This window comes from Acartia tonsa, chromosome 2, assembly GCF_053477335.1.
Source record: "Acartia tonsa isolate MP-2025a chromosome 2, ASM5347733v1, whole genome shotgun sequence".
NCBI lineage: Eukaryota > Metazoa > Arthropoda > Copepoda > Calanoida > Acartiidae > Acartia > Acartia tonsa.
Window position 1 is genome coordinate 46,729,872 of NC_137261.1, and position 144,179 is coordinate 46,874,050.

The 144,179-nt window shown below is 31.3% G+C and overlaps 6 protein-coding genes and 1 long non-coding RNA gene across 12 annotated transcripts; 6 read left to right on the forward strand and 1 right to left on the reverse strand.

The window, feature by feature from the left end:
• Positions 1 to 11,039: 11,039 nt before the first annotated feature.
• On the reverse strand, positions 11,040 to 40,558 carry LOC145312003 (transducin-like enhancer protein 4). Of its 4 annotated transcripts, none has more exons than XM_080151084.1 (12): positions 39,877 to 40,400; positions 37,899 to 38,008; positions 29,983 to 30,046; positions 27,301 to 27,408; positions 26,640 to 26,735; positions 25,748 to 25,822; positions 25,178 to 25,283; positions 16,813 to 16,946; positions 16,331 to 16,414; positions 16,084 to 16,218; positions 15,686 to 15,972; positions 11,040 to 13,214 (listed from the first exon to the last, which is right to left on the reverse strand). In XM_080151084.1, the coding sequence occupies exons 1-12, from the start codon at positions 39,922 to 39,924 to the stop codon at positions 12,233 to 12,235; spliced, it is 2,229 nt and encodes a 742-aa protein (XP_080007210.1). In that variant the 5' UTR covers positions 39,925 to 40,400; the 3' UTR covers positions 11,040 to 12,232. The 4 variants fall into 4 exon arrangements, with proteins under 4 accessions (XP_080007210.1, XP_080007209.1, XP_080007211.1 ...); XM_080151083.1 differs by having other exon boundaries at positions 16,720 to 16,946; XM_080151085.1 differs by lacking the exon at positions 26,640 to 26,735 and having other exon boundaries at positions 16,720 to 16,946; positions 39,877 to 40,558.
• Positions 40,559 to 49,670: 9,112 nt separating this feature from the next.
• On the forward strand, positions 49,671 to 52,028 carry LOC145312011 (mite allergen Der f 3-like). The gene is made up of 2 exons (XM_080151098.1): positions 49,671 to 51,414; positions 51,531 to 52,028. Exons 1-2 carry the CDS (start codon positions 50,532 to 50,534, stop codon positions 51,794 to 51,796), a joined length of 1,149 nt encoding a protein of 382 aa, XP_080007224.1. The 5' UTR covers positions 49,671 to 50,531; the 3' UTR covers positions 51,797 to 52,028.
• Positions 52,029 to 52,031: 3 nt separating this feature from the next.
• On the forward strand, positions 52,032 to 67,984 carry LOC145312010 (coiled-coil domain-containing protein 63-like). 2 transcript variants are annotated; one of them, XM_080151096.1, is made up of 16 exons: positions 52,032 to 52,139; positions 53,691 to 53,744; positions 54,193 to 54,273; positions 54,619 to 54,744; positions 55,153 to 55,231; positions 55,918 to 56,027; positions 58,177 to 58,297; positions 58,844 to 58,936; positions 59,349 to 59,451; positions 60,124 to 60,356; positions 60,620 to 60,770; positions 61,533 to 61,603; positions 61,943 to 62,053; positions 62,493 to 62,577; positions 64,906 to 65,023; positions 67,126 to 67,984. In XM_080151096.1, exons 1-16 carry the CDS (start codon positions 52,039 to 52,041, stop codon positions 67,199 to 67,201), a joined length of 1,713 nt encoding a protein of 570 aa, XP_080007222.1. In that variant the 5' UTR covers positions 52,032 to 52,038; the 3' UTR covers positions 67,202 to 67,984. The 2 variants fall into 2 exon arrangements, with proteins under 2 accessions (XP_080007222.1, XP_080007223.1); XM_080151097.1 differs by having other exon boundaries at positions 55,153 to 55,222.
• A 14,271-nt stretch (positions 67,985 to 82,255) lies between these two features.
• LOC145312004 (uncharacterized) lies at positions 82,256 to 85,431 on the forward strand. The gene is made up of 9 exons (XM_080151088.1): positions 82,256 to 82,772; positions 82,869 to 83,010; positions 83,359 to 83,447; positions 83,637 to 83,718; positions 83,844 to 83,953; positions 84,134 to 84,303; positions 84,435 to 84,599; positions 84,686 to 84,830; positions 85,211 to 85,431. The coding sequence occupies exons 1-9, from the start codon at positions 82,656 to 82,658 to the stop codon at positions 85,220 to 85,222; spliced, it is 1,032 nt and encodes a 343-aa protein (XP_080007214.1). The 5' UTR covers positions 82,256 to 82,655; the 3' UTR covers positions 85,223 to 85,431.
• A 2,934-nt stretch (positions 85,432 to 88,365) lies between these two features.
• On the forward strand, positions 88,366 to 101,749 carry LOC145312005 (histone-lysine N-methyltransferase SETD7-like). 2 transcript variants are annotated; one of them, XM_080151089.1, is made up of 18 exons: positions 88,366 to 88,464; positions 88,801 to 88,959; positions 89,473 to 89,528; positions 90,016 to 90,087; positions 90,575 to 90,674; positions 91,125 to 91,196; positions 91,826 to 91,962; positions 92,336 to 92,406; positions 93,556 to 93,618; positions 94,165 to 94,247; positions 94,693 to 94,749; positions 96,384 to 96,419; positions 96,737 to 96,791; positions 97,873 to 97,936; positions 99,881 to 99,954; positions 100,524 to 100,626; positions 100,981 to 101,068; positions 101,508 to 101,749. In XM_080151089.1, the coding sequence occupies exons 1-18, from the start codon at positions 88,430 to 88,432 to the stop codon at positions 101,590 to 101,592; spliced, it is 1,410 nt and encodes a 469-aa protein (XP_080007215.1). In that variant the 5' UTR covers positions 88,366 to 88,429; the 3' UTR covers positions 101,593 to 101,749. The 2 variants fall into 2 exon arrangements, with proteins under 2 accessions (XP_080007215.1, XP_080007216.1); XM_080151090.1 differs by lacking the exon at positions 93,556 to 93,618.
• A 3,774-nt stretch (positions 101,750 to 105,523) lies between these two features.
• Positions 105,524 to 107,085, forward strand: LOC145312830 (uncharacterized). The gene is made up of 3 exons (XR_013877138.1): positions 105,524 to 105,693; positions 106,020 to 106,092; positions 106,547 to 107,085. It is a non-coding gene; the product is annotated as an uncharacterized LOC145312830 (long non-coding RNA).
• A 607-nt stretch (positions 107,086 to 107,692) lies between these two features.
• Positions 107,693 to 116,292, forward strand: LOC145312006 (uncharacterized). Its single transcript, XM_080151091.1, has 15 exons — positions 107,693 to 107,835; positions 108,213 to 108,259; positions 108,480 to 108,535; positions 109,188 to 109,235; positions 109,449 to 109,515; positions 110,069 to 110,166; positions 110,590 to 110,734; positions 111,043 to 111,137; positions 111,928 to 112,204; positions 112,676 to 112,927; positions 113,156 to 113,238; positions 113,990 to 114,187; positions 114,298 to 114,360; positions 115,419 to 115,499; positions 115,760 to 116,292. The coding sequence occupies exons 1-15, from the start codon at positions 107,821 to 107,823 to the stop codon at positions 116,092 to 116,094; spliced, it is 1,860 nt and encodes a 619-aa protein (XP_080007217.1). The 5' UTR covers positions 107,693 to 107,820; the 3' UTR covers positions 116,095 to 116,292.
• The last annotated feature ends 27,887 nt before the right edge of the window (positions 116,293 to 144,179 follow it).

Sequence of the window (144,179 nt, forward strand, 5' to 3'; positions counted from 1 at the left end):
CGATGGAGGGGCGATGTAGGGGCCATCAAAGTACAATGTAATATAAATTTGAAGAAGGAGCGATAAAGGGGCGATGTAGGAGCGATGGAGGGGCGATGTAGGGGCCATCAAAGTACAATGTAATATAAATTTGGAGAAGGAGCGATGGAGGAGCGATGAAGGGGCGATGTAGGAGCGATGTAGGTGCCATCAAGGGACTAAGATATATATAATAGTGAAGGGGCCATGAAGAGGCGATATTTAATTAAATAGCCCCTTGGGATAAGAGGACATATCATCTCCTCTTTAGAAGGGGCGATAAAGGAGCGATAAAGGATCATTTAATCGCCTCTTAGGGCAAGGGGCTATTAAATCGCTCCTTTCAAGGAGTCATAACATCGCCTCTTGTTATATGGGGCTATTAAATCGCCCCTTTCAAGGAGCCATTACATCGCCCCATGTCATAAGAGGCGATCAATTAAAATCATCGCTCCATATGGAGGGATGTCATGAAAAGGAGTATACCCCAATATTCTATTTCTTAGAAGTGGGGCTGTACTATAAAAAAAAGATTAAATGTTAATCTGTTAAAACGTCCAGCCAAGTTTCAGATGTTTTTTTTTAACTTCTTTCCTAGAACACTTCGATATTCAAATTTTTAGATGATGGATATAAAACTGTATATAAATGTATGGTATATTAATTTATGATGTAGAAAACTAGGTAGGTTTTACTACATTATTAAACATCTAAATAGTTATCACATTGAATATCATGATAAGTTCATAAAGTGTTATTTCAAACTATTTGAATTGCCCATTAAAAAATATAATTATTAAATTAATTTATGATGTAGAAAACTGGGAAGGTTTTATTATTACATTATTAGACATCTAAATAGATATTATATTTAACTTTTTTATAAGTTCATAAGGTTTTATTTGAAACAGATTATCTAATTCTTAAATTTTAGGGTTTCATTCCAAAAAAAAAATTCATTAAAGGGATGGTTGAGGGGTAAGGATGCATAAACAATCAAACATTTTTTACATTGTGGAGTGAATGTGGTTCTTTGTAGTTTCTTAATATTTTTTTTGCAGGAAGTGGGGACTTAAGGAGTACATTTTTTTGTAGATGGGTGTCAACCTAATCAGTTTACGAGAATCAAGATACGAACAAACCATCAGCGTTCTACTTTTATTATTGATTATATACTTACCCCACAACCCAAAAAAAACATAAAATCATATTAAAATACATGATAAATGTGAGGATTATTTTTTACCCCTCGGGACTGAAAGCAAAGTGCACTGGTCCGCATTAGCTGAATTTTTCCTCATCCGTTGGAGACAGCCGGACGTACGAACGGACCGACCCTAATTATAGATAAGCTTCGCTTTTAAAAATGCCTCATACACACATACATACGTACTGAGCATTGCGCATTTCTCAAGAATAGGAATATAAACATTTTCACGGTAGGAGGGAACAAGTGATGTTAAATTAATCTAATCCCATTTTCTAACCTCCTATCCTTTAGTTTAAATCCAGTATGGTCCTTAATCATGTAGTAATTATGTATCATGAAGTATTTAAGACAGTTTTCCACTAAAAAAAATAGGATTCAAACCATGTTTTGTAAGTTTAGGCCTTCGATGCTTGGTGGCGAACAAAACTAGAATAAATCCTAAAATTTATACTTTACTATCCGCAGATAAACTGTCTAAAATACGATGGATTAAATAAATATCATTATATTTTGGAAAGAAGATTTACTTTGCGTCCGCCATCCCTGAAACACATCCTACAGTTTCACTTAGCTAGGGACAAATTATAGTCTAAATTCTGCGATACCAGCCAATTTTTCAAACAATTTCTTTGATTTAAGACATTTCTGCCTTAGCATTGTTCTAGCTTCGAAGAATTGCACTATAAGATTTGCGAAACAGTATTCATACAAAATAGCAGATATTTAACTGCATGGATCGTAAACCTAAAGCTTAATAGTTATGTGTTGTATGATAATTGATTTAATATTACTTGTATCTTACACCAGATTATCAAGTCCTGCTACTGGATAAACGAACTGACCAATAAATGATTTCTATATTAGCAACCTAAATTGACTACAATTTTCTCCTGTCATTATCAACGTATATTCTATATCCATTTACAAAAGCAGTATTAAAATACCAAATGTAGAAATACTGTTTTATTCAAATTTTGTTTTGACCATTTAAACATATAGCACGAGCTATATGTTTAATTTGTTCTTTGAATATTAGCCAATAGCGTCGGAAATAAAAACACAGGCAAGTCACCACAAAAGGGCTGAAAGCAATTTTCTAGTAGACGAAAAGGTTCTCCGTAACTTGGGCCAGGTACTTGTCTGGGTTCTACTTTATACTTTCACATTTATTCCTTTACGAACGGAGGTTTCAACGTTTTATGTCCTATCCATAGAGTAGCTGCGCACTAAAAAAAATCTACAACGCATGAACACCATTTGCTTTGCGACTGCAATTTTATTGTCATATTTTAGTTAAGGCTTTGCATTCAAAATCATTCTAGCTAAAGAAAATTATTATTTTTTAGATTTCATAGTTTTTTTGCGAAATGAAGCAACTCGTTAACACATTTTCAAAAAAATCTGATTTTATAATAAAAGGAAGTCTAGAAGTCTATTCATTAATGGATATAGAATATAAGTGGATATATTGACAGGGGAAAATTTGTTATCAATTAGCTTGCTACTATGGACCTCATTTATTGGTACGTTTGTTCATCCTATACAAGAGGAAGGGATAGGTATAGGGGAAGGATTGGTTTTATCGTTCTTTTAGCCCGCTGCGAGCCTAACTTTATCAGAATACATAAAAATCTGGTGCAACATCCAATTAATAATTTATCGATTATTCATGTGTAAGGTGTAAATTTTTTCGCCTTTTTTTTATTTATGATGCTTATTAGCATCAAATTATGTACGTTGTTTTATGAGCACTAGGTATATTATTTGTTATATCTACTCTGTATTAATTAAAACAATTTCATTATTTCTATAAAACTCAAGTTTAAATCTTTTACAAGCTTAATATAGCATAATAGCCTCTTTCTAAAAATTAAAACTTAGGGATACGATGTAGGTAGTCAAATACACATTTGCTTAAAAAATTCAAGAAATTTATCATTGAATTGGAACTGTTGTTTCAAACTATTTAAATATCATGCTTGAAAACTATCGTACTTTTATCAGTCCTTTATTTGGGTTACAGTTCTTTAGTATTAAATCTTTTCACTATTGATTTTGATCTACAACTAAGAAATAATTTTGTCATAATTGGGAGAGTTCACCAAAGTTTTATAATGAAGTTTTCTTATTCATTGGCGTAAAGTTTTTGGGTTGGTTCAATAAGTTAAGTGTCAAACTTTTTAACAACTTTTGGTGATTTTGTGTATCCTCATTTGCGATTTACATACATTTATCGGCCATTGTCTTATCCGACACACCATCCAAAAAGCCAAGAGATTTTTATTTTGTTTAAATTTTATTGATGAAATAAAATATAGATGAATAGATATTAAATCAACATATAAATAGTTTAGCTAAATGCGGATTAGCGGATTTGGAAGCCAAACAATTTTTATCTACAAACAAAATTACAAAATTCAGGACAGGCTATGTTTCATTTATCCGTGAACTTTCCTTTACATTTAGGAGCGAAGCAACTATATAAATCATCGAGTATGTCCGTCTTTCCTTCTGTCTGTCCTTCTTTTTTATTCTATTGAGTTATTATTTCCTTCTCTCTCTCTCTAAAATCACAACAAAAATGATGTAAAGCAAATTTATTCCATAATGTTACAACAAATCTTATTTCATATTCAGTAGATATACCCTATTTATAGAGCTGCTACGGTCATATAATATGGCATGTTATATGGAACATTTAGTTTTGTACATAAGGATTTAAGCCTAAAAGGATTATCGTGTATTATATAATCTCTAGTTAAATACATCAGTCTATATTAAAAAGAAACTTTTTTACAGATTAGTATATGAGACAGTAAGATGATTTGGAACTTTTTCAATCTTTTTCAACATTTTACCAGATTTTTAATATAACAAAATTACATTATTTCTTAAATCGAATGATCCTTTCATATCATAAAACGTCTAACTTACGACCAACCCTTTAATTGCACGGTGGTATTTATCTAGAAGTCAAATATTTTGGTTGTGCCTGTCATTAGCCCAAAGCAATCTGGGGGGGGGGGGGGGAGACGTTGGGCTGTTTATTACACTAATTTTTTTTTATTCGCTGGCTCATTCACTTTGAGGACTTTAGTTTAATTTTGATTGGTTAGTTTATTAGGTTGAGTTTCCAAACATTTCAACCATTAATTGAAATTGTAATTTTATGTATAAAATTGTTGATGTAAATCAATGGGAATGTAAGTGGGAGTATACACCTCTATACCTAGCACCTGTATTATTTAGGAGCATACTTGAGGGAGTGTGGTCATATATTTAATATTATATAGTGGGAGTATACACCTCTATACCTAGCACCTGTATTATTTAGGAGTATACTTGAGGGAGTATGTCAGATATTTATTACTATATAGTGGAAGTATACACCTCTATACCTAGCACCTGTATTATTTAGGAGTATACTTGGGGAAGTATGGTCATATATTTATTATTATATAGTGGGAGTATACACCTCTATACCTAGCACCTGTGTTATTTAGAAATATACTTAAGGGAGTATGGTCAGATATTTATTATTATATAGTGGGAGTATACACCTCTATACCTAGCACCTGTATTATTTAGGAGTATGCTTGAGGGAGTGTGGTCAGATATTTAGTATTATATAGTGGGAGTATACACCTCTATACCTAGCACCTGTATTATTTAGGAGTATACTTGAGGGAGCATGGTCAGATATTTATTATTATATAGTGGGAGTATACACCTCTTTGCCTAGCACCTGTATTATTTAGGAGTATGCTTGAGGGAGTATGGTCAGATATTTATTATTATATAGTAGGAGAATACACCTCTATACCTAGCACCTGTATTATTTAGGAGTATACTTGAGGGAGTATAGTCAGATATTTATTATTATATAGTGGGAGTATACACCTCTATACCTAGCACCTGTATTATTAAGGAGTATACTTGAGGGAGCATGGTCAGATATTTATTATTATATAGTGGGAGTATAAACCTCTAAACCTAGCACCTGTATTATTTAGGAGTATGCTTGAGGGAGTGTGGTCAGATATTTAGTATTATATAGTGGGAGTATGCACCTCTATACCTAGCACCTGTATTATTTAGGAGTATACTTAAGGGAGCATGGTCAGATATTTATCATTATATAGGGGGAGTATACACCTCTATACCTAGCACCTGTATTATTTAGGAGTATACTTGAGGGAGTATGGTCAGATATTTATTATTATATAGTGGAAGTATACACCTCTAAACCTAGCACCTGTATTATTTAGGAGTATACTTGAGGGAGTGTGGTCAGATATTTATTATTATATAGTGGGAGTTTACATCTCTATACCTAGCACCTGTATTACTTAGAAGTATACTTGAGGGAGTGTGGTCAAATATTTATTATTATATAGTGGAAGTATACACCTCTATACCTAGCACCTGTATTATTTAGGAGTATGCTTGAGGGAGTGTGGTCAGATATTTATTATTATATAGTGGGAGTTTACATCTCTATACCTAGCACCTGTATTACTTAGAAGTATACTTGAGGGAGTGTGGTCAAATATTTATTATTATATAGTGGGAGTATACACCTCTATACCTAGCACCTGTATTATTAAGGAGTATACTTGAGGGAGTATGGTCAGATATTTATTATTATATAGTGGTAGTATACACCTCTAAACCTAGCACCTGTATTATTTAGGAGTATACTTGAGGGAGTGTGGTCAGATATTTATTATTATATAGTGGGAGTATACACCTCTATACCTAGCACCTGTATTATTACGAAGTATGCTTGGGGGAGTGTGGTCAGATATTTATTATTATATAGTGGGAGTATACACCTCTATACCTAGCACCTGTATTATTTAGGAGTATGCTTGAGGGAATATGGTCATATATTTATTATTATATAGTGGAAGTATACACCTCTATACCTAGCACCTGTATTATTTAGGAGTATGCTTGGGGGAGTGTGGTCAGATATTTATTAGGACATGAATTTAAGATACCATAAATGCACTATAGCCAATATATTTATGCTAAACATTTTAGACAAATGATCATTAGAGTAATCCACTGGAGGTTTTTACAAGGAGGGAGGGGACAAAGTCCCCAAAGTTTTATAATAACGTTTTCTCATTCGGTGGCTCAACATCTTTAGGAAATTTCATTTTATTTTGATTGGTTAGTTCATTAAGTTGATTGTCCAAACGTTTCAACCACTAATTGTAATCTACAGAAGGGATAGTTTTGTGCATAATCATTTGATATGTACATCAATTTAGTGGTCATTGTCTTATCCCTTTAGATCTCAGATGTTTTTAGAGTTCAGGTTACCAAAAATAGTTAATCTTTACCTCTATTATTAAGGCGATGCACTAATATTGTTAAAATAATTAGAACCCACCCTGATTTTAATAGCAAGGGGCAATTAAAGATAATATTTAAGTAAATAAATTACCACAAGGATTGGAGAACAATTTAGTTAAGATAGCCTGTCAATTACAGCTGTAATGTCAGATTCATTCCATTACTAGTTCCATTAATATTATTTATTGCAGGGAGGGGGTAGAAATTTGGCTGTTTATTACACTAGTCCCCAAAGTTTAATAATAATGTTTTTCTTATTCGTTGGCTAAACAACTTAGGGGACTTTTATTAAATTTTAAGTGATTGGTTCGTTCAATTGAATGTATACACATTTCAAACACTAATTGTAATCTACAGAAGGTGCAATTTTGTGTAACATCATTGGGGATGTACAACTATTTATCAGTTAATGTATTCCATTTATTTTCATACACATTTATGCATTACAGTGAAGGGTCGTGAAATCAAAGGGTTGGTTTCTTGAACATTTATAGGACTGCAAATTTTATTTATGTAGATTATTTCTTCATATTGTTTTTCTAACAAATGTTTAAAATGTGTATTTTTACCAAATTTATCTCTTTTAGATACCATTTACCCGCTTTAGATGCCTACGGCATATTATATTCTGATAAAACATAAGTATTCCTAAAATAATGGCCACAATATCTATAAAAAAAGGATACAATTGGTCAAAATATAGAGTTTTTTACACAGATGAAATATTTCATAAATAAAATTGCATAAAACAAAATATGTTTAATATGGATAAACTTACTTTATGGAGATGCTACCCTTATAAATTTGCCTAAACCGTCTAGGAATAACTTAAGGAATTTCTGATATTGATAGTAGAATAAGTACGATTTAAGATTATGCTTTATTGTTACAGGAATATTAATGCAAGGTTCAAATACTATACTAATAAGCTGTATTTTTGTGTGTGTAGAATCTGCATCCTAATCCGGTGTAAGGTTGGTGTGCCTACCCATTAGTTTCCAAACAATCAACAATTATTTGGCCCTAAAAACTAGAAAGGTGGGCATTAACATTATTGAGAAGGTTTTCAGAGGCGGGGTAGTTGTGCAAAATAATTTAAATTATCAGTATTCACGCAATATTGCTAAAAAGGTTACTAGAATTAGCTAAAATTGATTACAACTACCCTCTTAAGGTTATCTAAATAATAAATGTATAAACATAGATGTATAATCCAGACAACTACTTGGCCCTGGCCCAAGTGGTGGAAACCCTTTGCGTCTGCAAATTACTTTCTGTTCTTTTGTAGGGACTTGGCTATTTTCGACGCTATTAAGTGATTTTAAAGATCCAATTCAAAATCGGGACAGGGTCCTTGTCCTGTAGACAGAGTTACATATAGCTCATGCCACCTCTATTATTTTATTCTAATATCCAGGTTAAGGAAAACTAAAGAAAACATTGTAAATTGCAGTTTGTTTAAAACTATAAATGTTTCTTTGCTATAAGTCAAATGAGTTTTTATTACTGACTACATGAGCACTTGAGATGTTTAAAATTATGAGTTAGCATAGTAGAGATTAGTTTAATGGCATGCCCAGTCAAATTTTGCGCTAGGTGGGTGTTAAATATACACTTTAACAAACTTTATACATGTACAAAATCCTAGTTTTTTAAACAGATTGGAAAATTAAGGCTATAATGTGTAAATAAGGATGACAATATCCATGAAAGCGAAGCTCTGAAAACAGGACTGTACAAGCAATTTTAAACTAGTATTTTTATGTTAAATTTTAAGCACGAAGAATATTTCCTTCACACCTCAGTTTTCTTTTCTCAACAATAATCTTTACTTTTTAGTAGCTTTGCATTCCTAAGAATTAAAAGAATGGATTTATTTTTACTTGGATTTTTCACCAGATTATCATGTACTCTAATAGAGTGAAACTTTTAGCTGGCTGAAATAACGAACCTCCCTCTCCCCACCTCATTGACCCTCTTTGAATGATAAAGCAACTGACCAATAAATGGTGTCCATGTAAGCAACCTAAATTGACAATAATATCCATTTCTAAAAGCAGTATTAAAATAGCACATGTAGAAATACTGTTTTATTCAACTAAACCAATTTTGACCTTTTCTAATGCATTATTTTAGAAAAAGTAATTATGGTTTGTACTTAATTAAAGTAATTGAGCTTAATATGTATATAATATGACAAAAATTACTACAAAATAGAAATAAACAATGAGAATTCAACTAAAACCGACCACAAAAAGTAATTTTTGGACAAACAAATATTTTTGATAATAGCAAAAACTATCTTTTGTAGGTTTAGTTTAAAAGGAGGGAAATATGCTTAAGAATTGCAATCCCTTCAATTTAAATTATGAAAATAAAAATGGAAATGGTTCATCAAAGACTAATTCATAACTTGGTAATTAGTAAATTTTAGCTAGTATTGAAATAAAAATTTATTGTTATTGTATGACGGTTGACCGCAAAGGTATGTGTAAACCACAGATTGGCTGCACACACACCTAGCCACAATACATATTTCATAGTTGATACACATCAACTTTCCTTACTTGTATTCTATATTTAAGCAGTTTTCCAACAAATTGCCTGACAATTTTGTTTAGACTTACACAGAACCTAGTAAAAGTGCCTGACTCTGATTGTGGCCTCTCATTGGCTAATTTTCTTACGTCATAATCAGAGTCAGACACTTTTACTAGGATCTGTATAAGTCTAAACAAAATTGTCAGGTTCCTTTTACATTTTAACTGATACATTTTTCTGCTTATTCAGTTCTGACACTCTACAAGTTTTAATGTTTTTTTTCAGTATATTGTACATATAAAATATATAACTGTTGTTTCTTTAAGTCATTTAAATTTAACTTTTGAAAGTAGTGTTAGAGTGGACATTTTTCTATGTACTTTCATAAATTTTCGGTCTACTGTGTGACTAGTATCAAGTAAGTGACTACAGGGAAGCATAAAAACAAGGATACAAAAAATGGATATAGGATTAATGTACATGGACATATCGACAGAAGAAAGTCGTCAATTCAACTTGCTAATATGGTCCTTATTTATTGGTCAGTTTATTGTTCAGTAGGAGGGGAGGGGATGGCTTTTAGGGGCTGGATGAGGGATATCGATTTTTGGCCAGCTGCTAGCATCACTGTATCAGAGTACATGAAAATCTGGTGCAATGCCCAAGTAATAATATATCCATTGCTACAAATGGTTCTAATTAATGTGATGTTGGTAAACTTATATGAGGATGGAAAAATTTCACAAAATTGAAACTTAATGATGTGTAAATTGAGGTGAGAGAATGGGAGGGTGATATGTATTATCAAATATTAAATCATCATAGCATTTCAAAAATTTGAATCATATTTGGCCAATCTTAGCCTAAGGGTTTCATAAGTCTTACATATTCCTTATATATATATGATGAGGGATTTACAGGGATACGACAATGGCCGATAAATTGATGTACATTCCAAATAATGATACACAAAGTTAATTCTTCTGTAGATTACAATTAGTGGTTGAAACGTTTGAGCACTCAACTTAATGAACTAACCAATCAAAATTCAATAAAAGTCACCAAAGTTGTCAGGCCAACCAATAAGAAAACGTTATGATAACTTTTGGGACTAGTGTAAAAAAAGTTTCCTCTCTCCCTGCTATGTAAGGCTTAGGTAACCATAGAATTTGACACATTGCCTATATTCAATTTTAAGGCATTTCAAGTAAAAATGATGACGGCTTACATATCATTGTCATAAGTAAATGATTGTAATAATGATTGATTTGATAACTAATATACAGAACGTATCTAAAAGGCAGGGTGTCGGAGCCGTATAATTTTGATGCGGCTCCGGCTCCTACCTTAAAATTAATATATCAATTTTTTTCATTATTGAATTTGATAAAATAAAATAAATAATTTAAAATATTTTGCTTTTATTTGATTAAAGCTATATAAAAGTAGAAGGATGTGTGTCTATTTGTTAAGTAACAATAGTTTTGTTAGTTTATTATATGGAAATAGACCGTTGCCTTATTATAATATTACTTTAAAAAATCATTTTTAGCTAATCCGGAGCCGGAGCCGTTTTTAACGAAAAATACGGCTCCGGATCCGGCTCCACCAAAAATGTTGCCGCTCCCGGCTCCGGCTCCGAAACACTGCTAAAAAGGCTTGGAGGAAGTCGGATTAATATGGATGTTTTTATAATTTATTTTGCTCCATAATGAAAGGAATGTTGACAAGAAGTTTCACCCGTGTATCTTAAATAGAAGCCGAGAATTTCATGTTTTCCCACATCGGACGGATGGACATTTGGAATTATAGATTTGGACATTTAGAATTATAGATTAGCTTTGCTGACAATTACCTAATTTAAAGAGAGCTCATCTTAAAACTATTAAAATATAAAAAAAGACAATAATATGTTACTAATTTATTCCAAACAGCAACACCAAAAGCAAAATAAGAAAATTTTATATAATAAAATGTATTTTAATTTAATATAGCAACAAAAAGACAGCCTTATTATCATTATGATAGGTTAATAGGTTTTTTACAAATAAATTTTAGGCTTTTACAATAGTAGGTAGTTTTTAAATAATTTTTTTTTATTGAAACTAGTTTTTTTAAACAGTGGCGTGCAGAGGTTTATGCAGGGGGATGTGCGAAGCGCACCCGAATATTTTGACAACCAACTCATACCAAAATCAAGGGGGGTGTATTACAGACAATAAGGGAGTATTTTTTAGTTTTCACCAACTCACTCAAAAGTCAAGAAAGTGTCTGAATGGTTAATTTTTTTTTAATTAAGGGGGGTTTGGCTTTTACCTTGATACCCCCCTTGGCTGTATATGGGGGGTGTATCAAGAGATGGTAGACTAATGTCAAGGAGTGTAGAAGTTTTATACACCTACCTTTTGCCAGGAGGGTGGGTAAAGCCCCCTTCTGCACGCCTCTTAATAAAAACATGTTTTTAAGAAAATCATTGTCCCATGATTTTTTATGCATTTACTTTTGACAAAATATTTAAACTGTATGAATCGATAAATTTTCAAAGATATTTGATTAAATGACTACAATAATAATTAGCAAATGTGAATTTATATTTATCAAATTAATCATATTAAAGAGAGTAATTATTAGTTTTTTTTTCATTATTTACAATAATTAACACAAAAGAACAATAAAATTTTCATAACATTTGTTGACTTTTTATTAGTAACTATAAATTAATTATATCATATCACTGGTATCAGTTAAGCATTATTTTTGCTTTATATTGCAAAATTCCCGATGAGAAAATATCAAGTTTTTGTTTTCAAAATAAAAATAATTGTTTCTTGCGAATTGTATTTCAACCTGAACTGACCAAATTTTGGTGAAACTAATCGTTTACGTCACTTGTTTTAATAACCGTGAAACAATTTGTAATTTTCCAGGATTTTTAACAAATTTTCTTTTCTGTCCTGTGTAGATTAGGCACTCTCTTTTTTCAAACAATGCACTCAAATTAGGCGATTCATTAAAAAGGCGTCTTGAAAAACGCGTGTTCACATATTTAGCACCGTTCACAAACTTAGTTTTTGCGCTACAGTTTTCATGCAATAAAATTTAGTACATAATTTCGTATACAGTGGCCTTCTTATCACCAGACCCAGTAACTATGTATTTATCATCTGTGGAAATGTCTACGGTAAGCACTGATGAAGTTTCATTAGACTGGAAAATGGAGGCTCCATAGGGTGTCCTCCAGGCGTTCATGAGATTGTCCTTGCCAGTGGACACAAACCACTTGCCACAGTTGGCAAATTTAAGTGAGAGGACACAGGATTCGTGAAGGTGGAGCTGATATTTGTCAGGTTTAGAACAGTGGAGCACCTCCACATTAGAATTCTCCATACCTACAGCCAACCAGTCTCCAGTAGGACAATATCCCAGACAGAATATCTGGGAGCTAAAGTCATGCTGCTGAAGCTGTCTTCCTTCTCTCAGGTCCCAGGATCTTACTGTGTTGTCCAGACCTCCGGTCCACAGCTTCGTTCCATCTGAGGATATATCAATACAACTAGCGCCATCTGTGTGGCCCTGGAATTGTCTGACAGCTGTCTGATTATGAATATCCCAGACAGCAATGTTACCATCACTGCAACAGCTGAAGCAGAGCTTAGAATCTGGACTAATAGCAAGAGCATAACAAGCTGGAGCTGAACTTGTAAGCTCCCCCTTCCTCCGCGGAGCTGGAGAGGCCAGATCCCAGATAGACAAAGTGCTGGCTTCCCCGCCTACAACAAGAGTTCTTCCATCTGGCAACAGCTTTATGGATCTGATATAATTATCTCTATTCAGACAATCAAGCTGAGAAACAGGCACCTTACCGCCTGGTTGAGAGATATCCCAAACTTTAACACAACCCTTGCCACCAGTGTACACATATTTAGTAGGATTAGACATTGTCACTGCACAAACAACATCCCCATGGGGCAGTGTGTTGATCTGACGGGCATGGCGGGGAATGCCTGGGCCAATCAGGGCATCTGGTGGGAAAGGAACTGGGCGCTTCTCACCCTCCCCATTCACATGGAATGAATATGCCCTGAAATAGAAAAAAATGGTTCAATCAATGTTTCTATTTTGATCATTTGAGAACTGATTTAGGCACTTACCTGTATTTTAAATGTTTGCTAATTTTGAGTTAAATCAATTATTAAATAGAGGACAATAATTTAGATATAAAGATAGTCTGTAATGATCTAGAATTTACATAAATGGCCTGGCATACAAATGGTTTAATTTCTCTAAATGTCCAATCTGTTAACCAATCTATTTCTCATTTACAATTTCCCCTCTCTCTCTCTCTCTCTTTCTCCTATTATCCTTATTTCCTTTTCTCCTCTCCTTCTTTCTTTCATCCTTTCTTTCTCTCTCTCTCTCTCTTTATCTAGTGGGTTTAGAGATATAAATTTGTATGGTTAAGTAGTAGTAACTAAGTATACCAGTGAAAAACCAATTAGAGTAATGACGCGGTTAAACAATCTTCACCCTCACACTCTCTCCCCCTCTCTCTCTTTCTCTCTCAATCGCTATCTCCCTCATTCGTTTGGTCATGCTCTAGTGGAAACTGCATTACCATTCACATTACCATTAACCATGGAAGTGTCCCTGTAGTCCAACAAAAAAAATGTTTTAATAGTCCAATTAAAAGAGCATTGTTTATTGCAATTAAACAAAATTCGGGTATAGTCCCTTTCGTGACATCGCACCTTAAGGGGCGGTTCTTCGTATTTTTCACAGTAGGGTTTCTCCTATTTCTAGCCTCTGCGGGGGGCTCTAACCCTGCGGGGCCAATTACCTAACCTTGTGGGGCAATCACCTAACCCAATATAACCTAACCTAACCTAAAATAACCTATAAAAAGCCATTTTAATAATACGACAAATCGCCCCTTTAGGTGCGATGTCACAAAAGGGACTATTCCCCAAAATTCTAATTAATTATTATGCACTTTCTACTCATATATTCAAGCAATGAGTGTACTGATTTATTTTTAGACAAGAACTAATAAATTATAAACAAATATAACCAAATCATGAAGTAGTTAATTTTCCCTTTTTGTAAAAACACCAAACCAAGCAGTATCTTAAAAGGCTAGAACCGAATTTACAATTTACAATGTGTTTATTGATTTCAACACTTCCAAATTCAATTTTTACACACCTTTTATTACTATATTCATTTTAAACGCGTAGCTTTTCTAAGGTTGTGGTCAGTACGTTAGTATATTCGTTTGTAACTAAATGCTCGTTAAGAATATAGTCTATAAATAAATACTATACTTAACTTTAATTTTCATGTATAAATGCTGTATTACTCTTTACTATTCTTTTTTTTTAATTGCCCTACTACAAAATTATAATTTTTAAGTTCAATATTTTTAGTTAATAACATTAAAATTGTAATTTATTATGTAATAAATAATAATAATATTGTTTAAATATCAATAAGATTAGCACTTGTTAAAGGGGAAGTTTTTCTATATTCAGAGTACGTACGTCCGTTTATGTGTCTGTCTACTAATTTAGGCATATTCATGGCAATTCCGGATATAATTAGGTACAATTTAGAAAAAGTTTCAAATATCATACATTCTTGCCAAGCGTCCTGTATTTACGCAATTTTGATAGAGATTTACTTTTGAAAAAAATATGTTTTACTTAAAATGATAAAAATGTATTTTTTAAGTGCAAAATAACAATTGTAGAAACAGTTTATTATATATTTTTACAATATTAAGCTATATAATTTTAGCTTTCATATGTCTATTAATATTAGTCATAATCATAGTTATTGAACAAAAGTTAATGTAAAAGAAACATATCATATTTTAAAAAAACATGCAGGTTTAGATTTTAACATCAACAACTAAGTGTATGTTTTTCAGTATATAGCAAGTACTTTAGTTATCTCTTTGATTAGCTTGCATTATAAATTTGGCATGTTAACATGTACATCTATCTATCTGTTAATTGAGATATATCCATCTATCTATCTCCTAATTGAGATATATCCATCTATCTATCTGTTAGTTGAGATATATTCATCTATTTATCTATCTATTAAATGAGATACATCCATCTATCTATCTGTTAATTCAGATAAATCCATCTATTTATCTATCTATCTATCTCCTAATTCAGATATATTTATCTATCTGTCTGTTAATTGATATATATCCATCTATGTGATAGAATTAAGATTTTGGCATGAATGTGACCATTACGTCCTTAACTTACATACTTAAAGATATTAACCAGTAAGTATATGGAAGTTCAATTTATTCCTCTCCTTTTTTCCTGCCAGTATTTTTTAGCTTCTAAAGGCTTTTCTAATTGGAGGGAAAATTAATCTTGCATTGTTATATCCCTGATTCTTTAACTCTAGTTTTAGTAAATAATCTTAAACTTTCAACAGATATAATTGAAATAAGTTTTTTTATTTCCTCTTCATTTATGGATTAAGAAAGACAGACAAACCTCCAATTACTATTATTAAAATAAAGAAACTTACGGTTTTCCTCCAGGAGGTAGTCCAATAGCTGGCGCTCTGATTCCCGGATGTGCATCATACGGCGACCTGTACGTTTCACTTGTCGGAGGCAGACCGTTAGGGGCTCCGGGAGGAGCTGGTGCCGCAGCCGGTGGTGGCGGCGGAAAGCCTAGGCCGTACGGTGGTCCGGGCAGGCTGGGCTTAAGGGGGGCGGGGGCAGCAGGCGCCCCGTCTGGTTGGCCAGGGGCGGGAGGTGTGGATTTTGGGGTCGGGGGTTTCACTGCCCCACTTTGCATGTGCTCTCCATCCTAATAAAATTTAGATTATTTAAACTCTAGTGAGCGTGTGCAAAATATAATAATATGAATTTGTATACAAAATATGTAATTGAACTGTGTCTTTTACAAAGTATCTTTTACCTTTTTAGGCTTAGGTGTGCTCGATGTAGAACTTGTGGAACTTCCTGGACTTGTCACGTCTTTCTTTCTGCCCAAATCAAGGCCATTCTCTTTAGGGGAGGGGTGGGCTTGTCCGTTCACACCTCCGTGTCCATTCTAAATAAATTTATTCTATTATTTTACACACTAAATATTGTTTATATATTTTTCTGTGTTAAGTAAGAATTTTAAAAGCAAAGTAATTCTAGAATAAGTTTTTAGTTTTTACCTCATCTTTCTTCATTTTTTTAGGATCAGGACTACGTCTATCAACACTGCGGGGCCGCTCTCGCCCAGGAGACAGAGAGTTTCTCTGAACATAGAAATTCAAATTATGGATCATGCTTTAAAGATTACTCTGTTTGTGTTTCTGACTATTTTCATAGAAGTCTGACTTTGGTTACAAGTAAAACACATTTTTAGTTCTTTAAATTGTACTTTTTATAACCCATTTTATAGTTTTTACTACGTTGAACAAGGGAAAACTTAAAGGAAATTTCTGCGATTTTAATTATTTCACAATCTATTTAAAAATAAAGTACAGAAAAGTTAAAATATCAAAATTCCTATTTATTTAAAATAATCTAAATCGCAGAGCGCCCCTTTAAATAATCTTACATGTCTCTCCTCTGAGTGAGGCCCCAGGGGGGTGCTAGCTGGCCCCAAAGGGGTGCTACTCAACGATTTGGCCTCCTCCTCTTTCCTACTTGCCTCCATGTGGTTCAGGAGGGGTGTGGGCAGCCGGGCCATCTGTGCAGCAAACGCGGCTGCGGATGAGACTGGCGGCAGACCAGCCAGCAGGCCAGCGGCTGCAGCTTGGGATGATACTAGGCCAGGAGGCAGTCCTAAAAAAATAAGATAGATAAATGGTTGCTTAGATAGACAGAAAGACACACAGCTATATAGATAGATAAATTATAAATAGATAGATCAAGAGATAGATAGATATTGAGTGCAGGTAAATAAATTGTTGTCAACAGAAAGTTGGCAAAAGCAAATAAATTGAATCATTCAAATAGAAATACACACGCTAGCAACTAAATAATTCTTGGGATAGATAGATAGCTATAAAGTTAGATAGATAGGTAGATAAACAGATATATGGGTACTGGTAGATACTAGATAGATAGTTATTTATAGAGTTACACCTATATAGAGTTATTACAATTTTACTTAATGTTTTTAAAAAATAAGTTCATAAATATTTCAGCTATGAACTGATATCTTTTTTTAAATTAGGTAATAGTTTTTCAATTAAGAAATTTTCAGTAAAAAGTTCATTTAATTATGAGTATTCTATGTAGTAAAATTTAAAAATTCGCCACCAAACTGTGCTATTGTTAACTCTAAGTTAAATTCAATAATTATAAAATACAAAAGGTGGGGAAAAAAAATAAAATAAAACTGTCAATCCATAAAAATTACTAATTCAGTAGTTTTATGATAATTTGTGTTTATAGTTGAAAATAACTTAATGTAATTGAAATAAAATTGTTTGTGTAAAATTAAACACAGAAATATTTGGATACTTAAACGAACAAAAAAAACTATTCTAAATAAATCCATTAAGACCTCTTGTATATTAGAACACTGCATTTTAAAAAAATGTTGTCCTGGCAATCAGCATTACAAAAATTGCCATGTTTATCAAAAAAAGTTAAAATCAGCATGTTTTAAGTGGACGTATGGACTTTCTAGTAACGATTATAGAAATGCTAAGTTTCCTACATCGTACCTAACTGTTATAGAAATCATCATGGAAAGTTTGAAAATGTTAGGACAATTCTTAATTGTCTAAACTAATGAAAAGAGCTATCCCTTTTTCTGTGAGTAGAAACTATTGAATAAAACATAATTTCTTGTAAAATGTGATGATATATTATCACAAAAAAGCAATTAAATTTATTTTATTTCCACAACAGCTAGCTACAATAATAATAACAAATGCCAACTTTTAAATTTCTAAATAAGGATAATTTTGTCCATGAATATCGCAGCCACAATAATTAGTAAATACACTAAAATCTAATGTAGTAATTCTATCATATAAAACATTAACTGTTTTTTGTCCGATGCTTAGGATCTCTATAATAACTGATCCGATAGGGTTAACCTTTTAGTATCAATCCTAACATAGGCTTTGTGATGGTTTTAAGCAATTTTTATACCCACAATCTGCCCCTTTCGAATACAGAGTCGGCAGATGCTAGGGATGTAGTAAAACTATGTAAAACGTTTTAAATATAAGAACTGCAAGATGTTGTATAGTCTAGACTGCGTAGATACTAAAGACTGTACAATTAATGTATTAACATCCTTCCAGATATGAGAGAACGAACCGAACAAAAACCTAATCATAGAGTTGCGGCGCTTATAATGAAATACACGTTTTTCTCTTGCTAATCATTTTATCATGGTTAAATTGGCCGGATAATTAGGACTTTACTACACTGCCTGGAATCTAAATTAATCATTATTAGAGTAAAATTGATATATTTTTATGTAGACACTGCACTGCCTCTCCCCCTGTCTCCCCCTCCTTTCACCTCAAATTATCAGCAAGCAAAAAATTGAACATGATTTACACAAAATACAAAATATTATTATTAGTTTTTCAGGGATATAAGAAAATTAAAAGGGAAAATTTGTTCACTGAACTAACTAGTGCTTTTTCCTCATTCCATAGGCTTGTATTTTCAAAAAACTTTGTTTTGGTTCTTGGCAGCTTCAAGGCTATTTTCTATCCCTCTTGAAAAAGTAATGGAGTGACAAAGGGGTAAAGGCTAGGGACAAAGCAACAAGTAGTTATGAAAATTCAGTTAAGCTATCTATCGCATCGTATTATAGACATCTTTCCGCGGATATCATGAAAGATTAAAACCAGTTTGACAGCACTGAGGGTCCGAAGGCTCGGGATAACAAAACTGGTTTTGATTTTATTATATAATTATAACAATCGTGGAAAATTGTCTGTAATACGATGCTAAACATGATTTTTCAGTATGTCTCAAAACCGGTTTTTATCCAGAGCATATTAATCGATTTCGAAGCCGCACTGGAAATTTTTTTTAATCTATCCCTATTCCCCTTTCCATTTCAAGCTGTTGACAAAAAAAGACAGTTTGGCATTTATGGTCCAATTTTACCATGAATTTTTTATAACCAAGTTTGTTCATTTTTATTTTTATTGAAATAAATCATTCCATCTTTTATCATTTGCGTGCATGGCAGTCACAAATTTCATTAAGGGTTATTTATGACTATTTATATTGCTACTGAATATTATTAATTTACTTTTTTTACTCATTCATTTTACCAATAAATATAATATTATGTTTTTTTGAAAACGAGGATTTTTACATTAGGTTTATGTTGCAGGAACTGATGTATTATTGATTGTATCTTACACCAGATTATCATATCAGGTACTCTAATATAGTGAAAAATAACGACCCCCCCCCCCCCATCCACTCCCTATCACCCAACCTCTCCCATCCTACTGGATGAACGAACTGGCCAATAAATTATGCCCATTTACTCAGGAAAAAGAGTTAATGACTTTTAAGAAAACTTTTAAACAGATTAAACTGTTAGAAGTTTTATATTTATATTGATAATATTGGATAGCTTTATTGTTTAAATACTCCAATCCTTGCCATAATATAACAAGCTTTGTAATTAAAAAAAAACTGCACACATTAACTTTTTTTATTTTTCAACATTTAAAATTCCAGTTTCCAGTAAAAAAAACCTCTAAAAAAACAACTACCCTGCGGCCATAAAAAAAAACAGTTGTGAAAAAACTTTACTATTCTTTACTATTATGCCCTAAATGGATTTTTAAACATGTTGTTTGTTACCTTTTATTGTTTGCCGTGTAAAATGATGGACATACTCAGATTTTAAAGATAAAAATACTTTTTGTTTACATTTTGATATTTCTGGACATTGTACTAAAAACCCATAAATACAAATCTATTGAATTCCAAAAAATCGGGGATCTTAAGGGTAAAGACAATGGTTGATATATTGACGTGCATCCCCAATGATGATACACAAAATTTTGCCTTCTATAGATTTTATATATTGGTTGAAAGGTTTGGACACTCAACTTAATGAACCAACTAATCATAAAGACTTTTTAAGTAATACCAAAGTCTTTAAAACGATAGGACGCTTTTAACAAATTAGTAAATTATTATTTGAAGCAACATTAAAAACAATCAAAGTTACAGCAACATTAGAAGGAAAATTGGCCACTTTGCGGCTACTGCCAGCCCTGCGCCAGGCATTCGCCTGGCTACCGATTGACCGCATTAATAATTTCTGTCTAATCCTAATATCATTCTACTAAAATCAGACTAAAGAGGTTATTAAATCTTTGAATAAAGATTAATCTGACACATTTGGGAAATACAATACATTTGATCTATACCAAATATTTAAATGAACTAAGTAGACTGTCCCTCTATAACTATTAATGTCTTATTTGTCTTAATGTTTGAATTATTCAGCTTCGAGTTTATGGAAGTTGACATCCTTATTTTCAAGTGATTCAATTAATTATTCTTCTATGTTTAAACTTTATTGACTATCTGTTATTGTTTTGTACGGCTAAATAATTATTATATTCTCTGGATACAAAGTATTAGTTTATATACTGGTTGCGGTTAAGAGTGTTCTTTCATTCCCTCTAAAAAATTAATTAAAGAGCCATGTTTAAAAATTCAAAAGGTAATTTAAAGAATTTGAAAGAGGCTTCCAAATAATGAAACAAAAATAGAAAGATGTAGACAAAGGAAAATGGCGATAAATAAGGAAATAATATTTTTGTTTGGCTATTTTGATGGATATTTTGTTGGTTAAATTATATTTTATCTGTGGTTAAGCACCATTTGTTCCAATTATTGGCAAGTTAAGCCTGGTTACTATTATAATTATACAATAATCATGAGAAATTTTAGCTGCGCTACACTATAGTTTGGTCTGTTTGTCTGTAAGTTCGTCTAACTATATTTCTGTATGAATGTCTCAAATTTTGGGTTCAAAAGAAAACAAATCTAGTAAAAAACCTGTTTGAAAAATTTTATGAAATGTAAAATTTCTAAAAGACAAAGCAATGGATATGAGTATTCTTGTAAAGTGATAGTTGGTTAATAAAAAAGTTTGTTAATTATGCCTTATTATTATTTATTATAAAAAAAAACTTTACTTGCTCTAGACCAATTTGGTTATCAGTAAAAACTTTTTTATTATCTAATGCTTTAAAAACCTACAAGATAATTATGGATATTTTCAATCCTTTTTATATAAAGTAGTAAGGATTTATTTGTCTGTAGATTTAGATAACTACTGAACCGATTGGGTTCTCTATTTTAGGGAAGATACACATAGGTCCTAGGATGGTTTTATACTATTCCGTTATTAGATTTAAGTATTATGATGGGTTTAGACTATTTTCCCCCTACCAATTCGAATAATGAGCTAAGGGCGCCATACGCTAGTTAATAAAAATTAAGTAAAAGTAATTTCTTATGGTATAGTATTTATTTTACTAGACAAAGACAATCACGTCCATATTGAATGCATTGTTAAATGAAAAGGCAAGTGAAAAGGTGTCTAAGGATTTGATAAAAGAAAGGATTTACTTGCAGAAAGGCGGACAGAAGAAAGAAGAATACTCTGGCCTAATTGTAGAATAGCTAGGCAAGGCATATTAAAAATATTAAAATTGTATGTAAACAATTTCACTATAATATCCTTTGTGATGATTATTAAATTTCGCTGATATTTTATAATTACTATGATAATGGGAAAATTAGTTTTTACAATTAAATATTATTTTAACTTTTCCAGTAAGGATTCGAAACCGATTTAATATCCAGTGGGTTAGAACCGGTTCTCATTCATATTGGAAAATAATGTATACCAAAGAATTACAGACAATTTTCCACGAATGTTAATATAAAAATCATAAAATAAATACCAGTTTTGTTAGGCCGAGCTTAGGCCCCTATGGGCTAAGAAACTAATTTTAATCTTTTATTATTTATCCTTTTAATATCCGCGGAAAACTGTCTTTAATAGAGTAACTTTACACTTAAGGCATAATTTTGACAAAAAAAGTAATAACAAGGATGACAACATCCATAAGTAGCGAAGCACAAAAAATCGTAGATGGGAATACGTACAGGTAGATTTAAAAGGTTTTTACTAAAATCAAGAATAGATTTATTGAATAAATAAATATGAAACCTTGTTTTATTTTGTATGATGACGATGGTCAAAGTAAATTATATTAAAGATGCTCATAACAATGGGAAAAATTATTTTGATACTGATATCCCATAAGAGTTTGAAAATTGGATCAAAATAAACAAAGATCTTGGGAAATATGTAAAACATATAAAAATAGCCAAAAACCTGATAAAAGGCAGTCTGGCCGCCATGGTTGTTTTCTTAAAACGACAAAAAATTTAATTTTTTAATCCTTAAAAACTTTAGTGTTAAATATATTTATAAATAGCCTAAAACCTGCCAAAAAGGCAGTCTGGCCGTCATGGTTATTTCCTTTAAAGGCGGGAAATTTAATTTTGATATCTACAACTGAAAAAATTTTGAAAATCGGACTATAAACACTGAAGATATGGAGAAAAATGTTAAAAATATAAAAAAAACAGCCTAAAACCTGCTGAAAAGGCAGTCTGGCCGTCATGGTTGTCTTCTTTAAAAGACGGGAAATTTAATTTTGATATCTATAACTGAAAAAAATTTGAAAATCGGACCATACACTGAAGATATGGAAAAAAATGTGAAAAATATAAAAATAGCCTAAAACCTGCTAAAAAGGCAGTCTGGCCTTCATGATTGTTTCTTTAAACGACAGGAAATTAAATTTTGATATCTGTAACTGAAAAAATTTTGAAAATCGGACCATAAACACTGAAGATATGGAGAAAAATGTGAAAAATATAAAAATAGCCTAAAACCTGCTAAAATCGGTCCGACCGCAAATGATGTTTTATAGTCAATTGTCCTCTTTAATAATGGGAATGTTGTCAAAAAATTCCAGCATTTTATCTTTTATAGGAGCTGAGTAAATCCCATTTCCCCCATAGCGTTACGGACTGACGGACTGACTGACTGACGGACTGACTGACTGACGGACGGACAAAGTGAATTATAGAGTAGCTTCGCTACTAATAAATATTGTAATCCAAATTACACATAATAAATATAATATTACATTTCTCGACCTTTTAATGATGCTTTATGTCAATTAGGTGTAGAGAAACAAGGATAAAAATGTTAATAACAGAGAACCCCAATAAATCGGACCGTGTACATAGAAAAGTTTCGCTTTAACTGGCGTTGGTAGTGTTGTGTATAGAGAACATTATAAGAACCATTACATATTTGCCTATATAATTACTTAGCCATTGATTTAGGTTTCTCAGGGATGCAGGGATATGTAAATATAACTTATTTAAGTAACAAATTTTGGTTAAGATATTATGAGTGCTTTTTTTCTGAATTTTGTTTCACGTAAGGATGCTGTAATTCCTATTAATAAAAAAAAATAACTCATTTTCAATAGCCGGAAAGTAGGGGGCTTTTTTCAGGTTTTCAAAATGCTTCTTTTGACGCTAGTTAGCTATTCCTATAGCCCTAGTTTGTACACACTTACATAGCTTTGTGGCTTTTATATCAAAACTTATTTTTAGGCATAAAGGAAATAATGGAAAAAGAGAGGGAGGGAGAGGTGGGAAAGGGGGGGGGGGGAAGGGAGCCCCCGATCATTATAGAAATGTTTGTGGTTAAGGTTTTTTTTTTTGGGGGGGGGGATAGTATGTCTGAGGTTTGGGAAAATCCGGGGAAATTTGTAAGGTTATAGAGCAAGGGTAAGGCAGAAATAATGTCCCCGGAACTGCTAGAGGCGCAACTACTCCATGATTATGGTATGTCCATACGTCTGTCCAACAGAACAAAACTATATTATAAATTATACAGTATTATAAAGTCTCTATATTTCAAACAGGCGCTTAAAAAGTTACATTGATTTCATTTGCTACTGTATATAAGTTTATTGTTATTATTTATTTTAAAAAAATATTGTTTTATTGTTATTGCTGCGCTGATTATGTAAAATATTGTTCCTGTATTTTTGTTGTATAGAAACTACTCGAAACTTAATCAATTCTAATCAAATGATACTTTAATATAAGTATAATGTGTTGTAATGATATACCGCGTGGGTAAATTCACACCAAATAATTTGTCCCCCTCCATAAAAAATGCAATTTCCCCGCTGTTCTATACCTCCCCCTCAGCCATGCACAGAGAGAACAATAATTTTCTTTTTTAATGAATGTTAATTTTCAAATTTGAATATTTTATTGCTTAAAAGGAATAAAAAGATTATTTGTGCATATTTTTGGTAGGGCATATATTTTTTACTACAGTTTGACTTCTACATAACATTTGACAACAGTATATGTTCTCATTCTGGATGAATGTAGCCGGCCAAAATAGCATAAATCTACAAAATTCATATAACCTTTTTAGAAGTAGAAATAAACCTTTAGATATTGAACATTATTATTTGAATTAAAGTTTTATAGTATGGTGTTTTAAATTGATATGCCAATCGCTAGCGTATTACTATTTTTGCCGCTTTTCTTGCTGTTTCTATTTTGATTTTCCACAATTTTGTATGACAACTTCTAAAGCAATGAAGAAAGTGTGTAAATGATTTGTTTTTTTTTGTTCAAAATGCACAAAATCTAAAAGTTTTTTAGTTAAAGTTAAGCAGCAACGCATCGTTAGGCCAGCACTGACCTCAAAAATTTGGCCAAAATTGTTAAATTTTTAGAAATATGGGCTGACAGAAGTTAACACTGATTTATTTTCATGTAATTGAGATAGATAGATAACATATGTATATGGATAGATAGATAGATATGAAATAGAATAGAAAGATAAGAATAAAAGATAGATAAATAGATAGAGAGAAAAAAAATTTATATAATTAGATAAAAACAAGAACAAAAATGCACACAGCCGCAGCTTTACTAACCTGGTGGTAATCCATGTGGTAGCAGCTGCCCACCACCCAGTGCACCAGCCACACTTGTAGCTGCTTGCAGCTGCATCAAACGGCTCATATCCGGCCGCTGTTGTTGCTAAAAACAAATTAGGTTCTTAAAAAATTTTAAATACTTTTAAACATAAACAATTTTGACATATTTCTAATTTAGTTATAAAAATTAAAAACTTAAAATAAAACTTGTTTAATTCAAATAAATTTATGCAAAGTTTCTCGGTGCAAAAATATATTTGCAACCTAAAGTTTTAGGAGTAATAAATTTTGTTATGTAATTATAAAAGCTGAGCGATATATGGGTTAACTTTTTAATTATATTTTGAATTGTTTTTACCTATACAAAAATAAAATAGAAATTGTAACTACCATTAGGTTCCTTAAAAATATAATAAGAGAATTGAGTTCTTGCTTATATAATATCTTTCTTAGGCTAAATGGGCTACACTACTAAAATGCCATCAAATTCCTAATAATAAAATATATGCTATGGATTATTAAATGGCCTACCATGTAATACAAATCCTACCAAAGGCATAAACTTACCCCAATAATAGAATTAAGTTCTGACATAGTGACTTGTTTAGCTCGTTCTACAGCAGTTACAACTTGCTGCTGATGCTGAAATAAAACAATATCATTAATATAAAATGTTAGATATTTTATTACTTGGATGTTACACCAGATTTTCATCATAATCTCTGATAAAGTGAAACTCACAGCGGGCTAAAATCCACTCCCTTTACCCAATCCCCTCTCTTCCTTCTGGATGAACTAGCTGACCATTAATTTTAAGATGATTTATGGGAAATATATTTATAAGAGATGATATCTTACTTATTCTATAGTCAAACAGGTATCTTATGGCATAAGACAATGGACGATGGATTACTGTAGAACTTACCCCTTTAGAATATAAAATTTAATGGTTGAAAGTTTGCTAGTTTAAACGAAAAATATTAAAACAAGTATCGTTCTAAACCCAACGAATAAGAGAACGTATTTAGTTTATCAAACTTTGGGTACTAGCATAATATACAGACCAATGTCTAATTCTCAGAGTGTAAGATTATTTTTACTGGTTTTTTTTCTATTTTTTTATAAAAAGTTTCCCACTTTCCATATTTATAAATCTTATTCTCAACAACATTCAAGTATTTTAAAGGAATGGACAATAGAGATAATAACTTCTTCCAATGTATATGCACAGAATCTGCCTTTTGTAGCTTTAAAAATAAGAATTGGATTCAAACAAATCTTATAGTTCCCACACACTCTGATAATGGTAATCTACCTTTTAAAAGTTCCTGCCTGTTAAACCTTTAAAATTCCTTAAGCTTTATGATATCCTCGAATACATATGTATGCCAATATTTTAATGGGTATTTACTAAATTTTACTTTATACTAAAAGCTTTAAAAAAATTAAGATACTTGACCTCGTAACCCTGGAGGTCAATGAGGTCAATAATATTTGTCATCCAACTTGGCCATCCTTTCAGGCTCTGAAGGATATGAACACCTTTACGCTGATCCTTGGGAATATTACAAAGTTTTTAAAAATAATAGGATGTGTGTGTGTTGGTTGTTTGGTAATTGTAGATGGCCAGGTTGGTTAACTTATTTTTGTAAGGGTACCCTTTTTCTGGGAGGATTTAATTAGGGAGTAAGCCCTACCCATTTCCCCCCCCCCCAAAAAAAAACCCAAAACAATCTAATAGAAAATATTCAAGTACTTTCCACCATCATTAGTTAATTTCTCCATAGTATCATTTTTGATAAGTTAAATATAATGTAGTATATCTTTTTTTAAAGTATATTAAGTATTTTGTATCATGGAAAGAAAACGAAGTAGCGGGTTTCGCCGTATTTTCACAGTAGCTTTTGTCCTATTTCTTGCCCTAGCGAGGCCTAATTCCTAACCATGCGGGTCAATCATTAACATTTACCTAACCTAAAAAGCTACTGTGAAAACACGAAGAAACCCGCTACTTCGTTTTCTTTCCATTATCCAGTATTTGTATACATATATGAATGTGTCATATTTGTAAAAGCAAAGACCTTTGTCTAACTGATGTGTAAAAAAAATGTGTTAACTACCTCTTGAGACAGGAAGGGCAACAGCTGGGCAATGATGGCATTCAATCTCTTGGCTATCTCCATCTGCTTGTGCATCTCAACGTTCAGCCCATACGACATCTCGTAATACTTAAATAAAATAGACATTTTTGGGTGGTGTACAGGACTGAGTTACAGCAGTAGGAGTCAAATATATACTTTTATCCTAATAAAGACATATTGAACCCGAACGTCTATTTAGAGCACATTAACTAATACCTTAATATGGCAGGTATCATACTTTAATTAATCTTATTTAAGAGTAGACTCGAACTCTCTACCTTCAACAAAATAAGCCATTTGAAATAATAGCTAAAAAAAGAAAAAAATCAATTCTAATTTTACTGCAATTGAAAAACATTCATTTGTCTTAAAAATAAGTTTATTTTCTTTTCCTATTGTTTAAAACCAAAGCCTTTTATGCTTTGATTAGATTTGCGGTGAAGAAAAATAAGTAATTGAAAAAACTATGTATTGGTTTTACTAATATTGCATACTTAAAATATAATAGAAACAGAAAGATAGATATAGATAGATAGATAGAAAAAAAGGATTTAGAATTTGCAATTATACCTTGAGAAACAAATATATAAACAACTTTCATTTCATATTAATTTATATACCAAGTGAAAATTGGCATTAATCTATACAAGTAATTTTTAAAATCCATCTATTATTCTATATCTAAAAATTATATACTTTGGTTTCAAAGCTGGCACTTGAAAAACGTTTGAAGCAATTTGGCTGAATACTTTACACCTTTTTTCTAGTGGTTATGCCTCGCAGCATTTTATAATTCACAATTTTTTTTAGCAAAAAATATTAAATTTGTATTTGATTATTCACTAGAAACAATTTTTAAAAAATCTGTTTTCTATTAGTGTTAACAAAAAATAGAAACTAATGAAATAATTGTTCTTGTTTGTTAACCAACTTATTTTCTCAAGCCTCGAGTAAAAATGTGTGTGTTTGTGTGTTCTACCCACAGAAAATAACAGCCTTAATGACATTTATTTATTGCCTTAAACAGTGTTTTGGTGGTGAGACTTGGTAGGTAATCCAGGAGGATAAAGGCTTGTCAATTAAATACAAAAAATAAATATTTTAGATAAACTATTTAAGAACCTAAAAGGCTTTTTTAATTATCTTACAAATTTATTTTTTTATTCTAAAATCTTTTTTGCCCAATTCCTTTTTTGTCTGTTATTTTGTGGTGAGCAAAGCTGTAGTAATTGCATTCCATGTTTTATATTTGTTATGCAGCTTACAATAGAGTTGTTACAATAGATAGATAATTTCTTGTTTTATATTTGTTATGCAGCTTACAATAGAGTTATTACAATAGATAGATAATTTCTTGTATTATATTTGTTATGCAGCTTACAATAGAGTTATTACAATAGATAGATAATTTCTTGTATTATATTTGTTATGCAGCTTACAATTAGAGTTATTACAATAGATAGATAATTTCTTGTATTATATTTGTTATGCAGCTTACAATAGAGTTATTACAATAGATAGATAATTTCTTGTATTATATTTGTTATGCAGCTTACAATAGAGTTATTACAATAGATAGATAATTTCTTGTATTATATTTGTTATGCAGCTTACAATAGAGTTATTACAATAGATAGATAATTTCTTGTTTTATATTTGTTATGCAGCTTACAATAGAGATGTTAGATTGATTAGTTAATTTCATGGCGACTATTTGAAAGAATAGTTAGTTAAGAATTAATTATAAAAAGTCAGCTAGATAGATAGAAAGACAGAAGTATAAATAGATAGATATTTCCCCGCTTATTGAAAACAAATTAAAATTGTCTGAACAGACTTTTGTTCATATTTTATGCATTTTCCTAACTATTTAACACAACAGCCAACAATCAATTTAATTTGATTGATGAATTGAAAAGGCATTAACAACTTATTTAGACAATTTTGTTGGTAAAAAAAATGCTTAAAAATTTATATTAGACAGCTTTTTAACCGTGCGACTTTTTTATGTCATATTTTTTCGTATTTTTAATAATATTAACAGTTTTTTTTTCCAAAGGTCAAATTAAAACGTCAGTCATTATAGAATTAAAAAATGTTTATCACAAATTTATAAATAATTCAAACAGCAAATATTTGTCAAGTCTTGTTATAACAAGAACTGTACAATCATAAATAACGCAGCTATTATCAAATTATAAACACAATTTAGCACTCTTTTTGTGGTGATAAAAATCATCTTAAGCTTCTAAAATATCACCGAAAACAGACAGATAATGTTACTTATAGAGCAGCTAAACTTCTCATTAAAAAAAAACTTTGCGTTCTACTTGTTCAAATTGTTGAAAATATAAAATAAATCTAAATTAATACAAAATGTTGCAAAACTTTTTTTTTTGCAAAAATTGCATAGATAGATAGATTGATTTAGAACAAGGATGAAACATTTATGATAGTGTGGCTTTTTCACTTCAATTATGATTTATTAAGTGATTTTTTTAAAAAAAATTTAAGCGCACAAAAAATGCTAACATAGAGCAGCTTTTTGAGACAAGTACAAACTAACCATAATATAGTGTTGATACTTTTTTGTATTAAATGACGTACAGCCAAAATTAATTACAGAATAGCTTCGCTATCAAAAGAAAAGGACAAACTTACCATGACATAATGTCGTTGCATTTCTGTTTTCTCCTGAACAAGCTTCTCACATTCAAGCTTCAAACTGAAACAAAATAATAAGAAAATTATCATTTTTTAAAGAGCTAGCTAGGACAGGGGTAAATATAGCAAAAATTAGGAAATTTCATGACATTCTAACGTCAGGTCTAACAATTAAGAATAACCAAACCTTTGATTGCACGAGCTTTTTCGGGAAGCTCTAACTGTGCATAGTAATGAGCCTTGCCATTTATGAGCCGAGGCTTTCTCTCTATTTTATTAAATATAAATTTTAGGATTGACAAAGCAGTAGTTGGTAACATTTAGGCCTCTCTATTATGACGCGGTGTGGCCCAGACTCGAATCCGAATACTACTTAAAACATAAAACATTTATGTACCTTGTTCTACCATATTTTTTTAGAATAGCCCTCCTTTTGATGGATAATTATAATTACTTATGAAAATGCAAAAAGTTTGACATAATATTTTTCAAAAACATTTTTGCAAAAAAAAGGGCTTAACTCGTAATACCTTAGACTATATAAAAATTAATATTTGTATTGTATAAATTATATAAATAAAATCAAATAACAGAGCTTAAATGCATTAGTATAATAAATGCCTAAGTACATTAAACTTATTTGATAAAGAAAGTAGTAAATTAATAAACTATATCAGAAAGATAGGTTCGAATCTTTGCCTAAAAACCTTTTCTTAAATGCAAAAACAGGTTAAAAATAAAACTTTTTAGATAGATTATCTAATTTTAAGCATTTTAATATTTTGATAAAAAATCAGAACCAACTGTCTAATGAGGCTAGATCCCTAATTCCCTGATAAAAATAGTTTATATTTTTTTGTGTAAACTTGAACGTCAAACAAAATGATTTCCACATTTTTTTATTTTATTTGATATCATGAAACTTTTTCTACACACCAACAATTTTGGCAAGGGATAGGTTAATTGGTAGAAAAAATAGTAGAGCATAATTATGGATTTTTAATAACTAGGATCTTACACCAGAGTATCATTTATTCTTATGAAGTGAAACTTGTAGCTGGCTAAAATAACGATACTCCCCATCCCATTCCCCATATCCTCCATATATAATAAGTGATGTCCATGTTAGCAACCTAAATTGACGAACATTTTTCCCCTGAATTTATATCGACTACGTATATTTTATATCAAAATACAAATTCTCATAACTGAAAAGATAATGAAATAGGGTCTAAGAAGAGCCTTTGATAAAAGGAATAATACAATTACATTGTTTACCACATTGTGTGTCCTATTCCACTTTTTATTATTCAAAATAAATGTCTCTGTCTTTATATTTTAGCAAATATAAATATTGATCTTTAATATATATGCAGGGAATACCATAATAAAATTTCATTTAAAAAACAAGATAACTTGTAAAATTTATCATTTTTTTGAAAAGCCTTTCACTTTTTAAATTTATTTTTCTAAATTGAATAAAAAAAACTGTATTGAATCGCAGACACACTTTAAAACAATATAATTCCACTTTGGTAGGTATTTAATAACCTACTTTACACTATTTATATTGAATTACAAAAACAAGTCTATAATTCAAGCTTGTGAAATAACAACAAAAAAGTAAAACTTTTCAGCAGAGTGTTGTTACAAAAATACATAGCACAACATTTTTTCCAAAAGTTTGCAGAAAATAAATGATATGTTTTTTTTCTATTATGATAAAACTCCCATTAAGTGGCGTGCACAGGGTTTTCACAGGGGGTATGAAAAAAGGGAAAGCAAGTCTACCAAATTTTAATATTAAGGGGAAAGTGTCGACATTTGCCTACACACCTTCTTCTGTACTCCTATGAAAATCTTTTATAACCATTACTTTTATTTTAACTTTGGTAATTGATTTAAATCTTATTAATTGTTTTCTAAAATTATCTTTTTAAACTCCACTTCTTACTCATTACACTCATAGCCAAAGAGTAAAATTAAAAAAAAAACTATTTGATTGTTATTTTGAATATTTTTGTGAATTAAATTTTGTAAGCCTCTTTATTGTTACGGGCAGTCAGTCTGTCAGAGTTATACAAAGCCAGGAATTTATGCATTCTTTATAACAAACATTTTACCTAATAAAACTTAAAATATACTCTTCAGAAGTATAAAAAAATTAAGTATTTTTAAAACTAATTTTAATCTATTATATCTTGATACCCTTAATTTTCAAACAATGCTTTTACACATTTGAGTGAAGGAATGTTGAAAATATGTTTTTTTTTTAAACAAATTCAATGCTTAATTTATTTTTTTTGTTTACAGAAAAAAATGTGAACTCAGAAATCTGACACTTTTCTTTGGAGGATTTTTTCAAAGAGATAAAAATGTTTTTTCTTTCTTTGATGATAATTTTAAGAATTATCATTTAATTATCTTATTCTATTAAATATTTCAATGGTCTTTCCATAATATATTTTTAACAGGCAGAATAAAACATTCTGCATAATTGTTCTCAAAAGATTAATTTTACTAGATATTTCATAAGATTCTTTTGGATATATGTTGTCCTTGCTAACCCGAGTGTCAGTGTCACTTTGTCCAAAACAATGTAAAACTAAAGATAAAGACAAATTCAGTGATTAAGTAAAAGTATTTCTAAATAAATTTGCCCATATATTATTCTTTAACTATGATAGAAGGTATATTTATTCTAAAAAACAATTTGCGTTGTAATTATAACATAAAAAATTGTCATAATTTTATTATCTGGATAGCATTTTGTTATAGATACGTTTCAATTAGCAATGATTGATATACATCAAAATGGCATTACAAACATAGGGAACATTTGTTCAAAATACCTTTTGTCAGTTACTTAACCTGTATGCTATAGCCATATATTCTACATAAACCATTAGAATCATTATGTCACCACATTTCATTTTTTCTTCAGAGAACCTATCCCTGTTGTCCCTTAAAATGAATAGCTGAGCTGCAGCCCAATTATTTTGTTTTGTGTTACTCAAGACGACCTGATTAAGAGAGAGGGAGGGAGAGGGCAACATGAAAATATATTAACCCCCATTAACAAAAATAATTAGGCACAAAAATAGTGCTCATTCTTCTCCTGTCCACAAATCCCATTGCTATGTATATTTATACCCAAAATAAATTGTAGAAAATATTAAATTTAGAATAGGGAAAAGCTGATGTTACTCCCTGGGAAAAAGTTAAGCTAAATTAAAAGAGGATTTTAACTTTTTACATATTAAATTCATTAAAGTTGTCTGTTCTGTTCAATTATTTGTTAATATTTTTGTTTAACTTCTTGTTGCCCTGTTGTTCAATAAGCCTAATCATTATTAGTTTGATATGTTTATTCATTCAGACAAATAGGTCTAATGAGAAAATAGTAAATAAACTCATTATATTCGACCTTAAAGTTACTTTAGTTACTGCTAATAAGTATTAATTGATAAAAGATTTGCTAAAGTTCTTGTATTTTAGAAAACTTTTTATGAACACTATAGTTTTAATTTTTTTAACTTATAGTTAAAGCTTGGGGCTTGAATGCAAATTTTGTCCATTTCATAACTTTGTTTACAGCCATTAGCACCAACATATACACAACTTTTATATACCCACATTTTTTCTGCAAATAGTTTTGCTAATTTTTTCAAAATTAATGATGAAATTGGAGTATCTAAAAAAATATTGTATAAATGTGGAAATTAGTTTTTGTATTTATATTTCCACAATTTTTGTCATTTTTGACACTGTGACACTTTTCAAAACTCCCCTCTCTTCCCATCCAAATCTTTATTTTGTTGTGTCAATTATCTGTGAAGACAAATTATATTTCAACACATGTCCTGACATTTAAAGCATTTCAAACTATTTCTTTGGCCCTTAAATTTCTTTTAGAAAACAAATAAACAAAAATTGTTTGGCCTGGCCTATCTATGTGTGCTAAGATATACACAGACACACTCACATAAAACACACAGAAAGTGTATGCATACACAGAGAGAAAATACACATAAAAATGCTGGCTTCAACTGTCCGACAATTTAAAGCAGTTTGTTTATGTTGTAAAGAAATAGATTGGGAAGTTGTGCAGATAAGATGAGCTCAAAATAACAGGGAAATGCATTCTGATGACAAAAATTAGAGAAAAATTTAAATTTCATCAAATATAAAACAGATAATTTTGAAACCTTTTTTGTAAATAAATTGATTATTGAAGAAAAAGTTTTATGAATGTTAATTTGTACCATCTAATCATGATCAACCAAAGCTAAAAAATAATGGAGTGAGTTCATAGAGGTTTGTCTGTTTACATACAGTTCAAATTATATTCTATTTTTCCCAAAAAATTTTCAATTTCTTTATTATACTTTTAGATTATTAGATTACCCACTCAAATCTCTGTTAAAGAGTGAAAAGATGTTTTTGCAGAGGGAAAGGTGGGTTATATGTATTCTAAATACACAATTCAAGCTTAAAGTTCACTGTAAAAACAAGGTTTTAACTATCAATTTCAGGCTTCAGTGCCCCACACACACACACACACAGAAAAAGTACGCACACTTAAAAACACACACAAACACCTATTTAGATTTTTAATTACTTTTTTCATTTGCAGGTCACTCAATCAGGTTTTCTGCTAATTTGCAAAATAAACTGATGGAAAATGTTAGATTAGGGTTAATTTAAAGCATCTGATTTTCAAGTGGGGAGTTTTGTTTGTTAAAAGTCAATTAGAGAACAAAAATTTACAAAATCTAAAAATATTTTTAAAAGATGTCTAAATACTTTTGACCTTATAAACTACAATTAAGTCTTTAATTATTTGTCAGTCCTGTTCAAATATTTTTGATAGCATATTTTTCTATGTCCATGATAACGCTAATTAGCCTGCATTTAATAACAGGCAATTAACTACAAATTTTAGCCTTTAAGAAAGGTCAATTAATGTATTCTAAGCAGAGTAAATTAGTTCATTTAAAGGCAATTTTAGATTTTAATCTTTATGGGACCAAAAAAGGCTTCAATACAAAGTACAAGGCAAAGTCATTCTAAAGTTTTTTTTAATCCTAATAATTATCTTATTTGTACACAATTTGCACAAAAAAAACACTTAAAATTGTACACAAAAATTTGCAAAATTTGCTAAGAAAAATGACTAAAGTTGTTACATTGTTACATGATTATTCCTAAGTTTAAAAAGTGTAAACTCTCTCCTTCCCACTTTTTGTTTTTGTTGTTTCAAACTCTCATTTGTATAAACAGTGGCTGTGTATTCTCTGGGTTTACAGGGATAAAGAAATATTTTTTCTAAAATCAAATTATACTGCTATTTACATATAATGAAATTTATTCCAATATTTCTGATGAAAAAAGGTCATGATAATGAAAGATTAGCCTTTATTTAATTTTATATAATTGATACAATTACTATTTTTTCTAGAAAAATGTCCCTGTCCCTGATGTTTGTGCATACAACAGTGAAGAGAGAACTAAACTTTTATAGTTTAAACTTTTAACTTTTCAAGAGTTTAAAATATCCTTGTATTTGCACCACACAGTGGAAAAAATCTTGTCCTTAAATGAAGTTAAAAAGATCTGTCCATTTTATGTCAAAAATTACTTAAGTTGTATTTTGTGAAGATTTTTTGTTTTGTTTAAATATAACTTTTATGTAAGTGCAAAACTTAATTTCCTTGTTGTTTAAAAGTCTAAATAATGTAAAGACACAAATATTCACAAGTCTCAACATATTTTGACGGACAAAAATTTTCAGCTCCGGTAAGAAATTTAAAGAATTTTAAAGATGGAATAATAGTTTCAAGGGTCATAGATCTTAAATACAAGATTCAAGGAGACACATTTCTGAAGGGGAGATTAACTTTTCTTTCTAGCCTATGAAAGAGAACTTAAAAATATTTTCAAAATTATTTTTGTGTTGAGAAAAGTCTGAAGAATGTTGAAATGTCACACATTTTGTAGAAAAAGTAAAAAGATCTGAAATTAAGCTATTTGCTTTCTTTTTCAACTTCAAGGCAAAAGTTTTTCTGCCTTTTTGCAATTTCAACAATTTATTGGGTTTATCTTTAAATAATTTGTACTTTTAAATCCTAATTAACAATTTTTTCAATAAAAATAAAATAAAAATTATTTCTTATAAAATATCAAATATCTATACTATAAAATATTTGACAGCTATTATTGATTACACATTAAAAATCCCTTTTTAAGTATCTCAAAATTGTCCAATCAATTTTATCCATCTGCTATATGGAATAGTCATTGTATTTTAGTTTAAAAAGAAACATGGTTAAAGTTTTGATAATAGCAAATAAATTCAATAAAAAATTTTTTAATATAAAAACTTTAATTATTCAGAACATTTACTAAATTACAGATACAATATTTTTGAATATATTTGTCCCTAGTGATTGCTGGCAAAGCTAAACTTTTGACAAAATCTAAAAGGAATGAAATATATTTTCTCTACATTTGATTTTATGGATCATTTTCATCCTTTCAAGGAATTGAATCAAAGAGAAGAAACTTTGAATTTTCACAGAAAGCAAATTTAATCTCATTTCAAAATAGAGAATTGTATTATAGAAAAAATATTTAGTCCAATAAATGTTTAGAAAGGGCTAAACAATTATTCCAACTAATCTTTTAGTAGAACAAGATTTATACTTTTAAATGAGGAAATAAAATCCTGAAAGAGATTGAAACTTATTTGAATGAAAGAATTTGAATGACGTATTGCAAGGGCAAGTAGATGCTGTCAAACATAAATATACAAAAAAACGACAGACACATTCCTAAACATCATAACATAAATATCAAAAGACTATAGGATAAAATTAAAATCATTTTCTTTTCTATTGTATTAATTATACTTGGCTCTATTACTGATCTAAATATAATTGTATGAAGTGTTTCCATTAATGACACAGCATTATATTTGTATTGATAATTCTCATTATACCCTCTGTCACAATTAATATATTCATCAAATATTTATTTATCATCATTTAAGTGATGATTACTATACTTTACTGAATTAACACTCACACACACACACACACAGACATATATTTGTAAGTGTGACTATTCATCCATTTAAAAATGAAAATTCTGCTTCATTAGACAAGTTGTTTGACTTGTGACCTACACACTGTTTTATATATCTTTCATAAACAATTATACATCATCAAATACTTACTGTATAACTATAATGTATACCTTTTAAATTTTATATATCAGATTTCATTTCATGTTTTAATCTGATAAAAAATGTTAATTTATAGCCTAGTTAAGGATTGTTAATTATAATTATTACACATTACTGAGTTCAAATATATTTTGGCCAACTTCTATCTCATTCATTAGTGCTGAAAGAACGAGAACACAGATTCATTTTGAAAATTAATTTGTTTTATCTGTAAACCTAATCTTGCTAAGAGTGTGTGTGTAGCTTAGAAGAAGTGAGATGATGCTTTTTGTGATGTTTCCTCTTAATCCCTCCCCCCTCCCCAGCTACTCACTCCCCTCTTATTTAAAGTAACAACCTTTTTCTTGTCTTCCTTTCTAAGATCATCTCACAGCATTTCTCTGGCCTGGCCAAAAAAGTGTGCACTTGGTACTGTAGATTTTCATAAAGAATAAACTACATTTGATGTCAATAAAGAAACCAATCAATAAGCATTAAGTATTGAAGCTCTAGCATTATCCTTTAACAATACAGACAGACAGATAAAGAAAGTAATGTGTGGGGTAGCTTTGCTACTGGTTGGAGAAATTGCTATGTTGAAACTATGATAAATTAGCAGTAATGCAGGGACACCATGGACCAAAATAAATGGTATTGAAATGATTAGGATGACTGAGCTGAAACTTACTTGTGATATTGAGCCTGTAGGTAGCCAAACTCTTCTTTTATTCTTTCTATTGACTCCAGGATATTGATTTTGAACGGTGCTGGGGGGCCATTCCCCGGTCCATTTGGAACCTAGACATTAAATATATACATTTTATTTATAGAAAATAGTATGATAAGTAACTATCATACAATTTCAATATATATTAAATAGGTAGCATTATTATAATTATATGACATCATTCTATATAATTTCCAACCTAAATACATTAATTCTCTTTTACAGCACACATACATAATGCATATTGGGTAATTAATGGCTCTATTAATTAGCTTTATGTCTTTTAGAGCATTGAACAAGTACTTAAGTATGCATGTATTTTTACAATCTATATATTTTAATGTGAGTGGTGCTTGGGTGGTGTGTGTCAACTGTACATAGCTCAAGTTTAGTAATGGTTTTAAAATAAAGCAAATAAAATATTTGAAATTGAAGTTAAGCGACAAGATAAATAGATGGCATTACAGTCATTGCTCAATATAATTGACTAACATTAAATACTTTTTGTTTGAGTTAAAGAATGAATAGGTTACTTGAAGTCATTGTGGGTGGGTGGTGGTATGAAAGAAATTGTAGAAAAAAAGCTTTGAAAGTTTTGGTTGGTAGTTGGCTTGGAACTAGTTTGTCAGTCAACAATAGAATTTCCATAAACATTTTTTGCATCAACTTTAAGATTGAGTGTGTTAGCTTGTGTGTTTGTAAAGATTGGGATTTAAGTATATGTTTGTTTGTATGTATGTTTATGTATGTACAGAAATGGGTGTGAGTTAGTGTTTGTATTTGATTTGGTATGAATGTATAGAAGTGTATGTATAAGGAATGCAGATAATTCTATACAACCAAGAAGACTATATGCATAAACAACTTTTCATACCTCCCCATATATATATAGTACACAATGTATTTGTTACATATATCAAGATATAAAGTATATATATAAATTTATATTATATGTTATATTATGATATATAGGGTATATATAGAGTATATATAAAGGTTGCAGCACTATCACATGAATGGATGTGACCAGAAGATGTAACATATTGTATTTCAAGTTGTAAATATATCACTTTGGACGTAGGGGAAAATTCCCCAGTTGTAAGAAGCGAAGCTTTTCTGTGATTAGGGCCTGTACGTCCGTACGTCTGTATATCCATAATTTAGAAACAAGATTTTAAACAATTTTGTTTATACTTTTTCCATAATTTAGAAACAAGATTATATACAATTTTGTTTATACTTTTAGATTAATTTTCTGCTTATAAAGTTTTGATATTCTACAAGTTCTTTTATTCTACCAATTGTTTTCAAAGCTTCGCTTTTATGGATGCTGTCATCCTTGTTTTTAATAATTATAGAAAAGCTTCGCTTTTAAAAACAAAGTAGAAACTATCCCAATACAATGAAATCACAAACATTTCTTTTAACAAAATTCCTCCGCGCATTTTACAAATAGTTTTGCTGGGCACAAATAGGAAATTTGATACTATAACAAATCAAAAACATTCACCATTGTTCTAATTAATTTGTTTATTGTAATTGTTTATGTAAGCTACCAAAACATTTATAATTTTTGTTTGTAAAACTTTACTGTACTTTATTAATCAAAAGTATTAAATTTAACGAGGTAATAAAATTTAGTTTATTGCTTTATTTGTAAATGTGGCAAAAATTTGTGGTCATTATAAATCAGAATGGTTATTTTATCGCATCGTATTATAGACAGCTTTCCGTGGATATTAAAATGAAAATCTATTACATTAAAACCAGTTTTGTCAGACCCAAAGGCCACGGCTAACAAAACTTGTCTTTAATTTACGATTTTTATTTTATTATTCGTGGAAAATTGTCTGTCATGTGATTTTTCAGTATGGCTGAGAACCGATTTTAATCCAGCGGATATCAATCGGTTTCGAAGCTATATTGGAAAACAACTCACCGGGTGTCTGGCTGCTGCGGCCGCCGCCACAGCCGCTGGGTTGAGCATCTTACTGCTCCAAAAAGCTGTCGGCTCCAACGTAAAGCTGTCTTTAACACTTCATAATCACTTGCTTAATTTGGATATAAAAAAATCACTTATTTTCTTTTTTAATTGTGTCTGATTTATTTTTGATTATAGATCACTACTGTTAATAGTATATAAATATGTATTTTAACACCTTTAACACACTTTGTTTTGTTTATACTATCAACAACACAGTATTATGTTCACTTTTTTTATTATCACTAAAGCAATATTATGTAAACAAACTGCTTACATTAACTATTAACACCCATTTTTTTATCCAGCACAAAATATTCTTGCTTTCTCTATTTAATATTCACTTTTCAGCATGCAAATATATATATATATATTATGTGTATGGTATATTTATATATTATTATATTAGTGTATTATGTATGTATATACCAGGATTTAGGAATTACTGAACCACTCTCTAAACAGATTATCCTGGTATTATCCCTTGCCTTGGTTTTGTCCAAAGTCTGTGTGCGTGTGTGTGTGTGTCTGTGTAATTTCAGTGTAACTTTCTTTGTAATTCTGTGTATCTTTGTGTGTGTATGTGTATGTGGGTTACATACGCAAATCTCTTCGGTTTTATATATTCTAATTTTAATCTGAAAATAAAATATTTTATTCATTCACATATCACATACATTTATATTTAAATCTTAATCATTAATCATAAAAAAATATTTAATAAAAATAAAATATTCCCTAAAGAGCTAATCTTTTTATAAATCACTAGGCTTATAGATAATCATATTTAAAGATTAAGGATTTTCACTAAATAACACATTTTAAACCAACATATTTTATTTTTCTTTATGCAAAAAATACACAAACGTTCTATCATCGCTTGACAAAGATTGAAGTTAGACTAACCGAACCGACGGACAAACCGAAAATTTGTACTACGAGACGGGCTCACTCCTCCGACATTGCAGTGGCAAAGTGCCGACACTGAGTTCACACAACACTATGCGGACAAACTGACGGACGGACTCAGTTCCGAGTATAATCTTTCCCCCCTCTACTTCCTCTCTCTACTTGTCACTCTCTCTCTTTTTCTTTTTCTGTCAATCTCTCTTTCTCTCTCGCTCTCTTTGAATAGTCTTTATAGACAATATAGTCAAAGTATACCCTACTCTTTATATTATACACAAATTTTTCACTCCTTTTCCCCTACTTTCATAGCCATAAAAGAAAGTATTTGTATTTGTGTGTATGTGTACATAAATTTATATTTGCCTCCCTCTTTGCCATTTGAAATGTATATAAATGCGCTGACAAGTGTACCTAATTCTAAACTTCAAATATTTTAATTATCAATGAAATATGTCCCAAGACTTTAGTGGGGGCAGATTCCTTAAATTTTATAAGAAAGTTGGAGAAGTAATTTAATGAATTAATTAGTAATTTATATCTTTATTGATTTTAGCTCTAAAAACACTTAAACTTAAAGCTTTTATGAAGTGTATTTCTACAACTATATGAAAGTGTGCATTGCTCATGCACATGTGTGTTCAAACAAAGTGTGTTTGTATGAAAGTGTGCAAATTTTCAACTTGCTCCATCTGTGTGTAAAATATTGTACTAGTGCCACCTTAATCCAACTTGGTCGCAACCAATTTAGAAGGTTCACAACAAAAGTACCCCCCCCTCACAAGAACAGCCCCTAACCAATTTATCTCCCTGAAAAATGTAAAATTTGCTCCCCCCTCTTATAGTTGAGACCACACAACCTCTCACTTCTGGTTAGTTATCCGGTCCAAATCCAAATTTCTTACGCCCTTCCCCTTATTTAGTATTAATCACCCCATAGAAAATCATCCCCCTCCCCCCTCCAAAAACAAAATTGCCCCCCTGGAGAGTATTGTATGCTGGCACATGATGTAGTTACCACCTCTGCACATTGAAAACAACCCAAGTTAACCATGTAATCAGTCAACGTGGGAATGAAGCTGTCAATGTGTCGGCTATTACAGCTGTCGACCCGCAAGGTTGCGTGATTATTCAAACCCACGTGGGTTGTGATAAATTCCCGCGTTCTCTCTCAACTCCCTGCTGATTTCCAGCTATCTGCATCAAATACCTCCAAGCTATTAATGCTCCCTTCTTGCTTTCCGCTCCCTAAAAAGGTGTTATTAGGCGGGTAGTTGGGGAATTTTATGGCTAAGAGGGGGAATCTCTGTAAGAGAGTTAGATAGGGCAACAAAATATGGATGGAAGGATATTTATATTCTGATATATGAATAATGAATTTGTACCAAAATGGAGGATTTCTAAGATATAAAAAAGATTATCAGAGTAGGGAAGGATGTGGATGTATGGTTAGGTTACCCATTCAATAGGGGGATACAAAATAAGGGCTCAACATCAATTTGAGTGTGTGTGTGTGTGTATATGTCTGCATTCAATGAAGGGGAACAGAATTGTCTTTTGGGATATTTCTTTTCTCTACTCTTGAGCTTTTTATGTTTTTCATTTTTTACACACATATACATATATGTCATTATATATTATACTACATAGAAAAAGGGTATTATGTACACATAAATATGATATTATATATCTTATTATCTACATAATACAAACAAGCAAATAAACTCTCTCTTTTAGTTTGTTTTTTTTGAGATAAAAAAGTTTTATTTTTCTTGGTTCATTCTTTTATATAATAAAAAGGTATATATTATTTTGTTTTGTTTATAGAAGATGTATTTTCCTTTTCTAAACAATAATAAATACACACATAAGAACTCTTTATGTCAGTAAAAAAATCATTAGAGAGGAAAGAAAAAGGAAATAGGGTCATATGCTATACTATACAGCTTTTCTATATATATTTACCATTTCCCCCTATTTAGTATTTTTACCTCATTATTTATCTATCTATTGTTTGTCTATCTAACTATCCTCTGGTATGATATCTATCTATCTATCTCCCTGTCAACACAGTGGTCCTCAAGGCAAAAGAAGTTTGACAAAACCTACCATAAAAACGGACTATATGGCCATCAAATATACACATTGGAGGGCCAGGAACTGATTTTCTTAAAATCGTAGCTGTTCCTTCTTGGGGTTTATTCCATTTAAAAGTTAACAGACCAAATTCCCTAAAAAATCAAGGTTGTTTGTCGCGATTTTGTTGCTTTGGATTCAAACCTTTATAACTTTGGCTGTATGAAAGACTCATGAAAGCTAAACCTACCATTGGAAAGCCTATTGAATGACAATTTCAGACATAGCTTTAAATTTTTTGTAGCTTTCTTACTTTTTGCTCTACAAGGAAAATTGTAACCAAAGGGAGAAAATTCATTGATAAATCTATTCTCAGAAAGGCTTTCACTAGGGTATTTAGATGTAAATTTTTCAGGATTTTTCTTATGTTCAGTGATTCTTTTGATGACAAATGCAAAAAATACACTCTTATACAATTAATTTGTTATATTTGCATTTTTTCTACCTTGTGCCAAAATTTTTTTATAAAAATTATAAGTTGGTGTAATTTTTTTTGTCCAAAATTGTACATAAATTTCAGGAATAAATATTAAGAACCATCAATTGCTACATTTTACATGTGTAGTTTTAAATTTCCTATATTTATGGTTGTGTAGGAACCTCAAAAATGCTAAACCTACCATTGTAAAGCATGTTGAACACTCTATCCAAATAAATCTACACCTTAAAAAAAAAATTTGACTTAAAAGGCTTGCACAGGATTTATGTTAGGTGTAATAAATTTCACCAAAAATGTTTTCTTTCCTACAAAATTTGGAGTAGAAGGGAGGTTACAAAGCATTAATAGTTATCACATGTCCTGTTTCAACACCAATCTATGGAGGGGGTGTGCCCCCTCCCTCCAAAAAAAAATGGTGCAGGGCTTAGGTGCCCCCCCCCCTAAAAAGGGAGGGGGGTAACATTTTGATAGTTGAAAATAATGCAAAATTTAAAAATTTAAAAAAATGTTTTTTTCAAAACTCAACAAGATATAACATAACCCCCCCCCCCTGGCCCCCCTCCCCTTTCCCATATCTATGGGGAATAATTCACAATTGGGGGGTGTAAAAAGTGCATGAAAAGTGCTGAAATTTATTTTATTTTCCTAAAATATATTTACCCCAGGGGTAACACTTTTATGGGGTGAGGGGGTATTATCTGCTATATATCTTTTTTTAAAAATTAGGGGGGGGGGGTGATTTCAACCCCTCCCCCCACCTCCTTGGACATCTCTGGGAATTTTTTTCATCTTTTTTAACTCTTCCCCTTCTAAATTCTGGTAACTTCCCCCAGTTCAGGGGGTTTGGGTGGGGCTAACAATCCTTCCATAGAAAAAAACCTGCTCACGTTCAATCTGCACAAAGTAAAGACCAATTTAACTTTGGGCTCGGGAACGAAGTAGAGGTTGGAAACAACAATTTGATGTTTGGCTGGGAAACCGCTAAAGGACTAGTCAGGCAGATGATTCTGAATTCCCGCAGACCAGCAAAATTTGCACCTGGAATGTTTGGACAATGTTTCAGTCAGGCCAGAAAGAAAACATTTGCTGAGAAATGCTTAAAGCCAGGGTTGATATCCTGGCTATCACCCAATCAAGATGGACAAATAATGGAGAGTTTAAACATCATTCTGGCTTGAAAATACTTTACTCAGGCCATATGAATGAGAATCTAGGACATAAGCAAGGGGTGGCTCTTATGCTGACCAAGCAAGCAGAGCAGGCCATGATCAGTTGCCAACCCCATGGTCCAAGAATCATGGAGGCTTACTTCAAATCCTCAGATATAAACATTAATCTGAGAATTATAGTAGCATATGCTCTTACAGAACAAGCAGATACAGAGGTCAAAAACGAATTTTATGACCAGCTTGACTCTGTATTTAAGAATGGTCATAAAGAAAAGGACCTGACCATGCTCCTAGGAGATTTCAATGCTCAAGAGGGTAGTAATAATGAGAATTTAGAAGAAGTCATGGGCAAATATGGCCTAGGCTTAAGTAATGGCAAGGAAAATGACAATGGTGATAGACTTGTAAGTTTTTGTACTGAAAACAAACTTGTCATTGGTGGAACCATCTTTAAACACAAGAAGATTCATACTGCCACCTGGAGATCACCAGATCAAAGAACCTTTAAACAGATAGACCACATCTGTATATCTAGATGTATAAAAGGTTCTCTCCTTGATGTCAGGGTTGAAAGAGGACCATTCAGACGATTATCTTCTATCTTCTAAAGTTTGGCTTAGATTTAAAAAGCAGGACTCAAACCCTAACCCCAGGAAGAAATATAATTTAAGAACCCTTCAAAACTCTGAAAAGCTACAAGAGTTTAAGCTCACTCAAAAGAACAGATTTGAGTTGTTGACTCTTCAAGAGGAAGATGGAGTTGAAGATATTGGGCAAAGTATCCAAAAAGTTTATAATGATACTAGCTAAGAATAATTATGTTTCAAAAAGGCTAACCAAAAGCCGTGGATCACTAAAAGATCCATTGATCTCATGGATCAAAGAAGAGATGTAAGACAAAAGACACTTTCTAGAAACTCTCCAGAAGATAAAGACCTGTATAAGATGCTCAGCAGAGAAATCCAAAGAAGTGTCAGAATTGACAAAAAGAACACTTGGAAAACCTTGCTATGCAAGCAGAAAATGCTGCTAATCAAAATAGAATGAAAGATGTCTATGAGATTACTAAGAGCATTGCAGGTAAAGTACACAAATCAGGATCACACATCAGGGACAAGGATGGTTTACTCCTTAAAACTGATGAAGATATTTTTTAAATAGATGGGCAGAGCACTTCACTGAACTGCTAAATCTTCCAGTTCCAGAGGAAGAAACTGAGATTCCACCCTCAGATGCACTTGACATTGACTGTCAAGCGCCAAATCTATTGGAAATCAAAGAGGCCATTAAAAATTTGAAAAATAACAAGGCCACTGGACCTGATAACATACCAGCTGAGGTCATAAAAGCAGACCTAGATACATCAGCTGAGGCATTCCTACCTTTGATCACAAAGATATGGAATGATGAGTTATGCCCAGAGGACTGGAAGAATGGACATATCTCATTACTAGCCAAAAAAGGACACTTGACCCAATGTGGAAACTACAGAGGGATAATGCTTCTTTCAGTACCTAGCTGTAACCTTAGTAAGATTCTTCTTAATAGAATAAAGAAAAAGGTTAATGAAAAGCTAAGACCTAATCAGGCTGGATTAGACTAAACTGTTCCAATATTGATCAGGTAACCTCTCTAAGAATCATCATAGAGCAATCCAAGGAATGGAACTCTGAGCTCTTTGTAAACTTCATTGACTACAAAAAAGCATTTGATTCTTTAGACAGAAGATCTCTCTGGAAAATCTGCCGACACTATGGCATTCCAGAAAAGATAATCAATATCATTATAGCTATCTTTCATAAAGGAGGTGGAAATGTAATGTATAAAGGTAAACAGGCGTCAGACAAGGATGCCTTCTTTCTCCCTTCCTTTTCCTCCTTGCCATTGACTGGATCATGAAGAACTGTGAAAGTAATGATGGCATTAGCTGGGAGCTATTTGGCAATCCAAAATATTTGGGAGTTTTGGACTTTGCTGATGATATTGCTTTGTTAACAAGCAATAGAAGTCAAATGCAAAGAAGGACTAACATGATAGCTGAAACTTCCAAGAAAATTGGACTAGAAATTAATGTTCCTAAAACCAAAATACTTAAATTAAATGCAAATTCCCAAGAACCAATTACTATTGGAGACCAAATTCTTGAGGATGTAGATTGTTTTGAGTATCTTGGAAGTAAAATTGATGAAGCTGGAGGCACTTTAACAGATGTTAAAGCTAGAATTACCAAATCTAGGACAGCCTTTGCCAGCCTGAACAAAATTTGGAATTCCAACAACATCTCCATAAAGACCAAGTTAAGATGTTCTCTCTGTTTTGCTGTATGGGGCTGAAACTTGGTTCCTAAACACAGCAGTGGTCTCCAAGCTACAGACATATATCAATAAATGTCTCAGGAGAATCCACTAGATCTTTTGGTCATATAAGATCACAAATGCTGAGCTTCTAGAGCGCAGTGACATTAAACTGACAATAAAACAGAGGAAATGGTGATGGTTGGGGCACACACTAAGAAAGGACATGATGATATATCCAGGCCTTGACTTGGAACCCCCAAATAGGAAAGAGGAAACCAGGTAGACCAAAAACAACCTGGAGGAGGGAACACTTAAATGGAGTGTAAAGGTAAAAATTTCTCATCATATTATCAAATCTTAACATTTTCTAAACACCTTTCAATAAACTGATCAACTAAAAACGTCATATTAACAAAAATATCAAGGATTTAAGCCATGATTTTTTGGTATTTTGGGAGGGAAAACTGGAAAAACAGGGAAAATCTGAACTTTTTTCTTTATTAAAATATTTGTAGGGATATTTAACTTGTCACATATAGTTTAAACTATTTACTTACTGTTAAGCATTTATTTTATGACATAAAATTGTTAATTCATGCTGTAATAACGTAGAAATTAAGTAATAAAGATTTATTTTAAGTTCGTATTATTGACAAAAAAATATCTTACTGTTTACAAAGGGTTGAATCTCAGAGATTATTTGAAGTGATAATATCCTTTTTTATTGTGTTGAACTATAAACAACCCACTTTGGAGAATTAGTTTACACTTTTATCAGACTGTTTTTAAAGAAATATTGCATCTTTATTATTTACAAATTTTGTAATTAAAGGTGGGCGAGAAATGGGCCATCTAAAGTTTATTGGATACTAAAAAAAACAGTTTCTAGCTTTGTTATTGTATTTGGTTTTCAATAAAAAATATTGCTTATTTTATCAATTTCTAAGTAACTATACATAAGTTTAAAGCAAGGATTATGTTAAAAGTTAGCTTAACCGTTAGGAAAAATCAAGAACTATGTGAAAAAGTTTAATTTTAGCTATAATGGGAGAAAAAAAGAATTTAATGCACATTTTATATAATGCGTAAAATTTCTTCCTTTCCCTGTACCTTATAATAATCGTCGGAAAAAGCCGTTTTTTAAGCAAACAAAGGCGCGTTTTGCTCTATCTGTGAGATATTGTGAATGAGATAATGTTAAGATTTGATATTAAGATGAGAAAAATTTATGTTTACAGTCCCTTTAAGTAAACTGAAAGATTTAAAAATTCCATCTTTCAGCATTGCCTCAAAACGTGCCCAAACAAAGGAAGATTGGAGAACCATTGTGCATGGCCTACGTTCTGCCTAGAACTAAAAGGCAATGATGATGACTCCTTATGCACTTTTTACACCCCCCCCCCTCTCCCCCAACTGTGAATTATTCCCCATAGATATGGGAAAGGGGAGGGGGGCCAGGGGGGGGGGGGTATGTTATATCTTGTTGAGTTTTGAAAAAAATATTTTTTTAAATTTTTAAATTTTGCATTATTTTCAACTATCAAAATGTTACCCCCCTCCCTTTGTAGGGGGGGCACCTAAGCCCTGCACCATTTTTTTTTTTGGGGGGGGGGGGGGCACACCCCCTCCATAGATTGGTGTTGAAACAGGACATGTGATAACTATTAATGCTTTGTAACCTCCCTTCTACTCCAAATTTTGTAGGAAAGAAAACATTTTTGGTGAAATTTATTACACCTAACATAAATCCTGTGCAAGCCTTTTAAGTCAACAAGCTTTACAATGGTAGGTTTAGCATTTTTGAGGCTCCTACACAACCAAAAATATAGGAAATTTAAAACTACACATGTAAAATGTAGCAATTGATGGTTCTTAATATTTATTCCTGAAATTTATGTACAATTTTGGACAAAAAAATATACACCAACTTATAATTTTTATAAAAAATATTTGGCACAAGGTAGAAAAAATGCAAATATACCAAATTAAATGTATGAAAGTGTATTTTTTGCATTTGTCATCAAAAGAATCACTGAACATAAGAAAAATCCTGAAAAATTTATATCAAAATACCCTAGTGAAAGCCTTTCTTAGAATAGATTTATCAATGAATTTTCTCCCTTTGGTTACAATTTTCCTTGTAGAGCAAAAAGTGAGAAAGCTACAAAAAATTAAAGCTATGTCTGAAATTGTCATTCAATAGGCTTTCCAATGGTAGGTTTAGCTTTCATGAGTCTTTCATACAGCCAAAGTTATAAAGGTTTGAATCAAAAGCAACAAAATCGTGACAAACAACCTTGATTTTTTAGGGAATTTGGTCTGTTAACTTTAAAATGGAATAAACCACAAGAAGGAACAGCTATGATTTTAAGAAAATCAGTCCCTGGCCCTCCAATGTGTATATTTGATGGCCATATAGTCTGTTTTTATGGTAGGTTTTGTCAAACTTCTTTTGCCTTGAGGACCACTGTGTCAAACTGTCTGAGTTTTCCCTCTCTGCTTGTATTTCTTATTATTCTGTTTCCAATATGTATTATATTATTGTAAATTGCTACTAAGGGAATTTGTTGAGCAAATGTTAGGAATCAAATTTAACAACTGGATACTATTTGAGAAAAGTACCATTTCAAAAATTTTTTAGAAAATAAAAACAATAATTTTTATTAAAAGATGATGTACTATATTACATGACTTAGGAATCAAAAATAAATATAGTAAATTAAAATAATGTTAAGTTTGTTAAATCAATAATGTATCTAAGACAGGCAGGCAGCAACTTTGGTAAAATAACAAATAACTGTTGCAGTGCTTTCCTAATATTTGTGACATATCTTTATAAAAAAATAGTACAATTTGAAATATTATATAAATTGTTTTCTGGATTAAAAATGTATTAATCTACTTTTAGTTTTATAAAATGCAAATTGTTATGAATTGCTGTCAAATATTATTGTAAAACATGTGTTTTTAAACCCACTTCTTAATTTACATATCACATAATTTAAATCTTACACATATATACATTCACAACTAGATACACAGACTCAACACACACACAAGACTCATAAATACACAAAATTACACATAAAAGCCCACCAAACTTGCAGAGAAACACACCTTAGCTGTCATAAAATTTTATCCTCACAAAGTGTGTAAGATAAATCTACCTTTCTTTGCTTTACAAATAAATTTGTTTACTTTAGAGAGAAGAATTTCTAAACTTTCAAAGTACACTTTGTTATTTATTAAATAAGCTTTAAGTTGAAAAGGATTTACAGATTAAATTTCTTTTTAAATTGTTAAGCTCCATTAGATAATGAAATCTAAATGTTAATATTTATTTCATGAAAATAGAATTAATGTTTTTAAGAAGTGAAGCTACTCTGCAAGTTTTACTTCAATTTTATCTGTCAATCTGTAATAAAAATACTTTTAAACCACCTTTATTTTTCTCCCGTATCTTACTTTTTGTGATGTAGAACAATAATGCAGCATACATTAAACCCAATTGGGTAAATCAACATAAACTCCCATATCGGTTTCAACACGCAAAAGGGTAGATTATTATTCAGAAGTCCAAAATAAATAAAATAATTTTTATCATAATTTATATTATTTTAATTTTTTATAATAAATAATTTAATTCCAGAATTCCAGAAGCTGAACATGAATAAGTTTCAGCTCATTATTCACATAATAATTATTAATCTGAGCTTCACTAAAGCTGATGAATTTTGTACAAGAAGTTGTATAACTAGTCTACAATGTCTTATATATCATGGAAAATATTTAGGTGAATGTAAAACAGAATCTAATGAAACCCTGGTTTGCTGTCAGTTGACAGAACTGATTATTGATAAATTGATTAGTGTTGATGAGCTGATAGACACACCTGAAGACATATCTTTTTATATTGATAACAACTGCGGCATACAACAAAATATAGGCATTAATCAGAGACCTAAGCGAATAGTTGGTGGGACAACTGCCATAGAAGCTGATCACCCCTGGGCTGTTAGATTGCTAGTTCCAGGAGATGACTATGTTTGTGGAGGTACCTTACTTGAAAACAGCTGGGTTCTAACTGCAGCTCATTGTATGGAAGAAATAGAAATTGGCAAGCTTCAAGTTAGCATTTTCAACCCCAAAATTGGTAACAGAAGCTTTTATAGACCTTTACCAATAAAATCCCACCACTTATATGATTTTTCTAAAAACCTTAACACTGATGATGTTTATTATGATGCTGCTCTGATTAAAGTTCTTGTACCTGATGATGATTCTGATTACCTAACTCCTGCTTGTGTATCTCCGACAGAGGACATTGATAATTTGGTTGTTAAGGTTCAAGGCTGGGGTCAGATACGCAATGATACCTATCCTGATTCTTTACAAGAGTTAGATCTGACCATATTTTCCAATGATGAATGTTACTACGAAAAGTGTTATAATGTTGAGGGTGAATGTGAGTCTTTCAATGGTGATCTGATGTTTTGTGCTGGTGTTGACAGAGATACTATTGGCAAGGATACTTGTTGGGGTGATTCAGGTATCTAATTTTTAACCTTTCTTAGTTCAGGACAGAAAATTCAATAATTAATCTGAGATACCTTTTTGATAAGAAGCTATATAAAAGTTTAATGTTTGAAGCTTGATATCATTTAGGTGGTGGTGTTATAGTTGGCAACAAAGCAGTAGTTGGAATAGTCAGTTGGGGCATGAATGAGGCATGTGGAATGAGGGACAGGCCAGGAGTTTATCAAAGAATTGCTCCTATCCATGATTGGATTCAACAAGTCATAGACAATGATGGTCAACTAGGATTAATTTATCAGCTGAAACAAAGCCTCAGTTCCTGGATAGCTTCAGCTGTGGATAACTTTTCCAAAAGAATGGTAAAATCAATTGTAACAGGACTGGGACAGATTTAAAGTTTAAATATTATGATAACTACCTAATATTTTTTTTGAAAAATTATCTACTTATTGCTAAACTTTGGAAGAAATGTGATAACAAAACAAAATGTATATATTTTAAAAATATATATATTTTCTTATATGTAAGCAAATGTGATAATTATTTTTGTCATTGATTTGCACATTCAATTGAATTATATTTATTTGTTGTATATTTTGCTTATATATCTGTTATTGATATTGCAGACAGTATTAAAATGGCGGGAGATGAGGAAGAAAAGAAAAATGATGAGGAGAAGGATATGGAGTTGGATCTTATGGCTGAGGCTGAGCTTCTCAGACTTCAGAGACAATTCAGGTATGTACAAGGATTTGTATATATAAAATTATATACTATGATTGGTATAAAGAATTCAGTCAAATTGTACAATAATTAGTATAAAGAATTCTGGCATGTACAAGAATTGGTATATAGAATAGGGTTGGGCCAGATATCCAGTGAGGCCGGATATCCGGCCATTTTCAATATCCGGCCGGATACCGGATATTGAAACTATACGGCCGGATATCCGGCAATATGATATTTTATATTTTACAACAAAAATTTCTGCTTTTTTAATTAAAAATGGCTGTAATTTTCTTATTATTGAAGCTATAAGAACATTTTTTTCTGAATATGTTTATCTTTATGTAAATTTTATATTAGAAAAACATAAATTTTTTCGGGGGCAGCAGTTCTTGGCAGCTGCCAGCCTCAAACTGGCGGTCGGCAGGTAAACAGCAACGGATTTTATGAAATTGTTATATGTCATGAAGACATTTAAAATCCTAAATTTAAAATTGGAAGTGTCTAAGTCAAAAATTGCTGTCACAGGAACCGTTTAAAGATTTCTGGAGACCTGGAGGTTCAGGACTTGCAGGACTATACCTGGAACCTGAAATCGACTTGAACACCTATATTTCATATACTATAGAATAATTAAGTATTTGATAACATGAAATGCTTTGTTTAAGCAAAAAAAATGTTTTTACTTTTTACCTGAATGACCTTGCCAGGTTTGCTGGCATCCTGTGCCCGCCAGGAAGGAGGTATTAAAAAAATTACACTCTCAGTTATGTGTCATACCCATATTTCGAAAGTCATTTAGTTATAGCCCTCTACCTTTTATACAGAGAAAATGCACAGGGGGGGGGGGGGGGGGGAAGGGGCATGCGTTCAATGCCACCTCCTCGCCCATCCTCCAACAGGGGTTAATTTAAAAAATGGTTATCAAATTCATTCCCCCCCCCCCTCAAGTGCCCTAGAGGCCTCTAAGGGCGTAGCCGCCAGTTTTATATAATAAGACGCCAGTAATTTGGCCGGTTATCCGGCCGGATATCCGGCAATTTGGCCGGATAACCAGTAGTTTGCCGGATATCCGGCGTTGGCCGGATATCCGGCCGGATACCGGATATCCAGCATTTGAAATCGGCCGGATATCCGGTATCCGGCCAAAAATCTATTCGGCCCAACCCTAATATAGAATTCAGGCATGTACATGGATTAGTATATAGAATTCAGGAATGTACAAGGATGTACAAGAATGTATATAGAATTTAAGCATGTACAAAATTTTGTAGATAGTATTCAGGCATGTACATGAATGAAACTAATATTTTTTATAATCAAATAAGATTTAATAGATTGTTACACACAAATGATACATGTAAATATATGGATATTAGATCGAAACAAATTAATAGAATGCTATCAAAATAATCCTTTATTTTAATAGATTGTTTAATATAAATACTTCTGTAATTTACATAAATAGCTAGAGTTTAAGAACTCTTATTTAGAATATAAATATGGAAAGAAAAAGATAATAATATTATTAGGTTTTTCAAATATAATTTCAATTATTCTTAGGATAATGGAAGGAGATAAAGAGGCGTACAAAGATGAAGCACAAAAGATTTTAAGGTAACATTTCTTTAATTTGATTGGAAAAATCACGGAACCTTTGTTAAAATTTATTGAAAAATTCACCAAACCTTAGAATAATTTTTTGGTATTATTTTATTTCTACCATATATCTGTATTCCCATTATAGACCAAAACCTGATTTTTATGAAATGATAAATTAAAGTTTTCGGTTCTTTTAAGATTGTGTGCTTTTCCTCAAGCTCTGAAACCTTTACCTTCCAATTTTATATTTTAGAAATAAATTAAAAATAAAGGGGAGGATTAGTTTTTTTGCCTATGCCTAACCCCTGTGGGTAGCCCTAACCCTTAGGGGCAATCTCTGTGGACTATTTAATTTTATATTTGTGCTCCAATATGCAATTTAAGGACACCGCCGAATATTGTGTTTCGGGATTGTTTTTCAATTAAATTGTTTCTAAAAATAAAAATAAATATTTTGTTATAGGCGACAAAGAAAAACCTTAGCAGATTTGGAAAAGGAAAGAAATGATGTTGCCAGACTTTTGAAGCTATCCAAATCCGCCAGGTAGAATTTTATTACTCTGTAAATGATATTGTCTGTCTTTCAGCAATACTACTCTTTCATTTTAAAGGAATCCCTTAAATTAAAAGTAATCATCTCTTCTTGCATCTAGAAGGGGATTAAAATATCCTTAAACTATCCCAAGAAAAAAATATAAAATTAGAATAGCTTTAAACCCTACAGGGACCTATGTGAAGTAATTATCGCTATCTTAAGCAAAAGACAAAGAAAATCTACTACTTTATATAATAGGAGGTCTTCCTATCTATCATTCTACCCTTCTGTCTTCTTTTTACCGGAAAAATTCTAGAATTTTATTTTTATCCATCTAATGATCTAACTACTTAGAAACAACAAAGTAGACTCGGAGAAAGCAGTTCAGATGGCCAACCTAGCAGAAGAACAAGAGAATCTTATTCTGGCTATTAATGAAGAAAAATTACATTTGTCTGATTTGGAACGTGAAATTCGCAGGTTTACTTCGACATTATATATTTAGAGGGTGGGCTAAATGGTGACTTTAGAATTAAAATATTTGAGCTTTTAATTTTAGATGAAAAATATCGTTTGAAATATGTAAAACATTTAACTTTGATATAGAGGGATTTTTAAATATGAAGATTTTCTATATTTTGGGTCAGATTTGTCTTATTTATTAAAATTTGATATGATGATTCCTCAAGCAGATTAAATTTAGATAGCGTAGCAACTCTATAATCAATACCAGAATGTCCATATGTCATCCATTTTAAACTATATTTTTTATGATTCTTTCAGCAGTGCCAGTCCAATAGAAATAGTAATATCAGGACATATGTAAGCAATCTTTTGAAGAAAACTGAAAAAAAAACATTATTAAAAACAATTCTTTTTACTTGTCAGGCTTGAAAAGCAGATAGCTGGGCAAAGGTTAAAAATGGCGTCGGGACGTCCTAACACTACTTCAGGGCAGGTAAAAGACGTATGTTTACTATTTTTTTACATTTGTGTGTTCTATAAAGCTTAGTGTATCCACTCTATTTCAATCTATTCATGAGGCTATGTTTCTATGTTAGATACTAATAATTTTGCCAATAGCCTCCAAATGCTTCGTCCCAAAGCTCTGTCTCAACCTTCCCTAAACATTAATTTAAAAAAAATTGATATTGCTCAAATACCAATAGAAGAGCCCAATCGGTCCAGAGGTTACTTAGATCTTCAGCTTGATATAGAAATGTGCCTTGATGCTAGAGAGGTTCGAAACCAATCAAAAATTAAAACTTCCAAGACAATATTTATATATTTTTAAATGAATGTTTAGAGGATTTTTTAAAAAATTGCTTGCTGGTTGTGGCCTTATTCTATCCACAATCTTACAACACAAATTTGTGATATAAATGCCAGGGAGGGAGGGGGCATTGGCCTATTTATTTCACTAAACCCCAAAGTTTAGAAATAACGCTTTCTTATTCGTTGGCTTAACTACTTTTGGACTTTTATTAAATTTTAATTGGTTGGTTCATTAAATTGAGTGTCCAAACGTTTCAACCACTAATTGTAATCTACAGAAGGGTTTATTTTGTGTATCATCATTGGAGATGTACATCAATTTATCGGCCATTGTAAAACCCTCTAGATCACTGTATAAATGGTATGATATAAATTCAGGTAAACAGAGACAAGAAAGATATATTTGGGAAGATCCAGCTACTTGAAAATAGACTTGATGGTGTTATGGTCAACTTCAACACAACTCTGGCTCAGAATACTAATATAAGGTATACAATACAACCAGTTATTGGCAGATATTGTCTCAAAATATTGGGGACATTGGTTTTTTTATCATACAAGCTCCTTAAGTTTTATGATTACTTTTTCTTGGCTTGATTACTTTTTATTGAATTTTGATTGGTCGTTTAGTTAAGTTGAGTGTCCAAACGTTTAAATCACTTCTTGTAATCTAGAAAAGGGGAATTATGTGTATCATCATTGGAGATGTACTTTAATTTATGGGGTCTATAGATCCTTGTGCATTTGTAGTCTTTGTGCCATTTTAACCCCTTTATAATTTAATGCAATGCGTTTAAAGAGGTATTAATGTTGACATAATTATTTTGCTTGATTTTTTCTAATTGCATCATTGCAGTTTCATCATCATAACACAATAAAAGACAATTTTATTTCGACTGATTAAATTTAGTTTATCTACCAGTGACTTCGTCACTAGTATAACAGGGGGAGAGATGTAATCCATTTTTTTAAAAGGAATATGATTAACCCTTCTATAGAATCTTACAAAAAAAATGGGGAGGGGGGTTAGGGACGTGTACCCGATTCCCTGGTAAAACTAAAGGGGTTCAAACATCCACACTCTCTACTCTCCTTTACACATCCGTTGATAGGAGTCGACATATCCCAGAAAAATTCCCTTAAAGCAGCAAAGGTTGATATCTAGTTTAAAAAGTAACCCCCCATTTTATCAAATAGATGTGAGAAACGTATATAGGACCAATATGAATCTGACCTTGTTTTGGGGATATTAAGAGTCAGAAAAATTGAAAAACTATCTTTTATTTACATAGTCTATAGTAATACCTCTAGTTTAGAATCAAAAGTTTGATAGAGAATCTCACTTCATGATTTCTTTCCTGATAGTGCAGTTCTAATATTCAAGTTCATTTATAAAGGTTGCCTTTGAATGGCTTGTTCGGTACACACAAAAGCCCGTATTAAAATCTTTCTGAAAGGTATTAACACCTACCCACCCCCTATAAAGATTAAGGTTACTGTACGAAATACAAAATGGTATGGACGAATATTGACATTTAATAATTGCAAAGGTTTAAGCAGAAAAGTTGTGCTTGCATATAATTTCTTGTAAATAGTAACAAATGGCTTTATGCATTGGGTCAAGGTTTTAAGGTGTTTTTTTTTTCTTTATACCAATAATTATTCTTTTTTAAATAGTAATTTACTAAATTAAAGCTTTTTTTATGCAACTTACATACAATTTAATAAAATTAGTTTCTTTTGTATCTAACTTTTGCGACAGTAAAAAAATCATTATATTTTCAGTATAATGCAAACAAAAACAATACATTTTATCTCCATTGTGATAAATATTATTTGCAATTGCATAAACACCAAATGTAAAGTGAGAATGGATCTATTATTACTTAGATATTACACCAGATTTTCATGATCTGTAATAAAGTGAAACTCGCAGCGAGCTAAAATATTGATACCCCCCCGCCCCCTCCACCCCCTTTACCCTATACCCTCTCCTCCTACTGGATTAAAGAACTGACCAATAAATTAGTTCCTTGTTAGCAACCTAAATTGACGACAATTTTTTAGTTGTCATAATATCCAGGTATATTCTATATCCAATAAAGTGACTCATTGTTTTGCATCAGCCCAAGAATAATGTCAGTAGGTAGTTGATTTGGCACAGAGTAAGCAATACCATTTACAACAACAAAATTATGATTAAATTCAATTTAGGTATTTAATTTGAATTAGGGGTGCTATTCTATAATTCATTATGTCTATCCGTCTTTTAGTCTGTCCGTCCGGGAGGATGAAATTATGGACCTCATTAGCCATCAAAAGGTGTTCGATTGCTTTTAAGCGACTTTTTTTAGCCAATTATATCTTTTTTTTTACATATCTTTGGTGTTTATTGTCTGATTTTCTAAATTCTTGTATAAAATGATATCAAAATAAAGTTTTCCATCGTTCTTTGGAAATTTTGTGTTTATGAATGAATCTTGATTTTAAAATTACTACTATTTAAGATAGACTGCTGATTTTATTTGAGTATACCTTGTCCCGAAAGCATCCAGTATACAAATTACTTTGTATGTTGGTATGTAAGTCATTCATAACATTTTATAAGTCAATAGATAAGAAATTTATCTTTTACAGGAAAGATATTGACCATTTGGTTGGTGAAAGAACCCAGTTCAATGCTATGATTGCAAAGCTACAGAAGAAAATTACAATCAATAAGAAAACAATTTCAGATTTGACAGAGTTGGCTATCCAGGTGAGCACTTATCAGGGAGAGAGTGTACAATGAATTGTAAATTACACTGGTACTTAAAGTTTAAAGCAACGTTTTATTATTTATTTACTTAAAAACTTTCGATACTTTTAATGAAGTGTGATTAGTTAATTCCAAACTAGTAGTGTCCAAGATACAGAAGGTTTTTTATGATCATTTTATATTCAAATCAATTTATCGTCCATTGTCTTATCCCTAAAGATCCCTGGCCATTAATTAAGAAATGTATTCAGTTTCTTCTTAAAAATTAAATGATGGACCAAACCATGGATAATGCAGGTGCAGAAAAAAAAACTATTTGCCTCAACATTTCACCTGTATAACAACTAGTAAATTAGCATGTACTCTAACATTATGTAAAAGTTACCAAAAAAGAATACTATGTAAATTTCTGTTTTTTAGCTTTAACAATGTCCTTTAACTTATTGCATACATTTAAATATTTCTCTATGTTATTTTGTCGTTAATAAGGTTCCTTGTTATTAAATCTTACTACTTTTTTATTTTAATTATTATTTGAATGCTTAGGCTTATGATCAAAGAGACGAGGCCCAGAGCAAGATTATGGCTATGAAAGAGAAGAATGAGAAGGATGCCAAGAATTTTGCTGAGGAAATGAAGGTTTGTTCAGTTTATAATTAGAATATCCTTACAATAAAGTTCAGGATGTCTGTCTGTTTATCTGTCTTAAAGGATCTCGCTAACCGCTAAACTGGAAGGTTCTCCTTTACAGGATAGGTCCTGGAAAGGTTAATAACTATTTTGGGGAAGGTTACACAACCCTCCCAAGATAAATCGGCCATAAAAAAATTACTCTCCCCCCCACCCCAAAAAAATTATTGTTTTCTTTTTAAATTTAATATAAAAATTGGGTTATCAAATTCAACTCCCCCCTTTTCAAATGTCCCTAGAGGCCTCTAGGGGCGGAACCGCTAGTATGTGGATATTATGACAGTGGAAAAATTGTCGTCAATTTAGCTTACTCTACATTTGCTTATTGGGTATAATTACTATTCTGATTGTATTTTTCCAGGAGTTGCAACGAACATTAGACCATGATGAGAAGCTGAAAGACTTCCTGTTCCACAAGAGTAATGACAGAGCATTTGCCAGCGACTTCGGGGAGGATGAGAAAGGTAGAGTTTTTGTGTACAATTAGAAACCTTCTAAAAACCGTATTATAATCAGGGCTCGGCAGCCGCGCGTCAGCCAAAGTGAAATCGTCATATTAAAACTTTAAAATTTAGCAGGATGGCTAAACCTTTTCGTTAACAAACAATCCATCTTTTCGGAAATTCTTTATCTACACAAGCTGATTTAAATTTGAGGCTATGTGCATCTGATGAGCGACTGCCGAGCCCTTATAATAATTCATATTTTCCTAAATACAGGTTTTGATATAACCAATATATTTACGCCTCACTTTTAAGGCAGAATTTCCTAATTATCTCCAAATAAGAAGCCTTTTTAAAGTTAGTATTAAGCACTTTAACTTTAAAATAGCATTTAATTTTCATATAAAACTGGTCTGTCCGTACGTCCTTGTGGATATAATTGTTCTCTAGATTGTTCTTAATATGATTACTAGCGGCCAAATAGGCCCATCTAGGGATGAAGGTGGTTAAATCGACTCAATTTTAGATTTAGTACCCTCCCCCATAATAGTTATAAACTATCCCTATGAGAATCTCTGCACTGTAAAAGAGAATAATATAAAGGTTTAGTGGCTAGCAAAATCCTTTGGTACAAACAAACAGACAGATATTCTGTTACCATCTTATGTGGATTAAAAAATGTATCATACATAGGCAAGAACAAGAGGTTAGAAGAAATGAAGGAGAGAGAAAACATCACCAAATACAAAGAAGCATTTGAGCAAATCAAACAGATTGTTGGATCAGAATCAAGTCTGGAGAAGATCACCAGTGACTTTGTCCGGATAGAGGATGCTAACTTTGCTCTATTCAATTATGTCACTGAGATGAATAATCAAGTTGAGACACTGCAAGACTCCATTGCAAAGTTGAAACAAGATATTAAGGTAGGAGAAGTACATTACTTCATTGCGATTTTATTCCATTTGTCCATCTATAAATATATGACTATAAACTAAGTAAGTTACTGTATGACTATGACTGTTCTTTTCATGGTCTGAGATTTATCAAACCAAACCTATCTTTAGTCTGTTACTGCTGTATACATTCTTCAAAATTGAGTTTTATCTAAAAAATGTTGTTACTGTAAAACACTTTATTCTTCTATTTTAATTGTTTTAATGTCTTTTACCCCATTTAAATAATTCAGGAAGCTAGGGAGAGGGGTGAAGAGAAGGAGAGGCAGCAACAGGAGAAGGTTAGACAGATGGAGAACAAGCTGGAGGAGTCCAAGCTGGAGGCTGACAAGACTGAAACTAAACTCAACCTCATGGAGTCCGTCCTTGGCAAGATTAAAGTTGGTGAGTACCTTTCAACTTTACAAATTAGTCATTGGCAAGATTAAGGTTTGTGAGCACCTTTTTACTTTGAAAATTAGTCCTTGGCAAGATTGGGGTTGGTGAGTACTTTTCAACATTAAATTAGTTCATAGCAAGATTTTGGTGAGTTCCTTTCAACATTACAAATTAGTCCTTGGCAAGATTAAAGTTGGTGAGTACCTTTCAACATTACAAATTAGTCCTTGGCAAGATTAAAGTTGGTGAGTACCTTTCAACTTTACAAATTAGTCCTTGGCAAGATTAAAGTTGGTTAGTTCCTTTCAACTTCATAAATTAGTCCTTAGCAAGATTTAAGGTAGAGACTAATTATCAACTATTTCTAATTATTATGTTAGTTCATAGCAAGATTTTGGTGAGTACCTTTCAACTTTACAAATTAGTCCTTGGCAAGATTAAAGTTGGTGACTACCTTTCAACTTTACTAATTAGTCCTTAGCAAGATTTAAGGTAGAGACTAATTATCAACTATTTCTAATTATTATGTCACATAATAAACAGATCTATAGTGTAGATGTATATACAGATAACTACCTCCCTTCCTTTTCAATGACCTTATTTACCTGCTACCAAATTATTTCCTGCTACTTGGCAGTGTCAATACACACCACACCGTTGGTTGATTTTTAATGAAAGACGAAACAAGGACAGCGCGATGGGAGATACAGTTATTTAACCCTTTCTCTCTAGTGTTCTACTCTAATACATAAAACTTTTGTATTTCAGGTACTGAAGATCTGTACATCAAGTGTGAGTGTGGTAGTACTCCTGTTCTTTCTCTCCTTGGAGATACTAAAGTAAGGTTTTTGTTGGATGAAATAACACCGTAGAAAGTCGTCTTTCTAATGAAAATTTTAAAAATTAATCTACTTTAACCAAACATATTTCATGATATTTTACAATATATAATATTTCTAAAACAAAATATATTGATAAAATTTGAACAAAATTCACTTATTTACTTTTTTCTACATTTACCCCTAGCCTCTAGGGAATCCCTTCCTTAGGGGGGTCGAATTGTCCTCCCCCCGAATACACGTTTAGAGCATTATTATTCCATCGGTGAACGAGATCCTTCAATATAAACAAAGACATTCTTTCTACATTTCGCGTACATATGAAAAATCTATTTACAGGAGGAGCCCAAGAGACCTTTTGTGAATGACAACAACATCATAATGTATCTGGATATGATCAATGAGAAAATTGTTGAACTCAAAACCATTTCTCAATTCTTAGATTATAAGGTAATTTATTATTTTGGAAATCATATCTTAATGGATGTAGGATGTAATTGTCAATGTACATGGATATATTGATAGGGGAAAATTTGTAATCAATTTACTTTACTAATATGAACCTCATTTATTGGTCAGTTCATTCATCTAGGAGAGGGAAAGATATTGGGGTAAAGTGGTGGATGGGGGATATCGTTATTTTAGCCAGCTGGGAGCACCCCTTTATCATAGTTCATGAAAATCTGATGCAACATCCATGTAATAATGTTACGATTCATATTTTTGATATAGACACTTATTTGAGTTTTTTTAATTGAACAAAAAAATATTAGGGAGTTGATATTAACAAATAATTATTCACTCATTTTTATACATAACAAAAACATTCAAGTGTTAAAGTTGTTTCCATCTTAAAACCCAAAAAAGTTATGATTTATAACTATTGCAGGAGGGTAGACAGAACGAGGCTGTTGAGCCTAAGCATCCACACAAATCTAAGAAGGATAAACATAAAAAGGATGAGGTTGCACAAGGTAGGACATTTTCTTCAGTATGGCTTTGAAACCAATTATTATCCTCAGGTTCTTGGCCATAATGAAAAATCATGTATATTAGCGTAATATAACCGGTTTTCTACGAATAATAATAATGTTCAATCATAATATTAAAACCAGTTTTGTTAGTCTGTGCCTTCGGCATCTCGGGGCTAACAAAAGTAATTTTAATCTTATAATTGTATATTTTTATATCCACGGAAAGCTGTTTATAATACAATGCGATAGATAACTAATCTTTAATTTTTAGATAGGAATTTTGTTTAATTAAACCAAACAAGAAATTTTACTGCTACCAAATTTTTTGTAATCTTCCTAAATAAATCAAAAAAAAATATCTTTAGTATAGTACAATCTTATTTTTATGATAAGATGTGTCGCCTTTTAGCAATTTGATAAGAATATTATGTATTTTTTATTTTTTCTGTTTAGTTTAGTTTTATCTATAGATTAGTTTAAATTATCATTTATATAATACATCTTAAAATTATGTTAGATCTAACAAGAAAATTAGGCAAATTATTAATGATTTTTTCTACCCCCAAAGCACTGAAACTGAGAAAGAAAATAGATGAGCGTGAGTGGAGATAAATAACTAACTATATATCTCTAAATATTTAAATTCTTACTCTAAAGAAATATACCAGAACCTTATAATGTGATATAAACCCTAAATCTAAATTTAAAAGAAATGAAAAGTTGGTTTGAAACTGAATTAAAATTAAAATAAAAGAACATAAGTACATAACACATCAAAGTTTAAAAGACTAAACTTTTGTATTCAATTTGCTATTATTTCTTCAATAAATAATCATCTCATTTGAAGTATAAACAAGGATGGCAATATCTAAAATAGCGCAGCTCTGTAATCAGATTATAGAATAAACGAAGTAACGTTAACACTTACAGTTTGTCAGAACTTGATAAGCAAAATATAAATTACAACAGAAAGAAGAGACGAATTGAATGATGGACAAACAAACGTTAAAATGACTTATTGGTATTTAATTTTTACTTTTATTCAAATCAATATGGTTTAATATTCAAGACATAAAAAGATGCTGTGAGTATTGGTGCAAAAAATGGGGACATGATTCCAGTGACGTCATATTTTTCTTTCCTGAAAAAGGGAAGGTGGGAAGAAAAAAAGAGATGGGAGAAAAGGGGGGTTTCCCCATCTCTTTTGAAGAGATTTTCTTCTCTACTTCCCTTTTTCGGGAAAGAAAAATATGACGTCACTGGAATCATGTCCCCATTTTTTGCACCAATACTCAGAGCATCCATAAAAAACTAAAAATCATGATTTACATATATTGAACATATTTACAATATACATGCATTCATAACTTGTAAATCTAGGTAATATTAAAAAAAAACAGGTAACGTTAAAGATTAAATAAAAAATCAGGACTTTTTCTTTAGTTCATTTTTCCATATAATTCTTAACTTGTCATATTTATAAAAAAAAAATTAATTAGACATTACCGACTCTTGTACTCAACCCCATGACAAAATATTGAATATATACAAGTGAAATACAGATAATTTTTACATAAAAGGGTGCTTTTAAGGATTTGTTTTATTAACTCTAAGTTATTAAATTATTTTTTAGAGAAAGAAGCTGATCCTTACGAGAACCCATTAGTATTTATAACTTACAAAGCCAGTAAATTTAGCTCTAAAACTTGTCTTTAAAAATAAAGGTATATTATTAAAGCCAATTTAAATCTAAATTACATTTATAACTGAAAAACAAGATATTTGATAAAATAATACAATTTTATTTTTGATTTGATTTAAAATATTTAAGAGCTTACATTTTTGGCTTTTTACTCTGCACATTATTAACTCTTTTGTAGCCTCTAAAAACGCAATCAGTTTAGAAACAAAAATTTTTTATTAAAAAAATATCATATGTTATTTGGGGCTATAAAATGGTTAAGAAAACTACAACAAAAAATTATCAAGGGACATGAAATCAGATTCTGAAAACCAAATAAAATATGGAAATCTATCACGAAAATGTATATAAGAAGAGACGTGAATATTATGACCCGGGGGAAAATTGTCGTCAATTTAGACTTCATTTAATGGTTAGTTCGTTCGTCCAGAAGTAGGAGAGGGGATAGGGTAAAGGGGGTGGAGGGGGGGAGGGATGATTTCTTTAGCCAACTACAAGACTTTATTATAATACATGATAATCTGGTGTAAGATCAATGTTATATCAAATTCATTTTCTTTTTGATTTTCAGAATCTTTGATTATGTTCCTTAAGATTATAAAATTAAAACCCTGTCTTATTCCTAGTGTTGGGACGGACAGACACTGTGGAATCAGAGGAACCTGAACCAGAGGTTGTTGAGAATTTGAACAAACCTTTGGATGTGACACTACTTAAAACTAGAGCTTTTGTTATGAACACAAGGTGAGCTTCTTGTAAAATAGAAATAGATTTTTTAGAGATTAATTTGTTCAAATGATAAATGTATAAGTATAGAAGAAGTATAACCCAGACAACTACCTGTTGCCAGCTTGGTGGGGACCATATTCGTTTGCTAGTAAATTGCTTTGTAACGACATGGCTGCGTTAATATTTCCGTCGCTATTGGCTGATATTCAAAGACCCAATATAAAGTCGGCAATGGGTCCGCACCTCGTAAACATACAGTTATTTAACCCCTGCCCCCTCTATCATTTAACTTTAATGTTCCAATGAAGAAATTTTTAAAATACTTTAAAGGGAGAATTCAAGTAATATATATAAATTCAAGAAATTATATTAAGAGAAATAATGCTTTTTTGATAGATATTTATATAATTATTTAAAGATATTCATTCAATCAGCAAGAATTAAAAGTACGGTCTATCAAACAAATTAAAGTTTATTCAACTGTAATTAATTTAGGCAAACAAAAACTCTTTCCATCTAATGAAGCATACAAAATACATTTGCAAATCTTATTTCTTATGTAAATGTTTATAAATGTGTAATTTCGATATCAATATTAAGCATATTCATTAAGGCAGTATTTAAAAAAAATTAAATTACCAAGCTTAGCTTGCTTAATTTACTTAATTAAGAGATGCGATTTATAAAGAGTATTATTTTACTTGAAATAAGTTTCGATTAAAATAGACATTTTAATTTAAATTGGGCCGAGAAAGAATTCTAACTGAATGAATTTAAATGAAAATAAAGGGAGAGAGAAAGAGGCAACATTTATGTTGGAACCTTGTAATCCAAGCATCTAGTACATTTAGAAACTTCCTACAAAGCCATTGATATCTAGATTCATATAAAAAGTATTAGGAAGCTCAGTTTAATTTCATGTATATGTGTATAATTTAACCCTTACAGATCGGGCCCCTATTCCCACCTTAATAGATCGGGGGGGGGGGGGGGGGGCCGGGGGGGTCATATTGACCCCCCCTCTATCTCGGCTTCTGTTACAGATAAAGACGTAAATTTTTTTTCTGGTGGTTCATGTGTATTTTTAGAGAAAATTACTTTTTCTAGTCATAGCAGTCAGGCCGCTTCTTAGCCGCTTTTTAGCGGCCAGCCGCTAAATTTTAAAACAGCTGTAGAGCGGCCAATTTTGCAGCTAGGATGACCAAATTTTAGGACGAACTTTTATTTTTCATAACAAAAAAATTACTTTTTCTGATCATCGCCAAAAAACGGCAAATAACGGAAACCGCCATTTTTGGCGGTTACGGCGGTAAAAGGGCGGTTGGCGGCGCCAATTAATATTTTATCTGTTTATTATTGCTCAAGGATTTACCAAAAAAATTTATAGGTCTCTAGCTGTAATAGAAGCCACGATATTCATGATATATGTCTGTAGTAAAAGCCGGTCATAAAGTCGGTCAGGGTGCGGTCAAACGGTCATAACACCACTTTTCTCATAAGGTCATTGATATCTCAGTATTCACCAAAAAAAATTAGGTTTCTACCTTATATACAAAGTCATAATGTAGAAATTAAGATTTATTTAGATTTTTTTTTAAATTTTGGTGCTACCCAACCGACTTTGACCGGACACCACGACCGACACACACCAGATATCCTAATAAAATCAACTCTTGCCGACGTATAATTACTAAACTTAAAAAGTTATGAAGTCACAACTCTCTATCTTACCTACAAAAAAAATGACATTGAAAAAATAGAGGGGGGGGGTCAATATGACCCCCCCCCCCGATCTGTAAGGGTTAACAAATACCCAAAAAAATTATTAGGAATTTTGAAAGTTTCGGCAGATTCCCTTAAAACCTATTGTAAAGCAAAGAACACCCCATCCCCCACATTTTTAGATAAATTAGTAATACAGGGGGAAGAGGTAGTTTTTATCGTGTTAGTGGTTTACCTTGGGTTAGGTTATATTGTGTACAAGGTAGCCCCCCAAGGTTTAATAGGGGGGAAGGGGGGGGGTTGTGTGCTCAATATACAATTTAGGGAAAACACCAAAGTTTGCTATTCTGTAATATGATTATTCATTCACTAATCTATTTTTTTTGTCGACCTAGGGATAAGAAGGACGATGCCCCTACCCCGGAAACCCTGATGAGAAAAACACCAACCAAAGGAGGAAAAAAGAAATAATTCTGTTTCTAATTTTTTTAGCAAATGGTTTAATGTGCAGCAAAATTAATTATAAATTAAATCCCAAATTGGGAAATTAATATTTAATTTTACTAGTTTTTTTTAACAATTTTACATATTAATATTTTTATGACGTTTTTGTGCCTTGCGTCAATGTATGTATTTGAATTATAGTTATATTGTTTTTGTACTTAGAATGGTGAGCTAAAGATTCTACAAGAATAATGTTAAACATATTAAACGATTAAGCCAACAGATAAAGGTCATAAGCAAGGAATGACATAAGCTATTGTGGGAATGAACATAATTTAAAAAGTAGCTGACAATGAAAAAATGGCATTCATACAAAAAAAACATTATAATTTTATAATATTAATTTCATTATTTATATCATATTAACGGGGATAATTTTTTGAAATATAAAAACTATCAAAAAAGTATTGTTTAGCATCTTTGTGTAGAATTTTTTGCCAGTTTTTCTTAGTATTTAAAATGTGTGTGAATAATGGATATATTATTACTTGGATGTTACACCAGATTTTCATGTTCTATAATAAAGTTAAACTCTCAGAAGGCCAAAATAACGATACCCCCCCCCCTTTACTCTATACACTCCCCTTCTACTGGATAAACAAACTGACAAGTAAATGAGTTCCATGTTAGCAACCCAAATTGACGAAAATTTTCACATGTCATAATATCCAAGTAAATTCTATATCCATTGCATTGTGTGAATAATTAATAATCATATCAGCTTATTGTGATGAAATGTATTGTGATATTGCTCTAAACTCAGCAACAACGAAAAAGGATTTTGAAAGACAATTATTTTTTAATATTCGTTGAAAATTGCCTGAAATACGATGCTATACATGATTTTTCAAAATGGCTAAGAAACGGTTCTAATTCAGCGGATTTGAACCGGATACTGTAAAAATATATAAACAATAAACATATCAACAGGCATTTCTGGTTTTGTTATTCCATTGAATGAATATCTCTATTAGTTAAGAAAGGTCGGGTTAACAATTTTTTTTATAATTCATATGATATTCTCTTCTTTAATTATTTTTCAAAATCTCTATTCAAATCGCTGTCTAATAGTATTTAAAATTTTATTATTTTAAATTATTTGAATATATTGTAGTTAGATACATCAAATTCGTATTTAGTTGTTTAACTGTTCTATAAAGCTTAGCCATTCTGTATTTTTACTGATGGTATAAAGCGCTATTATGTTAGGGTTGTCTAAATTAGAGAATTTTAAAGATGCATCAACCAAAATCATCTTGTTTAAATGGAATCTACAGAGTTTCTGATAATGATTATAGAGTTTCTCATGTGCTCTAGCCCAATGGGGCTACGCAGTGGCCAATGTAGCAAAACTTAACCTGGCCTTAGAAGGAAACAAACACACGATAAAGTAACCTTTCCTCTCCCTATTCTAAGTTTTTTTTAATAATGGGGGGGGGGGTTGTATCTATGTTCTTGACGAGGCATTTGAGAGAAACCGTCGAATATTTTAACAAATCGTCACTTGTGGGAAGCAACCTTAAATTTGATACAGTTTTAAACATTTGATACAGTTAATATTAATTACAGTGGTAAAAATAAGAAAACCGTACGTCCATTTAAAACAAGCAGATTTTTTTACTTTTTGACAACAAATTTTTGTATGTTAAAATTATTCTATTCATCTGATTTTTTAAATACTGATTCCTATTACATCAGGTTATATTGTTATAAGCGAAGCATCTCTATAATCAAGTTGTAAAAGCGTCAGTATGTCCCGAAACAGTATTGTGTATTTAATGATAATCAGTTTTGTAACAAATTTACTTACAGTTTTGTATAGACTTAATATGAAATTTATTCAGTTACTCTGCAAGTGTAAATGTTCGCTTGTCCTTCCATTTCAGAGCTTCGCTTTTATGGATGTTGTCATCCTTGCTTATTTTAGATTGATTAAGAGTATTGCTAAATATAACCCATTTACTGTTTTCCAGCATGGCTTCGACTCTCTGTGTTGAATTAAAAAAGATTATACGAAAACGGCGGCTTCCCATAATGTTCTTGATTCTACCCCTCCCCCCCCCCGCCCTCCCCCTTCCTTTTCAAAATAAGGTTTTTTTTATGATAATAAATACCCTAATTTTAGATAAGCTTCGTTTTTTTTCAAAAATATAATCTTAGAGAGAAAGTTATATTGTATCTATTCATCTCATATAGATGTATATACATATGTATGTTTTCTGCTTTATAAATTTGCGGATTAAAATTGCATTGCAAAAATTTGGCTCCAAGTTTGCAATAACAATGGCGCCTATTGGGCGCCGTAATATCTTTACAAAACAAGGATGTGGTAGGCCCATTACATCTAAGTAACTAATGTATTTGTTGAACCCTACAAACATTAGCGTATTTGTAAAGTGCCGGCTTGCTGTCGGTTTGAGTTTGGACTACATGACTGCATGTCGAATACCAGACATAAAAAATCTCTCTTTTACCAGGAAAAATACGTAGAATAAGGATATATTTTCTATTTAGTCATTTATTACGAGCGCCAATTGTATAAAAGTTTTGACAAGGGCATCTATATGCATATATACACATACATATATTAACATGAACTATAGCTAGGCCAAGCGAAAGTATTTCTCAGGGTGGAGTTCATATTGAGCCAAAAATTCATACACGAATATTTAATCATTTTTTACTTTATAAAAATAAATGGAGTTCTTAATTTGCTTTTACTTTTTAAATATTATTTATAATTTACTCTATGGCAAAATTAAACCAAAGCTGGATCTTTAAATTATTTTAGTGGTGAGCCAGATCGTGGTGAGCCAACTTTCCACCAATGAGAGCACAGCATTTTATGAAATGCCGCGCTGTGATTTGCTGAAATTCGGCTCACCTAGATCTGGCTCACCACTAAAATGTTTTAAAGATCCAGCTTAGGAAAAGAAACTTATCCAAATTTTCTAATGCCGTATGGTATGGTGGGGGTTCCCCCACCCCGCTTATTTATTTTGTTTACATTTTTTTTTTTTTAAATTATAAACATTTTTAACATCTAGTTCTGTATTGTGTCCAGAAAAAGGTCACAGTGTATAAAAATGGTTGTCAAGGGAGATTAAAACTACTAGGTCAATCTTTTTATTCCTATTATGAATAGTTTATTCACGGCTATGCCTTATCAAAGCTAAACGCAATTTTTCTAAAGGTTATTCTAGTATGGCTTCGAAACCGATCAATATCTGTTGGATCAGAACCGGTTTCTAGTAAAATTGAAATAACAAGAATAGCACAGACAATTCTCCTCGAATATCAAAATACAAATCTGGATTTCATCTTATAATTTGAAATATGATTTAAACATAGAAAGTTACCAACAAAAAATATTTAAAAGAAAATAAATATTTAATTTCTAAAATTACAAGTAAAAAAATTTAAAGAACAAGAAGTATAAAAAACAAAGAAGAAAGAAAAAAGAGAAAGAAAAGGGAAAAAGGAAAAGAAAATGAGAGAGAAATTTGAACGGGGCGTGAAGAATTATTTTGACAACTCGAAAGTAAATGCCTGTAATTGTTTAGAGTATCATAAAAAGCATTTAAAGTCATCGTGGAGAAATTTTTGTATCATCTAGTAAATTATTGCAGGAATCTAAAGGGACCATACAATGATTAAAAAATTTATGTACATCCCCCAATGATGATACATAAAACTACCCCTTCTGTAGATTACAATCAGTGGTCAAAGCGGTTGGACAACAAACTTAAAGAACCGACCAAACAAAAATCAATAAAAGTCCCAAAAGTTGTAAAGTCAATGAATAAGAAAACATTTTTATAAAACTTTGGGAACTGGTGAAATAAACAGCCTAATGTCCCCTCCCTCCCTGAAGGTAATGCCATAAAGGAAAGGGACAGAGATTACAAATATCATAATTGGACAATATTTCTAAGTTAAAAAAGACTCAATGTAATTAAAACAATCTACAAAATGCAGGGATAAGACAATGGCCGATAAATTGATGAACAGTAGACACAAAAATACCCCTTCTGTAGATTACAATTATTTGTTAAAACATTTGGACACTCAAAAATATAAACCAACTATTCAAAATTCAACTGAAGTCCCAAAAGTTGTTGAGTCAACAATTAAGAAACGGTTATTATAAAACTTTGGGGACTAGTGTAATAAAAATCCCAATGCCCCCTCCCTCTCTAAAGAATTTTATATGATTTGTAGAATCTCTTAACTTTTATAGTTAAACTACATTATTTTTTTTTTTTTTAAAGATGTCTGATTCTCTTTTTCCTGCCATCATAAAATGAGAGCTTTTCCTTGCAATTATTACAATTTTGGTAAGGTTCAAACATTGTTTTTGCAATTTATCCATGTTTTAAAAAACAAGGACGATAACGTTCAATAGTAGCAAGACTTCATAAAGTGTAAAGCACAACATAAGGGCATACTTGAGCTAAAGGAAGAGAAACAGAAATTAAAAAAAGGGAAAAGAAGAAAAGGAAAAATGAGAAAGATAATAAGAACTAAAAGGTAATACAGTAAAAGAAATATGAAAAAAATAGATAAAGATAAAGAAAGAAAAAAGGGTACAGTGTTAAGGATTATAAATTTGTTTAAATTAGCAGTAATGAATAAACATTTTTGCAAAGGCTTTTTAAACGTCATATGTTGTAAGAAAGCAGTGGGTTTAAAAAGAATCAAAGTAAACAAAATTGTGTTTACGCTTTCTAGGAAGTGCAACTAAAATTTTACTTGCAGGCAGCTTCGCCAAAAGTCTAACCTAAAAGGGTTAAAGGTTACCTTACCAAACCAACATAAATTGTTGTTTTAATAGCTAAGAATAGTTAAAGAAACATTATTTATTTTTTGATACAAAAAGTAATATGGTTTTAATATTTTCCGTAAAGATATTGCTAACCACTGAACCGATCGTGCTAGCTATATCAGGAAAGCCTAATATAAGTCGATAAGTCGTTGGCAAGTTATGATGCATTATATAAAAGTAACACTTTATCCAGGATATATGGCCCTTTCCCATCATTTTACTTTTTCTTTTTAAGTGCCCCTTAAAGCCTTTAGTGGCGTAGAAAAAGATACACTATAACCTAAGAAAACAAAGTCAATAACCTAAAAGTGAAGGAATGAAAAAAAAGTGTTTAAACAAAACCTCCAAAAAGTGTTTCCATCATAGTAAAAAGTTAAAATGAGAATGTAAATGTGCAAAGGACACACCCAAGGCAGAATCTGAAAAACCAACCAAGACACACAAAAATTTTTCCTTCTTTTTGCTGTTAAAAATTGTTTAGTTTACGCAGTAACGTACAGAATAAAAAAAATATAGCACAATTATCCTAAATTCCACGTTTGGCAGTATTGATAAAAAAAATGTATGATTTTCTGCATATGGTTGGTTTTAAAAAAGTGCGCATAGTAACCAATGATAGAGCCAGACTTTCTTACAAACAAAACATCTTCTCTTGTAAATTTAAAATGCCGTGCTTTTACTTTAACCTATTTCTTTATCACTGAACCCTCCCCACTCCCATTTATTTTAAATTCAATTTTGAGAAAAAATTTACTTTTACTATATATGATTTAAAAACTTTGGTTCAGATGTTATATGAGGGAAACAACCTATAATACAATTAGAGCATTATTTTCATTTATATACTAGCGGCTACGCCCTTAGAGGTTTCTAGGGACATTTTAATTACTAGAGTGTGGGGAGAAGTCCTTCACATTCTATCTAGGCTTAAAAAGCAAATGGATTTTTTTTTCTTTAAGGGGTAAGGGGCATTTTTTCTAGGTACTATTTATCTTGGAAGGGTCGAGATAACCTCCCCAAAAATAGTTGAAAACCTTTTTGGGTCTGAAAGAAAAGGGGGACCATATCAGTTCAGCGGGTATTTATTTTTCTGGCTTTTTTGTGAATCTTAAACTCTATTCACACGAAGGTAAAACCAAAAAAAATGTGCATTACTGAGAATTTCTAGACTGTGAGAACTTTTTCTAGACAAACAAATATTTTTCCATTATTTTTATTATTGAATGTGTTGCTAAAATTAATAACAAGCTTTCAAATATTTTGAGAATCATCTTGTTTGCAGAGAGGGATTCTGCAGTAAAAGAATTTATCGCATCGTATTATAGACAGCTTTCCGCGGATATTTATAAATTTATAAGATTTTAACTAGTTTTGCTAGCCCGGGTGGTATTAACCCTAACAGATCCAGGGGGGGGGGGCTAAACCAGTCCCCCCCCCACTTCTAGTTTTTTCAATGTCATTTTTTTTGTAGGTAAGATAGAGAGCTGTGACCTCATGACTTTTTAGGTTTAGTAATTATACGTCGGCAAGAGTTGATTTTATAAGGATATCTGGCCTGTGTCGGTCGTGGTTTCCGGTCAAAGTCGGTTACGTAGCACCATAATTAGAAAAAATTCTAAATAAATCTTTATTTCTATATTATAACTTTTGTGTATAAGGTAGAGACCTAAATTTATTTTTGGTGAATACTTAGATATATTAGAAAATTAGAAAATTTGGTTATCCTAGCTTTAAAATTGGCCGCTCAACAGCTGTTTTAATATTTAGCGACTGGCCATGAACCACCAGAAAAAATACGTCTCTATCTGTAACAGGAGCCGAGATAGAGGGGGGAGGGCTAAATAGCCCCCTCCCCCCGATCTATTAAGGTGAAAATTGGGGCCCGATCTGTAAGGGTTAATAGTATGCTTTTCATTTAATATTTGTGGGAAATTGTCTGTAATACGATGCTGTACATGATTATTCAGCGTGGCTTAGAACAGTTTCTAATCCAGCGGATATCAGTCGTCTTCGAAGCCATATAGGTAAAAGAATTCTGTCGCCAACGTTCATATAGTCAAAAAATGTTTGGGACTCTATGTAGTCTTATGTTATTGTACAATAGCATGCCGTAATTGTTATATAAAAAGTTTTAGAACAGGAGAAGATTTTTATTTCTGCGGAAATGTGTAAAGCTTTGTATTTGTCATTGTTTTTTAACCCTTTACAGTCGGGCCCCTTGCCGCACCTTAATCAGTCGGGGGGGGGGCGTTCAACGCCCCCCCTATTATCTCAGTTCCTATTAGAGCTAGAGGGCTAAAATTTTTTGTGCAAGTCCCCTGTGTTATGATGAATTTTCGACCTTAAGTAAGTCAAGGTCAATTTTCGCTTCCTTCACCCTTTTATTTAACAACCTTTGTTTTTAGGTCCTTTTTTACTTAAAAATTTCAAACGGCTGTAATTTTTTTATTTTTGAAGCTAGAAGAAAATTTTTTTTGCAGAAAATGTTTATTTTTATGTAAATTTTATGTTTGAAATATCAAAACATAAATTTCAGCGGCCGCAGCTGTACTTGGCAGCTGCCAGCCGCCGCAGTCGGCGGTCGGCGGGAAAACGGCGGCGGATCTTTATGAAATTTTAATACATTATGTAGACATGTAAGAAAAGCTTAAGTTTAAAATTAGAAGTCTCTAAGCCAAAAATTGCGGCCACAGGAGCCTTTTAAAGATTTCTGGAGACCTGGAGGATCAGGACCTGCAGGATCATACCTGGAACCTAAAATTGACTTGAACACCTGTATTTAATATGAGGATGTACTATTAGAGGATATTTTAGTATTTTGGTAAGATAAAATGCTTTGTTTAAGTCAAAAAAATATTTTTGATCTTTACCTGGATGACCCTGCCAGGTTTGCTGGCATCCTGTGCCCGCCAGGATGGAGATATTCAAAAAATTCCAACTCTCAGTTATGTGTCATACCCAAACTTAAAAAGTCAAGCAGTTTGGGCTCTTTATCTTTCACACACAGAAAATGAGATAGAAAAAACCGGAGGGGGGGGCGTTCAACGCCCCCCCCCCGACCGTTAAGGGTTAAAAACCCTGATAGAGCTAAACAAATAACAAAATAAATAAATAAAGCTAAAATATTCTTAAATGTTAATTAAATTAGTAAATACAAATTTTGTTGAAAAGAAATTTTTAAAAGCGAAGCTTTTGTACAATTAGGTCTTGTTGATTTATACATGTTAGAATTATCCTATCGCATTCAAACTTTGAATGACGATTCTTATAACTGTTAGGAACGATTAAGGAAGCGTATCAACTCTGTAATCGTTACCAGAAAATACGAATGTCCATTTAAAACATATTGCTCTTTAACCTTTTAACAACAATTTTTCATGCGATATAACTATCCTATTCATTTGATTTTTGGATTTTTGCATGACGTCATAATCTGTGGAGGGACTTTAATCATCTTCCAAATTTACTTACAATTTTGTTTATTATGTACATTTATAATCTGTTTTTTCAGTTCTGATACTGTCCGTTTGTCCTACCGTTTCAAAGCCTCGCTTTTATGGATGTTTCCATCCTTGTTTTATCAATTGTTATGTCTATGTGAATTTTTTGGTTTGTTTAAAAAATTGTAAGGATTTGGAGAAATTTATTATTATCCTATACGGTTAATTGTGTAATTACAGTATTAAATGCAAAGCTTTTCTGCATTCAGCGTAGGTCGTTCTGTACGTAACGGATCCTATCGATATTAACACTTTCACAAGGATTTTTGTAAAGGTTGGTGTAATCTGTAAAACTTGTGAATCTACCGGTATGTAGATTTAATTTTGATCTTTTACCTTTCGAAGACAATTTTTAAGATGCTATACAAGAGATAACACACCCCTCCTTAACCAAACTTTAGATTAAAAAAATTTCCCAAACATTCGGACAATTTGGCGTTCAAATAGGACCTAGTGGTAGTTAGAATCAGTTGAGAACAAAATGCCAGCCGTTCCTTCTTGCCAGATATCGCCATTTTATAATTTTTAGTAAAATTGCACTAAATATCCAAATACAAACTTAAATCTTCTTTAAATTTTTAGTATAATTTTAGTGAGACAGTCCCAAAACAAAGTATCTTTGCTCCTGTGGCCAAACTGACTGCCTGGTGTCCCTAACAGAGAGTGCCTTTATGTGTTAACACAAGTAGGGATTCGAACCCATTCCCAAAACTAACTAATATGGAATAGCTGTGTATTACAGCATTAGGTTAGTATTTTCACCACTAACAGATGGAAGGCAAGGCCAATCCTAACCGGAAACCCAATCATTCACCCACAGGCCCCAGTGAAGCACCTTGGAGGTCTACTTGTTTTCTGGGGTGTTGTTCACCTGCACCTATGGATTGGGCAGGTTGAGACCCAATGGTGCCCTCAGACTCCCATGAACCCTGCCATTTGGGCCAAGCTCAGAGTGATGTCACACACCTGGCTTGTGCCCTGTCCATGAGATGCTTCCCTGCCAATCACAGATCAGCACAGCCACCATGGAAGAATAGCTGCAGGTGGTGGGCTGCATACCTTTGCTCAAGATGCAAGTTAGCACTACCCTGATCTTGATCCTCCAGGAGAACTATGTGCATCTTGAACTATGCCCTGAGCCTGGGAGGGTTCTTTCTGAGGGAGTTGGGGACACCATTACTGTTTGACAAACCCGAGCTGATGGTATGGATCAATAGGGAGAGTAGCCATGGTCACCCCCATTCACATTAAGCAATGCATGAGTTGGGGACACAGTTACTGTTTGAAACTATCCATGGTGGAATAGCTGTATATTACATTATTGGGATCAGGCAATACATGCCCCTTTGGATATCTTCTAGCTGTTGTTGGTGATCAGCAGGTTCAGCTCCTTGTTAAAGTTTTACCTGGGGTCCCCTGCACTGGAAAGTTAGGCCTGGTCTTGACCACCATCTCTCTCCTGGGGGGCCGTTTGATGCAGTCGCACCTCCTGGAGGCACATTGAACACCATGGGGGTGTACAACTAAGAATAGCCCCTGTTCAGTTATACCTTTTGAGGGGCCCAGGCCCCTATCTTGATGGGAATGGCCAAGAACTTCACGCTACCAATATCCTGGTCATCAGTCAGCTCTGAACAGGTGCTCCATGACCTCATGAAAGTCGATGGGGACAAGGGCTGTGGCCCCATGAAAGCTGCCCTGGCCAGACAATTGATTTTACAGCTAGAGGGCTTCTTGTCTTTAGCAGCTGTTTGTGGGAGGGGCTCTGGGCCTTCCCCAGGCTTGGCAGGGCTGTGACCACTTGCTTAATGTGAGTGGGGGCGACCATGGCTACTCTCCCTATTGATCCATACCATCAGCTTGGGTTTGTCAAACAGTAATAGTGTCCCCAACTCCCTCAGAAAGAACCCTCCCAGGCTCTGGGCATAGTTCAAGATGCACACTACCATGATCTCCTGGAGGATCAAAATCAGAATAGGGCTAACTTGCATCTTGAGTGAAGGTATGCAGCCCACCACCTGCAGCTATCCTTCCATGGCGGATGTGCTGATCTATGATTGGCAGGGGAGTAACTCACAGCCCATTTTAGGGGCCAGGTGTGTGACATTATTCTAAGCTTTGCCCAAATGGCAGGGTTAATGGGAGCCTGTGGGCACCATTAGGTCTCAACCTACCCAATCCATTTGGGAATGGGTTCGAATCCCTACTTGTGTTAACACATACAGGCACTCTCTGTTAGGGACTCCAGGCAGTAAGTTTAGCCACAGGAGCAAAGATTCTCTGTTAATAAGCTGTCTCACTAAAATTATACTAAAAAATTAAAAGTAGATTTAAGTTTGTATTTGGATATTTAGTGCAATTTTACTAAAAATCTTAAAATGGCAATATCTGGCAAGAAGGAACGGCTGGAATTTTGTTCTCAACTGATTCTAACTACCACTAGGTCCTATTTGAACGCCCAATTGTCCGAATGTTTGGGAAATTTTTTTAATCTAAAGTTTGGTTAAGGAGGGGTGTGATAACAAAAGCGGTGTAAGTGTGTGATCAGGTGAGTGTGAGCCTTCTGAACATCTGATATAGCATATAGTGATTTATTCACGCAGACAAACAGTTTTGGGGTAAAAAAAAAACTAAATAAATGTAAATTTTTCTGAAATGGAAGCGAGAATTTTTTTTTGTCTACACCCTTATTTATTTTAATGGGTTTGTGTCTTTTTACTTGTCTATCCCCTCTGCTGCAATAGGGGGGTATATTATTAGTGTAGACCCCTGTCAAGAGGGGTAGAGTAGTGTAGAGTTGGACCCCTGGAGGGTGAATCCACCCTCTTCTGCACGCCTCTAAATGAAGATAAATAATTTTAGAGTAGCTTTGCTATATGTGCTGATCCGTGGTAAAAGTTGTCACTCATCCAAATTCTTTACACTTTCATTTCTTCAAGATTTCACATTACATGAGCGCAGCTTCTATTCAATGCAGTTTGTAGTAAAAAGTGCTAATCATTTTACTGCTATAGTCGACTGACTAACCCTGTTAGGAAAAGAATTTTAGCTCATGAACAAGCAAAGTGGTTCTAAAAAGCTTAACTTTCCTTACCCCGTAATTTTGTTTGTCTGTATGTAAAGCAAAGACGTCTAAGTTTTTTATTTTGAGTGGGTTAAAATGAGAGGTTTCCAATGTCTGAGGAATGTAATCTGATTTTTAAAAAAAACTTTGAGAAGGGTAAAATAAGGGAGTTTCAAAGTTTGGTAAAGCTTGTTTTTCTCTAACTTTCTTTTGTTGTTTTTTGAGGACTTTTTGTATCCCTTTGAACATTAAGCATCATCTCTTTCTTAATACAATTATTGGGACTTATATGCGTGAACTACTCTACAAATAATCCAGTTAAATACAGATTAATTCATTTTTTTTTATTTCATTCGAGCAACTTGGATAAGATTAGCAAGAGAAAATTTTATATTAGAAAATTTAAACCATTGCATTGTTAAATCGTAGAACTTGATTCAAAATGCTGTTGTAATTGTTTAAATTTTTTTCCCTTCAAAATATACATTATATACCCTTCCCTTTCTCTCTCTCTCTTGTAACACAACAGCTAGTTTGACCGCTTCTCCTCATATTTTGTTTGGTTTTCATAGAGTTAAGATCTATACAGTAGCTGTGATATTAATTTTTTAATGATATATTTTAACAATTTGACTACTTTTGTATAATTCTTAATGCTTTTTTTCATTTATTTATGTTGTTGTTTTCTATTACAGATGCGATTGATGATAAAGAATTTTTTCTTTGAAATGTATTTCTTTATGAAGCAGCAGTTTTTTAAACTGTTATAAATGTTTTAAATGTTATCGTTGAGATAGATTTATAAAATTATAACTGTTAAAAGGGTTTTTTATTTTTTTTATTTTTAGTTTCCATTTTAAAATCTTAAACGTTCTTATTCGCTTCTATAAACGTTTAGTACGTACTATCGTATGATCTTGAAAAATGATGATATTAACCTTGAAAAAGAGGGCAAATTTATACAGAACCAATATTAAATTGAGTAGCAAAACGATTTGGATATAAAAGTGTACAAAATCTTATATAACAATATAGGTTTTATAACACACATCCACGCACCAAAAAATATTACCCTTACATACAGGCACGGACAAAACAAAACTTTTAAAACCAAGCAGGGAGAGGACCCTGGACTGAAAATTAAACTGGAAACCAAAGTTTTACAACCTTTTAATCTTATTCGTTGGCTCAACATATTTGAGTACTTTTACTTAACTTCATTGGTAAGCTAATTCACAAGTGTCCAAATTTTTCAACCAATAATTTTGATGATGCACTTGAATTTATTTCATTGACTTATCCCTTGAAATCCATGATTAAACCCCTTCGCTTTCTTTTGTAAAAATCGTTCAGGGTTTGAGGATCAAGTAAGTTCGCTCCTAGCATCTGGGGCTCTCGATTTAAAGTGGTAGGAAAAGACAGACATGAAGCCCAAAGCCATCTTAATACATAAATCTAAAAATGAAATAGTCTAAAAACATCTCGAGACCTATGTAAATCATCCCTGAAATGAAGAACCCAGTCAGTTCAGTAGAAATCATAAGCTACAGGCGATAAAAAAAATTACTACTAAATATTGGCTACCCTTTACCCCTGAAAGGATACTGTACCAATTCGTGCCATTCCTCTATCTCACTCTCCCTTGCTCTTATCAGATGCAAAGCCACTCAAAACTTTTCAGAAAAAAATTAAATGTACACTTTTCAATTTTTTTTTACTTTTAAAAGCCTTAGGAGTAAAAGTTTAACACCTTTAGGACATTTACTAACGAATGACGATCCTTAATAAAATAGTTTAGTCAATTTTTTAAAATTTATCAAAAATTACAGTTCTATAATTTGGTTTATGCATTACGCTTCAAATGACTGCACAAATGTACATATGTAGAATATAAGTGGATATTATGAAAGGGGAAAATTGTCATCAATTTAGGCTGCTAACTTGGACACTATTTACTGGATAATAAGGAGAGAGGATGTTGTAAAGAGGGGTGGGCCGTTATTTTAGCCAAGTACAAGTACAAGTTTAGAGTACATGATAATCTGGTGTAAGATCCAAGTAATAATAAAACCATTAATGCACATATAACTTTTTATTTTTATTTTTTTGGCATCCTTGTTCTGTATGACCTTACACTTTCATATACATGACACAGGGACGCTATAACGCCCATTACCCCCCCCCCCCCCATTTCTCAACTCCAGCGCACCATTTGATATAGAAAAAAAGATAGGATTATTGACCAAAATATTTACTGTGTATCCTTATTTAGAAGAGCACCGCTGGACCGATTTGCTTTACTTCTAGTAAAGGTACATGTAAGCTTGTCTGCTATCAAATTACTGTGCTGCAATAATACTACGAACATGGCTGCTAAGTATTTTTTCTCTTTGTCCATTAAGTATTTTGTTTCTTAATTTCCTTAATAATGCACTCTAAGACTAACCAATAGACTGATATAGTTATAAATTTTAGAGAATCTTTATATAGGTCAGTCAAAGACAGTTTTTTTCCATTGTCTATTAAATATTGAACTGTGTTCTGTTATATAATTGAAAAAAAAACTCTCTCAGGCCTTTGCAAGTTTGCATCTAACCTTTTTCCTCCCTCCCCCCCCCCCCTTAATTTCTATTTTATGTCCTTCTCTCCCCCTTTCCTTTTATCCAACTCCTCTTACTCTTTTCTTTCTTTGAATATAAAAAAATATTATATATTAAACATATATCCTGGCTCAAAGTTTTCTCTATTTCTCCCTAGCTTGCATGTTATCAGTTTATCAGTTTCTTTTCCATAGAACAGACGCACAAATTGCTGTTGCTATGGCTACTATGGTTTAGTATACATACATATTACTGCTTTATATATTGAAAAATCTAGAATTAACTTGCTTTATTATTTTGTTTTAATGGATAAAACAATTAATTTCTTTTAATAATACATTTTAACAGAGCTAACTTTAAAAAATTCATATTTTTTTTAGGATTCTTAGCAATTTCTTAAATTTAAGTATTAATTGTCTTTTTAAAATGCTTGACAGATTGCCCTGCACCTTGTAGGCTGACAAGAAAATTAGATTATTGAGTATCTTCTATGCAACAAAAAAATACTTAGGAGAAACTTATTTTCCAAAATGCCGGGCGGTTAGGTGCGCGTCGCGACCTATGGATGCATTTTAAAGCACACACACACACACAAAATACTCATACACACACTAAATCTCATACGCTCACATACATATTTACACAGAAAAATCACATATCCCGTTCGTTCATCCCTTTAAAAGCAAAGATGTGTATTCTAGAAAAAAAATGTATAACAAATCATTGTCAAAATACAATCCTAATTTAAGTAAATGAAATCCAATTCTCATTTCCCTTAATTTTGAGGCTATAGGAGATATTTTGTTGGCTTGGTCGTTAGTCAACCTTTAAAAAGTAATTTATGATTTTATTTTCGTACCGGTGGACAATTATCAATGCAAGGATAAAATAAATTTATAGGATCCATATCCTTATTCCTACTTTCTTTCCCTCCGCCCGCGCCTCATAGTACGTCTGCGCTCCTCAAAGCCATTTATTTTACTTTCTCTTTTTTTCTTTCATAACCTTTTTGGTTCCCTAGCTCAGTTCCTCAGTTCTTTGTCTACCCTCAAGCAGTTCACTACAACCAACACAAAGATTCTAACAAATTTTTGGTTATGTAAGGATCTATTTTTGCATAGAGTTACATAATATGACATTGACACTTTTTTTTATATTGGCTGTTTCTTATTCCAAAATCTTTTACAAGTTATTGATAGAAATAAACTTTTAAAGTTTTTTTGAGACTATTTTGAACGTTTTACCCCCCTGTCTTTTTGGGGCCTCAAAAATCATCAAACAAAGATGTCAATATTAAAACTGATATTTTTCAATTTACATAAAATTTAATACTAAGAATTGGATGTTGCTTATAACATTTTGAGGATTTTATTTTCTATTTCTCTAATAATTTTAATCATTTTATAAAATGAACTCATAATAATATGACTGGATGTTTCAGATAAAAATGAAGGGATTACTAGTAATCCTATTTGTTGGTTCAGTATCCTGTATTCCATGGGGCCATGGCGGATACAATAAATATCATTCTTCAAAATATTTCATGAAGGTACTTGTTGCTATATTCATAGTTACTTAGAAATTTATAATAAAATTATATCACATTTTGTTGTTAGATTTTTTCTTCAAGTTTTCCATATTTTAGGATACACACAGACCATTGTCCTTCAGTTACATGGGTAACCCTATGGCCCAGGTTGATATCTCCCACCAGCCAATGACCTACCACCACAGCAATGACAACAACAAGTGGAAGATGATTGGTGAACAATTTTTCAAGCATAAAGGTACTACTTAAAACATTATTTTTTGTCTAAAAATCTCAAAACTGTTGATTTGAAAATATTATATGATATTATTTATTCTAAATTCTAAACAAAGATACAAGAATAGTTATTCATCGTATCGTATTACAGACAGTTTTCTGTAGAATGAAAAGTTTTATGATTAAAACTAGTTTTGTTAGCCCAGGAGGGCCAAAGTTCTTTTCAATATTCGTGGGAAATTGTCTGTAATAAAATGATATACATAAGTTTTTAGTAATTTTTTTAGTAGTTTAGGCTGAAAATCTAATCCAGTGGATATTAATCGGTTTAAAAGCCATCATGGAAACATAAATATTTTATTATTTGTAGAAGGTCACCACGGCTCCGGACACGGACATGGACATGATGATGAGAATGACCACGAGGAACTTCCTTACACTGTTGTTGAAGACTATGGAGTAAGTGTTCAACAATTATTAATCTATTTTTTTGAAAAATTAACCCAAATTTGATATTTATTAACATTTTAGTTTACAATATTTAACAGACATACTGAACTACTTCTAAAATCACTTATGAAAATGCATTTTAACGAAGATATTTTTGGTATTTTTCCCCCTAGTTTTTAAGTTTGAATTCTATTTTAGCCATATGAACTTCGCGAGTATCCTTCCGTGAAGTTTGCCTGTGTCAAGTCTGAAGTTGACAATGCTGAAGACCCCATGGCTGGTGAGTCAACATTTTTGCTTATTGGTCGATTTTAATGATTCTAAAACCTGTATTAATTTTGTGATATATATTTCCCTGTGTCACAACTAAATTAACTTTTTAAAATTAAAATTTTCTTTATTTAGGTTTGAAGAACATGAACCCCTTCACCATAATGTCCTCTAAGAGATGGAGAAAGAGCCCCTCCAGCATGATGTTCAGAGAGCTATTCAAGTATATCAGCGGTGTTAACAAGGTAAATCTATCTTTAAATCTATCTATTTATTTAAAATCGAAATAAATTTTGTCTGTGCACAATATACAATACATATAAATTCTAATATATCCATCGAACAATCTTTCTTTTTACTATTCCTAACAATGTATCTATTTATACTATCTATCTTAATTTCTATCTAAATATCCATCTATTTAGGAGGGCCAGGAGGTAGAGATGACCAGACCTGTATCTACCCACCACAAGATCATCAAGGAGGCTGATGCTGGAGATCTTGAAGAGCAAGAGATGTGCTTCTATGTTCCCATGGAACACCAGGCCTCCCCACCTCAGCCCCTTGAGACTTCACCTGTTTATATCCACACTAGGTAACTTTCTATCTATCTAAATATCTTTTTTTACCTATCTATCTACTTTGCTATTGCTGAATTTAGCTTCCTATTAATTAAATCACTGGTATTATTATTATCCAGCAATATATGTGTTTTCTTTCTTCCAGGCCCAGAATGAGAGTATACTCCATGAAATTCGGAGGTCACATGATGTCCTCTGATGACTGGGCTGAGAAGAGAGAGGTGCTGGAGTACATGATCCTGGGCAAGGCTCACCCCAAGGATGAGTACTACACCAATGGTTACAACAGCCCCATGGTTCTTTTCAACAGGTAAACAATATTGAAAAGCATGTCATATAAAAATAAAGATTTAGAAATACTAAAATATTTTTTTTAACAACATTTTTATGTTTTAGGAGAAACGAGATCTGGGTCCAAGACACCACTTTTGTTGCCTCTGACGAGGCTGGAGCAGTTGCTGTCCGTGGTGATGAGGAGGCCGTAGCTGAACCTGAACATGTTCTTCCAGAGGAGGATCTCAGTGTTGATGCAGTGGCTGAGGTATATAGAGAGAAGGACAGCGTTTGAAGAGATAGATAGATATGTTATTTATCGCATTGTATTATAGATATTGAAATGAAAAGTTATAAGATTAAACCAGTTTTACTAGCCCCGACGGGCCGAAGGACCGGGCTAACAAAATTAGTATTGATTTTATGATTTTCTTTTTAGTATTCGTGGAAAATTGTTAAAAATACGATGCTATACATGATTTCTCAGTATTGCTGGGAACCGGTTCTAATCCAGCGGATATTATTCGTCTCGAAACCATACTGAATAATATGCTTAAAAATATGCAAAACAGAAGGATAATTAACAGAAAATTTATATAAAATACAATAATAAATAAATCATTTTGTAATTGAAATTTTCTATTTTAGGAGACCGAATAAGTAGAAGAAAGGAGAAAAATAAAAGAAAAGAAAAAAGTTACCAAAAGTATTAAAAAGGATCTCTAAAGATGTGTATCCTTAAACCATATGTAAAATTTAAGAATCTCAATATTAAAAAGAATAGACTTGAATCTATGCAAATTTGTGATTTTATATGTATTACAGAGCTTTTTAGCTCAAATTTTGTTATAATAAATATTAAAAAAGAATAGTTATTTTTTATATAAGAAAAAAATTATCATATATTTAAAATAAAAATAGATTTAATAGATAATTTTGAGTTACACTGTTAAAAATATTTTTTTTATTTAGTATCAATTGATACTCTGGAGAGTATTGGACCCGTAAGTATGATACAATTATATTAATTAATATATAACACTAAGTAGTACTATATAACACAATAATTATTACTATACAGAACCCTTACATTTTTTAGTATCAATTGATACGCTATAAGGTACGGGAAGATACTCTGTAGAATAGTTTATTAAAATAGTAATATTTGATACGTCAGTAGCTTAAGATATCGAAAACTAAGTTGCACCGATTGAGTTATACGTTTTACAGAATCTTTACACAGGTCATGGGATGGTTTTAGGCTCCTTTCCAGCTATTTCTTTCCCTTAAAATACAGAGCCCCTAGATTCCAGGGGCGCAGCTGCTAGTTTAAAAATACAGTCACTGTGTCTTTGACAAAAAGTGGGTGTGATTTTGACAATATTTACCAAAATTACACCTTTACCTCTGTCATTGTCAGACCCATGAAATTCAATCAGGCTGTCAAATTCAAAGTTTTTTTAATGACAAAAATTTGTTGAGCTTCCCTTTAGTTGTGTTGTCATCATCCTTGTTAAAAGCGAAGCTTTTCTATTATTGGGCTTGGTCCGCCCGAAATCAATAATATATGCGAGTCATCTCTATTATCAAATCCTAAAAATGAAAGTAAATCCTTAAACTGTATCCTGTATTTATGCAATTTTGCAACAAATTTATGTACAATTTTGTTTTGACTTTCAAATTCATGTTCTGCTTTTAAGTTCTGACACTCTTCAAGAGTTATTGTTCATTGTCATTCCTTCTGAATTTAGAGCATCGCTTTTATGGATGTTATCATCCTTGTTCATGTTACATTTCATATATTATGTAACACGAGGAAAAACTAACAAATTTACTAATCCTTTAATTGCAATTACAAATATTTGGGAGAACTTTGTCAAACCTTTGTTTATCAGGGAGGGAGGGGATATTAGACTGTTCATTACACTCGTCCCCAAAGTTTTAAATTACTTTTTCTTATTCGTTGTCTCGACAATTTTATGGACTCTTATTGGATTTTGATTTGTTGGTTCATTAAGTTAGAGGTAATTTTGTGAATCGTGTTTGTAGATGTACATTAATTTATCGGCCATTGTCTTAACCCTTTAGTCCATGTGATAACAGACTCCTGCAGGGGCAAGGGGCGTGATCCACGCTTCATAGGAGACAATCTAACATTCCGTTACATAGCTAGGAGGTAAAACGACAGAAACGTTCCTTAGCTTATTAATGTTGTTTTTATAACAGTTTAATCTATGATACTGCTAGCTTGTTAATGAGCTGGGATTCTAGTTTGTCTGAAGGACTGAAAAGCCCATGATTAGGATATTGTACTTTTAATTGTTCTATCCTAACAGTGTCTTTTCTTTTAATTTGTGTAGAAAGGTAAATGTTTATTCTTTTCAACAAAAACAAACCAAAAATGATAAATCTAAAAGAAACCCTGATGACTGTAATAGTTATTTATCGCATCGTATTATAGACAGCCTGTAAAACACACCTGGATTTCTGGAGAACTGCTGTGCCAGATATAAGGTTGTTATTTTCCAGGTATACCTGAATGATACATCTGGAATTATGGAGGACTCGCTATGCCAGGTATAAAGTTAATATTTTCTAGGTATACCTTAAAAGCATACCTGGGTTTCTGGAGGGCTGCTGCGCTATGTATAAGGTTATTATTTTCCAGGTATACCTGAAAAACACACCTGGATTTCTGGAAGGCTGCTGTGTCAGGTATAAGGTCGGGAAGGGGTCTCTAACAAAATCAATATCAAAATCTCTAAATCAGGTTTCAACATGAAACTTAAAAATAACATATTTTTATAAGAATAGATTATTCCATTATTATTAGCATCTCCTGTCAAAAAAAATAAAAGCTATTGTTTTTGTTGAATTGTATATTCACTAAAAATGATTTGTTTGGCTTCCCGCCAATTTAACTTGAATGTCACGGGCAAAAACACATTCCAAAGACATTTAATCACAAAAGTATAACGGCACATTGGCAAGTTATGTTACATAGAAAGTTTATTGTAACAATACTTTTATAAATAACTATAGAAATTCCCTTATTTTACACTAAACAATGTTAGTTTTCAAAAGTTTATTAACATTGTATGTTAAATAGAAATCTACATACTATTGTTGTTTTTAAAGTTATTATCAAAATAATAATTAACAAAAAAATATACATGATTTTTTTTTTAATTATAAAGTAAGTACAGTTATTTATCGCATCGTAATGTAGACAACTTTCCGCGGTTATTAAAATGAAAAATCAAAAGATGAAAATCAGTTATGTGAGCTCCGAGGGACTGCAGATCAAGAATTACAAAACTAGAATTAATTTTATGATTTCTATTTTAGCATTTGTGTAAAATTGTCTGTAATACGATGTTATGCAAGATTAGTATGTCTGAGAATCGGTTTTAATCCAGCGGACATCAATCGGTTACAAAGCAATACTGGAAATTATGTTACAAATTCTTATTTTCAACTGAGATTGGTAAAATAATCTGCAAATGTTTGAAGTAAGAAAGTATTTTCTAAGCATGTTATCTTTTTATCAATGTTATCAAGTTGTTATCTTGACTAATAAAGTAATTAACAAACATGTATTTAGTTATAAATATTTACTTTTAGCTTTGTGTGCTTCTGGAATGATCATTAAATGTTTTTCAATATAATATTTAAATTTAATTTTAATTTTTATCGGATATTAACTATCAAAGGTTTTGCTTAGTTTAAAGTGTAAACTAGATTTACTAGAATTTAAATCAAACATGTGTCTACAAAAGTTTAACTTTGAGTTTTACATTATATTTTATTAAAGATCATGAAATGAAATAGTTTAAAGTATTTTCTGAAGTGAAATAATAAATTATAATGGCACAAAATGAGCTTCATCTTATTCTTTTAAAGTAAGTATAATATAAAAGGATTTTAAAAACAAGTTGGGTTTAATAAGTAAGGTCAAAGCTTTATTACAATTTTAAAAATCGGCTGTTTCTCTCAAAGTGCTTAAGCGAGTACAGAGCCCACCACTTTATTTTGAAATAAAATTAAAATAATAATTTTATGTCAGATTAGGTTAGGTGATAGCGGTTACTGGGTAGTCCGCACGCAGGTCACCTTAGGTGTAGGCCCCGTAAGCTTAGGGCTCCAACCCGCCCTGCAAAAACTAGGCATTTTAAACAATTTTGAGATTTCTAGGCGAAAAGGTGTTGCTCAAATAAATCACCAGTTTTAATCTTTAGGGAATGGCTACGATGTGTTCAATCTGAAGACTTCAACCTTGCTGACATATTCCTACAAAATGATAACAATGAAAATGTCAACAATAATAACATAAATAACAATGACGAAAATAAGTCTGAATTTCAAGTGATTAATTCTAAGCTCGCTGTTTCTGTCAGGTAAGATCTCAAACAAGAATAACAAAATCCAAAAAATACGATAGGGAAGTTTAATCATTGAAAATTTGCGGAGTAGCACATCAACAAGTATTTCAAGGATTTTTTAAAAAGATGAAAGTAACATAGATGGTAAGAATGCATTTATAAATCAATGGTCAACATATGTAATAATGTATAATCTTTAAAATTTTAGTGGCACGAGAGTGACGAGAAGGGGGAGGGAGAGTAAAAAAGGATGGGATATTTTTTTATAGTTAATATTTCTCTTTGGAGAGTGGTGGTAACCTTCTAAAAATAATTATATGCCCTTTCATGGAACCTATAAGAAGATCTATTGTAAAGGAGAACCATGTTGGTCCAGCGGTTAGTGTGATCTTAATGTACAGACAGATACACACACACAGAGACATCATGTTACTTTTATAGAAGGATGAAACAAAATTTTCTTAAAGACAGTGAAGGCATTCACAAACCGGTTTTTAGCTGTGAGAAAAATATGATCATTTGTTTTAGTGAAGAGGATGATGATGAATATGAATTAATTTTTAAAGATGGCACAAAATACATAGGTATCTCTATTTTGCAGAATAAATATAATGTGAAAATTTCCTATTCCTATAAGGTACACCGACAAACGTACTAGGGGGACAAAAGTACTAGTGAGACAAACGTACTAGAGGACAAACGTACTAGGGGACTAACATACTAGGGCGCCAAACTTACAGGGGGTAAATCTCTTAAGTAAAACGCTCTAGGATTATCTCAAAATTAGTGGATTTTGATTTTATCGTTGGAAGATTTTTTTTCTTTGTTTTATGATTAATTTTGGTTAAAAAACGAATGGAAAGCAATATTTATCTCAATAAATCTTGTAAATATAAAAAAATATTTTATAATATCTTTCAATTGTAAAATACAACAATTATTACCATTTTTAACCCCAGACCAAGTTTAAAGATTTTAAAATCTTAGATCGTTTTAGATGAGAGATGTAAGAGGTTATAACCTTCCCTCTCAGAGGTTTAAAGCTTAGCCAAAAGAATATTATTTTATCAGGTGGACTGGAAAATGGTTTAGGAAAAGGACATGCAGAATTACAACTTCCAGAAACAGAGGATTTTAGTGAAGGTTATCTTAATTTAAGCCTATACATTTTTGTGCCTGTGAAAATTCTACTTTCTATTTTCGTAAACTTAGTTTTAGATTATATATCGCATCGTGTTAGACAGCTTTCTGCGGATATTAAAATGATAGATTAAAACCAGTTTGTTGACCCGATGAGCCTAAGGCCTGTTCAAGCAAAACTGGTGTTAATTTTATGATTTTTATTTCAAAATTCGTGAAACATTGTATGATTTTTCCGTTATTGTGAGATATTCGGTTTCAAAGCCATACTGAAAAATTTGTTAAAATTACTGGACATAACATCTCCTCTTGTCTTTTTTATTCAATTAAACTATCCCCTACAGTGCCTTAATCGTGCATGAATTTCCTGGCCTAATAATTCAATTAATTTGAAAAACTAAAAAAATAGTGGGTGAGTGGAAGGGTAAGGTGGTTATGAATGTTCCAGCAACCATTAAAGGGATAATGACGTTCCATAAATGTATTGTAGGTGAAAGAATAATACGAGGCTATTTCATAAATGGCTTACTCCATGGACCTGCTACATTGGTGGACAATAGACAATGCACCTCAACTCTAATCATTTTTAGGTGGGATTTTAGACATTTTTAAAAAGTGAAGCCACTTTATAGATATTTCAAGTGTTTGTCTGTCAGTCTATAACACTAATTGTTTTAGCTTTGAGTATATCTGCTGTATAGTCAGTTATGAATATATATTCCTTTAGATGTTTTTGTGCAATTTACCTATGACAAGATTTTTTCCTTGGGTAAAAATTTTCAAAGTTGCAATTCAAGTGTGTATTTATTGAAGAAAAGATAAAAAATAAATATTAGAACGATAATGAATGCAGGAAAGGTTGTATTATCTAAAAATTTAACCTTTTCTTTTTTACTCTTTCTCTCTCTCACACAATCCATTTATCTTTGTTTCTTTCCTTCTCCGATTTCTTATTTCTTATTTCCTCTCTCTTTTTCTCTGTTTGCTCATATGTGTAGCTGACATTAAATTTTTATATCTATTTACTTTAATACGTTTAGGAACGGAGTAAGAAATGGTCCTTATAGGATATTTTTAAGAGGTGGTACACTTATTCAATATGGATTTTACAGGTTTGCATCAAATAATTAAATTTACATTAAATATTTTGTAGAGAAAAATAGCTATTTATTGGAAAGCTAATCTGACTGGAATTTAAACATGTATTTAATATAATCATATTAAAAATAAATTTATATAAGATTTGTGTTGAATAGTACCATTCTGGCAGGTACAGGATGCCAGCAAAACAGGCAGGGTCATCCAGACAAAGAGCAAATAAATTTTGACTTCAACAAAGCATTGCAGATGACAAAAATACTAAAACAACCTATAAAAGGCATAGCAATTATAGCTTTCCAGGTGAATTCCAGGTTCAATGTTTTGATCCTCCAGGTCTCCAGCAAATTTGAAATGGCCACTGTGACTTGGCAAGGGGAGGATGGACATGGCTAAGGATTTATTAAGGATCAATGAACGTGGATATTATGGAAATAACGTCAATTTAGATTGCTAACATGGACATAATTTATGGTCAGTTCTTTCGTACTATAGGAGGGGGGGTGATTGGATAAAAGGGGGTTGATGTATGGCCGGAGTCATTATTTTAGCCAGCTACAAGTTTCCCTTCATTAGAGTGCATGACAATCTGGTGTAAGATCCAATAAATAATAAATCCATTATTGTATCTATTCTAATTCAGAAATGGAAGATTAGAAGGTTCCCAGTTAAGAATAGGATCAGGAGAAAATTCTTATTATATTGGACACATGGATGAAAAACAAAAATTCCAAGGAAATGTAATTTACCTGTACCCAAACCTAACCAAAGCAATCATAGGTATAAATAACCTCTTTATTTATTACTAGGGGCTACGCCCCTAGAGACCTGTAGAGGCACTTGAATCGGGGGGAGTTGAATTTAATAATTCAATTTTTATTTTAGATTTAAATACAAAAAATAAAAAAAAATGTTTGAGGGATGGATTTTAATATTTTCTTTTTTTGGGGGGGGATGGAGAATTTTTTTCTAGGGACAATTTTTCTTAGGAGGGTTCTGATACCCTCTCCCAAATAGTTATAAACCTTCTGGGTCCTGTGAGAAGCTACCCTCAAAGTTAGTTAGTTAGATTCTTTGGTACAGAGAGACACCCTGACACCCTGTACTTTATTATTAGGATTGTTACACAATTTTTGATGTTAAATTTATTCAGGTGAATATAAAAATGGTCGGCTAGTAGAAGGCCACTATGCAAGACTTATCAATGCATTTATGGGTGATGAGGTAACAAATACACAACACATAGCAACATTAAATTAACACAATTAACATCAGGCAGAGTGGAAAATGACATCTGGATGTAATTTTGTTTTCAATTTAAATAAAAAGATGAAAGAGTCATATTTCATTCTTCCAGAATAATAAAAAAAACATAAAAATGAAATACATCAATTTAAACTATTTACCCAACGTTCAGTTACAAATTTTCTTAATAACTACCCCCACATACTAAAATGTTAATTGTTAAAAGAGAGTTTACAGTCTAAAAAATTTGTTAATATTGATATTCAGTTTTTTACAATTTGCTCTTACTACCCTACGGAATACCTTCTTAGTTGTTTAACACAGAAGTTTAAATTGTCTAAAATGAAATACCTATGTTAATATATGTTTATATTATAAAGATTTTTTTTTCAATTTTGATTGTTTCTGCTAGAATGGTAACAGTAACATACTCATAATGTGAAAAAGGAAATAAAACCATTATAAACTTGCTACCATTATAGCAGAATGAACAACAAAGTTTTTCTTTTGAAATATTTCTCTTGTGAGTTGTAGTATTAAAGGATAGTGTATTATTATACAACAATAATTATCATTAAAAAACTTCAAAGTACTTTGTCAAGTACCGAACCGTCACACACCTTATTTTTAAATCAAATAGAAAATAATGAGGGGGGAGGGGTCATTACTTTAGGTCAGGTTAGATTATGTCATATTAAAGACTCAGTATGCCCACAGGGTTGGGGCATTTTAAGGCTTTCAGCAGGGGCTAGGCACAGGAAAAGCCTAACGCCTCATCATTTTTAGTTTATTTTAAAAATAAGAGTGAGCAGTTTCAATGCTTGATAGGCACTTTTGTGGAAAGCAGCATCTATCCCTTTAAGACTACAACACAAGAATATGTTCAATGTTCACTTAGAAGCAGCGCATAGTGCCTTATAAAAATGACGTCATACAATACAAATTACCAATGATAGGCCAGTATACATTTATATTGACCAATAGTAAAATGTATTTTGGCCTATCATTGGTCATTTGTATTGTATGACGTTAATTTTTATTATGCACTGTAAGCTGCTACTTAACTTGTGTTGAAGAGACCCTGTTAACCTGTTTTGTTGATGTTAACAAATTTGTGATGATTTTCAGACACTGGTAGGGTCAGGGGCAGGGGGGAGTGGTACCATCCTCATTTCATCACAATCATGGAAGGTATCATCAAATTAAGTCAAATTGTTAAGAATATGTATTCTTTTTTAAATAGTTAATAGGTCAATATTAATTCTATATTCATTTTACCATCATTAAATTAAAATTTTGAGGTATGGAATTTGTTTTAAAAAAGAAAACTTTTAAAATTCATTTAGACATAAATATGCATGATATCTTATGGGATCAAGAAAGTAAAATAATTTGCATGATTTTTAACAACTCAGAGTTCAGTAAAGATTTTGTAGTATTTTTCTCAAATGAATTGCATGTGCTATTCTAAATTTGAAAAAAATAACATTCAAGCAGAATTTTAATTAAAAAGTATTATTATTTTAGGTTATAATTAACCATTAACTGTTCAGTTCATTTCTCATATTCATTTAACTAACTTAAACACACCTTTAAGATGATAAAGTCTAACTTTAATGAAAACAAATAATGATAAAAATGTATGTATATAATAAAAATAATTATTTACTAAACAGATCTGTTTCTTCTCAAACATTTACTTGAAAGAATAATCATATAATTAAAAATTTATTTTAGATAGGGTTTCCAACCTTAGAATTTAAAACAACTGGAACACAATCAATTAAATATGATCCATCAACTTTTCTTAGAATAAGCAGGTACAACAATTGAAGCTCTTTATAGGGATTATAAAAATGACGTAATACAATACAAATGACCAATGATAGGCCATTACACAAACTAAATTACCAATGCCAGACCAGTATGCATTTTAATTGACCAGTATGACGTCATTTTTAAAGGCACTTAAAAAAATTCGCAACAATTATCTTATTTGATTATATCATATGGCACTTTAAACATAATAACATTAACAAGTATGACAATATTCATAAAAACAAAACAAAAACTTAAAAAGTTATGGATGGAAAGCAAGAATAATTTGTTCATATACTTGATACTTGTTGGTATAGGAAATCATTAATTGATTAGTAGTCGAAAAAATAAATCTGAAGGACAGACAAAGCAAATTATATTATAGCTTTGCTTCTAAACATCATAACCTTAGAAATATATCTCTGATATTACTTCACTTTATTCTAGGACACCACTTCTGAAGGATGAATATGAGACTGAAACTGTTTATGTTAAAGATTCCAGGTAAAATAATTATCAACATGATAAACATACAACTTAAAAATAGATATACTAACTTGGATCTTACAACAGATTTTCATGTTCTCTAATAAAGTGAAACTCGCAGTGGGCTAAAATAACGATACTATTCCATCCACTCTCTTTACCCCATCCCCTCTCCTCATTCTGGATTAAAGAACTGACCAATAAATGAGTTTAAAGTTAGCAACCTAAATTTACGACATTTTTTCCCTTTCATGATACACTGTTAAAAATAATTTTTTTATTTAGTATCAATTGATACTCTGGAGAGTATTGGACCCGTAAGTGCCCTACAACTATATAATTAATATATAACACTATGTAATACTATATAACACAATAATTATTACTATACAGAACCCATACATTTTTTTAGTATCGATTGATACGCTCTAGGGTACTATAGAATACGCTGTAGAAAAGTTTATAAAAATAGTAATATTTTATACGTTGTAGGGTATCGGAAAATACGCTGTAGAAATGTTTCTTGATTTAGTACTATTTCATACGCTGTAGCGTATCAGACAATACGCAAGAGAATGGTTTATTAAAATAGTAACTATTCATTCGTTCTAGGGTACGAATCTGTACTGTAAAGAATAATTGAAACAGGCACCATTTGTGCACACCTCTCATGGAAGTGTTTCAATGCTTGGTCGTTTTAGACAAAGATGTAATGTTACTATTTATGCTCAGATTTATAGTTTTGTTTTTTGTAATTATGACTGACCATAGTTTTTATTTTTAAGGATAATGTTTAGTCCTAAACATCTTTAAAGTAATTTTTTTACTAAATTTACATTTAAATAAATGTTTTATGGCTCTGCTTGGTATGTTTGTTGATATAACAAAATGTATATGTACATATAATAATCATATATTATAAACTGATCTTTCATACAAAGTAAAACAGTTTCATTCCCTACAAAGTATCAAAAATTATGATAGAGGGTAACAACAATTGCGAAGGAGGGCAATGAAAAATTACTTCTACCGTATTGAATTATATTCCCAAGAGCGTATTAGACAATACTATACAGACAAATACATTATTTAGTACTACGTGTTACTTCACAGAACATTACCTAATACTTAATACAGCATTGAAAACTTCCTTGTATCGTAATGAGGTTTTTTTCCTACTACGTACGGATTGATACTATACATTAATGTGAAGAATATAGAGTATCATCTGATGCTAAAAAAAAAAATTATTTTTAACAGTGTATCCACCTATATTCTACATATATTAATTTAAATTTCTGCATTTTTCCTTTTGTCTTTTGAGCACAGAATCCCTCCCCCTTTTTTCTAAAATAGTTATAAAAAATTGGGATTGGGGGGCTAGTCTTTCGTTTGCTTGTTTATTACTTTCGGTAAGGCAAGGTTAGGTTATATGGGTTACTGGGTTGCCCCGCAGTGTTATGATACCGCAGGCCAAACAGGGTTACCCCCCCCCCCCCTCCCTCCAAAGGAATGTTGGGAATAGGAGAAAACTAACCCCTACAATATCTAAATTTATTCAAAAATTCTGTAGGAGGGTGGGGGACATCTTATTGCGATAGGCACTTTTAGCTAGGGAAAGGACACCTAATTTTCTTTATATTTCTATTTAGAATACCTTTTGCTGGAGAAGGACTTTTTGCGGCAAGGTAAAAGTACTATTTTAGAATGGTAAAATTTCAAATTATCATAATCAATATAAAAAAATTATATTTATAAATAAATGTATAAGTATAGATGTATAATCCAGACAATTATCGGGCCAAATAGGAGACCCTATTCGTCTGCTAACAAACTGTTTAGTATTGTTTTGTTAGGACCCGGCTGTGTTTATATTTCCGACGCCATTAGCTAATTTCAAAGACCCAATACAAAATCTGGACAGGGTCCCCGCCCTGTGTATAGAGTTGCATATAGCTCATGCCCCCTCTATTCTTTACTTTAATTGTTTATATATATTTTTTAGAAACATTGGAGAGGGGGAATTAGTTTGCCTGTTCAATGGTTACAGAATTACAAAGGTAAATTATGTCAAATATTTTTAAAAAAATATTATTGCATTTTGGAATATTTTTTTTGTACAAAACTTCTTGAGCAATGGATTTAGAACATACGTGGATATATTGACAGAGGAAATTTAAATTGCTAATATAGACCTCATTTATTGATCAGTTCATTCATCCAGTAGGAGGGGAGGGTATAGGGCAAAGAGGTTAGATAAGGTATTGTTATTTAAGCCAGGTGCGAGTATTACTTTATCAGAGTACATGCAAATGTGGTGCAACATCCAAGTAATAATGTATCGATTGTGCTTGCCTAGATGCACATATTTATAATATAAAGTAGAATGATGTCTGTCCGTCCGTCCGTCCGTCTGAAGCTTAAGATCTCAGTCCCCGCTGAACTGATTGGATTCTACTCTTCAGTGTATATACCTATTGGTTCTTTGGTGCTTTATGCTATTTTCCCCCCAAAAAAAATAATTTCATATTTTTTTCAAATTTTTTGTGTTTTTATATATTTTTATAAATAATTATATTTTTTATACTTTATTAATTTTTTATATTTTCAATTATATTTCTTCTTTTTAAATTTCTTTTCTTCTTTTAAACTTTGTTTTATGAAATTCAAAAAGATTGTGAAGCTTCAAAAAGGCAAATGGCAAAGAAATTTTTAAAAACATAAAAAGAAATATCGAAGGTTTTAAATAACATAAGTCAATATGAATAAATATAAAAAGTTATAAAGAGTTATAAAATGTTATAAAGAGTTATAAAATACAGAAAATATCTTTAAAAATCGTAAAAAAAAAATTAAAATTCTCCCCCTGAACCTTCAGGCTAGGGGCGAAGCCGCTAGTGTTTAAAAAAAGAAATTTTTAAAAACATAAAAAGAAATATCGAAGGTTTTAAATAACATAAGTCAATATGAATAAATATAAAAAGTTATAAAGAGTTATAAAATGTTATAAAGAGTTATAAAATACAGAAAATATCTTTAAAAATCGTAAAAAAAAAATTAAAATTCTCCCCCTGAACCTTCAGGCTAGGGGCGAAGCCGCTAGTGTTTAAAAAAAGGCGTAACAGTTTATTTTGAATCTAGAATAACTGTAAAAGAAGCATAAGGTACGGAGACGAAGACTGGTCTGATTTTAGATTGACGCTAGGTGAGCACTTTTCATTAAAACACGTATGGTAATATCATAACTAACAAAGCACAAATATAATGATAGAAGACCACAAACCTCTACAAATATGATAAATCTTTTGTTCAGACAGGTGACAAATTAACCATTAACAGGGTGGGGCACATAAATCCGGACTTTTTCAATTTTTTAAACAAATGAACATAAAATCGTCAATTTTAAAGATTTTATTGAATTTTAAAAACTGGGAGGCAGAATAGGTATATGACTATTAGATTATTCAAAAAAAAATGGCCGCCAGTCTCATTCACCGCCTCTACCCGTCTCCTCAACCGCCGGCAGGCCCATGTCAAAATGTACCTTTCCAAGTTGTCGAAGTTCTCCTTGATAGTGGCTATGAGGGAGGTCTTTGTAATATGGACACGTCTATTGGTGCATGCTTTAAAGTAGCTTTAGGCCCAAAAGTCCATTGAATTAAGATCAGGCTGCTGGGAGGCCACATTTCCTTAGGAACGTGAGTAACCGTAGGATCCAAATTAACCCAACTTTCAAGCTACCCTTAGACACGGAGGCTCTTATTTGGAACACAGTTGAGCTAGAATGACGTTCTTTACCTTTTTGGAAATGGCATGACAATTCAGCGGTTGTCAGCGCAATCCATAGTCTAAAATGAGTTTTAAAGTTTCATATGGGTCGCTGAAATCGAGAACCGAGAAATTTTCACAATTTTTGACGTTTTTGACATCTCAAAATCTGCCACGTTTAACTTTGCTGGAGTACTACGGCCAAGCCATTTCAGATAGAGAGCTCTAGTCTTTTCTAGTGTCTTACTTATGTATCTAAGAGTATCTCCAGCAAGTTTTATAACCCTACCTCACCTAAAGATGGGCTGAGGTCAGATTTAGTGGGACCTAGTCGAGAATCAAGATTAAACCACCAGCGCATTTCGAATCTGCTTTGTTGAGCATATGCGCGGCCAGCTCGGAGTACACGTCCCCAATCGTCCAAACATTTTTTTGTGCTGGAAGGTCATTACCTAAGCTTTTTATAGTGGGGTCAAACGTCATGATTGGTCAAGTAGTTTTGACGCTATGGCCGTTTTTAAAAAGTCCGGATTTGTATCTACACAAAAACATAACAGTCTATATTAAATAGCAGCCGAAAATATTACATTTTCCCCCATAACGTTATGGATTAACAGATTGGCTGATAGACGGACAGGTATGACAAAATAAATTATAGGGTAGCTTTGCTTCGCTACTAGAAAACAAATACTTATCAATTTGATTTAAACTAGTTTCTATCTGAAAATCATTTTGGATTTTTAAATGGATATAAAATAAACTTGGATATCATGACAGTGGATTGGAAGAATTGTCGTTAATCCAAATTACTAAATTGGACATCTTTTATTGATCAGTTCATACATCCAGTAGAAGGGGTAAATGGGATGGATTTAGGGAGGTGATCGTTATTTTAGCCAGCTAAGAGTTTCTCTTTATTAGAGTACATTGGTACATGGCGTAAGTTCCAAGTAGTATAAATCCATTATTTGTTTAGACAAGTGTACAGATCTAGATATACCTGAAGATATTATTTGTTTAGACAAGTGTACAGATCTGGATATACCTGAAGATATTATTTGTTTAGACAAGTGTACAGATCTGGATATACCTGAAGATATTATTTGTTTAGACAAGTGTACAGATCTGGATATACCTGAAGATATTATTTGTTTAGACAAGTGTACAGATCTGGATATACCTGAAGATATTATTTGTTTAGACAAGTGTACAGATCTGGATATACCTGAAGATATTATTTGTTTAGACAAGTGTACAGATCTGGATATACCTGAAGATATTTTTTGTTTAGACAAGTGTACAGATCTGGATATACCTAAAGATATTATTTGTTTAGACAAGTGTACAGATCTGGATATACCTGAAGATATTATTTGTTTAGACAAGTGTACAGATCTGGATATACCTGAAGATAGTCAAAATACAAAAGATTACTGTGCTACTCTTGGTCATAAGGTATAGGAGCTCATAAAAATTAGGCATGTTTTTAGCGGCTCTTTTATCTGCAAAATCAAATTAATGTTTTTACGCATCAATTTGAAAACTATGATGACAACATCCAGAAAAGCGATGTTCTGAAACGGTAGGAAAAACGAACATTAACAATTGTAGAGTGTCAAAACTGAAAAAGCAGAATATAAATGTAACTGCTGAACTTAAATACTGTTTAAGGACATACTTTAATAGAATTTGATTATAGAGATGCTTCGATTATAACATTGTACCATGTTGTAATAGGAATCAGTATTCACAAAATAACCCATAAAAAATTGACGTTGAAAAGGTTAAAAAGCAAAATGATTTTTAACCTTAAATGGATGTACGGACTTTTGGGTAACGATTATAAAGTTGTTACATTTCTAAGTTGATAAAAAGAGCTAACCGTTTTGCACGGACGGCTAAACAGACCCTAATTATAAAAAGCCTTTCTTTTAAAAAGGCGACTCCGGCTCCAACATAATATTGCTGTAAAAATATCTCATTTTATAAATCTAAAGCAATTATTTGAAATTATTTTCTTTCAGGCCTGTCATAGTTTCAAAGAGAAGAACTCAATGTTTCATGACTTTGAACATCCAAGATTTGGAGAGATCATGTCAATTGTTGCATTAAAAAATATCAGAAAAGGTAATAAAAAGGTATCAGAAAGCTATAAATCCAGGAGGCTTTCTACAATCAGAAAATAACTGGTATAGCCAAAAATAAATAGATAACCATCTTTTAAGTGACTGCTATCTATTTTATTTATTCTACCACAAGCGGCTATGGGGGGGTATAGTCACCCCCCCCCCATTTTAATTCCCTTTGGAGGATGGTGGTATCCTCCTCATAAATAGCTATAAACCTTTCAAAGACCTATTAGAAGCTAAACTGTAAAGGAGAACCATATCGGTTCAGCGGTTAGCGAGATCCTTCATTACAGACAGACTTACAGAGATCCTGATACTTTCAATAAGGATTTGTTTAAAATATTGTGACTAGATGAGGAGATCTTGGTGAGTTACAACTACAGTTTGGGATGTGCACCTCCTTGGTATCAACAACAGTGGATTCAATATCTTAAAGATAGGTTAGTAAAGACGTCCAAGCTTTGTATTGATGGAGGGAGGGGGGGGGGGTATAAAATATCTATTTATGGGTAAAATTTTCAGAGAGGTCAAGGTTGAAAACCATGATTTTTGGTGTAAAGTATGAAAATTTTATATGGCTTCTAAAAACGATTGGTTTTGAAAAAGCGCGAAGATCCATAAATGAGGCTTTAAGGAGGGTGGAGGGTGGTACAAAATTTCAACTTTCTGGGTAAAATTTGCAAGGAAAGGTTAAAAACCATGATTTTTTTGGTGTAAAATGTGAGAAGTTAACCTGGTTTTTAAGCGCGAAGCTCCAAAACTGTCTTCTTTTTTTGAGGGGGGGAGGGAGAAAGGGGGATATAGCATTATTTTATTTTCAACCTTTTCTGTACATATGAAGGTTTAGTAAAACTACTTTCTTATGAATCTTTTTTTCAGGGGCCTTTCTAAAGAAGCAATTTGGAAGTTGAAAGAGAAGGAAGAAAGTAAATCTGGAATTGCAATACCTGATCATTTATTCTAATCCTATTTTATGCAAATCCTTCGCCAAAAATATATTTTCCCCCTAATTTGAATTTTGTGATATTTATCAATGAACTTACTTAAATGTTAAACTTATTTTAAAAGATAATCATATTGATTGTTATTCTTTGTTTAAATATATTCACTTGTTAATTCAACCTTTACTGTTAGTTTATTATTCACGAAGCTACTCTATAATTCCAAATGTCTGTCCGGCTGTAAGACAGGAAGTAGATTTTCTTGGCTCCTATTCAAGATATTCGGCTGAAACTTCTTGTCAACGTTCCATCATTATAAATCATTATCAACTATACAAAACATCCCCATTGCGGTCGGACTGCTTTTATACAGCTTTTTTGTTGCTTTTATATTTTTCTCATAATTCTCCAAATCTTTGGTGTTTTTCAATCGATTTTTAAAATTTTTCTTTTAATGGCAATTTAAAAATTAAATTTCCCGATGATACAGGTTTTTTTGGGTTCAAAAATTAAAGGACAGGTAAAAAATTACAATAAATTAATCTAATCCAAATCTATCATACAAAGTAATCTACAGAGAAGCAAGTCCTTTAAGTTCTGATAAACAGCTGGTGAATCTAGGATATGTGGCGGGGGTTAAGTGGGAAATATGGAAGGTCACACCTATTGGAGATATGGCCAAAAAAATATTATTCTCGCTACCAAAAAGAAGCTCTTTTAACTAAAAAAGAACACATTTATTTTTAAAGAAGGCGTCTCAACTTTTTTGCTTTTTATTTAGAATAGCTAGTCGATGTTTTTAGTAAGTAATAGATGTAAAATGGTCCATAGAATTTAAATATGCAATCGGTTTTTATGTAGACCTCTTATTTTTGAAATTTAAATATTTAATTTAAATATTTAAAACGCAACAAAATAAAAGAAGAAAATTGCCAGTATGAACAAAAATAGTAAGATCTTTAATTTGAAACCTTACTTTTTAAATTCTGTTGTGTAATTATTGAAAAAATCTATTTTTTTTAACCTTGGTTTAATCAAAACTTTAAACATAAATATATTCTCACACAGGCATAAAAATATGTTTTCATATATGACTTTACAATGAGAAAAATATTACGAATCCATTCTAAGCAAAATTGAAAAAGTTTTATAAAACTAAAATCAAAAGTATAAGTTTATTCTAAGCATCATAATTTTCGGCTTTAAAGGGTTGACTTGAACAAAAACTAAATAAATGTACATACACTGTAACAGATATTTTTTAAACACAAGAAACAATAATGCATTTTTAACTGCATTGTTTTGAAGTTTATAAACAGAAAGAACATATTTGTTCATAATTTTTCATTCTTTACATGTAATTATCACTATTTTTATTGTAGTATCTATTGTATATATTGTATGAACATTACCCCTTTTTTTTGTCAATTCTATTGGTTAACTTTTGAGGTTAAGCTTCCCGATTTGTCAATTTTTGAGATTTGTGATTGACTAGTTTAATAGTTACAATTAAGTGTTGCCTGTAAAATATAATATGTTAGGCCATTTTTATTTTTTTTAATTTTTTTACTTTTTTTCAATTTTTCGTAATATATTTCTGATTCCAAAGGTATATATGAACCCATATTTTTTATGCCTGTGTGAGAAAATATTTAAGTTTAAAGTTTTGATTAAACCAAGGTGAAAAAAATAGATTTTTTCAATAATTACTCAACAGAATTAAAAAAGTAAGGTGTCAAATTAAAGATCTTACTATTTTTGTCATACTGGCAATTTTCTTCTTTTACTTTGTTGCGTTTTAGTACCTTAAAACGACTGATTTTTTTTTTTAAAAACTTAAATTACTTTGAAAATAAGAGGTCTCCAAAAATACGATTGCATATCTAAATTCTATGGACCATTTTACATCTATTACTTACTAAATACACCGACTGGCTATCCTTACAATAAAGTAGTAGGATCTCCATGTATCTGTCTGTCTGTACTGAAGGATCTCGCTAACCGCTTAATCTATATGGTTCTCCTGTACAGTACAGCTCCTCATAGGTCCTGGGAAGGTTTATATCTATATTTGGGGGGAGGGTACAACCACCCTTACAAGAGAAATCGTAATTTAAAAGTAAAGAAACAATTACTAGCGCCACATAGCGGATATTTTTAGTAAACTGCTGATCTTCACATAGATTGAAAAAAAAATTATGTGTCTCTAGCTTAGTAGTATAGGGGCGTGCCGCTAGTTCTAAATAAAAAGCAAAAAAGTTAAGACACCTTCTTTATATCAGATAATATCTAAAGTATAAATCCAATAGGAAAACTCTAATGTGACTAAATTAGATTTATCCATAACTCCACACACATTCAGACATACATAAATTGTAAAAAATTTACAGTTTTAAAACTTATCCCGTATATCCCCATAATGTGAGAAATACGACATTACTTTTTTCAAGATATATGTAACAGCTGATACTTAACGTAAACAAAGATTATTGCATTTCTGATTTCAGTTAAAATGAAACAAGTGTTTAGAACTGTTTAGTGTATTTATTTCTTTTAATTCATTGTTTTAGTATAAGAAGCCATAATTTAATATTTGTTTTATATATGTAAGCGTAGCAACTCTATAGGATTTTTATTAAAATGTTTGTTTCTCTTATATGTGGTCTTATTAAAAGCAAAACTCTTCTGCATATAAAGTCAGTCCGTACGTCCATTATATATAATTTTTAACTTAAAACACAATTTCTCAAAGGCGACGTGCATTGCTTTGTATAAGTTAAAAATTACCAAAAAGTCAAACCATTTTGTTTTACTAATTGATAACAATTTTTACTAGATATACCTACTACCTAGTTATCCTATCAACTTATTAACTTATTTTAATTGAGTCTATATAAACCATCAATTGTTAATGTTCGTTTGTCCTACTAGCTGCCTGATTTGTTGAGCTTTGTTTTTTTATGGATTTTACTAACCTTGTTTTATAGACATCATTCCTATCTAAAAAAAATCATGTTAATTTTAATTTGATCTATGTATATTTATCTAAATTTATGCATGATGAACATCTCTATTAAAAATCTAGTTTTAAAACTCAGCTGATTTTATAACTCATATTTTTCATACAGTGAATCATTTAAACTGTTTTAGTTTAGTTACTGCAGTAACTTGATATCATAGAGAAAAAAATCCTTTTTCCTTATGCTTGATATATATATTATACATGTTAATATTGTTAAATTTTGAAGAAATACTTATAGTTTTACATATTAAAATTTAAGCAAATTGTAACTAAAAAATGAGATTTTGGTTTGAATCTTTTAAGAATATTTTGAATTTATGACATTTTAAAGTCTTTTTTTTGTCACATGAATTCAATTTAAATTTGTCTTTACCAATAAATGTTCATATTTTCATTATGCGGATTTATCAGAAATTCTTTCATTTTACTACAAAATTATTAACAAAATGCAATCATTCTATGTTTGTCAATCCTATCTTTTTTAAAAGTGAAGCTTTTTTTACAATTATCAAAAGGTATGTAAGAAATGTTCTAGCTATTACAAACTTTGGATGATAATTCCTGTAACTGTTAGGTATGAATTAGAAAGCGTAGCAACTCCATGAATGTTACCGGTAACCATAAAGTTTAAGTCCGTGCGTCCATTTTAAACATACAAATTTTTACTTTTTTGACAACAATGTTTGTATTTTATTTTTGGAATATTGATTCTTTGGACAATAAGTTAAAATAAATTTAGCGAAGCATCTCTATTTTCAAATCCTTAAAATAATCCAAATCTACACAAGTGTTAATGTTCGTTTGTTCTACAGTTTGATTTCAGAGCTTCGCTTTAATTGATGTTTTCTTCTTTGTTAAGTTTGACTTTTATGTATTTTGTCATCCTTCACTTGTTTAATTGTGATCAATATACATTATTATTTTTCTTTTTCAGATGTTAATTGACAAGATCTAATTAAGTTGATGTGCTGTAAGGGCAATAATTCTTATATTCCTATTTTGAATTGCGCGCCAACTATACCATGACTGGTCTAGAAGTATTTGTGATGTTGCTCTTGATCTCAATGGCTGTCTATCTTGTGGGAGGAATGTGCTTGCTAAAGTAAGTTTGTAAATAATGTAGCCCGAGAACGTTAATTTTATATTTTGGTAGAGGGAGGGGGGGGGGGGGGGTGAAAAGACTATTTTAATTGGAAGGGTGGAAGACCTAGAGGTACCCATCCTCTAAATTGTTGTAAACCTTTCCTGCCTGGCCCAAATCGTTAAAGATTCACATACAGATAAACATCCTGTTACTCTCATAAAAGGATTGAATTTTCATAATAAAAATTATGATCAAAGAAAGAATATTTGAGAACTTTAAGATACAAATCGATTAAAAATACTATATGTTGAAAATACGTTTTTTTTGAATTTTCTTTTTTGTAGATCTCGAGGCGCCACTGGGTTTGAGATGATTCCTAACTACACAATATTCTCAAATGTCTGGAAAAAGGCACAGGTAATAAAAATACCAATACTTGGATGCTAGTGCTACACGAGATTTTCATGTACTTTAGTGAAACCTGTTGCTGGCTAAAATAACGATATCTCCCATCCATCCTCCTTTATCCATCCCCTCCCTACCTACTGGATAAACCAACTGACTAATAAATGACGTCCATGTTTGCAACCTAAATTAACGACAATTTTTACCCTGTTAAACAAGTATGTGTGACTTTCTGGTAATATTTGCATTAAGTTGCTACGCTTTCTATATTGTGCCTAACTGTAACAGGAATTGTTGATATTGACGTTTGTCATATGCCTAAATTAACAAGAACGAACGTATGGATGGACTGACTGACCCTTATTGTAGAAAAGTCTTCGGTTGATATTAAAGAAGTAGCCGTGCCACTAAGAGTTCAGGTAATAAAAAACAACATAAATAAAAATATTATTTATATTTTTTTCAGCAAGGAATAGCTTACTGTGCTAATGGATGTAAACCAAGAGATGAGGGATACGAAGCCATTTAAAACTAATATTGCAAGATTTTCAAATATGTAAGAGGTTTGTTTTTGGTAACTTTGAAGGCTGCTTTTGGCCAAACGGCTAGCATTACAGCTTAAAGTTACACTTAGGTCTAAATAATGAAACATAGAAAATATATTCAATATTGTTTTGCGTCTGTATAGGGAAAATGCGCGTGGAATTAACTTGTTTGCCGTATGGCCATAAAGTAGCCTTTAAAGTTGCTGAAAAACTTCTTATTTATTATTCTTTTACAAAAAAAAGTTTTATCCCATTTTTCAATTTTTCATGTCACTAACAAGCAATTCAAAGTTTTGTATTTTTATGTTGACTTTTGCCACTTTTGTTGTATAATCTCTGAAATGCCAAAAAAACGCGCGCCATGATTTTATACTTGTATATTTATTGAAATGATACTAAAAAGCTGTGATTTTAATTATAATTAAACATATTTTAAAGATATAATATAGATTTTATAATAATATACTGTTTTTTTTCTTCACTACGTTATATTTGATTTTGAAAATAAAACTTGTCTAAATGTACAGATAAATGTGCAGATACTAAGAAAAAAGTCTAAAACCTGCCCTGGATTAAATTTATAAATATCCTGAAAATTGTCTAAAGATAGTTTTAGCCCTGTTTAATAAGGTATTTGCCAGGTGGAAGATAACATTGGGTTTATTACACTAGTCCCCAAAGTTTTCTAACTCATTTAACAACCTTGGGGACTTCTATCGAATCTTAATTGGTTGCTCCACTAATTTGAGTGTTTAAACGTTTCAACCACTTTTGGTGATCTGTAGAAGGAGTAATATTCTGTGTCAACATTCGGGATGTTCAACAATTTATCTGTCATTGTCTTATCCCTATTAGATTCCTAGGTATTTACAGGCATTCTTACATAATAAATTATTTTGGCACAAAAGACGACATTTACATTTTTAACTGAATTGCGGTATACTTAGCATCAAAATAAAAACAACTTTCGCAGAGAAAAATTGTCACATTTTTCGAGTTTTAGTGTGTTTTAAGTACTATTTGAGTAAAAAATTTGTTATTTTGTTTATTAAAACTATTTTTTCTTCAGATTTTATAAGCATGAAAAAAATGTCAAGTATATAATTACGTTGATTAAAAAGAACCAACTAATTTTAATTTATTAATTTTTGGCCGGCTAGTTTATCATTGTTTTGCTAGTTTATGTTTGGTTAAAATGGAGACAGTAAAGGTTTGTATCCAATATTTAGAATAAACTTATCATTAATCAGTAATCACATCATTTTCCCTTATATTTTATACGAATTTTTATAATCTATTCTATATATTTTTGTCTATCAGTGTATGTGTGCTTAGTCTCACTAATGTCTGAACCGATATGGCCTGGCTCTCCTTGACAGTTAAGCTTCTTGTAGGCCCGGGGGGCACGCCTTTCTGGCCTATCGTGACAGGAATTGATCCTATAATTTTCTATCTACAAACAAATTTTTATATACAATGCCCTTTAAATTGAATTTTATGTAAATATAACATTAGTGAATTATATCTAACCCTTAGATTGCATGACCTTTGCAATTTATAACTTGATATAATGACTTAATATCTTAGGAGACCTATGAATTGTGTGATGGGGATAAAGGCAACAGAAGAATTCTAGGAAAATAATTTTATTTTGAATTATGAGGCTGAGTCTGGATTCTTTGTATTTTAATACTTTCTTACCGTTTGGAATGTACAATAAATCTTTTTTTTTATTTTTCTTAAATTCATAGTTTTAAAATTTGAATTATAAAGCATTTTCACCTAATACATTAAAGTATGGCAGGCATTACCTAAAACATAATTTACTGAAACAAAATAATTTTTTATCTAAACAGATGAAAACCAGAGAATATTTGTTTACTGCAAAGATGTAGAAGGCTTAAAAATCAAGGAAAATTGGAATGAATACCTATTATTTTTTATAAAAGGATGTGTGGTTGTACTAGAATATTTCGCTAACCGATCGACCAACATTGCTTTTTAATATGGAAGCTTCTTTTAGTTTAAATTTTTTTATATATCTTCAATGGAAATACATCTAAGATAAATCGCATCTAGAAAAAAATGCTTATATTTTTTTTAATTTTCATTTTAAAACAAAGATTTTAGGTAGGTAATTAGTGAACTACTTTATACTTTCAACGTTTAGGTTCTGTATTCACCGACGGATTTCTCAATTAGATATTTATAATTTAGACAAGTTTAAATACCTAAGTACCTACCCATTTTTATACAATTATTGTCAAAGAACATTATTTTTGAAGTTTTGATTAAAGGACGATTAGAAATAATATTATCAGCGCAGCATCTCTATATTTATGCTTTAAAATTTAATTACTTCTTTTCGGCAATTTACGAAAACTTGTTCAGTTATCATCTTATTAAAATTATGTTCTTTGATATTGAAAGTAATGACACTTTATAATTATGTATGCTCATTTGTCTGAGTGTTTGATTTGATGAGTTTCGCTTCTAACGAAAGTTGCCATTATTGATTACAAAAAAAAGAATCATGATTATCATTCCAATTTGAAATTTAATAGTGGGCATGTCTTAATTATGCATGCAATGCTTTTGTTTTGACTGAGGGTGAGTAATTTAAATTTGGTAGCGAAGCTACTCTATAAGGGTTTTCTAATCTGTCCGTCTGTGTTTGAAGCTTCTCCTTCGCTTATAAGCCGCTATAGCGGCTGTACTGCTATATATTTTAGATTCTTTCTTTGCTGTTCCAATTAAAAAAAAAAGTCTACCTAGGTATTTATCTGAGATTTAATTATAATTTCATATTAATTCTATTTTTAGGTGATTTCATAACAAGCAGAAGTCCGATGCATTCATGTGTAAAATCTGTAACTCCAGATCAATATAGGTACCTATGAACTAATAGCAAAAGCTTTAAAACTTTTAAGAGGGAAAAAACAGTTTTTTTATTTGTTATTTAATCTTTCATTAATTGACTATGAATGATTAAAAATTGATAAGTCTGTTTACAGGCTGCTATTCTAAAACTAGGATTTGTTGTCAGCCAATAGTATATGATTTCTTTTGATTTTCAATTTTTAAATGATCTTTAGACTATTATATTTGTAGGTCTATAAAGGAAATTTTTAAAAAATTGTATAGGCATCCTTTTTTTAATAACTATATTATTTTGTAACATTTAAGACAAATTAATTTTTTTCTGCAAAAAAAAAGTCACATAATATTTGCACCTGACAATGCCAGGTGAAATGAACACTTAACCTATATATATAGATTTTAAAACTCTAAAAAAAACTTTTTTTCATCCTTAATTATTAACATGTGTTTTTATGAGTTTCATTGTATACCTATTTGTGTGTGCCATATGTTAAGTTACTTGTGGATACTATTGTCCGTATTAAATATATTTCTAAATATATATGTAAAGTTGTTTATCTTAGGGCTGTCAAAATAGAGAATAGTGTAATGAAGAAGTGTCATGAAGAAAACATTACTGATGAAAATCAAGTGTACATAAAAATTCTAGAAGCTATTGGAGGTACATTATACATTTTGTTGAATCTTTAAATTTTTTTTACTATTGATTCTAGGGGCGAAGTGACGCTTCGGTTAAAAGTCCTCTCCACGTCACCTTTGAACATACTTTGCATTTTAAATTGCAATGTAACGCAATGTAAGGGTAACAACCAACACCAATCAGACAACCAATTGCAAGACCTTTGTATGAGAAGTCCTAACGGTGCATGGAAATGAGTTAAAACTGTTTTGGGACAAGTCATTCCCCCTACTCTAACTATTTATTTCGCGCATCTAACATAGCAGCAGTAGGAACCATTTTTAACGTCTTTAAATTCGAATTCGAACCTATCACCTAACGAATGCGCTACGTGTTGAGCTACGGTTGCGGGTTAAAATTATTTCATTTACCTTTCTTTATATATGATAGTCCTTGTTTTTTTAGAGAATGGTTTAATGAAAGTTGTGAGATCGCCTAAAGCATTAGCTTCACAGTATTTAAGAATGCTAGGACAGACAGAAAGAAAGCAACATCGGTTGTTAGACGTAACCAGAGTAAAAAATGAAGACTCTACTCGTCAAAGACACAAGTTAGTATATATTTATTTTACTGCAAAAATGCATTGGTTTGGTCCCTTTTAAGTTGTTCTTTGATTTCGATATTACCAGTGCTTAAGATAAATTAAATCTCTTAATTCATGTAGCAACGGTCAACTTGTCTTTCGTCGATGCAATAATTAAATAATGATAATGGCAGTTTCAATAACATTTTTTTATGCAATAATCCTGGAGATTCACATATTCTAATAAAGGTACCTATACCTATTTTTTTTAATTCTTAAACTAAATTATTAGCAGTTTTCTATTGCTTCAGATTAACCTTTTTATCTTATTTTAGAGCTAAGCAGATTGAAGCCAGTGCAATTGACCAACTTGTGAAAGAAAGTGTGTGTGTGAATCTTATCTACCAAAAAGTTATTCAACAATTATCAGGTTTGTAAAAGCATAAGCAATTCTTCTTGTCATATGTGACGGTTTGTCTCTCTGTAATGGATATATTATTTCTTGGATGTTGCAACAGATTTTCATGAACTGTATTATAGTGATTCTCGCAGCGGGCTAAAATAACGACATCCCCCATCCACCCCATTTGATTTACCCTATCTCTTCCCCTCCTACTGGATGAACGAACTGACTAATAAATCGAGGTCTATGTTAACAACCTAAATTGACCATAAATTTTCACCTGTCATAATATCCACATATATTTTCTATATCCATTCTCTTTGTGACATTTATAACAGTTTAATTCTCTCAATTCAGTCATCTCTTTTTCTCTTTTAAAAATATTTCCCTTTTGCTTTACTTTTCCAGGTAACTAAAAGGGTAAGAAAACGGACGATACATTGATATGACAAGTCCTAAATGATGATAAACATATTTAAACCCTAGATTAAAATTATTGATCGGAAAAAAAACATTCAAAATACAAATTTTAAGCCAACGAATATGTTTAATCCTCTTAGGAATTTTTTTTTCAATTGTGAAATTCTTTATTACAGACACTTATCTACGAATACTAAAATAAAACTGGTTTTTATCTTTTGATTTTTCAATTTAATATCTGCGGAAAGCTGTCTATAGTTCGACCAACAATAACTATTCCTCAATACTTAAAAACACTATTTTCAACACAGCAACAAATGTTACCCATTTTTTGTATGATTTTCTCTTCTTAAAATTCCAATCTACCTTGTTTCATTACATTTCAAATATTTTTAAGAGGCTGGATTGTATGAGCACAGAACAAGAAAAAATCTCCTACTGATTCAAATTCACAAAGCAGTAACAACATTTAGAACTGAAAATAAACTTTTTGAATACAGGAAAAAGGAAGAAAAAGTTGAAAAAGAATCTAAAACTAAGCTGGAAAAAGAGTTGGTGCCCGAGGAAGAAATTGAAGAGTTACTTTCCTGTGATGTGTGCAGTAAAACTTTCCTGTTAGATGTTGACCTTAGAAAACACTTGCGATATCATGAAAGAGAAGCTAGATGTTTAAGGTGAGATTAAATAAATATTTGGTGCTTTACCTCAAAGTGCATAGCGAGAATATTACACTCGGCCCTCCTCCTTATCTTTTAAATAGATAAAATATAAGAGGGGGGGGGGGGGGTTCTTTATTCGTTACCCCGCGGGGCCTAAACCTAAGCTGAACAAACCCGGAGAGATACTCTTCTCTTAATATTACCTAACCTGACCTGAAATAAAGCACAAACACACGAAAAGCTACCATTCTTATTTTGTATAGGGGGTGAGGTGGGGAATCTATGTTTGGCTAAGGACTGAGATGAAAATCTAAAAAAATATTTTTCTTACAGAAAAGCTATAAATTTAATGGACACATGAAAAGTTTTAACGAAGGGAGTATGGGTGTCTTGAAACTAGAGAGTTGATTCTGTACAAATGTTTTGACCACCTAGTAGATATGTTAAAATGTTCCTCTTTATTTTAAGCATTTAATTTTATTTTAGGTCAGGTCAAGATTATTCTAAACCAGTTTTTGAGGAGTTTGTGAATGACAAAATCAATGAAGACAACTCTCATTTGTCTATATACTCTTGTGAAATCTGTACAAGCACATTTATATCCGAAGCTGCTTTAGAGTTGCACATATTGTACACCCACAAGAAGGATAAAGTGGAATTTGTATACAAATGTGTATTTTGTAACAAACCTTTTACAAATTATGCTTCTTTCAAAACTCACGAGAACATGCATAACAAGTGAGGAATCAGTATTAAAAATATTTAAAGGATAATACAAGATCATATTATAGTTTATAAATTAAAATCTTGATTTAGTTTCAATTGAAAGGGGGCTAGTAAAGGAAAAATTTTCTAATAAAAGGTCTTAAATAACATCGAAATGGCCGATGGCTATTTTAAAAGATAATGCGTTACTTTTTTCCTCTTTTACTAAGTAGTAAAAAGTTTAATACTGATAAATACCAGGACTAAAGATTTTGCTTGTGATATTTGTAATAAACCCTTCTTCCATGAGAAACATCTGGAAAGACACATTCGTAAACATACAGGTTATATTTCATTTAATCTTTGATTAATAAAGAAAATAAAAGGGAAAGGGAAAATTTCAATGATTTTAAAGGTTCCCCAACCTTCCTTTTATGTTGCATTTTAAAATATAAATATATGCATTATCCCGCGGCCTTCTATGCTTAACACGTAGTGCAATCGCTCGTCGTCGGGGAATTTATAGGTTTGGATCTCTACTTAACACCACAACATAACTAAAGACGTTAAAATGGTTCCTATTGCTGCTATGACAGTTCCGCCACATTAATAGCTAGAGCAGGGGGAACGCCTTTGCCAAAAGCAGGCGCAACTCATTACTATGCACAGATAGTCGTCACTATTCATAAATTGCTAATTTTTTCTCATGAGATATAATTTCTTGAGCAGAAATATATCCTTATATAAAAGTAGCTGGATGACTGTTTCTTAAACATTGGATCTTGTGAACCACTGGACCAAAAATTCTCTGAATTTTATTTCTTCTATTGTTTAATTTTCAAAAGAAAAAAACCATTAAAAAATTTCAACCTTCTACAAAATATTTTTTTACGCACGTGGCTGCGATTATTGTATCCATGGGTTTAACATTATCAATGTTTTTTTTTGTTAATAGTGGTAACATTACCATAATTTAAAAGGCGTAGGTAAGTTTAAATGAAATGAAAACTAATCTTTTTTGTCTATGAAAATTTCCAAGTTATATTTAAATATTTTGTTTTGTCTTAATAATGTATTAAAACCTTTTTTTTTCAGGTGAAAAGCCTTTTTCGTGTGAGGTATGTGGTTTAAAATTCTCTCATGAAAACAGTTTGAAGAGACACGGACGTATTCATCAAAAAGACTGCAAATGTCGATTTTGTGGCAAACAGTTCAGTGACAAGAGTTTGTTGAAAATACACCAAATAATGCACGAAAAAGAACTTCCCCATCATTGCTCTATTTGTAAAAAAGGTAGGTATTTGCTTTTTTGTCTTTTCTAGAATTAAAATAAAATAACTATAAAAAAGTTTTAAATTTTCTTCAATTTATTTATCAACAAGATTTATAGTACTCATTTTCAGGATTTAAAAATAAATCTAACATGAACACTCACAAGTTAACTCATCAAAGAAAAAAATGTACAGGTATCATTTTTTTTTTGTGTAGCTTAAATATTACTTTAAATTTGAAGGGCTCTGATCGGTTTTAAAAAATGATACGTATGAAATATTACATAATCGGCAGTATGCACTTTGCTTAAAGGTCATGCTTAAGTATATAGTATGAATTATGAATGAAAATTTTTAAAAAAGACTGGGGGGCGTAGACATCTAAACTTAAACCGTGAGCAAAATGGTCTATATATTGAGCTTGATTCTTGAAACTTAGTAAATAAGCCTTGTCCTATAGGTACTACATCTAAATGGCAAAAAAATCTATGTAGAAACTTACCTTAAATTGTTTTTTCTCAGTTTTTTTTCTTGAATACACTGTGTCTATACACAAGGTCATTATTTAAGATGAATCAGCAAGTCAGGGACCGACCCCAGCGGGCTAGGGGGGGGGGGTGCTCACAGTGGTTAATTGCATTTTTTCTAAAGTTTGTGTTGTTATATATCGAAATATAGGTATTTTGAGTTTAAGTCCCCAACTTGCTAAATCATCTTAAATAAGGTCCTTATGAATAGACATAGTGTATTCAAAGAAAAAACTTGAGAAAAATCAATAAAAGTAATGTTCTACATCAAAATAGTCCAAAATAGGCCTAAAAATCCCATTTCCGCAGGGGTTTCTTACCTAACCTAAAAAGTTTGAATTAGCTCAATATTTAGACCATTTTGCTCTCTGTTTAAGTTTAGATGTAATTACGCCCCCCTCCCCCCCTTATTTTTGATTAATAGTTCAATTGATTTCAACGAAAAACAAATTGTTGGTCTAATTTTTATTTAAAAACAGCTCTTTGATCATAACATTTTGATTAAAACATTTTGTAGGATTATATACGTGAAATTGGATATTATGACAGGGGAAAAATTATCCTAAATTTAGCTTGCTTTAACTCGTTATTGGTCTGTTCGTTAACCCAGTAGGAGGGGTTGGGGTAATGGGCGAAAACGTTATTATTTAAGCCTGCTGCATGCTTCACTTTATCAGAGAACAAGAAAATCTGGCTTAAAAGTAATAATATATATCCATTTTCCAGAATGCCGTAGAAAGTTTTATGAGGATGAAATGAAAGAACATATGATTACTGAACACAATAAACAAGATTCAGATGATCCAGGTCAGCTACAAGGTTTTTATGTAGATTGTGATTTAGTATTGATATTTTTATAACTACATGAAACCAACCCAGATCTTTAGTATGCATATAATAATGGGGGGCGGAGCACTGAGTTTCCTTTTTGGGTGTAGTTTCCCTATACCTATTTTATGGATTTGGCCTCCATGTTCAGGTGCTGCAGGCCTGGAGAAAACCTGGAGGCCTTTAAGAAATACTGAGATCTATAAGTTTTTTTTAGAAATTATCAGTATTTTTTTTAGATGACGAGTTCAATGATTCTAGCCAAGAAGATGATGATATTGCTATCCAAGAGGAATTTATGGAAACAACCAATGAAGAAAACAGTGCAAATATCGACATTGAAGACAAAGATAATGAAGATAGCGAGTATATCACAGAGGAACAGTGTGATGTAGATGTTAAAGAGGAGCCTATAGAGACCAATCCAACAAATATAAAAGATAATGATGGCTACTGTGATGTTAACATAAAAGATGAACCAATAGATACTTATCCTACAAACATAGCAGAAATAGAACATATTGAAGTAAATCCAGATATTAAACTAGAAATTAAAGATGAACCCACGGAATAAACAATAACATATAGTCTCTCGGACAGTATCTCTTATGAATGAATATCATAATCAAATCATCTACAAGAAAGCAATACCTACCTATTGCAAATATTTTCTTAGCATGAAAATTGTTTCCATAATAAAAGTAAAAAATTTCCGTAGATATTGCTGTTTTTTTATATCGAAATTGTGACAATAAATTGAAGCAGCTTTTCCGACATTCTCTATATTTTCTACTTTAGGGTGTGAACGTCCGATCATGTATTCTGTAACAGTAAGCTTTAACTGTAAGTGAACTCAATTGATGTCAATTCTTGAATTTAACTTACTGCATTGAAATTAATGCATTTAAAATATGTATGCTTTTGGCTATTTCGCCCCCTTTTTTATGATTTGTGTTAGTTATTCCTATGACGTGTGTTGTTTAATATATCAAACACCAGGAAGGAAGGGGACTTTGGGCTGTTTATCACACAGGTCCCCACAGTGCGATCTTTTGCCAAAAAACGGGACATTTAGAGTAGACAAAAGTAAACTTCAATAAATAAGCTTGTATTTGAAGAAATGATGTAATTTCTTTTGCTTTAACTCGGAAACAACTTAAATTTTGCCTCTGTTAACTTCTAATGTGCATTTGGTAAGTACGTCTGGCGGTTTTGGAGGAGCGAAGCTACCCTATATTTAAAAAATCTATAAAACTTCATAACTTTAGTTAGGATAGGAATATTTTAACAAAATCAACGTCTATGTAAATATTTCTTCAATGCAAACAATTTTTGTGAACATGAATATAGCGTCAGGTGCACCCAGTTCGAGTCCCGGCATTTTTAGGTAGGTCCCGTATAAGTTTAATAGGACACTTATAAGGCATGTTTTCAAATATTTTTTTTACAGATATAAACAACAATAACATAATTTTCAAAACACTTTTGATTTTGTGCTAATACCTTTATTCTAAGTCTAGCTATCTTCATTTAAAGTTGGTATAAGAATATAAACATAATTAATTATATTATATTCTCTCTCAAATGTATATTTCTCTCTCTCTCTCTCTGATGCGTATATAATGTTTATGCAATATTATAATTAATCCCCAAATTTGAATTTCTGCTGGACCAAAACCAGTTAGAAATACAAATTTTTTAGAACACATGAAATTTAGCAAATTAAATTGCTAAAATAAAAGTATTTATAAGTCATCTTTTTTTAACGACTCCTTTATCCCTTAAATGTCCATTAAAACCGCGAGAACGGCAAAAATCGTTAAAAATCACGCCATCGGCGGCAAATAACGGCGAAAACCGGAGGGGAATAATGCAGAAGTAAAGAAAGATCCGCCTCAAAAAGTTTGAAAACATTGCTGAGATGAGTTTGGGCTCTAAAATGACTCCTTCCTCCTCTAACGGGGGAAAATTTGAAATTAACAAGAACGAAATTGTTCAAACCATGCAATGTAAAATGCTCAATTACTCAAAAACGGCCAGGAGGCCCCAGGTTGTGAAAACTGTTTTATACACAATACATGTTGTATATTGATATTATTATTGCAAAACCCGGGGCCTCCTGTCCGTTTTTGGGTAAAATGGAGAAAACTGATTTTTTGGAGTTAAAAATCTTAATATTTTTTGTGAAATTTTCTCACAAAATGTCAATTTATATACACCACCAAAAAAATATTTTTTTAAAATTTTTCTTTAATTAGACATTGGTATAGGTATCTGAAAAGTACCTCAATTAATTTTTTTTTCATAAGATGAACATAATTGTATTTTTGTTGCTTTGAAAAAATTGAGTAAAAAAATCTGGAAAATCATCAAAACTGAAAGGAATTTTTCACTACCCTTTTTAAAAATGGCATAAATCTGCCAAAAATTAATATTTAAAAAAAAAATTCTTTTCTAGCTGTCTACTTACAGCCATTATTAGGTCCTAGGATAGATAAAAGTCGATTTTAAATTTTTTGGATGTCCCGATTTTTTTCAAAAGATCGCACTGTGGTCCCCAAAGTTTTAAAATAACGTTTTCTTATAAGTTGGCTTAACAACTTTGGGAATATATATTAAATTTTGATTGGTGGGTTTTTAGTTGTGAGTCTAACCATTTCAACCACTTATTGTAATATACATAAGGGGTAATTTGTGTATGATCATTAAGAATGTACATCAATTTATCGGATATCGTATTATTCCTTTACATCCCTGAATAGACACAGACATAGGAAATGTACAACTACAACTCTAAAATGTAATTTTTAGTTAAGTTTCTTACATTTTGGGCAACTTCGCAATTAAACATTAACTATAGCATACCGGTTTTACCAAAATTCAATAAGTAACTATTAATATTAACACTTTTGGATGTTGCTATTTACTAACAAGTTTTTAGTTGATTTTTTGTGCATTCTATGAAGGTAATTTTAGTTGAAATGGAGAAAATATATGAGAAAAGCTAGGGGTTGGCAGCTGCGCATAAGACGTCACATGAATAATAAAAAAATAAACGAATATTACTTTATAATCAGCGAAATGTTAAAACCTTTTCTTAAAATGGCAGTTAGTCTGTTCAGTAATTTCTAAAATTACACGAAACGACTTTAACTTATGAGGTTTATGCGTGGCTGCCGAGCCCTGAAAAAAAATACTTCAAAACTGTTGCACCTTTTTTTAGAACAGTCAATCTATTAGTGCGAACACGGATAAGAGAAGGTAAATTTATTGAAAAAAACAAACAATTTACCTGTATGGAATTGAAGTAAAAAATTGATTCTTCATTTAAAAGAAATTAAAACAGAATAAGATTAATACAAATATCTAAAAGTTTATTAACTTTAGCATGTAAAATTTTTATCCTTATCTTTTCCCTAGGTATTTTATTTAGATTACAAATTTCCTTTTTTAATGAGTGCCTAGTGCCAAACTAAAAACAATTTCCAAATTCGCTGTTATTGAAATTCTTTAACTCTTTCTAAAGATGTCTCAGAATGTTGAAGACATTTTTCTTAAATTGTTGAAATTTTCTCTTCGATTTTATAAAAGTTAATTAATGTTTTTTATTATGAATATATTATACAGTTTTCCGCAGAAAATAAAATATTTTCCGATTATTTGCTATTTAATTGGCTCCTTGAAACTGTAGTTCAGAAAATATGACATGTTTTTTTTTCAGTATGGACCAGAACCAGTTTCTATACGGCGGTAATTAATAAGATTAATAACATTAAGTTTCTAGATTATTGGATTAATGATTGGTTTGTTCTAAACTATTACATGCTAAACTTTTCAACCAACAACTATAGGCTACAGAGGATCAATTTTGTTCATCATAATTGGATAGATATATTACAAAAGCTCCTTGCTAATTGCAATCTTTGGAAATTAAGGTTCCCCCCCCCCCATCCTCCTCTCCTCAGGACAAAAAAGCCCACTAGTGGCTATCATTTTTGCTTGCACTTATTGTCTGGGAAGGATGCTGTATCCCCCAAGATGGAATAGGACTTACAGATTGGCTAGTTATAGAGCAGCTTTAGCAATAATAAACTACCTGGGTCTGTAACGCAGGGAAGATCAATGTTATCACAATCTCACCAGAGGTTATCCAAAGGGTGCAGAGGGGCCAGGACGGGAGTACGGTTAGGGTCTCCAGGCGGGGCCTCAGGGCATTTAATGGAGTCTGGAATATTTGGAAAATCTTGATGTTTTTTCCTAAATAGAAAATGTTATATTTTTGCTCAATTGTTGGAAGCCTAAGCTACACCCGGCTTAAACTAACATCCTATTCTCCCCCCATATTTTATTACAGTAATGGTTAGTGAGAAAGGAGAAAAGGGTTAATCATATTCAGAGAATTAAGCTGTACCTGGATGGTTAATCTGGACAGCTTAGTTCTCCAAAGAGCCGGCGTCATTATAATTAAGCGGTCTGAAAAATGAAAATCTTTTATTTGCTGTTTGCAACCGCGAAATTAGAATGTCTGCCGCAGTGAGCCGCAGGCAACCCGTTGTTCTTCTCAGTGGACTGGTGGCCTGAAAGTGTACATACATTAGTGTACATGACACTTATGAATAGCCTAATTGTCAAAAATCTTAAAAACTTTGTACGTAATACATTTTGTGAGTTTTGTATTTTGAATGAGAAATTATTCCTCATTATTGTAATTTTGCATTTCTTTAAAACATGTTTGTCACCACTCTAAGCAGAGAAAACTAAATCAGAAATGGATGGTTGGTTTTAGAGATATTGTATTTAATTAGCTTCATATGATTTCTTTTTATTTTATTGCACTTGTCCCCAAAGTTTTTAAATAATGTGTTCTTATTCGTTGGCTTAAAAATTTATGGATATATATTGATTTGATTGGTTGATTCATTAGGTTGAGTGTCCAACTTAAAATTGTAAACCACAAAAGGGCTAATTTTGTGCATCATTATTGGGAATGTAAATTAATTTATCGGCTATTGTCTTATTCCTTTATATCCTTAATGAGTTTCATCTAGAATTAGTTTTTGCGTATTATAAATTAGTAAGAAAAGCCGAATTGTTGCAATAAGGTAATGGGGCCAGGTTTTGTCAAATTTCGATGATGTCTATGGGCCATGCAAAATAAAGCTACATGAAGATTCATCTATATTAACCTATGGATGTTGTGACCATCTTCTAAAATGCATCAAATTATGTCATTAAAACAAAAACTATAAATTTTTGCTTGACAGTTATACACAAAAGTTTAAGCAATCGTGTAAACAGGATTGGACCTATTTACTATTTAAAAGTATTCTGCTTTTAAAATTGGTTGACTCAATAGAAAGAAAGTTTTAGGTTTTGTTTGAAAAAAGTGTTACTTTTATGTTTCTTTTTACATAGACTATTAATTATATTTTATCACAGTTCCTCTTTATCTGGGATATACATCAGGATACTTTTATCTAGAAATCACTGAAATTTGAAGAAAAAAAATATATAATTTTATTAGGTATATTTGTGTATATATTTAGTATTATTCAGTAACACAACCTCCATATTAGACTATAAAAGTTGGAAAGATTTTTAATCAATATAATAGATTTGAAATCTGCATAAAATTCTAAGGATTTTTTTTATAAAATTCGTTTTATATAATTCTTTATTTAAAGGCGCAAATACGATTTAAGTTATTAAATTTTGACCAATAGGATAGCTGGATTGGAAACTACCTACGCTCTAATTGGTTGAATGATGTACGTCACTTAAGCTTCTCCAATCAGAGCGCAGATAGTTTTTAATCCACCAATCACAGATCTCAAAATTATTTAACTTAATTTGTATTTGCGCCTTTAAATAAAGAATTATGTAAAAAACTAATTTTATAAAAAATCCTTAAAATTTTATGCAGATTTCAAATCTATTATATTGATTAAAAATCTTTCCAACTTTTATAGTCTACTCCATACGAGTTTTGACACCTCCCTTGAACCTAAATCTAGGGATTTAAACAGAATAATACAGAAAACAAGAGGGGTGTTTTTAAATTTTTTTTTAATACAACCCACCTTTAAATAAATTAAAAAACATACTCAAAAATACAAAAAAGTGTCCTATGACCCCTTTAGCTGTTTTAGGGGGATGTAGTGTGGTTGAGACGTGGGGTTGCATCCACAATTAGCCAAAGTGTTTCTGAACAAAATATACAATTGGAAAATATTTTTCTGTCATTAATTTAAATTGATGATTTACTTATTCCTATTCTCCTGACTGGTTGATTGTGCATTTTATTGGGTGTTGTTTTGAATTGATCTGTTTGGAGTTGTCCACTTTGTTCTATGTTCGAGCAAAACAGTTATTGATAGAAAATTACTGATTTCTGAAAATAATGGTTGTAGAATAAACGTAGATATTATGAAAAATTGTCAATTTAGGTTGCTATTTCCCCTGTCATATATTGGTCGAACCCTTCATCCAGTAGGAGGGGAGGGGATTTTGTAAAGGGGAAGGGATGTCACGTGGAAGATTGTTATTTTAGCTTCAGAATTCACGTTATTAGAGAGCATGAAAATCTGGTGAAGATCCAAGTGAAAACAAATCAACAACAGTCATTGATAAAAAATAACTGATATCTGAAAATGTATGTGTATATTATGGGTTTTGCATAACTTTTTTTCCATTATTAGTGCATATATTTATATTTGTTTTGTAGATATTCACTGTTTCTTTATAATTTTATTGGGCTCAATAGCTGTTACTTTGTTGTTATATACTTGTTTCTTGTGTCTTAGCCCCTAGCATCTGAAGGCTTCTCCCCAATTGTGGGTGGGGATTAATCCTCATTTGCCACAGTTGAAAAAAAGGAACAGCTTTATAACTAAATATATCTTTTGTATATTCCCTGCTGATCCTTAGCAACACTTTAAGCTTCATAAGGTTGGATGGACATACAGATACCATTCTACTTTGTATTATACATAGATATAATACATATTGGGCAATTTTGTTTTAAAAATAAACAAAAATTAAAAGATTGAAACTAGGGTTGGCAATCCGGAATCCGCCCAATTTTTGGCCAATTTTGGAATCTGAATCCGGAATCCGTTTTTATTAGCGGATACGGATTCTTAATTGGTAGGCTAAAATTAGTCCCGTATGATGTATCCCATATTTTTTAATACTTGTCATTATCATCATTTTATATAATATCTTTTAAATCTTGTTCGATTCTCGGAAGTGAATTATAGTTAACACCAAGAACATTAATTTTAAAAAAAAAGTTTAAACCTTAATTTATTTTTAAAAAAAGCCTTTTAAAATATTGCTAAAATCCGGAATCCGCCATTTTTTTGGACGGATTCTTGTAAGAATCTGGTCCAAAAATTAGACGGATTCATCCCTAATTAAAACATTCATTTCACTTAGTCCATGTAAGTGTGTTGACAGGAAATTTTTCTAAAACTTATAAATAACAAATCGACACAAACATTAAACATACCTACACAATTTGAACATAATTTTTAAACATGCCCTTTTTCTTTTTAAAAAATGGCAATATTTTAAAAACACTTATTTTCTTTGCCTCTCTGATTTTGCACAAACAGTTTTGTTGTGCCTTTTGTAAAAAAGGGGATGTAATTTTACATTTTCCACCAATAAAATTTTTTTCTTCTGTTTCTAGTATTGTCCCAAGGATATCTAACACAACGATCTCCAAAAAGTTTTCTTTGTGGTCATAATTTTTAAAGTTTATTTCAAACATCTAGATTCTAGGTAGTGGTGCTCCTAAAAAATTCTGAACAATTTATAACCAGACTTTCCGGGGGTGTTATAGATATATAAATAAAAAATAGTAAACTTTTCTTCATTTTAAATACATAAGTTTTGATGTGACTTGTTCCTGTTATTTAATTGCACACAATTTAGGCAAAAATTATTGTCCAATAGTTTGTGAATTTTTTGACAATACCTATTGATAAATTTACAAATCACTAAAAGAACATGTCTTAACTTTTGTGATTTACAAAAAATGTAGTTAGTCCGTGCTTTTAGATAATCCTTAGAATAAAGTAACAGGATCTCCTGCCTGAATGTCTATGTGTGTGTACCGAAAGATCTCGCTAACCACCTAACCTTCTTCTTAACAAGGTAGCTTGTTATTTGTCCTGGGAAGGTTTATAATAATTTGGTGGAGAAAGATCTCCATTAGAAAAAATAACCTCCTAGAAAAATATTTTCTTTTTAAAACTGAAAGTAGGGAGGTCAACTGCACCCCCCCCCTCGCCCTCAGGGCCTCTAGAGGCTTCTAGGGACGTAGCTGTTAGTATGTTATTAAATTGACAAGTGGGAAAATCTTTGAACTGGATTGAACAAAAGCTATTGATTTGTTTAGAGAAGAATTTATAAATAGGGTTGGAAAAATATATTCGCAATTTTCTTGCAAATTTGACTGCATCAAGTTTAAAAATAGTAGAGGGTGTATTATGATATATAAATCTTAAATTCCTTATAGTTTTTTTTTATATTATTCCATTGAATAAAGTGTGGAAAGTTTAGAAAACCTTTTTTATTTCATTTTGAATACCAACTTTAAATTAAAAAAGAAAAAAAAAATTTTTCTCCACAAAGTTTTAAGAATTTCATTTCCTTATTCCGAGTTCTTGAATATGAACAAAAATTTGTAACATTTAAAATGTTATGTTAGGTTTGAGATAAAACAATGATATTGTTGTCCAAGAATAACAACAACGAAAATAATCTTTTGATAACTAGATAAAAGTAAACTGTAACTTAGTAATATGCATCGTATTATAGGTAGCTTTCCGCGGATAATGAAATGGAAAATTAAAAGTTTAAAACAAGTTTTGTTAGCCCCAAGGGGCCAAAGGTTCAGGCTAACAAAAATGTTATTATATTTTTCATTTTAATTTAATAAACGTGGAAAATTGTCTGTAATACGATGCTATACATGTGTTTTCAGTATGACTTAGAACTGGTTCTAATCCAGCGGATATCAATTGATGTCAAAGTCAGACTGGAAAAAAATTAATAGCTTGTCATATTTAATACTAGGTATTAAACTAAAAAAGTAGATTAAAGTAAAGCTGTGCTTTGAGTTGTACGATATTAACGAGTGGATAGTTATTTTAGCCAGCTACAAGTTTGATTTGGAATAGTCCCTTTCGTGTCAAAACCTCGTAAGGGGCGTTTCGTCGTATTTTCACAATGGCTTCTGATAGGTTATTTTAGGTTAGGTTAGGTGATTGTCCCGTAAGGCTAGGCAATTGGCCCCTGCAGGATTAGAGCCTTCCACAGGGCCTTTAAATAGGAGAAAAGCTACCGTGAAAATACGAAGAAACGCTCCTTAAGAGGCGTTGCCACGAAAGGGACTATACCCGTTTTATTTTATTGGAGAATGATAATCTAGTGTAAGATCCAAGTAATAATAAATCCATTCCTGTATAATATATGTAAGAATGTTATATGTATGTATACTTTTCCTAACATTGAATATGTCATTACCATACTTAGTAATGTCATATTCAACATATGCTTTACTAAGTATGAACAAGCTGTGCTGTGACTACATAAATATTAACATTTACATACTTGTCACTAAAATAGAAAGGGATACAAGAAATATAGATGTATAACCAGACAACTACCTGGATCCCCCTGTTGTGGACCTCTTTCGTCTGCTAGCAAATTACTCTCTGTTTTTTGTAACTACTTGGCTGTGTTAATATTCTCAACGCTAATGGTTGATTTTCAAAGACACAATCGAAAATCAGCACAGGGTCTTCGAAATGGATAGACAGTTAAAGTTTTTTAACCCCTTTCCCCTCTATTGTTTTACTCTAAGGATACAAGTGAAAACACTGAAATTTTAAAGAATGTTAATGAAAAGAATGGCGAAGGGATATTTATGGACTGGACTAAGAATGTTCAATATAATGTACCTACTGTGTAATTTTAAGTGCCTACTAGTCATCGAGTTTGAGTCTGTATGCGTCAAACTAGAGACGTTTAAAAATTGCTACTATGCGTACTTTTTATATCCTTTGGTGATAGAGCGACTTCTGATTTTTAAAAAAATTAGTAAATGTCTGGTTTTATATCACGAATCTTCTTTACTATTTTTAATTGATGTAACTTCCTTTTTTCCTACTGATATTGTAATACATTCACATAATATATGAGTTTTTTAACAGGTATAACAGTATTAGTTGTTAGAAATTCTTATATCTGGGACATACACAACGAATTGTTGATAAAGCATTTTAAAATGATTCTATAGATAGCAATGTCGTCAATATATGTTGCCAAGATGAAACTCAATTATTGGACATTTCTTTCATCCAGTAGGAGGATAGAAAATGGAGGGGGGGGGGGGGTCGTTGTTTATATATATTTTAATATTATACTGAAAACTAGACATAAAAATTGCATGGAAATCTTTACAACAAAAGTTAGACATTTATCTTAAATACTAGTTAAGATACTCTTACTTCTCTTACAAATATATTAATAGGTTTTGGACAAAGTTAATTAACTAGTACATACTTATTGACAATAGAAATTGAACTATTTTTAAAAGATACAAAAGGGCTTTACTAATCTCAAAATAAGCTGCAGTATTCATTAATATTCCCTTTATTGCAGGAAGACATATATGCCTGTATTGTATAATATACTGTGACTAAAAATCTCATTAATGATGTTAATGATCGCTCTACGTTTTGCTTCTGTATTACAACAATATTAGTTTTATGTTACACTATCTTTTTTATATAGAAGATTTATTTTTTTCCTAATATGGATGTATTATATGGTCTGCAAAGAGGGAGGGGACATTGGATTGTTTATTACACTAGTCCCTAAAGTCTTATAGTATCGCTTTCTTATTTGTTGGCTAAACAACCTTGGATGATTTTATTGAATATTGATTTGTTACAATAAAAAAAGAGTGGTAATTTAATGTTGTGTATCTCATTGGGCATGTACATCAATTTATCTGCTCTTGTCTTATCACTTAAGATTACTGCATAGTCCGTCAGTCTTTCTCTCATGCTTTGAAAAGGAATGTTATTTACTCTGCTGTCATTAACGATAGATGGATCAGTTGGAAAGTTTTTTGGCGCCTAACGTTTTATTCACAAGCTTTATTAATTGCAGACTAAAATAATTTTAAGAGACGGCAAAAGATTCCAAAATAAAGATACAATAAATAACCTGGATTTTAATGTTAGTATCAGCGAATAGAATTTTATTGTCACAAGATAAGCTGTTTTCTTCTCTATTTAAGATAATTGTGATTCGTCTATGTTAACTCTTTTGCCTTTTATTTGTGGGTGTTTGTAATTTATTCAAGAACATTATGTGCACTTTAACATATTCTTATGTGTAAATTTTTTCTTTTCTTTCACAACAAAATAGAAACAAGGATGGTCATATCCAGAAAGAAAACAGAGAAGAAAAACTTGAAAAATAATTATAAGATTTGCCCAATATTCTCATAACCAAAAAACATTTAGAGACAACCTAGAAATTATAAGAATTATATAGGTACTGCTTTCTAAAAACATATATTACATTGCTCAAATAATTGATTTTAAAAACCTGAAACTCAAAAAGAAAAAATAGTAAATTTTATCGGACAGTATTTTAGTTATTAAGATTAAAATATTGTATTTATTTTAATCAAATGTTTATGAAAATAATAAATACATTGACTATGAAATCGGAAGGTAGATTCTGCCACTCTTTGTAAGATATATAATTTTATGTATATACTTAAAGTATTAAATATGTAGTATATACAGTTTTCCACTGATATTAAAAGGAAAAAAAAATAACCAGTGTTTTTAGTCAAAGGAGCCGAAAAACAAATTGTTTGTTATACAATGATATTCATGAATTTAAAGTAAGGCTGAGAATCGGTTTTAATCCAACGGATATTTATTAGTTTCGAATCTATACTGGAAATCTACTTCTACCAGAGAAACAGAGATTCATGCAGAAGCTATCATATAACGAGGATTTCTCTTATCATCGGGACATACAGAAAGTACTTAACTGTAGAAACGCCACTCTAATATATTCTTTTCTAAAATCTTTGGGAAAAAAAGAAAAATGTGCGAAGTGAGAAAAATATTTAGAAAATAGGTTTTCAATTAATTTCACTCAAGTTAATGTGTGTAAGTGTTACACACGAAAACAAAATGTATTCTGAGCAAAAAAAGCTACTGTATAATTCACTTTGTCAGTCAGTCAGTCCTTATACTATTTGGAATATGTGATTGAAAATAGACAGATAAAATTTTAAGTGATGTATGCGCATCTACGCTAACATTATTTTTAGGTTTCGCATTTTCTCTCTTTATTTTGTTTATTATGACAGATGAACAATTGCTCTAAAACTCACAATATCTTTTTCTGCTTCGCTACTTATGGATGTTGTAATCCCTGTTTAAAATTTGAATATTTAATAACATTTTGATACTATTGGACGAAAATGAATCTTGTTTTTAACAATTAATATGGAAATTAGAAGTAAAGATTTGATTTTATATAAATTCCTCTATGTTCTTTAATGTAGCTTTGACTTTATGATAACATTTGATATCACTAAATAAAACAACATAATGGATTTATCATTACGTGGTTTTAACACCAGATTATCATGTACTGGATAAAATAACGATTCATTCCCTTAATCTAACCCCTTCCTCTCCTCATGGATGAAAGAAACTTACCAATAAATTATGTCCATGTTATCAGCAAAATTTGTTTTTATATTAAAGTAATATATATAGAGTGATAAATAGCTATGAAACCATGTTCCCTAACCAAAGACCTATGACGTTGCAGAAGGTTGTTTATCGATAGAAATTTTGCTTTCTCACTTAGCTGCTAGAAAGCTCATAAGCTGTCATTGGAATAAGATTTGAAGGAACTTTACTAATTAATCAAAACCAACCACCATACATTTTGGTATACGGATTTGGGGGACCTTTATTATTAATTAAAGTCATGTGACCTAAAGTACAAGAGTTAAAACAATTAAATCAAAAGATTTTAGTATAAAACTATTTGTAAATAAGAGTATAAGAATAAGATATTGTTATCAACGACAAAAAATAAATGTTTTGCCTGGTTTTTGTAAAAATTTAAAGCATATTTATCATTTAAAATCAATGCTATATTTTCAAAAGTGTTTCCATTAATTTGATTGTGTTTTGTAAGCAAAACCTGTTTTTTATTATTTGTACTGTGTATTTTGTTTGAATATTTAATTCAAAGATAGCAATTTTTTAAAAAAATAACCTAAGATGAATGTCGGAATTTTCTTATTAAACATAATAATGTATATATAATTAGAATAGTAAGACCTTGGAAATAAGCAAAAAATTATTATATGATAATTATCAGTAAATCTAACAGAATTTAAACGTAATTATTAAAAAGCTAGCTTCAAAAAATAATAATACATTTTTTATTCAAATACTATAGTACATTCTAACAAGGATGATGATATCAAGTTTAGCAACATTTAACAAATATGTCTTTCAAAAATCAGTTGATTTATTGCATGAAATATTGAAAATGTATATAGCAATTTACAGAGTTTTATGATTTTCAGGAATTTAAAATAATTACATTCATTTGGTAACTGTAAAAGCATGTATAGTGTCATAAATGAGCTACAATTTGAAATAATTTACATATATTTATTAGGATGTAAAATCCTTTTATAAAAGGCAAATACAGATTGCTTTTAATTACAAATTCATTGAAAAAAAATTCGGACTGTCTGATGGATAGACAAAGTGAATTATAGAGTAGCTTCGCTACTAAATATGACATATAAACAGATATTTTCACTCAGCTGGTTCAGTTCACATTGCTATAGACAGTTAACATATTTAGGAAAGTTGTAAGGAAGAAAGTTATCCATCTAGTACTAAGATGAAGATTTAAAAGCCTCCTAAAAAAATAAATATATTTTTAAAAATAAATTAAATCTATATTGCTGTTAACATGAACTTTAATATTGTTATTATAAAAAATGGAAGTAATGTCTACTTTCCGAAATGATTGTACTCAAGACAGCTTGTAATGAAATTATTATCCAGATTTTTACGATTTTATAATTTTTTGACAACGCCAAAATTGTTTTTTTTACTTTATTAATTCTAAGATATATGCATTATCTATAAAGGACAAACACAAATACATAATAAATACTATAGTTAGGGTATTGTTTCTAAAAATGAAAAACCCTGTATAAAACTCAGCCATTTTAGAGTCTAAGCTGTCAAATTTCTTGAGCAATGGGATTGTATTGGTAGGTCTTTGCGATAGTTCTATATAGTCATGTACCCTTGCTCCCTCTATTCTCTAACTTTATTGTTTTTATAACCAACTTAAAATTATTTTCCATGATATCTGCTTAATCTTTTAAATTCCTGATATAAAAGTAACAGGACCTCTTTTTGTCTCTCTGTGTGTACCGAAGGATCTCGCTAACCTCTGCATTGATATGGTTATCCTTTACAGAGTAGTTTCTCAGGTCCTGGGAAGGTTTATAATCATTTGGGGGAGGGTACTACCAGCCTCCCAAGAGAAATCGTCCCTTGAAAAATTCCCTAACCTACCCCAAAAAAAATAAAATTTTCCCCCTCCCCTCAAGAGCCACTAGAGGCCTCTAGGGGCGTAGCCGTTAGTATGGAAGTAAAGTAGTAATTTAAAATAATAAAAGTTTAAACTGCTATACCAAGTCTCCTTTTCTTATCCTGAAAAATATCCCATCCATAAAAGTTTTTAGCTACAGTCTTGATAGTTGTGCAGCTTCTCTATAATTTAGTATCCCAGTATTTGCTTGGTTCTCCAATTGAATAAGTGTTAAGCTAGTGAAACAATTATATATTTTTGCAATGTGCTTCTATCACTTTTATTAGCGTACAAAAATGCAAAAAATATTGGATCATGGAAAGAAAACAAAGTCATTCCTAATTAGGACAGAAGTCACTGGAAATTGATCTAAGGAAGGCTACTTATGTCCTTCATCTAACAAAATCTAACTTAAGGAAGGTGACTTATGTCCTTTGTCTGACAAATTCTTACATCAGGAAGGCTGCTTATGTCCTTCATCTTGCAAAACATAGCAAATTCTTGCAAAACATAGCAAATTCTTGGAAAACTTAGCTTTTCTGTCCTTCACATAGCTAATTCTTGCAAAACATAGCAAATTCTTACAAAACATAGCAAATTCTTGCAAAACATAGCAAATTCTTACAAAACATAGCAAATTCTTGCAAAACATAGCAAATTCTTACAAAACATAGCAAATTCTTGCAAAACTTAGCTTTTCTGTCCTTCACATAGCTAATTCTTGCAAAACATAGCAAATTCTTACAAAACATAGCAAATTCTTGCAAAACATTGCAAATTCTTACAAAACATAGCAAATTCTTGCAAAACATAGCAAATTCTTGGAAAACTTAGCTTTTCTGTCCTTCACATAGCTAATTCTTGCAAAACATAGCAAATTCTTACAAAACATAGCAAATTCTTGCAAAACATAGCAAATTCTTACAAAACATAGCAAATTCTTGCAAAACATTGCAAATTCTTGCAAAACATAGCAAATTCTTGCAAAACATAGCAAATTCTTGCAAAACATAGCAAATTCTTGCAAAACATAGCAAATTCTTACAAAACATAGCAAATTCTTGCAAAACATAGCAAATTCTTGCAAAACATAGCAAATTCTTGCAAAACATAGCAAATTCTTACAAAACATAGCAAATTCTTACACAACAAGAATTTGCTAACATAGCAAATTCTTACAAAACATAGCAAATTCTTGCAAAACATAGCAAATTCTTGCAAAACATAGCAAATTCTTGCAAAACATAGCAAATTCTTACAAAACATAGCAAATTCTTGCAAAACATAGCAAATTCTTGCAAAACATAGCAAATTCTTACAAAACATAGCAAATTTTTGCAAAACATAGCAAATTCTTGCAAAACATAGCAAATTCTTGCAAAACATAGCAAATTCTTACAAAACATAGCAAATTCTTGCAAAAAATAGCAAATTCTTGCAAAACATAGCAAATTCTTGCAAAACATAGCAAATTCTTATAAAACATAGCAAATTCTTGCAAAACATAGCAAATTCTTGCAAAACATAGCAAATTCTTACAAAACATAGCAAATTCTTGCAAAACATAGCAAATTCTTGGAAAACTTAGCTTTTCTGTCCTTCACATAGCTAATTCTTGCAAAACATTGCAAATTCTTACAAAACATAGCAAATTCTTGCAAAACATAGCAAATTCTTACAAAACATAGCAAATTCTTGCAAAACATTGCAAATTCTTATAAAACATAGCAAATTCTTGGAAAACTTAGCTTTTCTGTCCTTCACATAGCTAATTCTTGCAAAACATAGCAAATTCTTACAAAACATAGCAAATTCTTGCAAAACATAGCAAATTCTTACAAAACATAGCAAATTCTTGCAAAACATAGCAAATTCTTGCAAAACATAGCAAATTCTTACAAAACATAGCAAATTCTTGCAAAACATTGCAAATTCTTATAAAACATAGCAAATTCTTGGAAAACTTAGCTTTTCTGTCCTTCACATAGCTAATTCTTGCAAAACATAGCAAATTCTTACAAAACATAGCAAATTCTTGCAAAACATTGCAAATTCTTATAAAACATAGCAAATTCTTGGAAAACTTAGCTTTTCTGTCCTTCACATAGCTAATTCTTGCAAAACATAGCAAATTCTTACAAAACATAGCAAATTCTTGCAAAACATAGCAAATTCTTACAAAACATAGCAAATTCTTGCAAAACATAGCAAATTCTTGCAAAACATAGCAAATTCTTACAAAACATAGCAAATTCTTGCAAAACATTGCAAATTCTTATAAAACATAGCAAATTCTTGGAAAACTTAGCTTTTCTGTCCTTCACATAGCTAATTCTTGCAAAACATAGCAAATTCTTACAAAACATAGCAAATTCTTGCAAAACATAGCAAATTCTTACAAAACATAGCAAATTCTTACAAAACATAGCAAATTCTTACAAAACATAGCAAATTCTTACAAAATGTAGCAAATTCTTCAAAACATAGCAAATTCTTGTTGTGTAAGAATTTGCTATGTTTTGTAAGAATTTGCTATGTTTTGCAAGAATTTGCTATGTTTTGTAAGAATTTGCTATGTTTTGCAAGAATTTGCTATGTTTTGTAAGAATTTGCTATGTTTTGCAAGAATTTGCTATGTTTTGCAAGAATTTGCTATGTTTTGCAAGAATTTGCTATGTTTTGTAAGAATTTGCTATGTTTTGCAAGAATTTGCTATGTTTTGTAAGAATTTGCTATGTTTTGCAAGAATTTGCTATGTTTTGCAAGAATTAGCTATGTGAAGGACAGAAAAGCTAAGATTTCCAAGAATTTGCTATGTTTTGTAAGAATTTGCTATGTTATGTAAGAATTTGCTATGTTTTGCAAGAATTTGCTATGTTTTGCAAGAATTTAGCAAATTCTTCAAAACATAGCAAATTCTTGTTGTGTAAGAATTTGCTATGTTTTGTAAGAATTTGCTATGTTTTGCAAGAATTTGCTATGTTTTGTAAGAATTTGCTATGTTTTGCAAGAATTTGCTATGTTTTGTAAGAATTTGCTATGTTTTGCAAGAATTTGCTATGTTTTGCAAGAATTAGCTATGTGAAGGACAGAAAAGCTAAGATTTCCAAGAATTTGCTATGTTTTGTAAGAATTTGCTATGTTATGTAAGAATTTGCTATGTTTTGCAAGAATTTGCTATGTTTTGTAAGAATTTGCTATGTTTTGCAAGAATTAGCTATGTGAAGGACAGAAAAGCTAAGTTTTTCAAGAATTTGCTATGTTTTGCAAGAATTTGCTATGTTTTGCAAGAATTTGCTATGTTTAGCAAGAATTTGCTATGTTTTGCAAGAATTTGCTATGTTTTGCAAGAATTAGCTATGTGAAGGACAGAAAAGCTAAGTTTTCCAAGAATTTGCTATGTTTTGTAAGAATTTGCAATGTTTTGCAAGAATTTGCTATGTTTTGTAAGAATTTGCTATGTTTTGCAAGAATTTGCTATGTTTTGTAAGAATTTGCAATGTTTTGCAAGAATTAGCTATGTTTTGTAAGAATTTGCTATGTTTTGCAAGAATTTGCTATGTTTGTAAGAATTTGCTATGTTTTGCAAGAATTTGCTATGTTTTGTAAGAATTTGCAATGTTTTGCAAGAATTTGCTATGTTTTGTAAGAATTTGCTATGTTTTGCAAGAATTTGCTATGTTTTGCAAGAATTTGCTATGTTTTGCAAGAATTTGCTATGTTTTGTAAGAATTTGCTATGTTTTGCAAGAATTTGCTATGTTTTGCAAGAATTTGCTATGTTTTGCAAGAATTTGCTATGTGAAGGACAGAAAAGCTAAGTTTTCCAAGAATTTGCTATGTTTTGCAAGAATTTGCTATGTTTTGCAAGAATTTGCTATGTTTTGCAAGAATTTGCTATGTTTTGCAAGAATTTGCTATGTTTTGCAAGAATTTGCTATGTTTTGCAAGAATTTGCTATGTTTTGTAAGAATTTGCAATGTTTTGCAAGAATTTGCTATGTTTTGTAAGAATTTGCTATGTTTTGTAAGAATTTGCTATGTTTTGCAAGAATTTGCTATGTTTTGCAAGAATTTGCTATGTTTTGCAAGAATTTGCTATGTTTTGTAAGAATTTGCTATGTTTTGCAAGAATTTGCTATGTTTTGTAAGAATTTGCTATGTTTTGCAAGAATTAGCTATGTGAAGGACAGAAAAGCTAAGTTTTCCAAGAATTTGCTATGTTTTGCAAGAATTTGCTATGTGATGGACCAAAAACCAATTTTATGCAAGATTTTGCTATGTGAAGGATCAAAAAGCTAGGTTTTCCGAGAATTTGCTATGTTTTGCAAGAATTTGCTATGTTTTGCAAGAATTTGCTATGTTTTGCAAGAATTTGCTATGTTTTGTAAGAATTTGCTATCTATTGCAAGAATTTGCTATGTTTTGTAAGAATTTGCTATGTTTTGCAAGAATTTGCTATGTTTTGTAAGAATTTGCTATGTTTTGCAAGAATTTGCTATGTTTTGCAAGAATTTGCTATGTTTTGCAAGAATTTGCTATGTTTTGCAAGAATTTCCTATGTTTTGCAAGAATTTGCTATGTTTTGCAAGAATTTGCTATGTTTTGTAAGAATTTGCTATGTTTTGCAAGAATTTGCTATGTTTAGTAAGAATTTGCAATGTTTTGCAAGAATTAGCTATTTGAAGGACAGAAAAGCTAAGTTTTCCAAGAATTTGCTATGTTTTGCAAGAATTTGCTATGTGATGGACCAAAAACCAATTTTATGCAAGATTTTGCTATGTGAAGGACAGAAAAGCTAAGTTTTCCAAGAATTTGCTATGTTTTGCAAGAATTTGCTATGTTTTGCAAGAATTTGCTATGTTTTGCAAGAATTTGCTATGTTTTGCAAGAATTTGCTATGTTTTGCAAGAATTTGCTATGTTTTGCAAGAATTTGCTATGTTTTGCAAGAATTTGCTATGTTTTGCAAGAATTTGCTATGTTTTGTAAGAATTTGCTATGTTTTGCAAGAATTTGCTATGTTTTGTAAGAATTTGCAATGTTTTGTAAGAATTTGCTATGTTTTGTAAGAATTTGCTATGTTTTGTAAGAATTTGCTATGTTTTGCAAGAATTTGCTATGTTTTGCAAGAATTTGCTATGTTTTGCAAGAATTTGCTATGTTTTGTAAGAATTTGCTATGTTTTGCAAGAATTTGCTATGTTTTGTAAGAATTTGCTATGTTTTGCAAGAATTAGCTATGTGAAGGACAGAAAAGCTAAGTTTTCCAAGAATTTGCTATGTTTTGCAAGAATTTGCTATGTTTTGCAAGAATTTGCTATGTTTTGCAAGAATTTGCTATGTTTTGCAAGAATTTGCTATGTTTTGCAAGAATTTGCTATGTTTTGCAAGAATTTGCTATGTTTTGCAAGAATTTGCTATGTTTTGCAAGAATTTGCTATGTTTTGCAATAATTTGCTATGTTTTGCAAGAATTTGCTAAGTTTTCCAAGAATTTGCTATGTTTTGCAAGAATTTGCTATGTTTTGCAAGAATTTGCTATGTTTTGCAAGAATTTGCTATGTTTTGCAAGAATTTGCTATGTGAAGGACAGAAAAGCTAAGTTTTGCAAGAATTTGCTATGTTTTGTAAGAATTTGCTATGTTTTGCAAGAATTAGCTATGTGAAGGACAGAAAAGCTAAGTTTTCCAAGAATTTGCTATGTTTTGTAAGATTTTGCTATGTTTTGCAAGAATTTGCTATGTTTTGTAAGAATTTGCTATGTTTTGCAAGAATTTGCTATGTTTTGTAAGAATTTGCAATGTTTTGCAAGAGTTTGCTATGTTTTGTAAGAATTTGCTATGTTTTGTAAGAATTTGCTATGTTTTGCAAGAATTTGCTATGTTTTGTAAGAATTTGCTATGTTTTGCAAGAATTTGCTATGTTTTGTAAGAATTTGCTATGTTTTGCAAGAATTAGCTATGTGAAGGACAGAAAAGCTAAGTTTTCCAAGAATTTGCTATGTTTTGCAAGAATTTGCTATGTTTTGCAAGAATTTGCTATGTGATGGACCAAAAACCAATTTTATGCAAGATTTTGCTATGTGAAGGATCAAAAAGCTAGGTTTTTTGAGGTGAAGGAAGGCTACTTATGTCCTCAATCTTGCAAAATCTTTGTTAAGGGAGGCATGTTATGCCCTTCATCTAACAAATTCTCACTTGAGGAAGGCTACTTATGTCCTTCCTAGGAAGGTGACTTCTGTCCTAATTTAGGAATGACTTTGTTTTCTTTCCATGATCCAAAATATTTTCTATTACCAAAATTTGCTTTTTTATGAAGATTGCATTTTTATGCGATATGCTATTTAAAATACGTTTTATGATATATGTATCAATTGTTTAGTTGATGAAATTCTACTAAACATTTTAAAAGTTTTAATCATTTTTTGCAATCAGTTTTTACAATATTATCAAATTGTTATAGAGGGGTGTCAACACCCCCTTAGTTTCTTCAGTACACCTCCTTTTACAGTACAGTTATTAGTTAATTATAGTTTAATTTTATAGACAGCCTCACGCAGATAGCAAATTGAAAAATTATAAGATTAATTCCAGTTTTGTTAGCCTTGAGAAATTTGTCTATAATATAATATGGCCCATTATTTTTCAGTATGTTTCAAAACCGGTTTTATTCAGCGGATATTAATCTGTTACGAAGCCATACTGGAATAAAATATTCTTTCATATTTCCTATATGATAAAAAATGTAAGCTGATGGGGATAATTGTCCTTGTGAATATATTGGCACAAAACTGACTCACAAATATTATTCACGAATAAAGAGAGAAGGTTTTAGAATGTCCTATTATTTAAAGTGGTATCTAGATTGTGTGTGTGTGTGTGTATGACCCGAAAAATCTTCTAAACGGCTTTTCCCATCATTTCACAACTTTCAGGGAAATTTGATAATAGTCCAAGTAAAGCTTTAGGCTATAGGGCTACAACTCTTAGAAATATTTATAAAAGTTCAAACAGGGTTAATGCTATTTATTGAAGACTAAAACGAACTTTCCTCCCTAGGCCAAAAAATATGTTATCCAGAATCAACTTGTCCCTAAAATTGAAAATTTTATGGTAAATTAAGCTAAATACAAGTTTTTGATTTGATTTTATAAAAAATAACATCGATTTATATTGCTTGTCTTCTTATTAAAAAAAACTTGCTTCTTTGGAAATCCTGTAAATAATACATTTTCAATTTATATTATCAGAGGAAAACACAAAAAAAAATGATTTATTGAACATAATTTTTAAACCTTGTATAAATATCCTTCTATTTTAGGCAAAATAATTCACTTATAAATAACCCCCCCCCCCCCCCCCATCCAAAAAACTTAACTTTGGTTGCCCTGTAACCCTTACAAGCTGTTAAACCTGTTAAAAACCAGAAAATTGCAATAAGACCTTTCAATGGATTGATAGGGTGAACAAGAAGAATCCATTCTGAAATTGTTTTTCTTGGTAAAAATAAACCTTAATATTATATTTTTGTTATATTTATTTAAGATTTATATTTCTGTATATATTTTATTTTTTTTTAATGGTGTAAAACAGTGTCTGGTATAAAATTTATTATGGTATTTTTCTTTAAAATACTGCAGCCAGAAACGCGAAGCCATTCTGTGTTTATGGTGCATAAGTTTGCAAGAGAAAGCTCTGAATTCCTCCCTCCCCTCATAATGATGTATATTCGGAGGTATACTTGACAAAATCTCATATGTCTTAAAAGAAAAATCTACCACTACTCTAGTTGACAAAGAATAAACTACATAACTTTTGTGTCACTTTTGAGGAAGACGAATCCCTTTTCTCCCATCTCTTTTGAAGAGATTTTCTTCCCCCCCCCCCTCTTTCTTTTCCCTTTATAAGACGTCATATAAGAATCGTCTTCCTCAAAAGTGACACAAAAGTTATGTAGTTTAGTCTTTCTCCTCTAGTTTATCATTTTTGTTTGTATTTTTCTTAAACTTCGCTTTTATAAATATTGTCATCCTTGTATTTGTGCATTTTCTATAAAGGGTTAGGAAATTAATACAAATGTATTTAAACCATGCTCATTATTCTTTAAAGCAAGCTATTATATAAAACGAAATTTACATGTGGGTAATAATACGACCCCACCACCCCCCCCCCTTATCCTTTTTTAATACCTTGCAGTGCTCTTTGAAAAATTTCTTAACCTTACCAAATATAAGATGAGATTTCTATGAGTATATTTTTAAGTCCTTGTTAAAATTTAGTTCTAACTAACCAAAATATAGAAGTCTAACTATATACTAAGTTGAATTTGATATACATTTGACACTTAAAAGGTCTTGCTTGAAGATTAATTAAATACCTAATCGATTATATTAAATTTCATTTGTTCTAGTATATTCTTTAAACAAGAATTTATAGTTTATGTGAAATTTAATTCTTAAAATATTTTTATAAGCGATTATGACATTTTAATCACAAAACCTACCATAATTTATCAGGCAAATACACTAATCTATTCTGTAGTCAACATCAACTTTTTTTAATGATAGGAGTAATTTTCATGTGAAGACTATGCCTTCCTTATCCCCTTGAATAAATCTAAAGCAACTACAGATAAAATGTATAAAACTTCCCTGAGAAGTAGAATCCATTAACTATTTGAGAAGTTTTGCTTCTGATGTATCCTATGTCTTTTTTTGTTAGTATTTGAAGTGTGTTAATCGAGATACAAAAATTTATATCTAAGCAGCCGTTTTCAATTGATCTTTTAAAAGCAAACTCAACACACCTTCTTGTTATACCTAAGTCAGCCGTTTTTAAAGGCTATTCAGTGCAACCGCCAAAACAAAATCAAGTTGAACACACTTTTACTATGTTGATGACTAGCGGCTGCACTTCTACTTCCTAGGAACTTTATTTAAAGGAGGAAGGAAAGTAGCCTAAAAAATAGATATAAGAATTAAATACCCTAAAACCATCCAGGGATATATAAGATGCTGTCAAAAAATGGAGAACTCAATTGGTGCAGTAGTTATCAAAAAAACCTTACTACTTTTATATATTACGATAAAGATACGCAACCACGGTAAGCCACAGAATACCAAATATTCATCACTGTTTTTAGCATCCAATATATCGAGCTAAGTGTCAGTCGGTAGTAAGTCATCAATCTACAACCATTTCTAAACCTTTTTAAACATTCCTTGTCTACCTCTTCAGTGGAAAACGACTGTCCATCCCTTTATTTGGCCGCTAACATCTGTAACATAAGACGACTGCCCTCCCCTGTATGTATGCAGCATGTAACAATATGAATTGTTAGGTAATGTTGAACAAACAGGCCAATAAATCTGAATTTGTGTTCAATGATATGCAAAACTGCTCAGGGTGTAAGACAGGGATAAGATTTATAGACATCAAAGGACCCACGGATTCAGAAATGATAAAGTATTGAAAACCTTACCAAAAAATATGGTAATCAAAATTTTGATTTCTGAAATAAATAATAAATTTTTGTATATTTTTGGATTAATTTAGAAAAGGTTTGGTTTATCAAACATTTCATAGAAGTGAAATTTTTTATTTTCATTTGTTTTATGGTAAATATTTTTTCCGTGAAGTCTATTTTCTAAGATTTAACAAGGCAAATCTGTGGGTACTAAATAAACATATGGTTAAACTAAGAGGTACTTATACAGGGGTTTAAAGGAATAAGACAATGGCCGATAAATTGATGTGCATCCCAAATTATGATACACAAATTTACCCCTTCTGTAGATTCCAATTAGTGGCTGTAATGTTTTGACTCTCAACTTCATTAAATGCAACCAATCAAAATTCAATAAAAGTCCTTAAAGTTGAAAGCCAACAAATCAGAAACGTTAATATAAAACTAGCCCAATGTCCCTTACCTTCCTGACTTATATACAGTGCTAGTCCCTAGTCAAAGTAGAAATGAATAAGTCATGTATCCAAGTCAAAAAAAAAGCAAAGATTAGGTTGAAAAGATCAAGGGTATCATGGCAGATTTAAAATTTTTATAGAATATGTGAATTTTTCTTTCAGAATAAACCCTAAATCTCTGATATAATTTGTACCCCAAGTTAAAATTTGAATTATGGTCAAAATAATCTACAACCGTACATTTCGGGTAATTTGTTGTCCTTCTTGTTAAAAGCGATGCTTTTTATAATTAAGGTCGGTTCGTCCATAACAGATAGCTATAACCATTAAATTAGGCTTGTTAGATTTGACCTATCATTTTTAAACTTGGCAAAGTGATTCTTATAGTAGTTAGAAAACATAGCGACTCAATAACCAATACCTACCAGAAAGTCTATTTAATATATGCTGAGTTATAACTTTTTTGACAACAACTTTTTGTATGATATAATTATCCTATTCGTGTGATTTTTAGAAAAAATTATTCCAAGGATAACAAGGTACAATATTATAAGTGAGGCATCTCTAAAATCCCAAACATAAAAGTATGTCCTGTATTTACGAAATGTGGTACAACTTTATGTACAGTTTTGTTAAGACTTACAAGTTAATAACTAACAATATATAAGGGCAGAAAAATAGCTTAAAACCATACCTAGACTTTAAAAATAAAATAGCCTAAAACCATCTCAGGGCCTATACAAAGCTTCGCTCTAAAAGAGAACCATATCGGTTCAGTGGTTAGCGAGATCCTTTGCTACAAACAAAAAAGCTTATTACTTTATATTATAGGATTGCTCGTTTGTCCTTCCTTCAGAGATTAGAGCTTTGCTTTTATGAATGATGTCCTCCTTGTTTTATTTTATTTTCGGAGGGAAAGTTTTGAATTATTATTCAATATAAAATATCAAGTGGTTATAGGTAAACATATTATATAAAAGTGTAAGAATAGAGTGGGGGAAAATATTGGTAAATGCGAATCTTTATTTCCATTGGATGGTACTTCTGTCGGTAACTTATAAACCTTGTTATAAATATCCTATTGGTTTCAAACTATGCCTAAGGGTTACAATAATAAATAGAAATAATCTTTGAAGCGTAGCAACTCAACATCCTTAGCCATAGTCCTCATAAAAGTGTCGATTTATTAACTAGTTTGACAAAAAAAAAATTATGATATCATCTCTATAATCAAGTACTAAACATGTAAGTAGTCCTTAAAGATTATTCTGTATTTAAGCAGTTTTTCACCAAATTCTGTTTCGACTTTTTATTTATAGTTGTACATTTATATTCTGATTATTCAGTTCTGACACTCTACAGGTGTAAATGTTCGTTTGTCTTAGAGTTTCAGAGCTTTGCTTTTATGGACGTTGACATCCTTGTTAATATATGTTTGTCCAATCGCAGAGCTTTACTTTTCTAGCTGTTTTGATCCTTGATATACTGAAGGAAAAGAGTGTCAATAAATCATGATAATTCTAGAATATTACATATTACACCAGAATCACTCACATATTAGGAAAACAATAATAAAGTATATTTGTAATTTTTATCAATCCTATAATATAAAGTAGTGAGTTTTTTTTTGTTTGAAGCACAGGATTTAAATAACTACTTAACTGAATCTGATTGAGGTCTCCATTTTAAGTAAGCTTCACATAGGTCCTTGGTTGGGTATAGCTACTTTATGCTTAGTTTCAGTCTTGGGATGGTATCTTAACAGCCAAAAAAATTGACTACTTTATATAAGAGGGCATATTGATAGAAGATATTTATAATAAGTGTTGTTTACATTATATTTAGGGGAAAATAGAAGAATAGGCATGAGGAATAAAGGGATCAAAATTATTAAACATTAAACATTCCTTATATAAAAGTAACAGGGTGTCTACTGTGTGTACTGAAGGATCTTGCTTACCACGGAACTGATATGTTTCTTATTGAAATTGTTTTTGGGGAGTTACCACCACCTTTCCTAAAAAATACCTCCATAGAAAATTACCTCCACCCCCACACCCTCCAGAAAAATTGTTTGACATTTTCTTTTAAAAGTTAACCCCCCCCCCCCTAACACTAAGTGCCCTTAGAGGACTCTAAGGGCGCTAGTGATTATTGAGTAACACAATTTTATAACAATCAACATACATACATATTCAAGAGAGACATCAATAGGTTTCATACATAGTTAGAAAGGCTAAGCTCTATAATAACAAAGGCCCTCGTGTTACTAGTACACTTTTTTTTATTAATTTAGGGAATTCCATTCATGTGTAGAATCCATTCCAAAATAAAAGAAGTTTTCATGCTAATTAGGTATATTTAAGTTCAATTGAAAGATTTCCTTGTCACCATTGTTACCTGAACCTTTATTTATGCAAAAAAAACTCTGTTGTGAAGGATGCTTATGTGCATATCAAAAATATTGATTTATATCTTCAACAATCATGGGTTCAACACACACAAAGGCAGGGCTCGGCAGCCGAGTGTCAGCCGTCTGTTAGCCCTAAGGATTTTTTTAAAAATTTTGTATACATTTGAAAGTCTTAACCTGACCGACATATGACAATCCCTATTTTCAAAAAAAAGCAGTTTAAATTTGCGGCCTAGTCGCGGTTGACACGCAGCTGCCGAGCCCTTTACAAAGAGTAAAGGTATAGGTATACAAAGCAGAGGCAAATCTTTTACATAAACATGATCAATGACGGTTAGCTTAGTTAAAATTAATGACATATTATGTTCCTTTTTTAGATAAAATATTAAACAATTTTTAATAATACTTTCTAAAGCTGTTAAATTTAAAATTTCGCTCTTGTGGATGATGCTATGCTTTTACATTATAAATATTGTGATGTTTTAATATTTTTTTTAAAATAGAAAGAAATTTAATAGTTATTTCTCGCATCGTATTATAAACAGCTTTCCGCGGATATAGAATGTAAAATTATAGGATTAAAACCATTTTTAAGCCCCGAGGTGCCGAAGGCATTGGCTAAAAAACTAGTTTTAATCTTATGATTGTACATTTTTATATTCGTAGCTGGATATAATACGTTGCTAGACATAGTTTTTTTCGTATGGATGAGAGCCGGTTCTTATCCACCGGATTCGAATGAATACGAGAAAGGTTATTAACCTTATACTTGTGGTTACAACCCTAGACTATTTAATTTCCAGTAAAAGTATTTAAATAGTGTTTTTAACCTTACATTCTTTATTAGCGGTTACGCCCACGGCTTCTGTATGTATAGCATCGTATTACAGACAACTTTCCACGAATAATGAAATACAAATCATAAAACTAATACAAGTATACTAGGCTTACAAAACCTGATTTAATCTTATAATTTATCGTTTTACTATCCGCGAAAAGCTGTCAATGATAGGATGCGATTAATAACTAACAATGCTTTTGCTTTTTCCTCCGCATTTTTAAACTTGTGATTTTGTTATTTTTTTATATATTCTCTAATCATAATAACAATATTTTATATGTAAATGTATCTGCAGTTACATATAGAAATTTCACACAATTTTATACATTTTACACATTCTTCTTTACTCAGAATTCGAAACTATTTCTTTTGAAAACTTTTCTTCCTTCTTTGTCAACTACTTTTCAATCTGTCGATAAATCTGTCTGTAAATATGGATGTATGTATCTTTCTTTTTAATTTCAATATATTTTTATGGTTATATCTCCATCTCTCTCAGTCCCTTTTCAACAGTTTTTCTATTTACAAAAAAACTGCTCTAAAATTAAGGCAAGTCAGTTCTCAGTATTTACGTACTGAAAAGTAAGTTAAATCCGTAGGAAATAATACTCATTGACAAAGCCTAAAGTGACTCAAAAATCAGCCATATGACGTCATAAAAATGAGGGAGATGAGAGGAGAAGTGGAAAAGAAAACCCCTAAAAATAGATGGATAATTTCCTTATTTTTATGGCGTCATATAGCTGATTTTTTAGACACTTTGGGCTTTGTCATACTCTATAATTACGACCTAAAAGGGACA

Excerpts from the sequence above, each read along its gene's own strand:
- LOC145312003 (XM_080151083.1), bottom strand. The coding sequence starts at position 39,924 with ATGCTCAACCCAGCGGCTGTGGCGGCGGCCGCAGCAGCCAGACACCCG. Across the intron at positions 30,047-37,898 it reads CTACAGGCTCAATATCACAA|TTTGAAGCTTGAATGTGAGA; the intron begins GTAAGTTTCAGC and ends ATTTTGTTTCAG. Across the intron at positions 16,219-16,330 it reads AAAAAATGAAGAAAGATGAG|AATGGACACGGAGGTGTGAA; the intron begins GTAAAAACTAAA and ends AAATTTATTTAG.
- LOC145312011 (XM_080151098.1), top strand. The coding sequence starts at position 50,532 with ATGAATAAGTTTCAGCTCATTATTCACATAATAATTATTAATCTGAGC. Across the intron at positions 51,415-51,530 it reads TACTTGTTGGGGTGATTCAG|GTGGTGGTGTTATAGTTGGC; the intron begins GTATCTAATTTT and ends GATATCATTTAG.
- LOC145312010 (XM_080151096.1), top strand. The coding sequence starts at position 52,039 with ATGGCGGGAGATGAGGAAGAAAAGAAAAATGATGAGGAGAAGGATATG. Across the intron at positions 55,232-55,917 it reads CTTCAGGGCAGGTAAAAGAC|GTAAACAGAGACAAGAAAGA; the intron begins GTATGTTTACTA and ends ATATAAATTCAG. Across the intron at positions 59,452-60,123 it reads CTTCGGGGAGGATGAGAAAG|GCAAGAACAAGAGGTTAGAA; the intron begins GTAGAGTTTTTG and ends TATCATACATAG.
- LOC145312004 (XM_080151088.1), top strand. The coding sequence starts at position 82,656 with ATGTTTCAGATAAAAATGAAGGGATTACTAGTAATCCTATTTGTTGGT. Across the intron at positions 83,448-83,636 it reads CTGTTGTTGAAGACTATGGA|CCATATGAACTTCGCGAGTA; the intron begins GTAAGTGTTCAA and ends ATTCTATTTTAG. Across the intron at positions 83,954-84,133 it reads ATATCAGCGGTGTTAACAAG|GAGGGCCAGGAGGTAGAGAT; the intron begins GTAAATCTATCT and ends CCATCTATTTAG.
- LOC145312005 (XM_080151089.1), top strand. The coding sequence starts at position 88,430 with ATGGCACAAAATGAGCTTCATCTTATTCTTTTAAA. Across the intron at positions 88,465-88,800 it reads CTTCATCTTATTCTTTTAAA|GGAATGGCTACGATGTGTTC; the intron begins GTAAGTATAATA and ends TTTAATCTTTAG. Across the intron at positions 100,627-100,980 it reads ATTAAAAAATATCAGAAAAG|ATGAGGAGATCTTGGTGAGT; the intron begins GTAATAAAAAGG and ends TATTGTGACTAG.
- LOC145312006 (XM_080151091.1), top strand. Across the intron at positions 108,260-108,479 it reads AAAGGCAACAGAAGAATTCT|AGATGAAAACCAGAGAATAT; the intron begins AGGAAAATAATT and ends TTTTATCTAAAC. Across the intron at positions 115,500-115,759 it reads ACAAGATTCAGATGATCCAG|ATGACGAGTTCAATGATTCT; the intron begins GTCAGCTACAAG and ends TATTTTTTTTAG.